This window comes from Muntiacus reevesi, chromosome 2 (genome assembly GCF_963930625.1).
Source record: "Muntiacus reevesi chromosome 2, mMunRee1.1, whole genome shotgun sequence".
NCBI classification, from domain to species: domain Eukaryota; kingdom Metazoa; phylum Chordata; class Mammalia; order Artiodactyla; family Cervidae; genus Muntiacus; species Muntiacus reevesi.
This window is the reverse complement of record NC_089250.1, coordinates 206,315,283-206,435,374: the sequence shown is the minus strand read 5'-3', so window position 1 is coordinate 206,435,374 and position 120,092 is coordinate 206,315,283. Positions and strand designations below refer to the sequence as shown.

Here is a 120,092-nt window from a genome sequence, read left to right as displayed (position 1 = left end):
TGCCTCACGCTATTGGCCGAACCCCGCTAGCTTCCGCCCCCGATTGGCAGGAAGCTCGACCAATCTCAGGGCAGACAGAGCTTTCAGCCCGCGCCTGAGTAGCCATCAGGTGCCAGACCGCTGGCCTGCCCTGCTCTGATTGGCCGTCTGGTCAGCGGGCTCGCCCTCTCCTCCCGCTAACACTCTCGGCGCAACGGGCGCGCGCGCGACCACCACCTCTAAGCCGGGCCTTCTTGTTGGCGTGGAGGGTGGCTCCGCATCTCAGCCGACACCTAGAAACTTGAGGAGAGAGAGGGCTTACGACTTAATCGTTCGTACGTTTCCAGGGCAACGGGTCCTGTGCATCCTTGGGCGTCGAAAGCCGGGGCAATCCGAATCCGGGAGGACCGGGTCACCTCAATGGAGAACCTGAGCATCCTTTCCTGAGGGAGGACGGCTGAGGTCACTGAGGTTGTAGGAGAGGAAAGACAGCACTGCGACAAGGGCTGGCCCGGTTCTAACCGCAGAGACAGAACCTGGGTTTCCAGCCTTTCCCGGCTGACTCAAGCAGCAATCCGAAAAAGAAAATTCAAAACAGGGGCAATTGAGTTCAATTAAGAATGACTGGAAAAAAAAAAAAAAAAGAATGGCTGTAACTCTCCACCCTCTACGCGTCAGGTCTTCCTCTGGACACCTGGAGACACGCCCTGTCCAAATAAGCTCACAGGCTGCCGAGGTGGAGTCCAGCCTGGGCCAAAACGTCTGTCTGCAGCCTTGGATGCCGTGTCCCTGGTATGACGAGTCAGCTCAGGGACTCTCCCAGGGGAATCAAGATTTTAGCTCTTTCAAACCATTTTTACATCCGGCTCTTCATTTGAATCTCACATTGTTGTGTCAGAAAAGGAAACTGAGGCCTAGAGGATTAGAACTGCTTCAGGGAGGTCAGCCTTGAGCAAGAGGCCCAACACTTCTTCTGTTGGACTGATCACATTCCCAGTTGAAGCAGTCTCCTAGGTCAGTGTTTTCTCTAAATATGGTTGCATCAAAATTACTGGAGGGAGAATTTCTTAAAAAACAGATTCCCAGCCCCGTTGCTCAGTCGTGTCCAATTCTTTGTGACTCCATGGATTGTAGCCTGCCAGACTTCTCTCTTGGTAGGATTCTCCAGGCAAAAATAGTGGAGTGGGTTGCCATTCCTTTCTTCACGGGATCTTCCCCTTCCTGGGGTGGAACGCGGGTCTCCCGCATTGCACGCAGATTCTTTATCATCTGAGCCACCAGGGAAGCCCTGCATCAGAATTATTGGAGGGGTAAAATACAGATTCCCAGCCTTGCCTCCAGAGACTGATTTGGTGCATGTGGGGTGAAGCCCTTTAATTTGCATTCCTAATAAACGCCCAGGTAATTCTGATGTTGCAAGTCCCTGAACCATATTTTGAGTAGCATGGCCTTGATGAAGGCCGCTTGAGGCCATCTCTTAGCTCTCACTACCTGCTCCAGCCCTTCTGAACAATATCTATAACAAAATTTCCTCTTTCCATCCTTAGGAAGTTCCAGCTGTAAGAGAAATTGCAACCAAAGGTTGCTTAAATCAGTGGTCCTTTTTTGCACCAGGGACCAGTTTTGTGGAAGACAATTTTTCCATGAATGGCATGGTTTCTGGATGATTCAAGCACATTACATTTATTGTGCACTTTATTTCTATTATTACTGCATCAGCTTCACCTCAGATCATCAGACATTAGATCCCAGAGGTTGGGGATCGCTAGCTTAAATAATAGGAGAAGCTTATTATCTTATGTAACAAGAAGTCTGAGTAGATCCTGGGTTGGTTCAGTAGGTAACGCAACATGGAGTTACCTGGACCAGCTTGCTTCATTTATCCCCTCTGCCAGATGGCCTCTCCTCCCCTAGGAATCCATGGAGAAAACCAGAGAGTTAAGGGCTATCAGGGTGACATTTATTCCTATACCTTAAAGCAAGGCTGTATAAGAAGAATAGGAAGGGAGCCCCAGAGGCTCGGGATATAGGAAAATCCATGTGCCACCATGGTTACATTACTGAATGTGTTTGAATTTTCATCTTCCTTTTCAGTTGAGGAATATATTTCCTTCCAGAATATAGTTTCCCAGTTGGTTCTGTTTACACGGTGGGGGGACATCCAAGATCAGCTGCCTGGAATGAGGACTTGATGAGCAAGTAGGCAGGGGTTGGAGCAGGTTTTCTGGGAAAGCAGGGCACTTCGCTGGCATCAGCTACCCCCAGCCTGCAGTGAAATGATTTCCAGGCCAGTCCGCATGAGGTCTAGAGGAAAGGGTCAATGAGCCTTGGAGGGGGCATGGCGTGCAGGGGTGGGTTCTGCTTTCAGAACACAGGCACTTATAGTGCTGGGATTATTTTTCCTCCAGGAGTCACTCAAATAGATAGTCCTACAGGCATGAGACCCTGCAATTTGTCAATTGGATTCTATCATCCATGCCTCATTGAAGAAAAGACCTTCTGAATGGCAACAGATTTCCAAAGTACTGATCCAACTACTGAATTTTCTCTCCCAATTCTAATTCAGCGAATAAGAACAATAAAGGAAATAAAAATGGGAACAAAAGCATCTATCTTCTTTTCCTTCCAGTTGAAGGACTGGCCTTTCCTTTCTCTCCCAGCTATGAGGAGGAGGCTGTTTGCCAGCAGCTTCCCAAGTCCCAAGGCACAAAAGCTTGGCTAAGGACGCACTTGCTCAGAACTCAGCTCAGCTCTCCCTCAGCCTCTGAGGCACTCCCATTCATTAACCACTGCTGTTCCTAGCCTTACCCACTGTTCACTTGATACATGTGGCTGATGTTCAGATTGGCTCTCTCATTTCTTTTCTGAATCCCATCCAACCCCCACAAGTGTGCCTCACTGAATGCCAGAACCTTGAAATCTAAAAGCTACTTTTCCATAGTATCTTGAATCCTGGGTTCTACAGGTGGCTTAAGTTTCACCAAGCAGATCCCTGCAGTTGAGATTTGGAGGGGGAAAGCGGACCCTGAGTTGGAGGCCTGCTTCTTGCTCTTTCAGCAGACCATCTCAGATGTGGAAGTGTTAAAACTTTTCTTTTTTTGCTGTGGTGCAGCAGAGGTCCCCTCTTGGTCTTTACCTTCCTGGATTTTCAGAACTAGGGTGAGGGCATCCATTTTGCTGTCTTATTCATTTCTGTAATCAGCCTCTGTGGTTCAGAACAATGCCTGACATAGAGTAGGAACTCAACAGATGAATACTTTAAAGAAATTTGGCCTGTAATCATGTTCAAATAATTACTTCTCTCCATGGATTTTTTTTCTCCATTTTTTATTGGTATTATTAGTATATAAAGGCATGGATTGTTATTGATATCATAGAGATAGGGAATTTCAGGATGGCATCATGCTGGGTTGGTGAGAAGGGGCTCCCCTCAAGTTGTGAAAGGTCCTAGGGGTATTATCCAGGGCAGAACATTCAGTGGGGGGGCTCTTTGGTTTGAAGTGCATGTTGGTAACCATGGTAACTGGTAACCATATTTTCAGTGTGCAAGATGACATGGGCCCCAACGTGTTCTCATTCCAAGCTCTTTGTATGTCAGTTTTTATGAATGTTTTATATTTCCATGAATTAATTATAAAAAAACAACATAAAATACAGATGCAAAAATAACTCACATCCAACAGTAGAGACTAACACAACACTGTAAATCAGCTATACACCAATAAAAGTTAATGAAAAACAAAGAAACAAACAAACTTGGGACTTGGCGGCAGTCCAGCAGTTAAAACTTCCACTGGAGAGGGTGCCAGTTCAATCCCTGGCTGGGGAACTAAGATCCCACATGCCACATGGTGCAGACAAAAAGTAAAAATTAAAATAATGATAACAATCACATCCAGAATCCTATGAAAATAGTCTTTTATTATTCTTTTTTAAATTATTTATTTATTTGGCTGTGCCAGGTCTTAGTTGCAAGCATGTGGGATCTAGTCCCCCGACCAGGGATTGAGCCCAGACCCTCTGCATTAGGAGTGCAGAGTCTTAGCCGCTGGACCACCAGCGGCTGAAAATAGTGTTTTATTAATTTGGTTTGAGGGCTTCCCAGGTGGTGCTAGTGGTAAAGAACCTGCCTGTCAATGCAGAAGACATAAGAGATGCATAAGGTTCAATCCCTGGGTCAGGAAGGTCCCCTGGAGGATGACATAGCAACCCACTCCAGTATTCCCTACTGGAGAATCCCATGGACAGAAGAGCCTGGTGGATTACAGTCCATGGGGTCGTAAAGTCGGACACGACTGAAGCGACATAGCATGCACACAATTTGGTTTGAGTTGGTAGCTGTCCTACCAACTGCTGCCGATCACTCTCTTGCCCCTTATGTCTCTAAGTGAACTCTTGTTCCAATCACCTCTGGAAGCGATACAGTCAAATCTCACTGGTGGCTGGGTGAGTTACTTGGAGCCACATCCCCAGTTCTCCCTCCCATCCTCTTGACTGGCATTTTCACTAGTCTATCAGTTCAGTTTTAAGCACTTCACAGTTTAAAAATCTTTTATCCAATATGATTCCATCAAGTGGAAAAAATTTATCAGAAAATATAATCCCCTGCACCCTGATAAAATGCACTTTGTCTGCTAGTGTCCCTACCTCTTGGGATGGCTCCACCATTCCACAACCTTTCTCCCCCGCAGGGACCCCCGCCCACTTAGAAACTGCCCTAGACTTGAGGATAGGAGTGGCATGCTTCTCTGAGGCAGTAAAAGATTATCGGAAAAAAATCAGTTTGCCATTGGGGGGCTTTCTAGCACTGATATTTGTTCTGACATTTGTTTGGAACTGTCAGCTAAGAGTCCTTTGGTGAAACATTAAAATATACTGAGGCAATATAGGATTAAAATAAGCTATAAGAGTAGGGGGTCTGAAAACTTCTGTAAAGGGCCAGAGAGTAAATATTTTCAATTTAGCAGGCCATAGAGTTTGTCTGTATTTAGCTCCATTGCTGTTGAGGAAAAGCCACTATAGACAAGATGCAAGTGATGTCATAGGATATGTAGTAAATTATGTCATAAGACATAAATGGTGTGGTCAGATTTGGCTCAATGGTTGTAGTTTACCAACCCCAACACTTCTCCAGTGGACCACATTTTGTCAGAACTCTCCACCATGACCCATCCAACTTGGGTGGCCCTATACACCATGGCTCATAGTTTCACTGAGTTAGACAAGGCTGTGGTCCATGTGATCCGATTGGTTAGTTTTCTGTGATTGTGGTTTTCAGTCTGTCTGGTCTCTGATGGAGAAGGATAAGAGGCTTATGGAAGCTTCCTGATGGGAGAGACTGACTGAGGGGGAAACTGGGTCTTGTTCTGATGGGCGGGGCCATGCTCAGTAAATCTTTAATCCAATTTTCTGTTGATGGGTAGAGCTGTGTTCCCTCCCTGCTATTTACATGGGGCCAAACTATGGCAGAGGGCTTCCTTAGTGGCTCAGATGGTAAAGCGTCTGCCTGCAATGTGGGAGACCAGGGTTCAATCCCTGGGTCGGGAAGATCCCCTGGAGAAGGAAATGGCAGCCCACTCTAGCAATCTTGCCTGGAAAATTCCTTGGACTGAGGAGCCTAGTAGGCTACAGTCCATGCAGTTACAAAGAGTCGGACACAACTGAGTGACTTCATTTCAACTTCAAACTACGGTGGAGGTGATGAAGATAATGGCAACCTCCTTCAAAAGATCCCATGCATGTACTGCTATTCTCAGCACCCCCAATGCTGCAGCAGGCCACCACCGATCCACGCCTCCACCAGAGACTCCCGGACTCTCACGGGCAAGTCTGGGTCAGTCTCTTGTGGGGTCACTGCTCCTTTCTCCTGGGTCCTGGTGTGCGCATGGTTCTGTTTGTGCCCCCCAAGAGTCTGTTTCCCCAGTCCTGTGTAAGTTCTGGTGACTCTATGGTGGGGTTAAAGGCGACCTCCTCCAAGAGGGCTTATGCCATACCCAAGTCTGCTGCACCTAGGGCCCCTGCTCCTGCGACAGTCCACTGCTGACCTGTACCTCCACAGGAGATGCTCAGACACAGTTCTGTCTCAGTCTCTGTGGGGTTTCTGGGTCCTGGTGCACACAAGGTTTGTTTGAGCCCTCTGAGCATCTCTGGCAGGAATGGGGTTTGAATCTAAACATGAATTCACCCCTCCTACCATCTTGCTGGGGCTTCTCTGCCCTTGGATGTGGGGTATCTCCTCACAGCTGCTCCAGCACCATGCAGCCGCCCCTCCCATGCCTACTGTCTTGGGAGAAAGCAATCGAGAACTTTCCCAATGCAGGGGGCCTAGGTTCAATCCCTGGTCAGGAAAGTAGGTCCCACTAAAGATCCTGCATGCCACAACCATTACGGAGTCCTGGTGACAAATGGATCTGTGACCACGTCTGTTTCATAGAGGGCCTAGTAGGTTCACAGAAGCATCTGTGGTTATTTCTCCAGCTCTGCACCCAGGACGCCTGGTGACTTACACGGCACAGCCTGCAGCTGTCCAGGACAAAACAAGGTCCCCTGGGGAAGGAACCAGCAAACCACTTCAGTATTCTTGCCTTGGGAACCTCATGAACAGTATAAAAAGGCCAAAAGATAGGACACTGAAAGATGAACTCCCCAGGTCGGTGAAGTGAAGTGAAGTGAAGTCACTCAGTTGTGTCCAACTCTTTGTGACCCCATGGACTGTAACCTGCCAGGCTTCTCTGTCCATGGGATTTTCCAGGCAGGAATACTGGAGTGAGTAATATGCTACTGGAGATCAGTGGAGAAATAACTCCAGAAAGAATGAAGAGACAGAGCCAAAGCAAAAACAACACGCAGCTGTGGATGTGACTGGTGATGGAAGCAAAGTCCAATGCAGTAAAGAGCAATATTGCATAGGAACCTGGAATGTTAAGTCCATGAATCAAGGCAAATTGGAAGTGGTCAAGCAGGAGATGGCAAGAGTGAATGTCAACATTTTAGGAATCAGCGAACTAAAATGGACTGGAATGGGTGAATTTAACTCAGATGACCATTATATCTACTGCATGAACTCCTTATTGCCAAATTCAGGCTTAAATTGAAGAAAGTAGGGAAAACCACTAGACCATTCAGGTATGACCTGAATCAAATTCCTTATGATTAATCAGTGGAAATGACAAACAGATTCAAGGGATTAGATTTGATAGAATGCCTGAAGAACTATGAATGGAGGTTCATGACACGGTACAGGAGACAGGGATCAAGATCATCCCCAAGAAAAAGAAATGCAAAAAGCAAAAGGGCTGTCTGAGGAGGCCTTACAAATAGCTGTGAAAAGAAGAGAAGTGAAAGGCAAAGGAGAAAAGGAAAGATATACCCATTTAAATGCAGTGTTCCAAAGTATAGCAAAGAGAGATAAGAAAGCCTTCCTCGGTGATCAATGCAAAGAAATAGAGGAAAACAATAGAATGGGAAAGACCAGAGATCTCTTCAAGAAAATTAGAGATGCCAAGGGAACAGTTCATGCACAGATGGGCACAATAAAGGACAGAAACGGTATGGACCTAACAGAAGCAGAAGATACTCAGAAGAGGTGGCAACAAAACACAGATGAACTATACAAAACAGATCTTCACGACCCAGATAACCACGATGGTGTGATCACTCATCTAGAGGCAGACATCCTGGAATGCAGTCAAGTGGGCCTTAGGAAGCATCACTACAAACAAAGCTAGTGGAGGTGATGGAATTCCAGTTGACCTATTTCAAATCCTAAAAGATGATGCTGTGAAAGTGCTGCACTCAATATGCCAGCAAATTTGGAAAACTCAGCAGTGGCCACAGGACTGGAAAAAGTCAGTTTTCATTCCAATCCCTAAGAAAGGCAATGCCAAAGAATGCTCAAACTACAGCACAATTGCACTCATCTCACACGCTAATAAAGTAATGTTCAAAATTCTCCAAGTGAGGCTTTAATAGTACATGAACTGTGAACTTCCAGATGTTCAAGCTGGATTTAGAAAAGGCAGAGGGTGCTCGCTTCGGCAGCACGTATACTAAAATTGGAATGATATAGAAAAGGCAGAGGAACCAGAAATCAAATTGCCAACATCCATTGGATCATCAAAAAAGCAAGAGTTCCAGAAAAACATCTGCCTCTGCTTTATTGACTATGCCAAAGCCTTTGACTGTGTGGATCACAACAAACTCTGGAAAATTCTTCAAGAGATGGGAATATCAGACTACCTCACCTGCCTCCTGAGAAATACACAGGTCAGGAAGCAACAGAACTAGACATGAAACAACAGACTGGTTTCAAATAGGGAAAGGAGTACATCAAGGCTGTATATTGTCACCCTGCTTATTTAACTTATATGCAGAGTACATCATGAGAAATGCTGGTTTGGAAGAAGCAGAAGCAGGAATCAAGATTGCCGGGAGTAATATCAATAACCTCAGATACGCAGATGACACCAGGCAGAAAGCGAAGAAGAACCAAAGAGCCTCTTGATGAAAGTGAAAGAGGAGAGTGAAAAAGTTGGCTCAAAACTCAACATTCAGAAAGCTAAGATCATGGCATCTGGACCCATCACTTCATGGCAAATAGATGGGGAAACAGTGGAAACAGTGACAGACTTAATTTTGGGGGGCTCCAAAATCACTGCAGATGGTGAGTGCAGCCATGAAATTAAAAGATGCTTGCTCCTTGGAAGAAAAGTTGTGACCAAAATATTAAAAAGCAGAGACATTGCTTTGCCAACAAAGGTCCATCTAGTCAAGGTTATGGTTTTTCCAGTGGTCATGTACAGAAGTGAGAGTTGGACTATAAAGAAAGCTGAGTACCAAAGAATTGATGCTTTTGAACTGCGGGGTTGGAGAAGACCCTTGAGAGTCCCTTGGACTGCAAGAAGATCCAACCAGTCCATCTTAAAGTTGATCAGTCCTGAGCATTCAGTGGAAGGACTGATGCTGACTTTGAAACTCCAGTACTTTGGCCACCTAATGTGAAGAGCTGACTCATTTGAAAAGACCCTGATGCTGGGAAGGATTGAAGGCAGAAGAAAAGGGAACGACAGAGGATGAGATGGTTGGAAGGCATCACTGATGTAATGGACATGAGTTTGAGTAAACTCCAGGAGTTGGTGATGGACAGGGAGGCCTGGCGTGTTGCAGTCCATGGGGTCCTAAGAGTGGGACACAAGTGAGAGACTGAACTGAAGTGAATCCCCACACAAGAGAAATAGATCTAAGTGCGTTGTGATCTTTTCAAATGTGCTCCATCTAAATGCCCTAATAGTTAATACCCAGCTTCATGTCTTTTAAAAAATTTTTCTTCTTTTTTATAAACCCTTGTGTCAAGGGCTGACTTTCAATAGACTGCAACAAGAGAGCTGCTTGTTGTGTATGGAAATACCACATTTTCATTTCTAATTCAAGTCTCAGCTACTCCTTTGTGAAGAACAACCGATAGCCAAGACTTGATTATCAATATTACTGGTTTTTCATCAAAAGAATTGGCTAAATAATGAGACATCAGAAAATAAATGAATTGAAAGTCCCTGTTAAATCTAACTAGATGGCTCGTCTTGGGTAAGTCAAAGCACTACTCTAGACCCCAGATTTTCTAAGATTAGGGCATTCGATCTCTTATTTCTTTTAAAAAGCTCTCATTGTTTTTCACTTCTTTACTGAAAGTAATTCATGCTGATTGTAGCATTTAGAAAACAGGGTTAAGCAGAGATAATAAAAATACCCACAACCCCACCACAAAGAGATATCTGTTAATATCTTGGCATATGTCCTTTCTGTTGTCTTTCAATTTAGTGACTCCATTTAGTTTTCTATCCATCCTTTAAATAATAGAAATGGGAGCATACTAAACAGCTTTGTGATTTCAAATTTTCACTTAATGTAACATGAACATTTTTCCTTGTTATGAAAATTTTTTACAGTATCATATTAGCTGAATAGTTATGTGGATGTACCATAAATCATTTAACTAAACCTGACTTTCATTAGTTTTCTTTTCCAGTTTTTTGTTTCTATAAACTTCATTGCAGTGGACATCTTTGTGGGGAAACTTTTACACACATCTATGATATATTTCCATATTTCAACTTAAAAACTTTTCTGTACATTCAGCAGTTATTCCATGTTTGACCAACAGAGGGCATTTAGAGCTTTCTATCTCAGGGAAAGGCCATAAAGCCATTTCTACAGGACATAAAAAAATAGTGGTTTTATTGCGAAAAATTATTTAATTTTGGATGTCCAGTAATAATCAGCAAACTCCAAAGGGAGAATCAAAGTCATTTATATCTAATCAGAACTCCTCCCTGCAAAAACCCCTCAAATAGTGTGCTTTATTAGGACTTAAACCCAAAATAAATACAAATTATCTCTTTTGCCCAATTCAGAAGAACAAAAGGAGAGCTTAACTTTATGCAAAGACCTAAGTTCCCCACAGAAGACTGTAGGATAGTGATAAACAAGCAGGCAAGGGACCTCAATGACAAAAATACATATCTTGCCAGAGAAAAGCCCAGACAGCCCCAGGATCTGGAGGTCCCTAGGAAGACAAATTTGGGGGCAACACTGAATGGAGTCCTGCCTAGACTATTATTTATCCATCATCTACCAGCCAGCTGCGGTAGGTAATACTATAGGTTTTGTTAGATAGAGCCTGAAATAATTGTTTTATGTACCTTCTTCTTGCTTTTCACCAAGACCATAAATTTACAAGGCAGCACTTCTTGGCACAAATTATACCCAGCAAATGACTAAGTACAACAGGTGTATTTAAATAGTTGCTACTCAATGCTAATGACAAGGTTCTGTTCTAGTAAAAAGATGATTATTGAGAGGTAGAGTGATGGGTAAGGGTGTAGGCTCTAGAGCCAGGTTGCCTGTACTTGCATCCTGATTCCATCACTTACTAGCTGGTCTGGAAAGCTAGTACTGCCTCCTGACCCAGTGTCTGTAAAAATGCAGGTAGAAATAATACCTACCTCTGATGTGATTTTGAGTTTAGACATGTGCACTCAGGCACAGGGCTTGGACCATGAGAAGTTCTTGATAAATGTTTCTAGAGTGATTATGAGCCTTAGTGATTACTAAGATTTTTTTCCCTCTCATTTTGAAATCCTATGACTCTTCATGGATGCTGCTCTCTCCAAGCTCTTCCTCAGACACTGAGGACCCCGGCCTCTCCCTGGCCCCACAGGTTCACCTGATGGCTGCAGCCATGGCTTTGCTGGCCCCAGGCAGCTCTCTGATCTTCACAGGTGACACATCTTCCCCTGGTCCCTCACCCAGTTACCTCTTTTTAAATTTTACTCCAGATGTCTTTCATTTGTTCAACAGGCGTTCCATTTGATTCCATCAAATCTAACATTTCACAAATAATAGCCATTTTCTTAGAGGTGCTCTGAGATGTTCCATGGAACAGAAACACTTTGCTTCACAGAGCTCAAAGGAAATGTGCTCAGACGGGAAATCAGGCTTTGAGGAGGAAGGAATGTCAACAGGGACGCAGCTACCATAGCGTCTGCTTCTCTGGGCCACTTGTGCAGTGGTTCTTCTTTCCTGAGGCAGCTGTTTTGTGCAATGGTCCCTTTTCCTTTTCCAATACAATCTCAATCATGAAGGTGGAGTCTCCAGAGGTGGGCAGGCATTGGGACTAAAAGTCTTTATGTTCACCTAAGGGTGAGTATTGGAGTCAAGCTGGGCTATAGTTTAAAAATGTCTTTGCCTCCCATTCTGATAGGCTCTGGAAGGGTGTGTGACCTCCTCCCTACAATGCTGGTAACATAAGACTAAGACAGGAAATAAGGAAAAAACAAAAACACAAATTATGTTATGCTGAAGCTGATTTTATTGCTTTCTGGAGGCTGGAGCAGTAACTAGAGCAGTCACAAGTAATGGGACTTAAGACAGCTGAGCCCATAACGCAGCTGGGATTTCCCAGGGAGACGGGAGAGGGACTGGGTTTCTGGGCATCTAGAAGCAGCAGAAAATAGTGCAAGGACCCAGGGCGGAAGTGCACAGTTCACCAGGGGTGCTGAGGCCACACTGTGGAGGCGGAGTAGTTCCGATGTCATGTGTGAGGCATTAGAGAATCAAAGGCTTTTGAACAGAAGAGTGACTTAAGACACAGTGCTGAACAAAGGACTGATCTGGCAGCAGGACTCATTTTCAGTTGAAGGGGACTGGGCTAGGGGAGTGGCGCGGAAAGAAGGATTGTAGGGTAAGGCTTGAAACTAGGTCCATGGCACTAGCTGAGGGGCCTCGTGCAAATGACTTGACCAGGCTGGCCTCTGTTTCTTCATCTGAAACTGATATGTTAGAGGCTTCTGGGAAGATTATTCATTTACCAAATATTTTACTAGGTTCTTACAATGTGCCAGACATTTTGCTAGGTGTCAGGGGTACAAAAATGGACACAAAAAGACACATCTCTGCCTTCTAGGATCTTAGCATCTAATGTAAGAGACAGACAATTTAAGAAGTCAAGAAACATTAAAAACTTCAAAGTGTGATAAGATATTGTGAATGAGGTTGGCAGAAAGGGCATCAGGGGAAGTCACTCTGAAATTAGAGTTTATGGAGACCAGACAATTGAGAAGGAAACAAACGAACAGGATTCTGAGACAAAAGGATGGTAGTGGGTCTCTCTGAAATAAATTACAGCAAAAACTCCACTGAGAATATCTTAAATACAGCAACTGAAGAAACTTTGGTTTGTTAGATCATCATCTGATATGTCTTATTGCTTCTCTAAAATCATGGCAATGAAAACATGTAAACTAGCAGAGTGCTTCACATTTAAAGCTTTTATTTTGAAAAATAAAATACAAAAGTCATCAAGTTGTAAATGTATATGGTAATTCCTCAACTTCTCAGAAACAATACAATGAATTATTTAAATAATTAAGATATTTAACATTATCCACATCAAACATTTCAACAGGTACAAGTGTTCTACAAAACATTAGAACATGTACAGAAAACCTAGTCCAAGATGAAACTGCCCAATTTTGCTTACAGGATCCCATTTTTAAACCCTCCCCTTGAAAACAAAGTTTGGAATCTGGTAAGAAAAGATGAGGGCCAGAGCAGTTTTAACAGAAAGCACACATCCCCGCTGGGTTCCTTCTCCGCAGGGCTGTGCACATAATTACGATCGACAGCGCTGTACATGGGAAGCAGGTCACTCAGGAGGGTCCCAACGTGTGCTGACATCCCACCCTCTCAGAGGAAGGAGACTGGCAAATAAGCAGGAGATGTAGGCATGGTACATACACTCCACTGATCTCAGCAGGGGACAGCCAGTCCTAGAAATCTCTCTGTGGCCAAAAATGCAGCAGTCTTCCCTAGGGCAAACAAACAGAATGCATTAGAGGTGTGTAGTCACTTTGTTCTTCCCTGCACGACACCACTTCCTTTCCAGCTGTGAGCCCAGCAGAGCAGGGGAGGCAAGCAGGGGGATGGACCATTAGGAGAACAGCTGCTTCAGAAGGACTAGTGGAGAGGCACACTCTCTCTCAGTTTGGGATGCTTTTAGATGCCTGCCAGGAGCTTTGATATGCAAAACAAAAGGATGAAAGCCAAACCAAGGGCTGCTCCTGCCCACTTCCAAATGACTGCAACTGTCGTCTGCAATTGAAGCAACTCTGGGGGCATTTGACAAGAATGTCAAATGTCCAGGGGTCGAATGACGGCTGTTTAATATCAAAAGGTGGATACTGAGGTTCTTTAAAGGAAGCTTTAGGAAATACAGTGACTGCTGTTCATACACTAAAGGGATCCCAAATACAAGACAAAAAACTAGGATTTGTCTTGAGGTGCCTTGGTGCCTTCCTAGCCTCCTGAGTTCTTCTCTCATCGCACGGGGGCCACTACAGGCCTCGACAAGCAAATGAGGATGCATTGCTGCTGTGGTGGCAACTCAAAGCTGGAGTCATCTGTCCTGTAAAACAGCTGGTCGATAATGCATCCCTGTAAGAATGTTTCCAGGAAGGAATTCATCTATACTTTTCTTTTGGCTGCACTGGGTCTTGGTTGTTGCATGTGGGATCTTTAGTTGTAGCATTTGAACTTTTGAACTCAGTGGCAGCATGTGGGATCTAGTTCCCTGACCAGAGATCAAACCTGGGCCCCCTGCGTTGGGAGCATGGAGTCTTAGCCACTGGACCACCAGATAAGTGTCTCATCTATACTTTTGAAAATATTTTGAATAAACAAAATTATACAAGGCCTGATAACTGCTGTTATACCTGCATGCCAACTGAGTTTAAGTCTACATTTAGGATTCGCTCCTTAGCAAAAGACAATCATAAATCCTAAAACCTCTGAATAGTATTAATTCACTATCGTTGATAATTTTGACATGGTAGAGCAGTATTCACTTTTTTCCATCAGTATGCTTTTTTCTATCTGTAATCTATTAATACACAGCACGTCATAAAACTCTCCTATTCAGACTGAATTTTCAGTTTTCTCATCAGTAGAACAGAAAAAATACCACCTACTTGCCAGACTGGTTTGCAACTTGAATGAAATCATTCATATATGTGTATGTGTATATATGTATCTATAATATATATATATATATATGAATAATTCATAGATCTTAAATATATCATTTATCATATATTATTTATATACTATATATCTGTGATGCTTGGAACTTCATGCCTGGTATGGAGTACACAGTCAATACATGGCTATTATATAAAGTAAAAAATAGAACAGCAAACACAACTATGGCAAAAATCAGATTTTAACGAAACCTTTTCAAGTTCCAAATGATTGTAATGGTCCCCAACCTTTTTGGCACCAGGGACCTCAACAAGCAAACAAGGGACCGGTTTCATGGAAGACAATTTATCAATGGACCAAGGGTGGGGGGATGGTTTCTAGATGATTCAAGCGCATTACATTTATTGTGTACTTAATTTCTATTATTATTGCATCAGCTCCATCTCAGATCATCAGGCATTAGATCCCAGAGGTTGGGGACCCCTGGTCTACAGCATAACCACATTATTCAGACCAAAATGGAATCTTAAAATCTGGGAGAGTGGTGTGAGGTCTGAACAGCCATGTCAGGAGGTCTAGGTTCAGAACCAGCTTTGCCACTGGCACCCGTGACATGTACCTGATGATCACTCAGATAGAAAGGGGGCCGAGAAGGCCTGCCCCACACTGTAGCCCTTAACTACAAGACAACGTGGCTTACAAACATACACCACCACAATGCATTAACATCAGCAAGGGCAGACTTGAAAAACCAACCAAGCAACTCCCCAAAATACTAGCGCAAAGATGTTGGCACACGTCACACACAGAGGAAGCAGCATGGTTGGTGAAAGAATCCCTGACTGGATGTCAGAAGACAGTGCTCATTACCATTGGGTTCTTCCAACCTGTGATGTGACCTTGACAGATAATCTGCTCTCTCTAGGATCAGTTTCCTTATCAGCAAACAGGTGATTGAGGGTGTTTCTTTCAGCTAAAATATTTTACCATTTAACACCCCTCCTCATACTGAAGAGAACAACTAACACTGAGTGCTTACTGTGTGTCCAGCTTCTGGCAGACATTATCACGGTTCATTCTACCAATCTCTTATTTACATTGTCCTCACTTTACAGATGAAGAAACTAAGACACAGAGAAGTTAAGTAATCTGCTCACTGCTATACACTGTCAAGATTCCAATCCAGGTGAACTGACGCCAGAGCTGTGCTCCCCACTCCACTGCACTGCCTCCTACGAGAGTGAAACCCACAAGTCCAGGCCAGCAGTGTCCCCAACCTCACCTCATGTATGTAAGAGTTCCTGGCTCTGCTACTCCACTTGCTCAGACTGTGGAAGGAAGCAAAAGATGTTTTTCAGTCGGTCAGCATGAGAAGTGACTGCACTTGCTAAAATATCAGATGTAGCTTGCAGGCTCTGATTAGACTTCCTAAGAATTCTGTCTGCTACTGCTGACAGTAAAGAAGACTGGCTTTTGTCTCTGGTTCCTAGTAGGGAGACTAAATCCTGGGAATTTTCCAGGTAACATGAATGTCTGTTATTTATGAGCCCCTTAAGATTATACCCGAGTGTCTGCTAAGAGATAAGATGACTCAGCATGAGGGCTGATCACAAGGAAGACCAACCAGCTTCTGGGTAGGGGACTTTGGGATAGAGTTCAATTCTACGACAGTGAGTCAATCATGCCTATGTAATTAGACTTCACTAAAAACTCTGGATGCTGAAGTTCAGTGGAGCATCCTGGTTGGTGAACACATGGATGCGCTGTGAGGGAGAAGTACCTAGATACCTTGGAGAAGGGCACAGAAGCTCTGAGTCTGAGACTCTCCCAGACCTTGTCTTATGTGTTTCTTCATTTGGTTTGTCTTGACTTGTTTCCTTTATATTAAAACTATAATCTTGTTTTGTTGTTGTTGTTTGTCCCCACTGCAAGGCTTGTGTAATCCTAGTTCCCAGACCAGGGATTGAACCCAGGTCCCTGGCAGTGGAATCGTTGAGTTCTAACCACTGGACTGCCAGGGAATTCCCAAAACTGTAATCTTAAGTACAGTGCTTTCTTGAGTTCTGTGATAATTCTAACTAAAGATCAAACATGAGGGTTCTGTGGGCTTCAGTTTTCTCTTTATTGGGAGTTAAATCAAAGCCTTTTATAGGTTCTTTTCTAGGTATGCATGTGATGCATTAAATGAAACTTAATTAAATGAAACTGAACAGGGGCCTTGAAGTGCTTATATTAAGCCGTTTGCTCTATTTTTTGTTATCTTTTCCTTGTTTATTACAGAAATTCTCTATACTGATGAATCTTTTGTTTCAAAATTTTCTCCTGCTTAAGGTGTACTTTTTTAGATGATGCTTTCTAATAAGTAAACAGTCTCAATTTTAGTGTAGTCCAACTTATCCATTTTAAAATGAATGATTAGTATTCTTTATAATGTTTAAGAAATCTTTCCCTCTTAAGGTCATATTCTCTATTGCCTCCTAAACACTTTATTATTTTGCCTTTCACATTGAGTTCCATAATCAACCTGGAAAGGATTTTTATGTATGCTGTGAATCAGGGGTGTCCCTTTAATTTCAGTCTCAAAGTCCCTTTCTTGATTCCTTCAGATTTATTATGCAAAACAGCTTTTGGATTGGACATTTCTTTAAGACTGCCTCTTAGATTATTCTCTGGCTCCAGCTGCCACAGCCTGTAAGTGACCACTTGTTCACGAATTCATCCAGGTTTCGGGTACATCTTGCCCAGTCAAGGCTCAGGGCCCCTGTGCCCCTTTGTTTGCAAAAGTTGGTCAAAGTCTTTGGACAAACCAGGAGTCCCCTTGAGAAGATCTCTTATCCCTCTGACTCTTGAGGACACATTCCAATTTCTCACACATAAAAGTAATTCAGTAGACACTTGTTGAATAAATGAAATGAATGGATGGACGGATTAAAATTAAATATGTTAATAAGCATATACCATGAAAGTAATTTAAAATACTCAAGTAATATGTATCAATTATTAATGGTTGTTTTAAGACAAGGATCTGAGAAGACAGAGTTTCCAACCTTGGTTGAGATACAGCTACTCTTAGAGAAAAGCCTGTTTACTCTAGTCTTGCTTCAGGCAACATGACTTCATACAGTCTGTGAGGTTCCCCTCAACAACCCAGATCTGGAACACTTCTAGCGACTGAATTCAGTGCTGGGTCCTCATTTCCTATTAACAAGCTAATTGCTGTTAGCAGCAACCTGGAAGCGACATATATTATCACCATGCTGGATAGGGATGTCTTCTCTCGGCTCAGGCAACAGTCACTGACTTCTTCCCATGACTACACAGAAATGGTAGGAGATGTGCTCTTGTGGGACACTCTGGGCTACTCTACATCTGTTGGCCATAACATCACCTATTCCTCTTCAGCTCAAGAAACAATATTGGAATCCAAGTAAGTGATAGTGTAACACGACAAGGAGACCTCTGGATCTGCTTTAATTAATTTTTTTTAAAAGTAAAAGTTATAAGCTTCAAACTCACATCACCCATTCCCAGCTTGGTGAACTTGGTAGCTGAAGGCCAATGACTGTATGTAAAATGTATTCATAAGTCTTTTAGGCTCCAAATGAGAAAAACTAAAAGGCAATGGATGTACATGGTAGTATGAACAAAGGGTGGCTGTACATTATTATTTCAAGTAAGGTATCAGAAGCCTGGAGCAGATTCACCAAGGCAGGTTCCTCATTTGTGGAATACTATGCGGTTTTGAGTGACCTCAAGCAATCAGATTTTAGTTATCAATAAAATATTTCCCTAGCTTTGGAAGACACTGAGCCCTCTGAAATTGAGACTATGCTAACTGATTGTTAAAATCAACAATTACCAGAAGCCAGTCTTTCTACCCCCAGCACATATCATTATCTCATTGAGAGGATGACTTCAATGCAAGACCCCATTTATTATTACACCAAGAGGAGGAAGCAGATAGAGTACCTGAGGTTTTTCTTTAAGAAATTCAGGTAGCTGAAATTCTCCTTTGTAGACCTACAAAAAAAATAAAAGCCAAGTATAAGTTTAAGGAACGCGGCACTGTCATCATAGCTTTGGGAAGCTTGCATTGCCTGATGCTGGGTGGGTTCACTGCTTCATTCTTGGTGAGTTTTGGAATAGGAAGGAAGTCTGTCAGTTCAAGAGCACCCAGAGTTGAGGACTGAGTGACATTTCTATTCACTCTGACCCCACCTGCTCTACTCTTGCCTAGGTGCTCCCAAATGTGGGCTGCCTGGGAGAAGGCTTAGTCTCTGAAGAAGAAAGAAAAGCATCCTAACATTCCAAGTTCCAATTATTTTATTAATAGCTGAGAAAGTAAGCCCTTGGCCATCTCTCTCCAGCATCCAACAAAGAATTCACCCAATTTAGGGACAGGCTCCTTCTGATTTCCTTCTGAAATCTGCAGCTTTACTTTTCTTAATGTCCCCAATATTCCCACAGTAATTTGAATGTCAGGTCGTTCTTAAAATGATGTATACTTTTAACCTCATGAAATCTTATAATTAAAAACTTGCACTTTTCAATATGTAAAGTTATGTTTCTAAAAGCAGCAATAATTAGGGAATAGTTTTTAAAAAGATGTGTAGGATCTTTACACAGAAAACCATAAAATATTATTGAGAGAAATCAAAGACCAGATAGACACATCACTTTCAGGGATTGTAACATTCAATATAATAAAGCTGTTCATTCTCCTCACAGGATTTCCAATAACAACTCTAGCATGCTTTTTGGGGCAAGAGGGAGGGGTAATTTCAAGCTGATTATAAAAGTTTTGTGGAAATGCATAGGGCCAAAAATTATCAAGGTAATCTTAAAAAGAACAAGGTGAAAGGACTTATTCTAAAATATATTAAGACATTATTATTCAGCTATAATTAAGTTACATTAAACATACAAAAGAAGCAGGGAAAGTAGAAAAAGTAGAAGCAGTAAAATTTTTTCTTTTCTTGGGCTCCAAAATCACTGCGGATGGTGACTGCAGCCATGAAATTAGAAGACATTTGCTTCTTGGAAGGAAAGCTATGACAAACCAGACAGCATATGAAAAAGCAAAGACATAGTCAAAACTATGGTTTTTCTAGTAGTCATGCAGGCATGTGAGAGTTGTACCATAAAAAGGCTGAGTGCTAAAGAATTGATGTTTTTGAATTGTGGTACTGGAGAAGACTCTTGAGAGTCCCTTGAACTGTAAGGAGATCAAACCAGTCAATCCTAAAGGAAATCAACTCTGAATATTCAGTGGAAGGACTATTGCTGAAACTGAAGCTCCAATACACTGGCCACCTGATGCAAAGAGTTGACTCATTGGAAAAGACCCTGATGCTGGGAGAGACTGAAGGCAAAAGAAGAGGGAGGCAGAGATGAGAAGGTTAGATAGCACCACCAACTCAACAGACATATACTTGAGCAAACTCCAGGAGATAGTGAAGGACAGGGAAGCCTGCTGTGCTACAGTCCATGGGGTTGCAAAGAGTTAGACACAACTTAGCAACTGAACAACAAAACATACAAAAGACACACACATACAAAAGACACACACCTACAAAAGACACACACATACAAAAGACACATACATACAAAAGACACAGCTATAATCAAGACGGTAAGGTTTTGGCACAAAGACAGACAAATGTATTAACGAAACAGAATGAAGAGTCCAGAAACAGACCCTCATTTACAGATAACCGGTTTATGACAAAGGTGGCCCTGCAGAGCAGTGCAATCAGAATGAATAAATAAATGTGTTTATGCACATGATGATATACCATAGTGTTTACTGTGGGGAGGATTGCGGTGGCAGGGCTTGGGAAGAAGGATGAGAGAAGCTAGTAGGGTGCTGGTGATTTTCTGTCTTGATATGGGTAGTGATTATAAACATGTGTGCATTTTGTGAATATTAACTGACCTGTGGTTTGTATACTTTTCTGTATGTATGCTACACTTCAATTAAAAAAAAACTGAACAAATTAAGCCAGTAGCTTAAGAATTTACTAGGCTTGCTCTTTCACACACACACTATTTAAGTACAAAGATGTCTCTTTCAACACTGTCAACAACAGCAAAAAACTGGGAACTATTCATGTTAATCAAGTGAAGAAGGATTCCATCAGCAACAGCTTTGATAATTGTTGAGAAACTACAGAAAGAAGCTATGGATTGTTACTGAGAAGAGTCAGTGAGTAGCCCCTCGGAGCACAGAACAATCTTCTTAATGGTGAATACTAAAGCCTACTAACTTAAAGGATTTCACTGGGGTATAAGATGACTTTCATTTCTAAAAGCAGCAGTACTCCTTCCGAGACTCAGAGAATGTACTTTCTTCCTGTCTCTTTCTCTGCAATTTCTAAAACCTAGTCTATTCTTTAGGGTCTCTGCTATAGTCCTAGGAAGCCTAAATTAAAGCACAGAGAAGAGACTTGATATTTCTTTAGCAATGCATCACACTGGAAACAGGTGGGGGTGCAAGATAATAACAGTGCAGCTGCTAGAAGGGTCTCAAAACCTGCCCCCTTTTGAGATCTCCTTCATATCTTCAAACACTCCCAGGTCACTGGAGAGCTGGTCTAACTGCTCTCCAAAGAATCTGCATGTAAGAATCCTCTTTGCTTTACCCCAGCCTCAGAGTCCAGAGATTGTTCCAGTTTCCTTCATCTCCCCCTAGTTTTACTGAGATACAACTGACATATAACATTGTATTACTGCTCCAGCTTTCTGACATAGAAGTGTCTATATAATGCTAACACTGACTTCCACGGTGCTTCTGTCTACTATCTGTGGGGCAAGCAGACACTATATCAAAACAGGGGCTCAAGCCATCAGAACAGGCTTTCTGTTTTTGCTTTTTACCAGATTCTCAAGTGTTTCCTTCTCCCTCTATTCAGGGAACTGATCTGAAGCCCCCCTCTCCAAGCCCTGGGCATAAGCTGCTCAGGCCTAGGGTCCTGCACCCTGGCTCTTTTATGAACCAGAACCAGTATGTTTGCCTCCAGTACCCCTTCCACTGTTAGCGGGTTTGGTCCCTAACCAACTTTTCTTATATTCCTCACCTCCTCTCAGGAACTGAGTCTTCTCTCTCTCAGCCTCTTCTGCTAGAATTCAAGTAGAAGGTGCAACACAAGCCCACAGCGTCATATGGCTAGTCAGTGGCAGAATGAGGCTCAGAAGGCCCCAGCTCAGCACTATCCCTTTAGACTATGCTCTCTGCATCTTATTACTATTAGAAAATTCTTATCGTTAAATTCTTCCTTCTCTTTTTGGTTTGTTGTAAAAACCAGCAAGACATAACAGAAAATATGAGTGGGAACATTAAATATTGTAAGTGTCTTCCAGGAATCAATAGTTTCAGAGAGGTAAGGCTTATATGAAGGGGAAAAAAAAAACATCCAAACTCTAAATATGTGATATCACAAATTTAATTAAAAAAACAAAAAGGGGTCAGGATAAGACAACAAACAAAAGGCTCAATCAACAAATAAGTGGGAAGCTGTCTCTTCTCATTATCCTTTAGGGAAAAAAATGCTTCAAAAGTTAGGAACTATGGTACTGACAGAAGTTAGGAACTTTCTACTGACCAAGCAATTTCTATTTTGTGCAGGAAACCAAGTACAGAATCACTTATAAAAACAGTGAAGTCAGAAATGGAATTTCCTCTGGCTAAAGGAATAGTGTTTCTGGACGTCCTATCCTCTGGTACTAATGAACTGAGGATTTTACTAGACAGAAATGAGCTAGGTACTCAGAATCTAAACGTTCCTAGAGAACCCTCCCACCTCAAGCTCTGCAAAACAAGGAAACAAAAGTAGGCTTCTGATTTAGAGGGTGCACAACAGTAACAGCAGCTAAATTTGATTTTCTCTGCATCAGGTTGGTGCTGAGCAAGCATTTCATGTTTCCCCTTATCGAATCTCACAATCCTCTGAGGGAGGTATTATTCTCTTTTTACAGATGAAGTAACTGAGGCACAGACATTAATTTGTCCAGTGTAGTAAAATGGAAAGTTACTAAGTACCATGATTGAACTTCCATTTTAAAAGGGTTACCCTAATTGCTCTGTTTAGTCTGCAGAGGATCAAGGACAGAGTGTGGAGCAACAGCAGTAATCTAGACAGGACAGGGAGGTGGTGGTGGAGGAGGTGCAAAGCAGTACCTTTGTGGATTTCCCCCCCTAATTATATCTAGATTTCCTAATAGACTAGATGTGGAATGTGAAAGAGCAGAGTGGAGTCAAGGATGATTCCAAAGTTTTTGGCTTAAGCAGTTACCAACTGGAAATATGAACTTGCCATCAACTCAGTCAGGAAAGGTTCTGGGATATAACAGATTTTCAGGGGTTCAATTTGGAAATGTTAAACTTGAGATGTCTACTGGACAATACATGAAAATGTCATGTAGTCAGAAATAAAAATCTAGGATTCATGGAAGAGGTCTGGGCTGGAAAATATAAATTTGAGAATCATCAACTTATAGATGGTATTTAAAAGGTGATACCTGATGAGATGACCTAGGTGCTCAGGGTAGAGAGGGGGAACACAGGACTTAAGACTGAGACATGCAGATATTCCAACATTAAGAGGGCGGGAAGAAGAGGAAGAACCAGCAAAGAAGACTGAGAAGAGGCCACCAATGACAGAGAAGGAAAATTTTTAAAAGTGGTATCTAGAAGTCAAGTGACTCTGACTAATGTCAGATTCAAATTTGTGGAAGTGAAGTGAAGTCGCTCAGTTGTGTCTGACTCTTTGCGACCCCATGGACTGTAGCCTGCCAGGCTCCTCTGTCAATGGGATTCTCCAGGCAAGAATACTGAAGTGGGTTGCCATTTCCTTCTCCAGGGGATCTTCCCAACCCAAGGATCGAACCCAGGTCTCCCGCACTGCAGGCAGACGCTTTATCCTCTGAGCCACTGGAGTGAGGTATAATTAACTCCATTATAAGCAAAGCCTTCAGTTGTAAATTACCTAGAATACAGAGCTAGACAAGGGAAGAGAATTTATCTAAGCTGCCTGTGAAGCTTCAAAAACCCGAGAAAGAATTAAGTTCTGAATACTGACTGAAGCAAGCAATGCATCTTCTTGTTATTTGTCCTCAGGCCACTTTCCATTTTCTTACAAGATTAATTAGAAGCTGACCAGCCATGCCCAATACCACTTCACCTGCTACAACGGCCTCACCTATAGTAATAGTTTACAATTAAGACGTAAACAAAAGTCTCCATGGAGCTAAAATGGATGTTATTAACACACCTGCAGACTGCAGATCGAGTCTTCTATTTAATAGAGTTTTTTAGGTCCCTTTTCCTTAACACACATTTTTAACCATTCTAAGTTATCTGGTTTCAACCTATAGCAATCAGATATAGCAAACAAGAAGGCAATGGGCAAGTACTGATAACTGAGAAATGACAAATGAAACAAAGGAAGACACAGAAATTATAAAAGGCAGATAGGAAGCCTTGAGTTCTTTAAGAAAGGGACCCACGGTTCTATAGCCTATATTAAGAGAGGATGGGCAGTTTCTCTTACTAAAACATACAGTAATTTCCTTAGGATGAAATAAAAATGCAAATTATGATCAGTAATTTATTTAAGAAGGTAAAGAGATACATCATCAAAATTCAGAGGAATTCTACATCAAAATATTAAGGTTTGGTCCTAAACGAGACAAGTCTACCCAGAAACCTGACTTTCTAGAATGATGGGTTCCCCAAGGACTGCTGACAGTCAGCTGTCTACAATTTACAGGAAAAGGTGGCAGACATGTCATGAGGCCTAATTCTGAACTGGCTTGATCTTATGGAGAATATGAAACTGTTGCTAAATTCTTTTCATGCTAAAAGTGTCTGTGACCACCTTCCCTGATGATCCCTGTGTCTGGTATTTATGACCTGGGTAATTCCCTTAAGTGTGAGTTGGATCTAGTGACTAGAGTCTAACAACTAGAATATGGCAAAAGTGATGGAATGTTATTTCTGAGATTAGGTCACAGATTAGAAACAGATTAGAAAAATCTGTTTCTTCTGGCTTGGGTACTCAAGATGAACAAAGACTTAACTCAAAACATTCTTTCAAAATAAGGAAATTTTAAACAACGTCCAGAAACACATACTAATGACCATACTATGTGCACTGCAGGTTTTAAAGTGCTGCTTCTGTTCACTGTTTTCTTCAAAGTGTGTGCATGTATACACACATATGCATGCACATACACACACATTCCAAGGGTTAAAAGATTAGTCTTATAACCCCTGGTTATGAATTCAAATTTCACTGTAAGTTCAAATCTAATTTATTCCTCCTTTCTGCCTTTTTCCTTCTTTCCATCCTCTTTCCAAGAGTGCTCAAGTGCACAGAATTGGATCACTTCTTAGTTCATAACAAACTTTCATCATTGGTCCATGCATGGCCTGCTATTTATTTTCTTATGCAATTCACTATTTTTATTAATATAAAAAGCATTTCCCCTCAAGAAACAATGATAGTTTCACATGCAGAGAAAACACAACTCCAGCCAGATATGATAATGCAGAAAGGAATCTAGATTTTGAAATTTACATCTTTAATCCCACTGGGCTCTTCTGGCCCACTAAAGACTCATTATCGCTAAAACACAAACATGAAACAGCTGATAACATGCATGTTTACATATTCTCATTTGTCTTAAAAATATTCTGGCAGCTTTGCAAACCTCAGACTGGGTTTCTGCAGCATTCAACAATCTTGTGTTAGAAACAATGGACAAGTGTTATTAATACATTCCCTATATCAAGAAGAAATATATTAATCAGTTCATAAGCATCATCTGCTTCTCCAAAAATGTTTTTTAAAAAAAATGTACTGACTTTTGGATGAAGTTGGACAAGATGGATTGGAATATAAATTGAATTGGGAATGTGTAGTAAATGTGGCATAGAAACCTCTAAAGAAAGCAGTATAAATATAGCAAATTTAGCATCAGGGCGTTGATTTCCAGGGGAGAAAAGTTAAACATGCAGGATGATTAATAAACTGTATCAGTTTACTATGGGATACTTACCAGGCAAGAATACATCTCTATTCAAAGGTAAACGTGTTGAGCGTAATTTTCAGTAACACTGAAGGACAGTTAATACACACAAGTACAGTCAATAATAATTTCATCAATTTCTTTTCACTGGGGAGCTTTTTCCTTCTTTTCTCAAACTAGGAACTTTTAACTTATCCTTTAAATATGACAATCCAGTAGAGCCAGTTCTGTGTCCACATAGCATCCCAAGTGCCTTAAATATATGGCAGTTATCATGTTGAACTACAGTTAGTTACACATCTACTTCTAGCATACTTCTTTTTTTTTTTTTAATTTTTCAGTGGGTTTTGTCATACATTGATATGAATCAACCATAGAGTTACACGTATTCCCCATCCCGGTCCCCCATCCCACCTCCCTCTCCACCCGATTCCTCTGGGTCTTCTCAGCCCACCAGGCCTGAGCACTTGACTCATGCATCCCACCTGAGCTGATGGTCTGTTTCACCACAGATAATATACATGCTGTTCTTTCGAAACATCCCACCCTCACCTTCTCCCACAGAGTTCAAAAGTCTGTTCTGTACTTCTGCGTCTCTTCTTCTGCCCTGCATATAGGACCATCGTTACCATCTTTCTAAATTCCGTATATATGTGTTAGTATACTGTAATGTTTATCTTTCTGGCTTACTTCACTCTGTATAATGGGCTCCAGTTTCATCCATCTCATTAGAACTGATTCAAATGAATTCTTTGTAACGGCTGAGTAATATTCCATGGTGTATATGTACCACAGCTTCCTTATCCATTCGTCTGCTGATGGGCATCTAGGTTGCTTCCATGTCCTGGCTATTATAAACAATGCTGCGATGAACATTGGGGTGCACGTGTCTCTTTCAGTTCTGGTTTCCTCAGTGTGTATGCCCAGAAGTGGTATTGCTGGCATACTTCTTAAGGAGAGGGACAGATCCTTAATTATCTGTATATCCTGGATGCAGGGATGAATGGACAGTTGGACAAAAAAAGAAATAAATGAAGAGATTCCTTCATAGTGGTCTCCATTTTTACAGATGATGGACCGAGGATAGTTTCTGAGGCCAACTTACAGTACAGATTAAGCAGAGAAGCAGAAGAAGCAAATCCATTGGGCCCTCCCTGATTGGAACCTACTGAACCTTCAGGGCTACATATGACATTATGTTATATGTTATATGTTATAGAATACTGTTAACTCATTCTATTCAATTCTACTTTTGGAAATAAATGAATTCAAGAATCAACCATTAAAAAGAATGAAATAATGCCACCTGCAGCAACATGGATGGACTGAGAGATTGTCATACTGAGTGAAATAAGTCAGAGAAAGAGAAATATCATATGATACCGTGTATAAGCAGAATAGGAAAAAAAAATGTTACAAATGAACTTGCTTACAAAACAGAAATAGACTCACAGACTTTCAGAATGAATTCATGTTTATATAAGGGAGGAGGGATAGTTAGGGAGTTTGAGATTGACATGTACACACTGCTACATTTAAAATTAACCTACTGTAATATAGCACAGGGAAATCTGCTCAATATTAGGTAACAACCTAAACCACTGGACTACCATGAAGTCCCAGGAATTTCTATTCTTAAAAAGACAGCCTTAATGGCGAGAAAAGGCAAAGTAGATAAGTGTGAGAACATATGTGAGATACATAAAAACATCACACATCAAAATACACAGAGAATTTCTAAAAATTGTTAAGGAAAAAGCAAATTATTTCATAGAAAATTGGGTAAGAGACTTGAAAAAGCATTTCATAACATAGTTCAGTGGCAAATAGCATGGAAAAGGGTTTGCTCTCTTTAGTTATTAAGGAATACTCATTTTAACCATAATGAGTTACCATAATGAGTGTAACCACTACGCTCCTATAAGAAAGACTAAAATTTTACAAGATTGACTCTAATATTAATGATGTAGAACAACTGAAATTCTCACACACCTGCTAGTGAGAGAATATAGTCACTTAGCATTATCTCCTAAATTTGCACATTCAAATGCCCTCTGACCCATACATTCATTCTGTGACGGAAATGTGCAAATGTTGCACATTCCCAAGAAAGACCTATTTTCAGGACTGCTCTTGGCTGGCTCCAGGGATCTGAGCTTAGAATGTTCTGTCTATAGGAATGTTTTTGCATGTCTGAGGCCTTGGGCTGGCCTGTCCCATTTTGAGCAGCTAGTTTATGTTAGTAATTTATTTATGGTGAACATCTGTTTTTTCTCTGGGGGGTCTACATGCCTACATGACCAATCCCCGAAAAAACCCTGGATTCAAAAGCTCTGGTGAGCTCCCTGGTTGGCAACAATTGACACGTGTTGTCACACATGTTGCTGGGTGAATGAAGCAAATCCTGTGTGACTCCACTGTGAGGGACATTTGAAAGATAGCACCTGGCTTCCTCCAGAGTTTTTCCCCCATGTGCCTTTTCTCTTTGTAGGTTTTACTTTCCATCTTTTTGCTATAATCAGCTACACTTGGAAGCATAAGAATTTTAGGACTACTGTCTTGGAAACTCCTAATGTAACCCTCAGGCACATTCTTGACAAAAGTGCATACTCATTTTCATCAAAAGACATGTACAAGGCTATTGTGTATCAACATTAAAACATCCCTACAACAATAAACAACTCAAATGTCCAAATAGTTGTGCAATTATAGTATCACATTAAAAAACAAAAATGAATTGCTGTGAAATGCAACAACATAAAACTCACAAATGTTAAAGGACAGAAACCAGACACAAAAGAATACTGTCAATAACCCCTAGCTAAAGACTACCAGGAATATAGCTGTAGCTGAACATGCTGAATTCATTACTCTTTTAAGCAAGGGAACACTCACACCATGGAAATGTGGAATGTCTCAGGAAAAGAGCATCAGAAAGAACTCTCATTAAAAAAAAAAGAAAGGACTCTCATGATTTTGGTTAGGTGATTTGGGGAAGAGTCCAAGGAAACAGGGTTTTGCTCTGGACTGGGGGCTGCCAGCAAGCAGGGATTATTCTCTAACTGGGTATCTTAATAAATCTTATCTAAAGGAAAGGAACACTAGAAGTAAGAATAAAGCTATTTTTGGTTAAGAAGCAAGAGGCAGGTATTTGGTATTTGTTGTTACTACAAAGTGGTCTTGCCTCTCCTCAGTTCACTGTGGTTGAAGAGGACGCCTGTCTTGGTGGTGCTCGGTGAGATCGCTGACACCCAGGAGAAGACCGTCGTACTTCAGTGACGAGCACAGAAAGTCAGTTTCTCATCACCCCTGGGCTAGATCTGCTGTGTCAGATCAGTTCTCTGAAGTCAGAGACTGCTTTTTACCTTTCTTCAAAATAAACAGTATGATTTCATTTATATGAAATTTAAAAGCAAGCAAAATTAAATCCATGATGGCAGAATTTAGGACAGAAGTTATCCGTGGAAAGAAGGAAAGAGGAAGAAGAAATAATTTGGAGGGGCAGGCACAGGGCTTCTGAGTACTCCTACTGTCTCCTTGGAAAGAAGCAGCATCTCTGGGTTGAAAAGTGGTGGAAAAATAGAAAGGCACTGGCAGTAGTCTGCAGTCTTCATTCAGTGATAAAGCACGGTCAATAGGCTTTCACTACAAGATGAGGTCTTTGTATGCTCACTTGTCTGTCAAATCACTATTCAGGAGAACGTCTCACTCAGTGGTAAAGAATCCACCTGAGATGCAGGAAATACAACATGAGCTGCATTTTCAGTCCCTGGGTCAGGAAGATCCCCTGGAGAAAGAAATGGCAACCTACTTCAGTATTCTTGCCTGGGAAATCCCACAAACAGAGGAGCCTGGCGGGCTACAGACCACGGGGTTGCAGAGTTGGACATGACTTAGTGGTAAAACAGCAGCAGTCACTTGTTGAAATGCAAAATGTATTAAGTGAAAAATATATGAAGAATTCACATGAAGCCCACTGATTCTTAGTCAAGATTTCAAGTTCCAAAAATGAACATTTGAAAAAAGCAATGTTGAATGTCTATCAGTGTCACTACATTGATTCAACAACAGGAAATAATACAGGCACACCTTGGAGATACTGTGAGTTTGGTTCTAGACAACCACAATGAAGCAAATATGGCAACAAAGCTAGTCGCACAGATTTTTTTGCTATCCCAGTGCCTATAAAATTTATGTTGACACTATCCAGTGAATCATAATCATTTTGCTGGTGGAGGGTCTCGCCTCAATGCTAATGACTGCTGATCATCAGGGTGGTGGTGGCTGAAGGTTAGGGTGGCTATGGCAATTTTTAAGAATAAGACAATAATGAAGTCTGCTTGCACTGACTCTTTCTTTCATGAACGATTTGTCAGCAGCATACAATATTGTTTGATAGCACTTTACCCACAGAGTAGAACATCTTTCAAAACTGGAATCAATCCTCTCAAACTCTACTGCTGCTTTATCTACTAAATTTATACAATATTCTAAATCCTTTGTTGTCATTTCAACAATCTTCATAGCATCTTCACCAGTAGTAGATTCCATTCTCAAGAAACCATTTTTCTTGCTCATCCAGAAGAAGAACCTCCTCAAGAATTCATGTTTTATCATGAGGTTACAGCAATTCAGTCACATCCTCAGGTTCTATTTCTAATTCTAGTTCTCTTGCTGTTTCCACCACATCTGCAGTTACTTCTTCCACTGAAGTCTTGAACCCCTTCAAGTCATCTATGACAGTTGGAATCAATTTCTTCTAAACTCCTGTTAATGTTGATATTTTTATCTCTTCCCATGAATCATGAATGTTTTTAACAGCATCTAGAACGGTGAATCCTTTCTAGGAGGTTTTTAATTTCCATTAGAGGAATTGCTTCTATCTAAGATATAGTATTATGAAGGTATTTCTTAAATAAGACTTGAAAGTCAAAATTATTCCTCAACCCATGGGCTTCAGAATGAATGCTGTGTTAGCAGGCATGAAAACAACATCAGTGTCATTGTCCATTCCCATCAGATCTCTTGGGTGACCAAGTACATTGTCAATGAGCAGTAATATTTGGAAAGGAATATTTTGAGCTTCCCTTGTAGCTCAGCTGGTAAAGAACCCATCTGCAATGTGGGAGACCTGGGCTGTTTGCTTTCTTAACATTTGTGTGTTCACTGGAGGAGCACTTTTAATTTCCTTCAAGAGCTTTCCCTTTGTATTCACAACTTGGCTAACTGAAGGTGCAAGAAGTCTGGCTTTTGGCCTGTCTCAGCTTTCCACATGCTCTCTTCACCAAGCCTGAACATCTCCAGTTCTGATGTAAGGTAAGAGGTATATAACTTTTTCTTTCACCTAATACTTAGAGGCCATTGTAGGGTTATAAATTGACCTAGTTTCAAAATTGCTATGTCTCAGGAAATAGTGAGGCCCAAAGAGGGAGAGAGATGAGGGAATCACCAATCAGTAGAGCAATCAGAACACGCAAAACATTTGTCAGTTAAGTTCACTGTCTTAAAATGGGCATGGCTTGAGGTGCCAAAACAATCACAATAGTAACATCAAATATCATTGATCACAGATCACAACAAATATAACAATGCATACACAACAGTGCATTACTATTTCTTCCTGGAGGTTCTGCAGGCACAATGCCCAGTATGAATGAAACTATGTAATGTCATAGAGGCTCTGAATAACACTATCAACAACCTTGATTTAATTTCTAATTGATACTTAAAGGACACTACATTCAACACATGCAGAATACACATTCTTACCACGTGCACACTGTACATTCCCTGAGAAAGAACAGATGCAGGACTATAAAACAATTATCAACAAATTTAAAAGGACCAAAATCATGCAGAATCATGCTATGTAAAACCATAGCTAAATTAAATAAGAATTCAGTATCAATTAACTATCTAAACCCAAACAATCTGGAAATTAACACACTTCTGAATAATAGAGTAAAAGAAAAAAAATCACAAGAGAAATTAGAAAAATCACAAGAGAAAAAATTGAAAAGAAATTTTAAACTGAATGACAAAGAAGATACAACATATCAAAATTTGTGGAATATAACAATAAGGCAGTTTAGAGGGAAATGTATAGCTTTAAATGTATTTATTAGAAAATATGAAATATTTACAATTGATTCCAGAACTACACCCCAATAAAAAAATAATAAATAAAAAAATAAAATTGATTCCTAAGGTTCAACCTTAGGAAGCTAGAAAAAAAGAACAAGCTTTAAGTAAAGATAAGGAAATAATAAAGATAAGAGAGATGATAGTAATACAAGCTCAAAAAAGTAGAAGACACCAGCAAAGAGAACGATAAAAACCAAAAGCTAGTTCTCTGTAATATCAAGAAAACTCAAACGCAATATTACCCCAAACAAAGCAGCTTAAAAGAACACACATTTATTATCTAAGAGTTTGTCTGGAGTCACGAGTCCACACACAGCTGAAAGCCCTCTGCTCAGCGTCTCACAAAGCTGCCAACAATATATTGGCCAGTGAGGAAGATTCTACTTTCGAGCTTACTTGGATTGTTTTAAGAATTCAATTCCTTGCAGTTATATAACTGTCAACTTGAGTTGCTATCTGTCAGTGGAGGAACCCTCAGTTCCTAGAGACTATGATGCAGGTCCCTGCCACAAGAAATTCTCCAGCACAGCAGCTGGCTTCCTCAAACTCAGGCAAAGGAGAGAATGGGAGCGAGGGAAGAGAGGGAGTAACTTCAGCAAATCTAGCCCAAGAATCTTACATAATGCAATCGTGTTCACATACATCCTGTCAACTTTGTTGTATTCTTACAGGCATACCTCATCTTATTGACCTACACTTTACGGTGCTTTGCAAACAGTGTTTTGTTTGTTTGTTTGTTTGTTTTACAAATTAAAGGCTTGCAGTAACTGTGCACTGAGCAAGTCTATCGGTACCAGTTTTTCTATAGCATCTGTTCATTTCCTGTCTGTGTGTAACATTTTGTTAATTCTTACAGTATTCCCTACTTTTTTCACTATTATTATATTTGTTATGATGATCTATGATCAGCAAGAGACAAGAAAGGTATCAGCTCAGCTGATTAATCTCAATTATCAACAGGAAACAGGATTTAAAATACACAGCGAAGGAAGGAAAGACATTTCCTAGAATCCAGGAGATTCTCTGTTACACTTGTTTACAACGAAAGTTAACGGAAAATTACTGCCAAACAATATAGGCATGACCATTATTGGCACACACCCTTTCAGAATGAGGGTTTGGGTCACTCCTCCAGGCGTAGAATCATAGAACCAACATGGTTAGTGAGGGCAAATGGAATATGAAATAGTTAGAGAAAGAAAGAAATTACAAATGCTGTCCATGACTACATGACAGGTACAGAAATGGGGACTACAATAGTGTTGTAGATTTTCTTGCTTGCTTTGTTATGAATGTCTGAATAGATTGATTTTTTTCTCCTCCCTTCCCATCCCCATACTGTCTAATAAAGGTGTGTGACTTATAGCTGACTTTATATCTCCATATTTAGGTTTCAGGATAGCAAAGACAGTGTGACTCAGCTGGGGGAGTAAGTATCAGCCAGAAATGAATAAAGTGCAATATGAAACATGGTGGCTCCTCTTTTGGGGAGATGGTTAATATGCTTTTAGTTTTGTAAGGGATCACTGCATCACATTAGAAGCATAATGTCATTATCTTTATTTGGAAATTAATATGGTTAAAATGGGTATGTATGTATGTCGGCCTGTTAAACAGATGAACTATGCTTGACTGTCCATGGTCAATAGGTATCACCACCATTCCTGTCTAGGGTAGAAAAGTAAGTCTGATGTAATTCCCTTCCCTGTGTGGTTCAGAGTAAATAGCTACCAATGAGAGAAATTTATATGAGATTTATAAAGTGGAAAATAAGCAGAAGCCATTATTCTCAAGACATGCAGCACCCCCACAGACCTCTTCTAAGGTCCCCACTTCATCTTGGTGGCATGCCTCTACAGGCCCTCCATTAGGATCCCTTACGGAGGTCCCATTTGACAGCTAGATGCAGTTTCTAGGGCTTCTCTGCAAACTCTGGCTTTCCACACACTGCAGGTTTAAATCATAAATGCCTATTTTCCTGATTTTTCTATGATAGCTTTAATCTAGTTCATTCTCTATTCTTCTTTTAAATAAAATGTCCAGTATATAATTTAAATTTTCCAGACCCTCAGTTCTCCTAGATTTTCAGTTCAGTTCAGTCACTCAGTCGTGTCCAACTCTTTGTGACCCCATGAACTGCAGCACACCAGGCCTCCCTGTCCACCACCAACTCCCGGAGTCCACTCAAACCCATGTCCATCGAGTCGGTGATGCCATCCAACCATCTAATCCTCTGTTGTCTGTCCCCTTCTCCTCCTGCCCTCACTCTTTCCCAGCATCAGGGTCTTTTCCAGTGAGTCAGCTCTTCGCATCAGGTGGTCGAAGTACTGGAGTTTCAGCTTCAACATCAGTCCTTCCAATGAACACCCAGGACTGATCTCCTTTAGGATGGACTGGTTGGATCTACTTGCAGTCCAGGGGACTCTCAAGAATCTTCTCCAACACCTCAGTTCAAAAGCATCAATTCGGAACCCTCCCCCTACCGGCGCCTCAGAAGGCAGACCATTCATCAAGAATTTTGTATCCAAGGCACAGAAGTTTGTTACCGAAGATGATGAATGCTGACATGGATGCAGTTGATGCTGAAAATCAGGTGGAACTGGAGGAAAAAACACGACTTATTAATCAAGTGTTGGAACTCCAACACACACTTGAAGATCTGTCTGCAAGAGTAGATGCAGTTAAGGAAGAAAATCTGAAGCTAAAATCAGAAAACCAAGTTCTTGGACAATATATAGAAAATCTCATGTCAGCTTCTAGTGTTTTTCAAACAACTGACACAAAAAGCAAAAGAAAATAAGGGATTGATATCTCTTATGTCTTATGGAATTGCTGCTGATCTTTTTTTTCTTTAAAACTTGGATAGATCCCAAAAGTTATAGTACTTTTGTTTGTGGCTTCACTGAGTATTTATGAAGATAATGTCAGATCTAGGCAAAATTAAGAGCATAACAGAAGACTTCCATGAGTTTGTGTATTATGTTAGTCTATGAAAATGTGCAAATGTAGAGACTTTATAATTAGAAATGCATATATTTATGAAACTTGAAAATGAATGTTTTATCAAATTTGTTTTGATCTATAGGGTTAGCATTGTCTTATATTGTAGGCATAGAGATACAAGCAAATAACTACTGTGTCGTGAAAAAGTAACCAAAATCATGTACTGAATGCACAGCTTTATGTACCCTGTCTACCATCGTGTGCCTCTTTTCCATTTGCTTTCTTGCTGTTTTTCCTTCCCCTAAGGAAAAAATTGGTTTCACATTTGTAAAAAGTAATTTCAGTAGCTAATCATCTAGGAGAGTAGTCTGAACTCTAACCGTTGAAACTTAACCAAAATAAGATACTTTCTCAGTTAGGGCTTATTTATTATGTTTAGTAGTAAGGATAGTAGTTTTCTCTTTCATTAATTGAAAATGGAGGCTATAAAAATGAAGATTTTTCTTTGAATTATGGTATGGGGAAGATTTTTTATTAAAAACTTCCCTTTGCACAAAATAACCCACTTGGTATCTGAAAAGATGAGTTCTGGTTGTGTGTGTGTTTGAAATAGAAATTTTTGAGGAAAAATAGAAATAGGATGGGAAAAGTACTTGGTAAGTACCTGTAACCAACTACAAATGTTTCTACTCCAGATTTATGTTCTCTCTGGCACAGATTGGATTTTGGAAGGAATATTTTTTAAAATGGATTAAGTTTGGCTAACCTTACGTAAACCATACCTAGAAGAGAATAGAGTTTGGTCTCAGGTTTATTTGTAGTACCCAGCAGATCAACTTTGCAAAGTCCATTAAGAGTGGATTAGTATCAGAGTCATGAATAAGATGGGAGAGTTTTACATGTAAACTAATTGATGATTTCTCAGTATTTTATCTACTTCTCCCAGACATCTCTGCAAACCCAACTACTGGTTTGCAGAATTTTAGTCATTTAACCGTTTTTTAAAATTTAGTTGAGTAGGTTCCATTTGGTAAGGAAATCAGTAGTGTTAGTTAAAATGTTAAATAGGAAAAGAAATCCACTAATATAGTTTATAGTTATTAAATTTAGGCTAATCATGGAATAATCTTATGTTTGTATTGGTGTAAGATTTGATGACTTTAGCTATTTGAATATATAATAGTCATACTGCAAACATTGTGCATCTCTTTGTGACCTAATTTTCAAACATTTAAAATTGTGTTGCAGTTACGCTTTGCTGTTTAATAAAAAGCTGTTTAAAAAAAAAAAAACAAAAAAAACAAAAGCATCAATTCTTCGGCGCTCAGCTTTTTTATAGTCCAACTCTCACATCCGTACATGACCACTGGAAAAACCATAGCCTTGACCAGACAGACCTTTGTTGGCAAAGTAATGTCTCTGCTTTTTAATGTGCTGTCTGGGTTGGTCATAACTTTCCTTCCAAGGAGTAAGTGTCTTTTAATTTCATGGCTGCAATCACCATCTGCAGTGATTTTGGAGCCCAGAAAAATAAAGCCTGACACTGTTTCCCCATCTATTTGCCATGAAGTGATGGGACCAGATGGCATGATCTTAGTTTTCTGAATGTTGAGCTTTAAGCCAACTTTTTCACTCTCCTCCTTCATTTTCATCAAGAGGCTTTCTAATTCTTCTTCACTTTCTGCCATAAGGGTGGTGTCATCTGCATATCTGAGGTTACTGATATTTCTCCCAGCAATCTTGATTCCAGTTTGTGGTTCCTCCAGCCCATCGTTTCTCATGATGTACTCTGCATATAAGTTAAATAAGCAGGGTGACAATATACAGCCTTGACGTACTCCTTTTCCTATTTGGAACCACTCTGTTGTTCCATGTCCAGTTCTAACTGTTGTTTCCTGACCCGCATACAGGTTTCTCAAGAGGCAAGTCAGGTGGTCTGGTATTCCCATCTCAGAATTTTCCACAGTTTATTGTGATCCACACAGTCAAAGGCTTTAGCATAGTCAATAAAGCAGAAATAGATGTTTTTTTTGGAACTCTCTTGCTTTTTCGATGATCTAGAGGATGTTGGCAATTTGATCTCTGGTTCCTCTGCCTTTTCAAAAAACAGCTTGAACATCTGGAAGTTCTCGGTTCACGTATTGCTGAAGCCTGGCTTTGAGAATTTTAAGCATCACTTTACTAGCATGTGAGATGAGTACAATTGTGCGGGAGTTTGAGTATTCTTTGGAATTTTGGTAAGCCATAATTAATGTATTAGACTCCTCACTCCTATAATACTTACAGTAGCTCCCTTTCCTGAACTAAATACAGACTGACACCATCATAAAGTACTGCAGTAGCCACTGGAGCTCACCTTTGTGTAATGTAGCATTTCTCACATAAGGCAGAATCCCTGTGAACTGGGCTATGACTTCAAATGTTGCCTACAAGAACTTCATATTAGGACACAGTATTTTTGGTCAAAGAAATATTCTTCTTCCTATGTCTAAAGTTTATTTTTGCTAATAACAATCATTTTATTGAACACCGGCTAACTCTCAAGTGCTCAAGATACAAAATGCCTTTAAAAAATCCTTAGTATAAAAGAAGTAGTAAATAATATAAATGATACTAGAACTGCAAGAGCAAAGGCAGGCACGAAGAATAGTAGAAGGACCTGCGGCACGTAAGAGGCATCATGTGAGCTGAGTCTTAAAGGACAAAGCTGTAAAATGAAGAAGAGGACCAAGCTATTCAAGGCAAGAAGGGCAAGTGCTAAGGTACAGGGTTATAAAAATGTGCCAAGAGAATGAAAGGCAGGTAGTGTGGTGTGACTGGAAGGATAAAAAGAGATGAGGTTGAAAAGGAAAACTGAATGCAACAGACAAAGAATCTTAATGCTGTTCTAAGGAGTTTCATTATGGTTATGAAACAGAAGCCCTCATTAAAACGATAAGAAAACATCAGATAAATTTTTGTTTAGAGCCATCAAAGATCAAATACCTCACAAATGTATTGTTTCTTTTTCTAAAATGTATGAAAGCTGCCTGCATTGGTCATTTCTTTAGGTCCACTTATGAAACCCACATGTGCATGTGGGTTGTGTCGTTTCCGTTGTGCCCAACTTTTTGCGACCCCATGGACTGTAGCCTGCCAGGCTCCTCTGTCCATGGGGATTGTCCAGGCAAGAATACCAGAGTGGGTTGTCAAGCCCTCCTCCAGGGGATCTTCCCGACCTAGGCATTGATCCCACGTTCTTGTGTCTCCTGCATTAGCAGATACGTTCTTTACAACTAGTGCTACCTGGGACCTATATACATACAAAATTAAATTTGATTTTCTTTTGTTAAAAAAAAAAAAAAAAGAGCCATCAAAGAGCAGTGGATGCAAAGAAGCAATGAAGTCTAAATGACTTCCAGAGAAGGATGAGTTCTTCAAAGGAGAGCAAAGAGCCTCTTTCTATCTTGAATCAACTGCCTAATCTGCGTATAGGTAGGTAAAAAAGCAAGCCTACCAGAGGTGAAAGATTTTGCTGATAAGATAAAAAGAAGCTGAACTTTCAGTGGCAGTGTGAACTGGTATGATGAATTCAAATCTAGAAGAGGCCCAGATGTAAAAATAAATCTCTTAGTCTAATAACTATAACCCAAGGGACTTCTGCTGAGTAAGCAGCAGAGGAAGCAGAGATAGAAAGGAGAGAGATCTCCCAAACTTGTGTGGTCCTTAGATTCCAGGGTCCTGCTGCAGCTGCAATCCAGAGGTGAAACAAATTAATTTAAGCTTCAACCCAGTCCCTGCCAGCTGCTATTTTTAAAAACCCAAAGAAATCAGCCTTTCATCCTCAGAACACAGGAAACTGCGGGTTGGGCTAAAGGTCAAATCTCCATAATTTCATTTAAATCTAGAAGTAAAGTGACTAAAACTGCTGCTCAGACCCAGCCCAGTCTGACTCATTGAAATCTGAATGATCAGCCAAATACCCCAGCTGCTTGAGAGAGGAAAGAATATGCCCTATCTGGGAAAAATAAAGGAAAAATATTATCTAGGTTACTTCTTTTATACAAAAGGTCCAGTATGAAACAAACCCTAAAACATACAAAGAAGTAAATAAGCATAATTGATAATTAAGAAAAAGAGCCAAAAGGAAGACCCATGTGTAAGAACTTTAAAATAATTATAAAAATGTTATAAGAATTCAGAGGAGAAGATGAACAGAATGAGTGAAGAGATAGAGGATTCCAGCAAAGAAACAGAAATTCTAGTTCTGAAAAATAAATTATCTGAAATAAAGTCCTTGGATGGGATTAATAGCAGGATGGACACAGAAGAAGAAAGCATCAATGAATTCAAATGTAAGTTAATTAAAAGCAAATTAAACCTGAAGCGAGAGATGGCAAAAAGAGGATCAGTGAATCTGGCACTTTTAGTCAAACTGGCAAAAACTGAAGAGAAAAATCTTACAGCAGTCAAAACACAGGGCTTCCCTGGTGGCTCAGCGGGAAAGAATCTGCCTGCCAACGCAGGAGATGTGGGTTCAGTCCCTGGGTTGGGAACATCCCCTGTAGAAGCCAATGGTGAGCCACTCCAGTATTCTTGCCTGGGAAATCCATGGACAGAGGAGCCTGGCGGGCTACAGTCTATAGCGTCAAAAGGAGTTGGACATGACTTAGCAACTAAACAACAACAAATTCTATCAACTGAACTATGTGTCAAAGAAGTACAGAACTGTTGAACTTCAGTACTCAAAACCAAAAAACAAACAAAGCTATTACATTCATAAGAATTTTAGTTGATTTCCTATAAAAACAATGACAACCAATAAAATAACATATTCTGAGTGCTGAAAGTAAAACAAACAAGCAAACAAAACTCAAAAAACTGTCAATCTAGAACTCTACACCAAGTAAAATATTCTCATATAATGAAGGAGAAATAATGACATTTTCAACATGGTTGCATAAAAACAACGAAATGGCTATACTTATATGAGACAAAGGAGATTTCCAGAGAGAAACGTCAGAGATGATGAGATACACTTCATAATAAGAGCTAATTACTTAAGAATATATAAAAAGGTAAGCTCCTAATGATAGATTCAAAACACATGAAGCAAAATTGATAGAAATAAAAGAACAAATTCACATCTTTCTCCCAAACTGATAAAATTAGACTCTCCAAAAGCAGTAAGAATTAGAAGATCTGAGCAACACTGTGAAACAACATGACCTAATCAATATTTATAGAATTCTGCAACAACTGCAGAATATACATCCTCTCAAGTGACATGTAAGAACATATGCTGGCCATAAGGCAATTTATAATATATTTCAAAGGACTGAAACCACACTAGTGTATTCTCTAATTGTAATGGAATTAACTTAGAAACCAACAATAAAAAGCGCATCAGAAAATTTCCAAAGATTTGGTTGAAAAGTACCATTCTAGGCTTTGAGATAAATCCACGCATCTATGGACACCTTATCTTTGACAAAGGAGGCAAGAATATACAATGGAGAAAAGACAATCTCTTTAACAAGTGGTTCTGGGTAAAAGAATGAAACTAGAACACTTTCTAACACCATACAAAAAAACAAACTCAAAATGGATTAAAGATCTAAACCTAAGACCAGAAATTATAAAACTCCTAGAGGAAAACATAGGCAAAATACTCTCCAACATAAATCACAGCAGGATCCTCTATGACCCACCTCCCAGGGTATTGGAAATAAAAGCAAAAATAAACAAATGGGACCTAATTAAACTTAAAAGTTCATGCACAACAAAGGAAACTGTAAGCAAGGTGAAAAGACAGCCTTCAGAACTGGAGAAAATAATAGCAAATGAAGCAACTGACAATCTCAAAAATATACAAGCAACTCCTGCAGCTCAATTCCAGAAAAATAAATGACAATCAAAAAATGGGCCAAAGAACTAAACAGACATTTCTCCAAAGAAGACATACAGATGGCTAACAAACACATGAAAAGATGCTCAACATCATTCATCATCAGAGAAATGCAAATCAAAACCACAATGAGGTACCATTTCATGCCAGTCAGAATGGCTACTATCCAAAAGTCTACAAGCAATAAATGCTGGAGAGGGTGTGGAGAAAAGGGAACCCTCTTACACTGTTGGTGGGAATGCAAACTAGTACAGCCACTATGGAGAACAGTGTGGAGATTCTTTAAAAAACTGGAAATAGAACTGCCATATGACCCAGCAATCCCACTTCTGGGCATACACACTAAGGAAACCAGAATTGAAAGAGACATGTGTACCCCAATGTTCATCACAGCACTGTTTATAATAGCCAGGACATGGAAGCAACCTAGATGCCCATCAGCAGACGGATGGATAAGAAAGCTGTGGTACATATACACAATGGAATATTACTCAGCCATTAAAAAGAATACATTTGAATCAGTTCTAATGAGATGGATGAAACTGGAGCCTATTATACAGAGTGAAGTCAGTCAGAAAGAAAAACACCAATACAGTATACTAACGCATATATACGGAATTTATAAAGATGGTAATGATAACCCTATATGTGAGACAGCAAAAGAGACACAGATATATAGAACAGTCTTTTGGACTCTGTGGGAGAGGGCGAGGGTGGGATGATTGGGAGAATGGCACTGAAACATGTATATTATCATATGTGAAACGAATCGCCAGTCCAGGTTTAATGTATGAGACAGGGTGCTCGGGGCTGGTGCACTGGGATGACCCAGGGGGATGGGACGGGGAGGGAGGTGGCAGGGGGGTTCAGGATGGGAAACACGTATATCTGTGGCAGATTCATGTCAATACCACTACAATATTGTAAAATAATTAGCCTACAATTAAAATAAATACATTTATATTTTAAAAAAAGAGAAAAAAAAGAAATAGAAAAATAAAAAAGAAGTCTGGACTTTATCCTATAGTACTACTGGAGCTATTCAAGGTTTACACGAGGGAATAGTATGTTCAGATACATTCAGATTTGAACTTTTAAAAAAGTAACTGTCATTGAATATTTTTTTAAATGTAGAAGAATGAATACACTCACATGCACAAAGGGGAATAAACCATACTTCATGTGAATAATGAGGAGAAACTGAAATAAGTAAGGTAGCTAAAATAAGAATTGAGTCAAGATAATTTCAAATATATAATCAAGGGGGCTTGGTGATTAATTAATTACAAGTCATCTGCAAAGCTAGGTAATCCTAACTTTGATCACTAGACAAACAGAAATGCTATGCATGGAAATAAGAAAAACAAAGAGAGGAAGCTTTTGCTGGGTAGAAGAACTGGAAAACATAGGTGTGCATTACAGGCTCTCCCGATAATGCAAGAACATTCCAACAGCTGTAGCTTCTCTTTTTTTCAGTGCGTCCTTTAAAAAAAAAAAAAAAAAAACTATTTATTTTAATTAGAGGATTATTACTTTACAATATTGTGATGGTATTTGCCATACATCAATATGAACTGTCCGTAAGTATACATGTGTCCCTTCCATCCTGAAGCCCCCACCTGCTTCCCTCCCTACCCTATCCCTCCAGGATGTCACCGAGCACCGGCTTTGGGTGCCCTTACTGTCTGGTTCAGGCATATAAACCAACTCCCTCTCCCAGCTAACTTAATATTAAAGTTCCTCCTTGTTTGCTCTGTGGGTTCTATACACTGATACGTGCTTTTCTATTTAACTATTTGTTCTTCCTTAGTACTATCTAGTCTGGTTTTCAACTGGATATTCCATTCACACTTGGATTTGCTTTTCAGCTCACTCTTCAGGTTTAGTAACCAGGTCTGTTACTGCTCTGTTTGGGGCTTGACCCATGTGTCCTGAGGACTCTGCTCCCTGGCTCAAAATAGACATTGCAAATATAGATAAACACAGCCTAAACCCGCCCCTATTCTAGATGCTTGCTCAGTTTAGTGAAAAATCTGTCTAGCTTCTATCAGGGAATAGGTATGGACAATAAATTCATTTTGGACATTGAGTTTAAGATCCTTGTGAACAACCAGGTGGAGAGACACAAAAAGCAGCTGGAAAAAATGAGCTTGGGGCTCAAGAAAGAGACCCTAGGAGATACAGATTTATAATAATCAGCAAATAAATTGTAATCAAAGTCACACAAGTGAAAAGAAAAGTCACACAAGTGAATGAGTTTTTCAAGGAGACTGTAAAACAGAAGTTCTTACTCTGATGAGCTTTAGATGCATCTATGAATCCATTAAAATTATAGAATAAAATTCTCTCTATATATATGTTGTCTTATTTTTCAGACAGGGACCCATAGTTTTATCAGATCTCAAAGGTCTATAAATTTAAAAAGATTAAAAACCCATGGGCAAGGAGATTGCTAGAACATAACATGGGGAGGGAGACTACTGGAAAGTAACCTAGAGGGCGCTATTTACTGAAATGTGCTACAATTTTGGGATTAGAGACCTCAGTGATGGGAAAGGACATGGAATATGTTAGCATTTCATTTCCAATTTACCATCTGAGTAAGAGCAGCCATGAAGCACATGATTTTCTATTCAAAATTGAGCAACATGTCTCCAAAATACACTGACTCAGACACCAATATTTCTAGACTATCCAAAGTTGTATGAAAAACACAATTTTTAGGCCTAGAACTTTGGATTCTGTATTTCCAGTCAAAACGTGAATTTTTCCCTACTCCCATCCCATAGATAAAGGGCACAATCTCCCCAGCCATCTTCTTTCTCTGGAGTCAATCTCATGTCACAGCTGACAAGTGAAGATCAATTTTTAAGCATTACGTTATGAAACTTCACCTATCATCAGTGCTGGATATATTAGCATCTGAGCTTTTACAGAAAAAAGCCTTGAAAATATATAGCTTTGAAAAACTCCACAAAACAAGGATGTCGGCTTGTATGCTTTATCACAAAAAGCTCAAAAATGCAACTATGGTTCACACTTTATCTTGTTTCTCCCAAAATTACTTGTTACTTTAGAGACAGACAGGGTTGGGGAGGGAGGTTTTTTCCAGTATATACTTTGAAACTCTTCAAAAGCCACAAAAGTGTATGAAACAAACTGTCTAGTCACAAGGATTCAAACCACAGCATTCTTCCCTACTTAACCACTCAAGCAAGCCAAGAACAGTCTAACCAGCCAATTCACATGTAGGAAAACTACAATATCTACTGCTTGGGAAACCTCTAAATATCATTTATACATGTACCTTGGTTTATAAAAACCATTTTAGTATGTACAAAAGCAAAAGTTATGAATTACCAATTACCAAGAGACTAAAAAGGACTATGATAATGGATGCTGGACTGTGTACTGTCTTTAGCAGAACATAATTAACAAAACTTTAACACACATAAAACTTTTTTTAAACTTACGAAATAGTTTCATAAAAGAATATATGCATGTAGGTAGTAACTGGAAATGTTCAATTATATTAATCAATGAAACCTACTAAAATCAGCAAAAATCTATAAAATAAAATCACCTATATTACCCTGGTAGTTCAAAAGATTTTTAAAAATTTATCAACATATATCATGCACCTTAAAATTTTAGATACTCTGACATAGTTTAATTCCACTCTCATTATTCTAACCTTTAAAAAAAGAACCCACTAAAATGCAGTATGCGCAAAGATGTTTATTGCAGCACTGTTTGCCAAAGAGAAAATTGTAAACAACAAAAAAAAAACAGTGAAATGAATTATATTACATAAACTAGGGAAACCTCATTCATCCATTCACTTTTCATTCATTCATTCACTTACTACTTTGTTTCAAAAGGATTTAAAGTGGTTCATATAAAAAAAAATAAAGTGGTTCATATAATGATTTATTTATACAACCATGAAAAAGCATGTTAAAAAACATGTGCACAATGAGAAAATGCTCATGAATACTTAGTGGAAATGGTGAGATACAAGATTTTGTGTGTGCATAAGTAAGATTAAAAGTTATGTAATCTTACCTTTGTTTAACATGTACAGAAGAAAGGGAAATTCATCAAAATACTAACAATGGCATTTGTCTGAGTGGTAACATTATATGTGAATTTTTTCCTATCTTTTTAATTTTATAGGTTTTATAAACTGAGCTTATCATTTTATAATAATGCTTATATATGAAAAATATTAAAAGGATAAAGATAATTTTAAAACTAAAAATATCTGCCTCCTTATATGATGGTTTATAAGAAAACAGCTCTTTCCAAATAGCCGCTAATGACTTGAAAAAAGAAAACAAAAGTAATATCTAAGAGTAAAAAATCCACAAGGAAATCTGCCTCATGAAATATGTTAGTCAACTAAAAGTATCAAAAGGAGGATGAATAAAAAGAATAAAAAGATGATGTAAGACTGTGGGGAGGGGAGAACACTGCATAAAAAGAGAATACCAGAAAAAGGCAAGAAATTTTAATCTTGACAATCAAATAGCCTATCAGTGACTTACACTAACATGGTTGTCTTATTCAAACTGTAGTTTCAAAAAAGACCAAATCTAGAGAGTGAAAGTAGAACTATGGTTGCCAGGGGCTGGAGAAAGGAGGAATGTGTAATGAGTATGTAGTTTCAAATTGGAAAGATAAAAAAAGTCTGAGATGGATGGTGGTGACAGCCATACAACAATGCAAATGTACTGAATTGTATAAATTGTTAAAATGGTAAATCTTGTTATCTGAATTTTACCACAATAAAAAAATACATTAAGATCTGATTTGAAGTAGAATATAGAGGTAAGGTATATATTCAGATTTTTTGAATTCTGAACTTTCCTCAAATAAGATTATAAAGATGTGAGCATAATTTATTAAAAGATATAGTTGTAGTAACACTTTACTAGCAACTTTCTCTCAATCAGAGGGTAGTTTATTGTACCTATTTCTAGTAATTCTTCTCATGTAGTCAATGCTCAGTTTTCAAATGCCAAGAAATCATGCCTCATCTAACCAAAGTAAAGCAGCCATTAGATTCAGAGTAAAAATAAACTACAAGTGAGATCACTAACAATTCTGGTGTTAAGGCCAGTTTATGATAATCAGCTAATAGAATAAATTTCTCCAACAGTAAGCACTATTCTTAGAAAATGGGAAAAAAGAGATTGAAGAATTGTCCCCACAGTCCCTGGAAAGAGCCACAGTTATCCTTAAAATTCAGTGGAAGATTTCTGACAATGAAGCATTTTACAAAAAGGACTTTTCTAATTTAAAATAATTTTCTGGTCATAAAAAAAGCAAGAAATAAAACAAGAAAAAACTTTCCTGGATCCAAATTCCATACCCGGTTTTCTCAATTCACTTTCAAGTTCTCACTTACCCTTCTGGTGTTTTCAAGAATTTTGGGATCAGGTTTTCCATAGTTAGGTGGATTGGCATATGGGTCATATCCAAGTTTGGCAAGCATGGGTGCAATCACTGCCATGTCTTGTAAAACATCTGAAGGTATCTTCCCAACCCATTTTGATAGAGCTCCCATATTGACTGGCTTGATGACTTGGTCTGTAGATCTCTCCACTCTGAAAACAATATAATATGAATAAATATGTATTTAGAATATCAAAAACAGTATTGGAAATTATTTTTGATGACTTTAAAAATTACAAGTCTCTGGATTATAAAGCTATTGAAAAAGAGCACATTTTTCAGGCTTAACATTATTTACTAGACATTTTTTTTAATGTTCTCAATTTGATAGCAATTATTGGCAATCTCAGATTTCTAGAAATAGGAAAAAGGGTCAGCTGAAAACATCTGCACAAAATGTATTATTGACACTTTAATTACAACATTCAGAAAAAAATAACATAAGATGCTCAGAAAAACAGCTGATCACCTTACTTGAAATACATTTAAAAAACACAGATAAATAAGATGGCTTGATTGAAAGATGACCAAAGGGACAGAAAGATGGACATATTATGTGAAAAAGTAAATACAGCAAAACGTTAATTGTAGCTAGTGGATATAATTCTTTCAGTTTTTTGTATGTTTGAAATTTTTCATAATAAAATATGAGGGGGAAAATAGTCAACCACTATCCACTAACAATGCAAAAGATTCCTCTGTCTTATTTTTCTGTTGATTTTCTAAAGAACTCTATTTTATAAGGAAGAAAAGTGCTTTTACGACTTTTACTATTACAAAATAAACGCGTTTTAACTCTTGACCTAGAAATTTACTTTACGTCTATAGTGATACTATGTTTGACCAAAAACTCATAATATTAGTGCAAAATATAATATATAAAGACATCTGTATTTAAATTGCATCTGAACTAGGAGATTTTGGCCTAATGACTATCAAACAAAAGTGGCAAAAAAAAATGCCTAAAAGAGTATTATATTAATATCATAATACATTAGAAGTCATTCAAACACAGTATTCTAATAAATGGTTAAAAAATCTTTTCCTTTACGTTTTCAATCTCTCACTGAAGACAAACATTATCTAATGAAGAATCCCTCAAAGGGGCTACACTCCTTCAAAAATACACAAGAGAAAATAAAATGATTCTTCCCTGGGATTCTGTGAGGCTACTTGATCCAGGTTTCCTCCCTGCCTTGATGGCCACCTTCTTCTTTCTCTCTCAAAAATGCCTCCAGGACTCCACTGCTCTCTTCACTCTATATATTTTCCCGGTATGGCTTCACCTCTATGATCTTTTTTTGATATTTCTAACCTGAGTGAAGAACATCCTAGTATGTCTAGGACAGGTCCAGTTTATATCAGTTGCCCCCAGCTTAATAATGAACAGCACATGACACTCACACCCATAAATATCCAAGTTTGTATGATATATTATACGGTCACCCTACCCATATACCCTGCACACACCCAAACACTAAGATGGTCCAAAACTGGACCCCTCATCTTCTGTTCAAAATCCACTCCTCTTCATGTACATCCTATCTTTTATTTTTCCATTTATTTTTATCAGTTGGAGGCTAATTACTTTACAATATGGTAGTGGTTTTTGTCATACATTGACATGAATCAGCCATGGATTTACATGTGTTCCCCATCCCGATCCCCCCTCCCCCCTCCCTCTCCATCCCATCCCTCTGGGTCTTCCCAGTGCACAGCAATGAAACAAGTGTACTATCAAGGGTGAAACAGATCACCAGCCCAGGTTGGATGCATGAGACATGTACATCTTATCTTGATAAATGGCACCACCACCTGTCTACAAAGCAAACCCAGAGATCTCGGACGGGACAGGGAGAAAGCAAGATCACTCCCAAATTACTCAAGTGCTGGAGGCTCTATCTTTGAATAGGAAAATCTCTCCCACTAGTCTTACCGCCACTAACCTTAGTTCATGTCACCATCATTTCTCACCCAGATTACTACAAAAGCCTTCTAATTTTCCTGCATTTAAGTAGCTGGTTTCCTTGTCCAGCTATCTTATCCTTCCACCAGACTATAATGCAGGGCAAGGTTTTATTAAAAAGGGCTTCCCAGGTGGCTCAGTGGTAAAGAATCCGCCTGCCAAAGAAGAGAAGCAGGAGACGTCGGTTGGATCCCTGGGTAGGGAAGGTCCCCTGGAGGAGGAATTAGCAACCCACTCCAACCCACTCTGGATAATCCCATGGACAGAGAAACCTGGTCGGCTACAGTCCATTGGGTCACAGAGCTGGATGCAACTGAGCGACAATGAACACATATGCACACAATGGTGTAAATACTCCCACTATGGCTAATTTGAAGCTACCAACATAATATCATCAACCACAGAGTTGAGAAGAGATGCACAAAAAAGGTTTCTCTATGCTGGAAAAGATTGAAGGTGGGAGGAGAAGGGGACAACAGAGGACGAGATGGTTGGATGGCATCACCGACTCAATGGACATGAGTTTGAGCAAGCTCCAGGACAGAGAAGTCTGGTGTGCTGCAGCCCATGGGGTCGCAAAGAGGCAGACATGACTCAGCGACTGAACAACAAACAGCTGAGGCAATCCAGCTCCAACAGACCACTGGGTATATAGGGCCACAGTCTCTTATCCAAAATTCTGAAATCCAAAAAGTTCCCCAAACTAAACATTTTCCTGTAACTCATATGGCAGTAAAACATAACCTGAACTGGTAAGAATCTATTTATAGTATTTATTCTTCTTGGTGTAAACAATCAGTCTTTGATGCAGAAATATGTACTTGATTACAGAGTGCTGACCCAGAATGCACAGAGGATGTTAAGTGTCATGTACATCATATGACTTTCTAGAGCCCAAAAACTTCTGAATTCTAAAACACATCTGTGTTAATCAATGAAGTCGTACATAAGGTCTTGTATGTCGTGACTGGGAAGTTGGATTTATCTTGAAAATAATGGGGAATGATAGAAGGGTTTTTATTACCTAACTGACAAGACCAGATTTTATTACAGAACTGACAAGACCAGATCATCCTTATCTGCATTCAATACTGATAACTATGGGAAGAGTAGATTGAAGGAAGGGGTAACTGCAGTCAGAAAAACCAGTGAAGACGTTCAAGTATATATTGAAAGAAATGAGAAATGATTAAAGCTTCAACTACTGTAAATGACATAGAGATGGAAAGAAAAAAATCTGCACAGATTTTTTAAACTGATAAGACAGTGGTCAATTAGATATGGGGAGGAGAGAAAGGAGTCTAGATGAATTCATATTTGACTTGAAGGAATGAAGGTACAATAGTATCATTCCTTACAATAGACAACATAGAGGAAAAGTTAGGTATTACTGCTTAGTTTCATTTCAGATGTAGGGAACAAAGGAGAAGAGATAAATTTTTTAGTAGTCAGGAAGTTTCCAAAAGTCTAAAGGAAACCTAGAGCTGACTCAGACTGAAATGTAGTATGCATTCAGTAAAAAGCAGCTATTATTATTTTTGTATCCAGATTGTAGCACTGAATCAGAAGAAAAGTGAAAGTCATTATTTATTATGATTACATAAATGATTTACAGATAAAGTTCAACCATCTCGTGTCTGACAGAGAGAATTCTAAAATGAAAAGGCTTTTTGTTATGTAACCACTGAGTCACAAGCTCCATTAGTAATGAAAGCAGTTGCTATGACTTCTTAAGGAGAAGAACTTGGGAAGTTGCATAGTGATCAGGTGTTTCTCTTTAAGGGAGCAGCCAGGAGAGATAAGAAAGCCTTCCTCAGTGATCAATGCAAAGAAATAGAGGAAAACAACAGAATGGGAAAGACTAGAGATCTCTTCAACAAAATTCGAGATACCAAGGAACATTTCACGCAAAGATGGGTTCGATAAAGGACAGAAATGGTATGGACCTAACAGAAGCAGAAGATATTAAGAAGAGGTGGCAAAAATACACAGAAGAACTGTACAAAAAAGATCTTCACGACCCAGATAATCACAACAGTGTTATCACTCACCTAGAGCCAGATTTCCTGGAATGTGAAGTCAAGTGGGTCTTAGAAAGCATCACTACGAACAAAGCCAGTGGATGTGATGGAATTCCAGTTGAGCTATTTCAAATCCTGAAAGACGATGCTATGAAAGTGCTGCACTCAATACGCCAGCAAACTTGGAAAACTCAGCAGTGGCCACAGGACTGGCAAAGGTCAGTTTTCATTCCAATCCCTAAGAAAGGCAATCCCCCAAAATGCTCAAACTACTGCACAATTGCACTCATCTCACATGCTAGTAAAGTAATGCTCAAAATTCTCCAAGCCAGGCTTCAACAATAACATGAACCGAGAACTTCCAGATGTTCAAGCTGGTTTTAGAAAAGGCAGAGGAACCAGAGATCAAATTGCCAATATCTGCTGGATCATCGAAAAAGCAAGAGAGGTCCAGAAAAACATCTATTTCTGCTTTATTGACTACGCGAAAGCCTTCGACTTTGTGGATCACAATAAACTCTGGAAAATTCTTCAAGAGATGGGAATACCAGACCACCTCACCTGCCTCTTGAGAAACCTATATGCAGGTCAGGAAGCAACAGTTAGAACTGGACATGGAACAACAGACTGGGTCCAAATAGGAAAAGGAGTACGTCAAGACTGTATATTGTCACCCTGCTTATTTAACTTATATGCAGAGTACATCATGAGAAACGCTGGGCTGGAAGAAGCAGAAGCTGGAATCAAGATTGCCAGGAGAAATATCAGTAACCTCAGATATGCAGATGACACCACGCTTACGACAGAAAGTGAAGAGGAACTAAAAAGCCTCTTGATGAAAGTGAAAGAGGAGAGTGAAAAAGTTGGCTTAAAGCTTAACATTCAGAAAACTAAGATCATGGCATCTGGTCCCATCACCTCATGGGAAACAGATGGGGAGACAGTAGAGACAGTGTCAGACTTTATTTTTTGGGGGCTCCGAAATCACTGCAGATGGTGATTGCAGCCATGAAATTAAAAGATGCTTACTCCTTGGAAGGAAAGTTATGACCAACCTGGATAGAATATTAAAAAGCAGAGACATTACTTTGCCAACAAAGGTTCATCTGGCCAAGGCTATGGTTTTTCCAGTGGTCATGTATGGATGTGAGAGTTGGACTGTGAAGAAAGCTGAGCACTGAAGAATTGAAGCTTTGAACTATGATGTTGGAGAAGACTCTTGAGAGTCCCTTGGACTGCAAGGAGTTCCAACCAGTCCATCCTAAAGGAGATCAGTCCTGGGTGTTCATTGGAAGGACTGATGCTGAAGCTGAAACTCCAGTACTCTGGCCACCTCATGTGAAGAGTTGATTCATTGGAAAAGACCCTGATGCTGGGAGGGCTTGAGGGCAGGAGGAGAAGGGGACGACAGAGGATGAGATGGCTGGATGGCATCACCGACTCAATGGGCATGAGCTTGAGTCAACTCTGGGAGTTGGTGATGGACAGGGAGGCCTGGCGTGCTGCGAAATTCATGGGGTCACAAAGAGTCGGACATGACTGAGCGATTGAACTGAACTGAAAGGCATTTTATGTTGATTGAGCATAAAATTCAAATTAAATATTTTTTGAGCCCACTATGTGTCAAGTGTTAGATATTAAGGATGCAAACATGACATGACTAGGTCATGGCCCTCTTCTCAAGAAGCTCAGAGTCTGTTAAGAGAGATAAACATATGCAGCATGATAAATGTGATGTCAGAGGTTAGAAATCATATTATGGGAATGTAGATAACAGAACTAGGCCATTCTTCTCCTGGAGTGGGACATGAGTCAGCATAAATTACCAATAGCTAGAGCAAATGTTAGTAATCTATGGGTCACAGCCCAAATCCAGTCCTACTGCCTATTTTTATCTGTCCTTCAAGTTATGAAGGGCTTTATACTTTAAACGGTTTTTTAAAAAATCAAAAGTATATTTTATAACATGTGAAAATCATATGAAATTCAAATTTCTAAAGTTTTACTAGAACACAGCCACACTCACTTGTTTACATACTGTCCATGGCTGCTTCTGTGCCACAACAGCAGAGTTGAGTAGCTGAGGTAAAGAGCTTGTAGTGGGACTTCCTTGTGGTGGTCCCCTGGTTAAGAATCTGCCTGCCAACGCAGGGGACACAGGTTTGATCTCTGGTCCAAGATGATTCTGAGGCCGCGAGACAACTACTGCTACTAATAGTCGTGCCATGCACCACAGCTGCTCAGTCAGCACTGCAGAGCCCGTGACTCACAATCCCTGACCATACAATTCCCCAGACTTAAAATATTTATTATCCAGCCCTTTGCAGAAAAAATTAATCAACCCCAATCTAAGACTGTATCTTAAGGGCACGGAGGGTCTGAGGCAGGTGGCGGTCTCAGGGGACAGTCTTCCTCAAGAAGGACCACATCAGCTTTCACACACGAGAGCCTAGTGCATTAGAGAGCGACACATGAGAGCTAAGGATGTATTTGGAGCAGCTTTTGGGTGCGGAGGGAGAGAGGGCAGGAAAGAAACACACCATTTACTCTGTACTTACCAGATTCAAGAAACACATTTGTTGTGTGATGAATAAGATAGGGTAAAATAAAACAGGAAACAAACTGAAAAAACAAGAGAAAGTGTGATCCCAATCCTCCAGGAGGTCACTGCAGGTTGGGGAGCCACACAAACTTCCCACTCTTAAACTCAGAGAATTGCTTTGTAATTCCAAATCAAGCCTTTTGGCTCATTTTTTTTCTTTCTTCCCATGGTTTCTAGGTATTTAGTCTGCCTTTTCTTCTAAGAGGCAGCAAGACGTAACGGGGAGAATGTGGACCTGGAAGTCGGGCCTGTGTGCTCTAGCTTTGTGATCTATGCAATTCTGATCCTCAGAGACTGGAGATAATGACCACTAGTAGGTAGAGACACAGTTTGTAAAACATTGTTCAGAAGCACAGACTGGCAAACTATGACCCAAATCTGACCTGCTTTTTGTTTTACAAATAAAAGTATTATTGGGACAAAGCCACACCCACCCGCTTCTATACTATCTACGGCTGCTTTTGTGCTGACATCAAAGCTGAACAGTCATGAGAGAAATCATATGGCCCAAAAAGGCAAAAACGTCTGGTCCTTTACAGAAGTTTGCCATTCTCTGTTCAACAGGATACAGTTAGGTCTTCCTTGGTGGTCCAGTGATGAAGAATCTGCCTGCCAACGTCGGGGACTGGGGTTCAATCCCAGGTTTGGGAAGACTCCAACTAAGCCCATGTGCTACCACTGCTGAAGCCCATTGTCTAGTCCCCGTGTTCTGTAACAACAGAAGCCACGGCAAGGAGAAGCCCACACACCACAACTAGAGGGTAGCCCCTGCTTGTTGCAACTAGAGAAAGCCTGTGCACAGCAATGAGAGACCCAGAGCAGCCAAGCATAAATAAATAAAAACATAAATAAATATTTGTAAAAAGAAAACAGTTATTTGAGAGCTATGAACTTCTTCCAGAGAATTGAATTTTCTTCTCCAGACAACAATCTGCAGGCTGGACGGAGTTCACCCAATCGCCTTTATTCCTTCAGTCCTTCCAGAAGTTAACACTTAGGCCTGAAGAATACCTGAGTATAAACTAGTTATCACTCCCATACCCTCTAGTCTCACAGGGACCATAAAACAGAGCCTGACAGATATATATTTCAACATCCACATCCCAGGCACAGCACTGCAAGGCAAGATATCTGTGAATGTTCCGGCAAGGAGCTTGAAGCAGGAGTCTTAAGTGTCCAGGCTCCCCTACTGTGCAGCATTCACAGTGGAAGGCACTCTTCCTCGGGGAATGGGGACAGTGCCAAAGTCTTGAATGACTGAGGTGAACATTATTCTCCAAGGCACTCATTTTAAAAGTATGGAGCTTCCACACATCTTAGTTAAACACTACAGCTAGGCAGGCTGCCAAACCACAGGTCTGAATTATGATATGCAGCAACTACTACAGGAAACTAAATCCTCTGGACTAAAGCATCAGGGCTGAAATGGACATGCAAAACAGAATGGGTAAAAGAGTAACATAATCCACACAGCTAGACTTATTAGAGTAAAAAGATGAAACACCATTAAAAGTCATGTTTTCAAAGTCTATTTCACTCTTAGAAAGTGCTCAGGTTATGTCTTGTGAAAGTGAATTTTTAAATGTGTACACAACAGAAATTCAATTTTGTAAAAATGTGTTAAAATTAATATATGCGTGTTTTACATATATGCATAGAAGCACAGTAAAATGCTCCAAATGAGATATGATTGTGATTTTTATTAATACATTCTCATCTGCCTTCTCAGCATCTTCCCCTTTTCTATGATAAACCATCTTTCTTTTTTAAGCCCATGTAATAGTGGGATGCGTAGGATCACGAAGATTCACTCCGAAGTCTAATTATTATCTCAAGTTCAACATAGTCCAAACTGAACTCCTACTCTTACCTCCCAAATCTACTATGCCCACAGCCCTCCCCATCTCAGTTAAAGCAGCTCTATTCTTCTGCCTGTGCAGGATAACACAAAGTAAAAGTGGAGTTGTCTTTTGACTATTCTCTTTCTCTCATACTCCACATCTACTTCATCAGAAAAGCTTGTCAACTATCCTTCAAAAGGTATCCAAATATGATCACTTCTCATTAATGTCACTGCTACTCCCCTGATTCAAGCCAACACTGTCTCTTGCCTGGATTTCTACCATATTATTCTACTAGTCTCCCTGCTTCTTTCTTTATGTCTCTGTGATCTATTTTCATCACACAAGCATACGGAGCCTTTAAAAATACAAGGCAGATCTTGTCACTCCTCTACTCAAAATCCTGCAAACTCCACCCGCCCCCACCCCACCAATGTCAAGATTCCAAATCCACATCCTGAACATGAGAGGGAATCTGAGGAACCGCAGAATATTGTTTCATCTTGCCAAATGTTCTCTAAAAACAAAGAAACCAGATAGCAAAATCAAAACCTCATAACCAACATTTAAAACAAAACTAGGTGACAAAGTAGCCCCACAAACCCCCAAATTCAAGTGTGGAAACGGCCAGCACAGCCACAGTACTGCACGGAAGGACTGTTTCTGTGGGAGGAAAGAGAGGGAAGCAACATGGCATATGAGAGATAGTTGTACTCTGAAAACCAGAACAGACCAGTCTGAAAACACTAAAGCGGAAGGGGTTTCACCCAAACCAAAAGATGAGAGTAAGAGGCCCTCGTAAGTTGAGAAAGGGATCAGTAGGCTGGGAAAAATGAACTCTTAAAACCAACCAGCCAAAGCTCCTATCCAAGATGGGGCACCACACTGAAGGGAAACTTCTGGAGAAGAATTAGAATAGGGACAGAGGCAAAGGAGTGAGCAAGTTCAGATACCTTTGACAGGGGGGTACAGAGCCAGGAATCTCAGTAAAGCAAGTCATATTATTTAATACTTTACCAAAAAATGAGAAGAGGGTGATCTGTGCAATTGATAAAGATATCCTGAATGATTACTCCTTCTAAAAGTTTAAGAAAATTATTTTTATGTACAAATGAACAAGAAAATACAGGACCAAATCTCAAGGGTTTTTTTATTATAAGGAAAAAAGGAAATAACATCCCTAAGTATAAGGAAAAGCCGTCAGAAAGACATGGCCACCAAATATTAAAACTGTAACTTACTGTTTTATTTTTTAAAAAAGATTTACTTGGTTGTGCCAGGTCTTAGATGCAGCATGCGGGATCTAGTTCCCTGACCAGGGAGTGAATCCTGGACGCCCCTGCAATAGGAGTGTGGCGTCTTAGCCACTGGACCACCAGGGAAGTCTGTAACTTACTAAGTTCTTTCTTAGCATAAACACAAATTTTTTTGCATTTTTAAAATTTTTTTATTTTGTATTGGAGTATGGCTGATTAACAATGTTGTAACAGTTTCAGGTGGGCAGCAAAGGGACTCAGTCATTTATATGTGTGTGTGTGTGTGTGTATATATATATATATATACACCTCATAACTTACTATTTTTAAATAGCTAAAAGACATTAAGAAAATGATATAAAATAGGAAAGAACAACATAAATCATAAGTATAAAAACTCAGAAATGAAGTGACAGAACTTGGGAAAATCAGAAATGAAAAAAGATAATTTCATAAATGAAGACTAATCTTGAAAGAAAAATAAATATAATAGATACTCTTAAAAAATATTAAAAGTGAAATAGAATAATGTTTTCAAAAGACTTAAATGCTTTCCAATTTTAAATTAATTTAAAAAACAAAATAGAAGAAATACTAAAGAATAAAACATTAATGAAGAAATAAAATTCAAGACAAAGTGATCAAATTATGAAGGCCAAATAAAGAACAAAAGGGAACTCAGAAAATGAATAATAGGAAGTAGAAAATGAAAGTTAAGAAACACTAAAAATCAAAATTCAAAGAAAACACTCTTTAAAAAAAGTTTAACTACATGACTGACAATGTAAATGGTCTATCTGAGAATATCTGCTTTTTAATGATGAGTATCAATACATGTTCCAGTAAAATTAAAGATACAAATAAAGACTCAAAGTTAGATTATCAGACTTTCTGACATCAACACTTGTTACCAGAAGAAAATGGAGCAATCTATTTAACATTCACATAGAAGAAAATTGAGCCAAGAATTTTATATCCAGCAAAACTGACTTTCAGGTATAAAGGGTGCAAAGAAGCTGTTATCAAAATCAAGGACTCAGGGAATGTTGTTTCCACGGACACCTTCTGAAGAATCTATTAGAGCGTAAGTTGGCAAACTAAACTTACTCTGTAAAAGACTAGACAGCAAATGTTTTAGGCTTTCAAGCCACATTCTCTGTTGTACATTTTCCTTTTAAAAAAATTTACAACCTTTTAAAACTTCATAAATATCATTACTGGGGTTTCCCAAGTGGCACAGTAGCAAAGAATTCACCTGCCAGGTTTCAATCCCTGAGTCGGGAAGATCTCCCAGAGTAGGAAATGGCAATGGGTTTCAGTATTCTTGCCTGGAAAATTCCATGGACAGAAGGAGTTTGAGAGGCTACAGTCCATGGGGCCACAAAGAGTTAGACATGACTGAGTGACTGAACATGAACACAAAAAACCATTATTAGCTCACAGGTCATTCAAAAACAGGTAGCAAGCCAGTTTGCCAATCTCTGTACTATAAAATCAGTTTCAGACTAAAATAACTATAGGTATGACAAAGGACTCAAATTTCTTGACCAGGTAGAAGTCCTGAAACATGATTTTCTGCCAAAGGAAACTAGGACATATTGAAGAAATGATTCCAGATTTGAGGTGAGCCTATAACATCTCATCATGCCAGAGAGCTAGGAAGTTATTAGACATTATTATGGTCATGGCAAAAGTACACAGACACCAATTTGAAGAAGTTTCTAGTGGCCAGAGATGGGACAATTTGAACTTCAATAAAAATAACAACTGCAATAGACTGAAATCATTAAATTGGTCTCTTAAGAAGATACACCAAGGAACCAAACTCATTTCCTTAAAAACTAGCAAATAAAGAATAAGAATTAGGGACTTCCTGGTGGTCCAGTGTTTAAGACTCCATGCTCCAAGTGCAGGGGGCACTGGTTTGATACCTGATGGGGGAACTAAGATCCTGCATGTCACACAGTGTGGCCAAAACGATAAAAATAAAAAATAAGATGCTAAGAACGTACATTAAACAATCTGTTTTGGAAAAAAAAGAATAAGAATCAAGTATTTACCATGCCATTTTCCTATGTGAACTGTAACCCTGGAAAACCAAATAAAAGATACAAGAAGGTATCTTGTTATAAAATTTTTCCAATTAATAAACAGAAATCTGAATTGGAATACAAAAATTTTGTAAGATCCAAAAAATTGATGAATCCAGGCACTGAAGACCAATGGTTGCTAAAATTACAAAAAGAAAGAAAACAACACATAATGATGGCCTTGCCAAATCAGATTTCTACAGATCTTGAGTCTTTGGATTCAGCTGCCAATTTGCACAAAGTACAGAATCAGAAGAATATGTTGGGGCTTTCCTGGGAGCTCAGCACTAAAGAATCTGACTGCCGATGCTGAAGACACAGATTCTGTTCCTGGCCCAAGAAGATCCCACATGCCGTGGAGCAACTCAGCCTGTGCACCACAACTATTGAGCCCTCGCATAGAGCCTGTGCTCTGCAACGAGAAGCCAGCACAGCGAGCAGCCCGTGCATTGCAATGAGAGAAAAGCCTGAGCATCAGCGAAGACCCAGCACAGCCAAAAATAAATAAATAAAACGATAAACCACAGTACCATAAGAAAAAGAATATACTGAATAATCAGCAGTTTGACTGAAAAAATTTTGTAATCATCAAAATTCAGATTAGTAACTTTACAGGCTAAATGACTCAAGCTCTTCAAAAAATAAAATGTAAGGTAAAGAATGTTTTTGGCATGCCACACCATTTGCAGGTTCTTAGTTACCTGACCAGGGACTGAACCTGGGTCACTGCAGTGAAAGCACAGAGTCCTAACCACTGAACAACCAGAGAACTCCCTGGAAACCTTTAGATTAAAAGAAACTTAAAAGATACGTTAAATTATTTTTAATGAGTGAGGCTATAATATATAGCGATGCATATTTGGGTGATAAAACTATAAAGGAACAAAAGAAGGTGATTTCTATAGAAGTGCCAGAGTAGTGGATAGTCTGGTGGGGGAAGAGAAGATTTGAGTTAGGATACATAGAAAGGCTTCTGGACTGACTAACATAGTCCAATTTCATGATATTGGTGATAGTTATAAGGGTGTCTGCCTTATTAAAATTATTAAACTAACTTTAAAGCATATTTATCATTTATTTGGCTGCATGAGGTCTTAGTTGTGGCATGTGGGAACTAGTTCTCTGACCAGTGATATAATCCCAGCTCCCTGCATTGGGAGCATGGAGTCCTAGCTACAGAACCACCAGGAAACTCTCCCTTAAACTAACTTTTAAATAGTTCTTATGATGGTCTGCAAGGTCCTACATAAAATAAGGTAGCTGACTTTTACTCCCATGTCTATCCTGTTTCAGCCCCACTGACCTTTTTGCAATTGCTTGCCTAGGCCACGCATCTCCTCACTGGCATCTTTACAGAGGCTGTTTCCTCTGCCTGGAACACTCCCCAGATATCCACTTAGCTAAGTCCCTCACCTTCTTCAAGACTTTCCTCAGATCTCACCTTCTCAATGAAGCATACCCTGACCACTCTATTTAACTACTAATACAACCTGCCCCTCAAAATCTCCTAGGTCATGGTCCCCTTCATTCTTCTGATCTTTCTTTTTTCTGTGTTTATAACCTCCTAATATACTATTTTTTTTTAATTTAGTATAGATTTGTTGGTGCCTCCTCTCATGAAGGCAGGAATTTTTCTGTTTCGTTCACTTGCTCTTGCTTTCCCACAGGGCTCTGCTCCAACTGTCACCTTACTGATGAAGACTTCCTTCTGTCCCTAACCCCAGGTCTTGGCAACTACCTATTTTCTGCTTTCTCTCTTCAGCATTTATTGCGCTCTGTTTAGACGCTCAGTCGTGTTCCACTCTTTGTGACTCCGTGGACTGCAGCCTGCCAGACTCCTCTGTGCATGGGGATTCTCCAGGCAAGAATACTGGAGGGGGATGCCATGCCCTTCTCCAGGGGATCTTCCCAACTCAGGGATCAAATCCAGGTTTTCTGCCTGGTAGGCAGATTCTTTCCCGTCTGAGCCACCAGGGAAGCCCTTAGCACTTATTACTACCTGACAAAATAGACATTTAACTTGCCTATTTTTTTTTATGGGTAACTCCCAAATGCTAATGTAAGTTCCATGAAAAAAGTGTTTGTTATTTTGTTTTGTTAACTGCTATAACCCCAGCATGTAGAACTTTGGTAGCACTAGTGGTAAAGAACCCGACTGTCAACACAGGAGACATAAGAGATGCGGGTTTGATCCCTGGCTTGGGAAGATCCTCTGGAGAAGCGATAGCAACCCACTCCAGTATTCTTGCCTGGAGAATCCCATGGACAGAGAAGCCTAGTGGGCTTCAGTCCATAAGGTAGCACAGAGTCAGACATGACTGAAACAACTTAGCATGCAAATATAATGCCAGAATGTAAAACATTACCTGACACACAATAGGTGCTCAGTTAAAAACATTTAGGTGAAATTCAAGTAGACTTTTCTATTCTTTAAGTTTTTTTAATGAATGACAACTGAAGTTTGCCAAGAGCTTTTTCAGCATTGAATGATGTGATCATATGGTTTTCTCTTTATTGATGTAGTGATTTAATAGATTTTCTGATAGGAATCATTCTTTCATTTTTGAAATGAAAACTATTTGATGATAACTGCTTATCAGTCTTGATACACTGCTGAATTTTGTTTACTAATATTTATGATTTTGGCATCAATGTGTATATAAGAAAATTGGTGTCAGGTTTCCCTCTCTGTAACTTCTGTTGGGTTCTGTCATTAAATCATGGTTTCATAAAATGAACTGGGGAGTTTTGCAATTTTTTCTCTATAACCTCAATTAATTTAAACAGGCTTGGATTCATCTGTTTTCTAAAAGTTAGAAATCAGTTCTTGATCATCCACAACTTTTTTAATGGTATCTCTTAGTCACATTTTCAATCTCTTTGAAGCTAATCAACCTATTTAAGTTCTCCATCTATCCTGAAAAATCAGCTATTGTCTCTAGGCTTTCAATTTATTACAAAAGTCCTTCCATTCTCAGTCCTAAGCATTCTCACACAATTCTTTTATATCTGTGATTATATCTCCTTTCTCATGATTTATGTGATATATATTTGCTCTCTTAGACCTTTATCAATACTGCAAAGTTTAATCGATCATCTCAAATACTGACTTTGGTTTTTATTTATTCTTTCTACTATTTTTCTCTCTTTAATTTTTTTTATTTTATTTTTCTCTCTTTTATTAATTTCAGCTCTTAGCTACATTGACTTTAGGATCCAATACCACTATTCCTTTATGAAAGATATTGCCACTGTCCTAAGTTCCCATATGATTTGGGTCTATTTCTTATTTATCATTTATCAGGACAGATCAATCTTGATTCATACACAAGAATATTTTACTATTAAAGTACTGAGGAAAGTCTCATTAGAAGGGGCAATGAGGCTTTGATAGTAGCATTAAACCAGAGGTCCCATAATATATGTTTAGTTGAGGCTAAGCAAGAAACATAGGTATCTAATGTAAGCTCACTGCAATGTGATAATGTGTGTATGCATTCCTGGGCTATCCCCCACCCAGAGAATATATGTTCCATAAGGACAGGAATTTTTGTCTCTTTTGCTGCTATACATAAACTGCCTACAACAGTCCTAGGCACATAATAAGAGGGTGATAAGTATTTATTGAATAAACCCATTTCTGATTCTTCAGATAAAAGCAGCATTTTTAGGTTTAGATTAATAGCACAAGATCAAGAAATTAAAAAAATCTCTCCCCTCCCCTGATTACCCTTCCTCTCCACTGTTCCTGGTCATATCTCAGGGCTCATTCTTCAGTTCCTTGACATTCTGGGATGAAAGCAGCTCTGCTGTGGTTTTGTCTCTGGTTGTTTTCTCTGTGTAGCAACATCCTGATGTTTGACCAGACTTGCATTCTTCGAAACAAACACATTTCATTTCTTTTTTATGATTCACAAGTAGTTGTAAAAACACTGGCACTTCATTTCTTGAAAGTTCCCTCACTTGTTCATTCTGCTTTGTTCCTCCAGCATGAAATAATAGACCCAAGTTGGTTAAAGGTTGCTAATAACTGCCCTTAGTCTATTCTGGACTTCAGGAATAAAATAGTTAATTATTGCATGCATGCATGCTCAGTTGCTAAATTGTTGATGATTATGATCCTATGGACTGTAGCCTGCCAGGCTCCTCTGTCCAAGGGATTTCCCAGGCAAGAATATTGGAGTGGGTTGCCATTTCCTTCTCCAGGAGATATTCCTGAACCAGAGACAGAACTCGTGTCTTCTGCATTGGTAGGTGGATTCTTTACCACTGAGCCACTTGGGAAGCCCCTATTTAATTATTATCTAAAAGCAAATAAGGTAATCAGCAGATTCATCATTAAAATTAGGTGTATGTTTTTATCTCCTAAAGGTAAATTGTTTTAACATGTTATATTTTAATTTCAGGCTTTTAGCAGTTAGAAGAAAGGAAACTGTAGTTGGAATTTTCTTACACAGTGGTTGAATTGTATAGTATTATTTATTCCTATTTAAATAACACTGAAGAGCAAGAAGGATATATATATTTCTTCAAGGTCTTAAATTATCTTTCACAAGTACAAGCAGAATTTCAAGAACAATAACTTTTATAAGGTGTTTAACTTAAATTTTTATGAGTATGCCCGAGTAACCACCATCCAGAACAAGATAAAGAACACTTCCAGACTCCAAACTGGCTTCTTTGTGTTACATCACAGTAGTAGCCCTATGATAACTATTGTTTTAACTACTACATAGATTGGTTTTATCTACTTTTGAACTTCATATAAATGGAAACACATTATAAATTCATTTGTGTCTGGGTTTTTATGAAAAGCACAGTATTTGTGAGATTCAACCATGTTACATCAGCAATCTGTTCTTTGCTGAATAGTATCTTATCACATGAATATACCACATTATCCATTCCCCTGCTGATGGACATTTGGATTTATTTCCAACTTCGGGCTCTTTGTATAAACAGTGCTGCTATACATATTTTATAAAGTCTTTTGGTGTGATTTTCTCAAGTGCATAACTTCTGTTGTATACGTATCCTAGAGAAATACGATGGGTCATAAGAGAGGCATATATTTTGCTAAACAGCTGTAACGAATAGTTTTCCCAAGTGACTTTACTATTTTACATTAACAATAAGAGTTCCAGTTGCTTCACATCCTTGCCAACACTGTATTGCCTACTCATTTAATACTACTACTCTGGTGGAAATGTAGGGGTATCTCACTATGGTTTTAATTTGTAACTCCTGTTGACTAATATTAACCCTACTAACTCATTCACTTTATTTATTCAAGTAGATTTAGAACAGATCTCACCTCATTAATCTGTTCAGAAACTATGTACTGAATGAAAGAAGGGAGTGGTGTGGCTTTATCTTTGCCGTCTTGCAAGTGATCTTCTGAAGACCTCCTTTTTCTAGGGACCAGCTTGGTCAGTACTAAGTCAACCTGGGTAGTGACTTTACCCACATTCTTTATTACTTTCTAAATACAGATTTGACTCTAGTGTCCTTCATTTCAGCCTGAAGGACTCCCACAAGCACTTGTTGTAGACAGTTCTACAGATGACAAATTCCATCACTTTTTGTTCTGGGGATCGTCTCATTTCTCCCTCATTTTTGAAGGATAGTTTTGACAGGCATATTGAGTTGGCCCAAAAGTTCAGTCAGGTTTTTCTGTAATATCAATTTTGGGTAAACCCAATGAAAGTTTTAATTGATTTTTTCCTCTCAGCACTGTGTATATGCCATCCCACTGCCTTTCAGGAATCCGTGATTTCTAATGAAAGTGCAGCTGTTCTTCCCACTGCCTTTCAGAAATCCATGATTCCTAATGAAAGTGCAGCTGTTCCTCTTACTGGGGATCTCTGCATACCATGAGCCTTTCCTCATGCTGCTTTAAAGATTCTCTTTGTCTTTCAAAGTTTGACTATGATGTGTGTAGGTGTGAATCTCTTTGGTTTTATCCTACTTAGAGTACACTGAATTTCTTAGATGTTTAGACACATAAGTTTCATGAAAATTGGGATTTTCATTCATTATTTCTTCAAATGTTCTTTCTGACAAGGATAATAAATTCTACTACAAAAAAAAGAGGGAGAAAGGAAGAAAAAAGAGGAAGGAAGGAAAGAAAGGGGGTAAGAAGAAAAAAGAGAGAGGAAGGAAGGAAGGGAGAGACAGAGGAAGACAGACTATACTTGAGCAGAAAACCAAAGACAAGGGAAAACTCTTGAAAGAAGCCAGAGGATTAATTATCCTACCTAGAGAAGAGCAAAGATGAGAATCATATGTGACCTCCTTCAGAAACCATGCAGGTAAGTAAAGAGTGGCATAAAACATTTTAAGAGTTGAGAGAAAAAAGTCACCAGCCTATAATTGTGTATCTTGTGAAATTATCCCTCAAAAGTGAAGAGGTAAAAGACTTCCACAAACAAATACTGAGGGAATTTGTTGCCAGTAGACCTGCCCTGCAAGAAATGTCAAAAGAAGTTCTTTAGAGAGAAAGGTATTGATACGGTTAGAAACATGATCCATATAAAGGGAAGAGCATTACAGAGGTAAGAAAAGGTAAAGAAAATTCTTTATTTTTTCTTGTTCTTAACTGATCTACCAGATAAGAATTTGCTCAAAATAATAATAGCAACTATGTATTTGATTATATATGCTTATGTATTAGTTCCTGGAGAAGGAAATGGCAACCTGCTCTAGTCTTGCCTGGAGAATCCCTGGGACAGAGGAGCCTTTGTGGGCTACAGTCCATGGGATCACAAAGAGTCAGATATGACTTTGCCACTAAACAGCAGGTATAAGTGATATTAATGACAGCAATTATACAAGGAACAGAGAGAGGAATCAGGAATACTTTGCTATTATAAGGTACCTGCACTACCCATGAAGTGGCATAGTGTTATCTGAAAATGGATTTGCATTAGTTGTAAATGTATGTTGCAGACTCTAGGGTAACCACTTTAAAAAAAAAAAGTATAATTGATATGCTAAGAAAGAAGACAAAATCAAATTATATTAAATGGTCAATTAAAACCACAAGTGGCAAAAAAAGAGTGGAAAACAAAAATAGGAATAATAAAGAACAAAGGAAGTAAATAGAAAACAGTATCACTATAGTAGACATTAATTCAACTATGATAAAAATCACTTTGACCATCAGTTGGTCTAAACTCACCAATTAAAAGAAAGTGACTGTGAGAGTAAACCAAAATCAAGCCCCACTGTTTGTTGTCCACAAGAAACCCAATTTAAATACAAACACACGTATAGATTAAAGTAAACAGACAGAGAAAGATACATCATGTTAAGTAATAATCAAAAGAAAGCTAGAGTAGCCATATTCATGACAGAAGGCTCAACTCTGTGAGATATAACAGTTCTTAATGTGTCGGTGCCTACAAAAAAAAACACGAGGCAAGAAAGGATAAAAATGTAAGGATGAATTCACTATTACTGTTAGAGACTTTAACACGTCTCTATCTGAAATGGACAGACCCTATAGGAAGAAAATCAGCAAGGACAGAGTAGAGCAAAACATTTCAAGTGCTGAGAGAAAAAAATCATCAATCAACTGGATATAATTGACATTTATAAAATACTTCACTCAATAACAGAATACACACACCTTAAGCACAAATGAAACATACAAGATCACATTTGGGCTATAAAAAATAAAGAGAAGTTATACAAGGTATTCTCACAGACTACAATGGACTTAAATTAGAAATCAGTAATAAAAAGACAGCTGGAAAATCTCAAAATACTTGGGAGACTAAACCATACACTTCTCAATAATACATGGATCAAAAAAGAAATCTCAGGAAAAATTTTTTAATATTTTGAACTAAAGGAAAATGAAAATACAACTTATCAAAATATGTGGAACACAGTGAAAACAGTGCTTAGAAGGAAAATTTTACATCACGGAGAATATATATGTAAGAAAAGAAGCAGGAGTCCTCACACAGCCTGGTCAAGTGGACAGCCAGGACTCTAAGATGGCATCAATTATACTGCTGAAAGAGAAGAAGCTTCTGAAAGTCAAACTAGGGGAGCTGCCAAGCTGGATACTGATGTAGAATTTCACCTATAAAGGCACTGCTGGAGTGTTTCAAAGAGGCTATGTGCTTAGTTGGTCAGTCTTATCCAACTCTTTGTGACCCCATGGACTGTAGCCCGCCAGGCTCCTCTGTCCATGGGGATTCTCCAGGCAAGAATACTAGAGTGGGTTGCCAGGCCCTCCTCCAGGGGATTTTCCCAACCCAGGGATCAAACTCAGGTCTTCTGCACTGCAGGCGGATTTTTTACCATCTGAGCCACCAGGAAAACTACCGGTATTAAAACAAGTACATCAGTGTGAATAAAGGGAGAATCGCTGGGCTTTCTATGGTGCTAGCTTTTCAACTAATGCAGTTCCTACAAGGAACTCAAACACGAGCAGTTATGCAACTACCACTGAAGAGGAACACTCTGCATTCCCGACCATAACCTTAGCCCAGCACCCTTTCATATAGTAATGGAGAACTAACACCCAATAAAAGGTGACTGGTTAGGGACTTCCCTGGCGGACCAGTGGTTAAAACTTCACCCTTGCACTGCAGGGAAGGCAGGTTCTATCCCTGGTTAGGAAATGAAGAGCCTGCATCCCAAGTGGTGCAGCCAAAACGAAAAAAAAAATTATATATATATATATATATATAAACTGGTTAAAACATACGCAGCAGAGAGAACAAGATGGTGGAGGAGTAGGTGGGCATGGAATACATCTCTCTCCACCAATACATCAGGAATACACCTTCAGAAACAGAAGTGCATGCAGACCACCAGCTGAGAGCAGACAGGAGTACCTGACCAATGGAAAATAATATATAGAACCATGAAAAACTCAGTAGGACAAAGGAACTAGGGGAAAAAACAGGAATGTTAGTAGGACTGGACCTGCCCTCAGCGGGTGGGGGAACTGAAGCAGGGGTCTGATCCCCACAGAGGGGCAATTGTCTGAGTCAGAGGAGAAACACATAAGGCTGAGAGTTAAACAGCTGATCTGTGGCAGCCTAAATGGAATGAGAATCAGACAGTCCTTGCTGCAGCCATATACACCCTGGGCAGAAACACTGATCTCCTGGAAGGGGCAGCAGCTGGGAGCTGGAGGTTAGGGATTGTGGAGCAATCCCAGGGTGAGGGCTGCTGTTGACTGCAGAGAGATGGACTGAGGGGATGTGAGGGAAGAGATTGTGGTGGGAGATTCTGGTGGAGGAAAGCCAGGCAGCTGTGGAAGCAAGGCAATACTGGATGAGTTGCAAAGGGGGTGGAGCCATCACTACAGCCTCTCTCCCCACACGCCAGCATTGGTAGCTGAACAATAGAGACGCTGGCCCATCAAATGTCTGACGCACTGAACTACAGAGTAGGACCCCAGTTGGAGGGGTCCCTCTATGTCCCTGATGCCCCGAACAACAAAGAAGGATCCCAGGCAAGGGAGCCCCCTAAGTGCCTGAACGCGTGGAACTACGGAGAAAGACTGGCCAAAGAGGCCTTCTGATCGCCAGCTACATAGTGGCTCAAAAAAAGACTCTGATACAGCCATAACTCCTGCAGCAGAGACAGTCCATGTCCCTGCACACTTGGCGCCACCAGGGTCCCCGCAAGCCAAACAGCTGCACCACCTTCACACTCAACTCTCACTGGGGCAGAGCTGACACAGGCAAAAAAGTCTTGCATTTATGCACGCAGGGTAGCTTCGGTCCTGTCCAACTCTTTGCAACCCTGTAGACTATGGCCTGCCAATTGTCTGTCAGAGAGCGGGTTCTCCAGGCAAGAATACTGGAGCGAATTGGCCAAGACTGGTTGCCATACCCTTCTAGAGCACTGTATTTCCTACTACCCTAGCTGCCAAACCCCGCTGAGTACCTGGTGTTGCCAGAAACCCTGTGACCCAAGCAATTGCACCACCTCCACACCTGGCCCCCAAAGGGGCAAACCCAAGCCCTCCTGGGCAGCCTCAGGAGCAAACCCCAGTGGATGACCCAATGAAGAAGTGGAAATAAAACCACAATTGAAACCCAGGGGCAGTGTGGCTAAGGAAGAAGACCCAAAATCTTCCTACCAGCTGTACAAGCTGCAGATTAAATCAACACAATCAACTAAGCAGACTCTGTGTCTATGGAATATATAAAAGGCCATTGAGAGTGCCCACGAAAGAAAACACACTAGCTCTGAGAGCTGTGGACACTGGAGTCAAGAACACACAGGAGCAGGACCAGGTTAGAATCTGAGCTGCCCCCACAGCAGGCCCAGAGATCAACAGTATTGGAGGGCATCCTAGGGAGGTACGGTGGACTGTGATTCCCAGCTCGGGAAAGGACTCTGACAGCACTGACTCAAGAAAAACATTTATTATTCTTATTTTTTGACTTGTTCTGTATATTCTTTTGGACTTCCCTCCCCCCTCTGTTGTAGTTGTCGATTTTATTGGCACTAAGAAACCCTATTAAGCTTTTGAGCTTTTTTCCCCCTCAGTCACATTTTTAATTGATGTCATAAACCTCTGTCTCTATGTTGGGCTTCTGCAGTTCTGTGGAGTTTTCCTTTTTTCAAGTTTTAATTTTTTTAATCTATTGTTAGTTTTTTCTACATTTATTCCTTTGTTTGCTTTTCCTACTGTTCTTTTCCCCTTGCAGTTAATCTTTAATGTATATAAATCTTCTTTATCTACCTCTATTTAACTCTGCATATCTATTTTCTTTCTCTCCTTTCCTCTCAACATATTTGTTAGTTTTATTTTCATTGCTTTATTCCCCAACTGCCACCTTGCTTTAGTTTTGTTTTCCAGTTTGTGCTTTAATTAGTTTTGTTCTGGTATATATAATTTTTGGTTTCCTTTGTTCACTGGGTCACTCTATTGTACTTTATTTTTTGTTGGACTATTTTGATTGTGCCTATGGGTGTATATGTATATGTGTACATTCACACATATTTTCTATTGTTGTTATAAACCTCTGCCTCTACATTGGGCTTTTACAGTTCTGTGGAGTCTTCCCTTTTCTCTCCCCTTTTTCCTTCCTTCTTTCATTTTTTTCTTTTTTATAACTTTAATTTTTTTAAACCTATTATATTTTTTCAACAGTTATTCCTTTCTTTGGCTTTCTTACTGTTCTTTTCCCCTTGCAGTTAATCTTTAATGTATACAAATCTTCTTTATCTACATCTATTTAACTTTGTATATCTTTCTTTCCTTTCCTCTCAACATACTTGTTAGTTTTGTTTTCATTGCTTTATTCCCCACTTGGTACCTTGCTTTAGTTTTGTCTTCCAGTTTATGCCTAAGTCAGTTCTGTTCTTAACTGGTAAATAAAATTTTTGATTTCCTTTGTTCACCAGATCAATCTACTGTATTTTTGTTGGACTGTTTTCATTTTGCTCATGGGTATATATGTATATGTGTATACACCATTACTTTAATTATTATTTGCCTGATTTTGTAACTGCCATTAGTCTGGGGTTCATCTTTGGTTTCTCGTTTTTGGATATTTGTTTTAATCTCACTTAATGCCATAACAAACCACTTGTGGAATCTTCATTCCTGACCAGAGATCAAGCCCTGAGCCTTTGGAGTGGGAGCACTGACTCCAAGACCCTAGACTACCAGAGAACTAACCCTAGGGAGGATCAACTAGTGAGAACACACACAAAGGAAACCACTTGAATACAAGACCTGGTATCACCCAACCACCAGTAAGTAGCACTCTGGGCAGGACACCTCATCTAAACAACAAACAAAACAAAAATACAAACCCAATCATCAGCAGACAGGATTACCACCTCACTCAGCCTTGCCCATCAAAGGAAAAACGAACAAACAAATAAAAACTCAGCACAAATCTCACCTATAGAAAGCTCACACAAACCACTGGACCAATCCTAGGAGGGCAGAAACTACAAGGAAGAAAGAATTCAAGGAAAGAATTCAACTTTCCATGAAGCCTGAGAAAAGGAGACCTCAAACACAATAACTTTAAAAAAAAAATGAAAAGGCAGAGAAATACTGCACAAATGAAGGAACAAACTAGAAACACAGAAGTTCAAATAAATGAAGAGCAAACAGGAAAATTATCTGAAAAAGAATTCAGGATAGTAAAGATGATTAAAAACCTTGAAAACAAAATGGAGAAAATATAAGAATCAATTAACAAACACCTAGAAGAATTAAAGAATAAACACACAGAGACAAACAACACAATTACTGAAATTAAAAATACTCTATAAGGAATCAATAGCAGAATATGCAGAAGAACAAATCAGTGGGTTGGAAGATAAAACGGTGAAAATAACTTCTGAAGAGCAGAATAAAGTAAAAAGAATGAGAAGAGCTGAGGACAGTCTCAGAGACCTCGGGGACCAAATCAAACACACCAACATTCGAATTATAGGGGTCCCAGAAGAAGAAGAGAAAAAGAAAGGGTATTAGAAATTTTTTGAAGAGATTATAGTTGAAAATTTCCCTAACATGGGAAAACAAATAGTCAATCAAGTCCAAGAGGCACAAAGAGTCCCATACAGGATAAACCCGAGGAGAGGCACACCAAGACACATACTAATCAAACTAACAAAGACTAAACAAAAGAAAGAATATTAAAAGCAGCAAGGGAGAAGCAACAAGTAACATCCAAGGAAAACCCCATATGCTTAACAGTTGATCTTTTAGCAGAAACTCTGCAGGCCAGAAGGGAATGGCAGGATATATTTAAAGTACTAAAAGGGGAAAATCTACAATCAAGATTACTGTACCCAGCAAGGATCTCATTCAAAATTGACGGAGAAATAAAAAGTTTTTCAGACAAGCAAAAGTTAAGAGAATTTAGTACCATCAAACCAGTATACAAATGTTAAACAGACTTATATAGTCAAGAAATACAACAGAAGAAAAAAGATCTACAAAATCAACCCCAAACAATTAGAAAATGGAAACAGGAACAAATATATCAATAATTACTTTAAATGTAAATAGATTAAATGCTCCAACAAAAAGACACAGACTGGCTGAATGGATACAAAAACAAGACCCATATATATGCTGTTTACAAGAAACCCACTTCAGACCTCAAGACAAATATAGACTGAAGTGAGAGGATGGAAAAATATATTCCATGCAAATGCGAAGCAAAAGAAAGCTGGAGTAGCAATCCTTGTATCAGACAAAATAGACCTTAAAATAAAGAAGATTACAAGAGATAAGGAAGGACACTACATAATGATCAAGGGATCAATCCACGAGGAGGACATAACAATTGTAAATATCTATGCACCCAACATAGGAGCACCTCAATACATAAGACAAAGACTAACAGATGTAAAAGGAGAAACTGATAATAACACAATAATAGTAGGAGGCTTTAACACCCCACTCATACCAATGGACAGATCATCAAGACAGAAAATTAATAAGGAAACACAAGTCTTAAATGATATATTAGATGAGACGGATCTCATTAATATCTTCAGGACATTCCATCCAAATGCAGAAGAATACACCTTCTCAAGTGCACATGGAACATTCTCCAGGATAGACCACATCATAGGTCACAAATCAAACCTCAGTAAATTTAAGAAAACTGAAATCATATCAAGCATCTTCTCTGACCACAATGCTATGAGACTAGATATCAATGACAAGGAAAAAACTGTATGAAACACAAACACATGGAGATTAAACAACACGTTTCTAAAACCAACAGGTTACTGAAGAAATAAAAAAATTTCTAGAAACAAATGACAATGAAAACGTGACAACTCAAAACCTATGGGATGCACCAAAAGCCATCCTAGAAGGAAGTTTATAGCAAGGCAATCTTACCTCAAGAAACAAGAAAAACACAGACTAGACAGCTTAACATTATACCTAAAACAACTGGAAAAAGAAGAACAACAACAACAAAAAATTAGTAGAAGGAAAGAAATCATAAAGATCCAAGCAGAAATAAGTGAAAAAGAAATGAAAGGAACAATAGTAAAGATTAATAAAACTAAAAGCTGGTTCTTTGAGAAGATAAACAAAATTGACAAACTCTTAGCCAGACTCATCAAGAAAAAAGAGAGAAGAATCAAATCAACAAAATTAGAAATGAAAAAGGAGAGGTTAAACAGACAATGAAGAAACACAAAGGATTATAAGAGACTATTATGAACAACCAGGAGACAGGAATCAAGACCATTTTCCCAAGAAAAAGAAATGCAAAAAAGCAAAATAGCTGTCTGAGGAGGCCATACAAATAGCTGTGAAAAGAAGGGAAGCGAAAAGCAAAGGAGAAAAGGAAAGATATACCCATTTGAATGCAGAGTTCCAAAGAATAGCAAGGAGAGATAAGGAAGCCTTCCTCAGCGATCAATGCAAAGAAATAGAGGAAAACAAGAGAATGGGAAAGACTAGAGATCTCTTCAAGAAAATTCGAGATACCAAGGGAACATTTCATGCAAAGATGGGCACAATAAAGGACAGAAATGGTATGGACCTAATAGAAGCAGAAGATATTAAGAAGAGGCGACAAGAATGCACAGTAGAACTGTACAAAAAAGATCTTCACAACCCAGATAATCACAATGGTGTGATCACTCACATTCACCCAGAGTCAGACATCCTGGAATGTGAAGTCAAGTGGGCCTTAGAAAGCATCACTACCAACAAAGCTAATGGAGGTCATGGAATTCCAGTTGAGCTATTTCAAATCCTAAAAGATGATGCTGTGAAAGTGCTGCACTCAATATGTCAGCAAATTTGGAAAACTCAGCAGTGGCCATGGGACTGGAAAAGGTCAGTTTTCATTTCAATCCCAAAAAAAGGCAATGCCAAAGAATGCTCAAACTACCGCAGAACTGCACTCATCTCACATGCTAGTAAAGTAATGCTCAAAATTCTCCAAGCCAGGCTTCAGCAATACATAAACCGTGAACTTCCAGATGTTCAAGCTGGATTTAGAAAAGGCAGAGGAACCAGAGATCAAATTGCCAACATCCTCTGGATCATCGAAAAAGCAAGAGAGTTCCAGAAAAACATCTACTTCTGCTTTATTGACTATGCCAAAGCCTTTGACTGGATGGATCACAATAAACTGTGGAAAATTCTGAAAGAGATGGGAATACCAGACCACCTGACTTGCCTCTTGAGAAACCTGTATGCAGGTCAGGAAGCAACAGTTAGAACTGGACATGGAACAACAGACTGGTTCCAAACAGGAAAAGGAGTACGTCAAGACTGTATATTGTCACCCTTCTTATTTAACTTATATGCCGAGAACATAATGAGAAACGCCGGGTTGGAGGAAGCAGAAGCTGGAATCAAGATTGCTGGGAGAAATACCAATAACCTCAGATATGCAGATGATGTCACCCTTATGGCAGAAAGTGAAGAAGAACTAAAGAGCCTCTTGATGAAAGTGAAAGAGGAGAGTGAAAAAGTTGGCTTAAAGCTCAACATTCAGAAAACTAAGATCATGGCATCCGGTCCCATCACTTTATGGGAAATAGATGGGGACACAGTGGAAATGTGGCTCACTTTATTTTTCTGGGCTCCAAAATCACTGCAGATGGTGATTTCAGCTATGAAATTTAAAAACGCATGCTCCTTGGAAGGACTGTTATGACCAACCTAGACAGCATATTAAAAAGCAGAGACATTACTTTGTCAACAAAGCTCCGTCTAGTCAAGGTTACGGTTCTCCAGTGGTCATGTATGGATGTGAGAGTTGGACTATAAGGAAAGCTGAGTGACAAAAAATTGATGCTTTTGAACTGTGGTGTTGGAGAAGACTCTTGAGAGTCTCTTGGGCTGCAAGTAGATCCAACCAGTCCATCCTAAAGGAGATCAGTCCTGGGGGTTCATTGGAAGGACTGATGCTGAAGCTGAAACTCCAATACTTTGGCCACCTGATGCAAAGAGCTGATTCGTTTGAAAAGACCCTGATGCTGGGAAAGATTGAAGGCAGGAGGGGAAGGGGATGACAGAGGATGAGATGGTTGGATGGCATCACTGACTCGGTGGACATGGGTTTGGATGGACTCCGGGAGTTGGTGATGGACAGGGAGGCCTGGCATGCTGCGGTTCATGGGATCACAAAGAGTTGGACATAACTGAGTGACTGAACTGAAGTGACATGTCAATAAAATGGATAACCTGGGAGAAATGGACAGATTCTTACAAAAGTTCAATTTTTCAAGACTGAACCAGGAAGAAACAGAAATTATGAACAACCCAATTAGAAGCATTGTAATTGAAGCTGTGATAAAAAAAAAAAAAAATCTCCCAAATAACAAAAGCCCAGGACCAGATGGCTTCACAGGAGAATTCTATCAAACATTTAGAGAAAAGCTAATGCCTAACCTTCTAAAACTCTTTCAAAAATTGCAGAGGAAGGAACACTTCCAAACTCATTCTATGAGGCAACCATCACCCTGATACCAAAACCAGACAAAGACAACATAAAAAAAGAAAACTACAGGCCAATATCACTGATGAACATAGATGCAAATTTCCTCAACAAAATTTTAGCAAACAGAATTCAGCAACACATTAAAAAGCTCATACACCATGATCAAGTTGGGTTTAATCCAGGGATGCAAGGATTCTTCAATATACGGAAATCAATCAATGTGATACACCACATTAACAAATTGAAAGATAAAATCATATAATCATCTCAATAGGTGCAGAAAAAGCCTTTGACAAAATTCAGCACCCATTTATGAATAAAACTCTTCATAAAATGGGCACAGAAGGAACCTACCTCAACACAGTAAAGGCCATATATGATAACCCTACAGCAAACACTATTCTCAACAGTGAAAAACTGAAAGCATTCCCCCTAAAATCAGAAAAAGAAATTAAGGAATCAATCCCATTCATCACTGCAACAAAAAGAATTAAATATCTAAGAATAAACTTACCTAAGGAGACAAAAGAATTGTACACAGAAAATTATGACACTAATGAAAGAAATCAAAGATGACATAAATAGATAGATATTTCATGTTCCTGGGTAGGAAGAATCAATATTGTGAAAATGACTATACTACCAAATGCAATCTACAGATTTAATTCAATCCCTATCAAATTACCAATGGCATTTTTCACAGAACAAAAAATTTCACAATTCATAAGGAAACACAAAAGACCCCAAATAGCCAAAGCAGTCTTGAGAAAGAAGAATGGAGCTGAAGGAATCAACCTTCCTGACTTCAGATTATACTACAAAGCTACAGTCATCAAGACAGTATGGCACTGGCACAAAAACAGAAATACAGACCAATGGAACAAGATAGAAAGCCCGGAAATAAACCCATGCACCTATGGGTGCCTTATTTTTGACAAAGGAGGCAAGAATATACAACGGGGCAAAGACATCCTCTTCAATAAATGGTGCTGGGAAAACTGGACATGTAAAAGAATGAAATTAGAACACTTCTTAACACCACACACAAAGATAAACTCAAAATGGATTAAAGACCTAAATGTAAGACCAGAAACTATAAAACTCTTAGAGAAAAACATAGGAAGAACACTTGATGACATAAGTCAAAGCAAGATCCTCTACGAACCACCTACTAGAGAAACGGACATAAAAACAAAAGTAAACAAGTGGGACCTAATTAAACTTAAAAGCTTTTGCACATCAAAGGAAACTATAATCAAGGTGAAAAGACAACCCTTAGAATGGGAGAAAATAATAGAAAATGAAACAACTGACAAAGGATTAATTTCCAAAATACACAAGCAGCTCATACAACTCAGTATCAGAAAAATAAACCCAGTCAAAAAGTGGGAAAAAGACCTAAACAGACATTTCTTCAAAGAAGACATACAGATGGATAACAAACACATGAAAAGATGCTCAACATCGCTCATTATTAGAGAAATGCAAATCAAAACTACAATGAGATATCACCTCATGCTGGTCAGGATAGCCATCATCAAAAAGTCTACAAACAATAAATGCTGGAGAGGGTGTGGAGAAAAGGGAACACTCTTGCACTATTTCTGGGAATGTAATTTCAGCCACTATCCACTATGGAAGACGGTATGGAGATTCCTTACAAACAAGGAATAAAACCATCATATGACCCAGCAATCCCACTTCTAGGCATATACCCTGAGTAAATCAAAACTGAAAGAGACACATGTATGCCTCTGTTCATTGCAGCACTATTTACAATAGCTACAATATGGAAGCAACCTAGATGTCCATCAACAGATGAATGGATAAAGAAGTTGTACATATACACAATGGAATATTACTCAGCCATAAAAATGAATATATTTGAGTCAGTTCTAATGAGGTGGATGAACCTAGAACCTATTATACAGAGTGAAGTGATTAAAGAGAAAGATAAATACCATATTCTAACGCATATATACAGAATCTAGGAAAATGGTACTGAAGAATTCATTTACATGGCAACACTGGAGAAACAGACAAAGAGAATAGATTTATGGACATGGGGAGAAGGTAGGAGAGGGTGAGACGTATGGAAAGAGTAACAAGGAAACTTACACTACGGTATGTAAAATAGATAGCCAATAGGAATTTGCTGTATGGTTCAGGAAAATGAAAACAGGGGCTCTGTGTCACCCTGGAGGGGTGGGATGGGGAGGGAGAAGGGAGGAAGGTTCAAAAGGGAGGGAATATATGTATACCTGTGGTTGATTCATGTTGAGGTTTGACAGAAAACAGCAAAATTCTATAAAGCAATTATCCTTCAATAAAAAATAAATAATTTTTTTTTAAAAAAAAGGCAGCAGAAGAAAATAAAAAACAATAATAATTACAGCAGAATTCAACAAAGTTGAAAACAGAAAATCAGCAGGAAAAAATCATCAAAATCAGAGGCTAGTTATTTGGAAAGAGCAACAAAATGTTCCACTCAGTACTAAAAAGAAATGAGCTATCAAACCACGAAAAGCACAGGGAATTTTTAGGACAGTGAAACTACTCTGTATGATTCTGTAACAGTGGGTATGTGACAGTACACATTTGTCAAAACTTGTAAAATGAACAACATGTAAAATATGGACTCTGTATTATCAATGCTGGTTCATTAACTCTTAACAAATGGACCAGTCTGGTTTGGGATTTGGATCCCAAAAGGCTGTGCCTGTGTTGGGGCTGAGAATACATAGGAAATCGCTGTATTTTGTGCTCAATGTTACTATGAACCTGAAATTGCTCTTTAAAAGAGTCTATTTTTTAAAATTAAAAAAAATCATCTTGAATTGGAAGAATTAATATTGTTAAAATGGCTGTACTACCCAAAGCAGTCTACAGGGTTAATGCAATCCCTATCAAATTACCGGCAACATTCTTCACAGAACTAGGACAAACAATCCTAAAATTTAAATGGAACCATAAAAGACCCATAAATGCCAAAGCAATCTGAAGAAAAAGGACAAAGCAGGAGACATAACCGTCCCAGACTTCAGACAATACTACTAAGCTACAGTAATCAAAACAGCATGGTATTAACACAAACACAGACATATGGATCAATGGAACAGACTAGATAGCCCAGAAATAAACCACACACCTATGGATAATTAATCTCTGACAAAGGAGGTAAGAATACACAATGGGAAAAAGTCTCTTCAGCAAGTAGTGTTAGGAAAGTTGGACAGCTGCATGTAAACTGATGAAGTTGGAAAACACAAAACAAATTCAAATTCAAAATGGCTTAAAGACTTAAATGTAAGGCAGGTCATCATAAAACTCCTAGAAGAGAACATAGATAAAACAATCTCAGACATAAATCATTTCCATGTTTTTTTAAGTGAGTCTCCCAAGGTAACAAATAAAAAGAAAAATAAATGGGACCTAATCAAACTTACAAGCTTTTGCACAGCAAAGGAAGCCATAAACAAAATGAAAATACAGCTTAGAGAATGGAAGAAAATAACTGCAAATGATGCAACCAACAAGGGTTTACATTTCCAAAATATACAAACAGCTCATACAACTCAACAACAACAACAAAAGAACAAATAACCCAATTGAAAAATAGACCTAAATAGACATTTCTCCAAAGAAGACATACAGATGGCCAACAGGCACAGGAAAAGATGCTCAATATCACTAATTATTAGAGAAATGCAAATCAAAACTACAATGAGATAACACTTCATACTGGTCAGAATGGCCATCAATAAAGTTTACAAATAACAAATGCTAGAGAGGGTGTGCAGAAAAGGGAAACCTCCTACACTATTGGTGGGAATGTAAGCTGGTGCAGTCAGTATGGGAAACAGTTATAAAGGTTCCTCAACTAAAACCAGTTGCCCCATGATCCAGCAGTTCTACTCCTGGGGGGCTTCCCTGGTGGCTCAGCGGTAAAGAATCCATCTGCAAATATGTAAACACAAGTTCAATCCAGGAAGATCCCACATGCCATGGAGCACAACTATTGAGCCTGTGTTCTAGTGCCCAGGAGGTGCAATTGCTGAGCCCACATACCACAACTACTGAAGCCCACACACCCGAGAGCCTATGGAATCTAAAATATGACACAAATGAACCTATATATGAAGAAGAAAGATAGAGAACATACTTGCAGTTGCCAAGGGGGAGAGGATATGGGGGAAGGATGGAGTAGGAGTCTGAGGTTAGCAGATGCAAATTGCTGACTGGATAAATAACAAGGTCCTATTGATCCACTGATAAAAAAATCCATCCACTAATGCAGGAGACACAGGTTTGATCCCTGGGTCGGGAAGATCTCCTGGAGAAGGAAATGGGAACCCATTCCAGTATTCTTGCCTGGGAAATCCCATGGACAGAGGACCCTGGCAGTCCATGGGGTCACAAAGAGTCAGACAGAACTTAGCAACTGAGCACACATGCACACACTGGATAGCACCGGAAACTTTATTCAATACCTTGTGATAAACCATAACAGAAAAGAATATAAAAAAGGAAGTATATATGCATAATTGAGTCACTTTGTTATACAGTAGAAATTAATACAACATTATAAATCAACTATACTTCAATTAAAAATTTTTTAATTTTTAAAACGCATCAGTGAGCTCTGGCAGAGAAGGCAAAAGCCACTCCAGTACTCTTTTGACTGGAAAATCACATGGATGGAGGAGACTGGTAGGCTTCAGTCCATGGGGTTGCTAAGAGTCGGACACGACTGAGAGACTTCACTTTCACTTTTCACTTTCATGCACTGGAGAAGGCAATGGCAACCCACTCCAGTGTTCTTGCCTGGAGAATCCCAGGGATAGGGAGCCTGGTGGGCTACCGTCTATGGGGTCGCACAGAGTCGTACACAACTGAAGCGATTTAGCAGCAGCAGCAGCAGCAGTGAACTCTGGAACAATTTCAAACAATCTCACATATTTATAGTCGGGGCCATCAGAAGAGAAAAAATATATATCTGAAGAAATAATGTCCAAGTTTTCCCACACTGTATAGAAACTAGAAAATCCAGATTCAAAAAGTTCAACAGACTCCAAGTAGAAATTACCAATTTCAGGAATGACAGTTTTCACAGATCATAACAGATTCAACAGATATAAAAATGACAATTTAAAAAAAATGACAATAAAGGAATGCTATAAAAAATTTATGCCTATAAGATTCAAGAATTGAGAAAAAATGGACAAACTCCTTCTGAAAGACACAAAACATATTCAAGAAAAAATTATTTAAATAACATTTATCTTTTAAGGGCTTCCCTCATAGCTCAGTTGGTAAAGAATTCGCCTGCAATGTGGGAGACCTGGGTTCGATCCCTGGGTTGGGAAGATCCCCTGGAGAAGGGAAAGGCTACCCACTCCAGTATTCTGGCCTAGAAAATTCCATGGTCACAGAGTCAGACATGACTAAGCAACTTTCACTTTCACTTTCTATTTTTTAAAGAAATTGATGCCTATTCACAAAATATATTAGTAAAACCACAGAACACAAAAAAAGATGAGATCTTAAAATGGTCATGGAAATGTCATATACAAAAAGAACTGGGAAAAAAAAACTGACCATTAGACTGACAGCAGATTTCTCAAGAGCAACAACTGCAACTAGTGGACAGTGGAATAATACCTTCAAAGTACTAAGAGAAAATTACTGCCAACTCAGACTGAATCGAACAAAAATAATCTTCTGAAAATTAAAGACTTTTTCAAATAAAACTTAGAAACATTAAAATCCTTAGAATAAGAGAAAAATCATTGGTACACCTGATGCACAAATATAAGTAGCAAAAACTGAACAAAACCCCATCTTTTAGGCATAAAATAATGGGAAAAGGGAGCACTGGGGTCTGAAGAATACAGGAAACATCTGTATTATTCTTAAGAGTTTTCTCTCATCTCTTTCCCCTCATGGTGACACCCAGCATGCAGAAACACACAGCGATGGTGCAAACAGCTAAAACTGAGAGAAAGCCATACTTCAGGCCAGAATAACAAGAAATGCAGCCCCTGGGAACCAGCTAGTATGTGCGTGGGGGTGGGGGTGGTGGGAAATCAAAGGAAAGAGAGAGTCAGGGAACGTGTCCCATAATTTTGCACATGAATTAGCACAACTTCCAACTCACACCTGGGAGAGACTGAAGGAAGCACAGCAAACGTTTTGAGAATTAAACTATGAAATAAACTGCCACCGATGCTCCAAACTCACAAATGATTGATGCTAAGTCACTTTAGTCCTGTCCAACTCTGTGCAACCCCATAGACGGCAGCCCACCAGGCTCCCCCGTCCCTAGGATTCTCCAGGCCAGAACACTGGAGTGGGTTGCCATTTCCTTCTCCAATGTATGAACGTGAAAAGTGAAAGTGAAGTCTCTCAGTCGTGTCCGACTCTTAGCGACCGCCTGGACGCAGCCTACCAGGCTCCCCTGTCCACAGGATTTTCCAGGCAAGAGTACTGAAGTGGGTTGCCATTGCCCTCTCCTCACAAATGACTGGTCAGTGACAAAACCCAAAGCAGTATAGCAAAGTCTGAAAAGTAATATGATACTGGAAACACTATTCATAGAAGGAGACACAAACTTGTGGTTTAGAAACTAACCAGATTGATTACTCAACAAAACAAAACAAAACAAATCTTTGTTCTCCAGAGGATTTTAGCAGGACTCAGAGGCTCAAAACCCAACTCCAAAAATTACTCAGATACACAGAACCAAGAAAATGTGATCCAATAATAACAGAAAAGACAATCAAAAGATGCACAGAACAGGAGGGAACACTCTCTAAGTAATTTTTAAGGCTAGCAGTATGATATAAGGAAACTGAAACCTCAACCTCAGATTGAAACTTGAACCCACAGGCTGAGACTTGAACCCAGCCAAACCCCAGATTGGGGTTTTTTAACTAGACTCACTCACCTGGTGTCAGGCCTTACTGAGGTTCAAGTTCTATATGTCTCAGTGCAAAAGAAATTCAGTGAGAGGCAAAGTGATAGACAAGGAGTAGATTTATTAATATAAGATGCTTGTGAGGGATACAAGTGGGTAGACTAGGGGGCTCTGGCCCGAGAATTAAGTGAGTTACATGTTCACAGTCAAAGAAAGTGGGGATGGGGAGAGGACTACCTTCTTCCTCATTCTATGAGTAGACATTAGGCTTATATCACTAGCTCCTCCTTCACATCAGGCAGGAGACTGACCCTATAAGGTCAAACCAGGACTGTCGTGGTGCTTATTCAAATCACCAGAAGGGTGGTAACATATACTAAAATACGTTAAATCATCTCAGGTTTCATTATAATGAGGGTCTTCTACTTTGGAATGTCATCTTTCCCTTATATTCCTGTCCTTGGTTCTAAGGATCATTATCTTGCTAGACTTGACTAGCAGGATGCAGGCCTCATTTTTTTTAACTTAATGGTCTGAGGCATATCTCATGCTTTCATTGATAAAAGGTTTATAGTTAAACTGTTAGCTGCTCAGTCATGTCTGACTCTTTGCAACCCCATGGACTGTAGCCCATCAGGCTCCTCTATGGAATTCTCCAGGCAAGAACACTGGAGTGGGTAGCCACTCCCTTCTCCAGGGAATCTTCCCAACCCAGGGATCGAACCCTGGTCTCCTGCATTGCAGGCAGATTCTTTCCTGTTGAAGCTACAGGAAAATCCCTTATTTTGGACAGGGATATCCCAAATTTCCCTAAAGTTCCCTCTCTATCTATAATTCCCTAGTGGGATTTCTAAAACTACCTATGTACCTACTCTATCCCTATTAAAACCAGACAAAGAGCGTAAGAATAATAAAAACTATAGGTCAGTATCACTCATGAAATAGATGTTAAGAATTCTAAACTAAAACTTAGCATATCAAATCCAACACTAATTAGATAATTAGTGTTCCTCTAAGTTGAAGCTTTATCAGAAATTCAAGGTTAAATCAACATTACAAAATGTATTAATGTAACTTACATAGTAGCTTCAAGAAGGGAAAAAAATCATATAACTACTTCAATCAAATAACCTCTATGGTAGGCTACTTCTAAATGGCTCCCAATTATTCACACAGAGTCATTTAAACAAATTAAAGGTGTGCCTCACAGGTCTTCTCAATTTAACAATAAGGCCCTCTAGGAAGCTTAAGCACATCATCCCTTAGGCATCTCAGCAGGAGTCCAAAGCAAAGAAGGATTTATCTCAGAGATTTGTGGGGGAAACTATTATCCAATGGAATGAACCCCAGTAAGATTTACAGAGGACCCACACAGTTTTTGAGAAGTTTATCAGCAGCAACATTGCCAACTTGGACTGAAAGAGACAGAAACAGTACAAAATGAAAACACACATTGGATTTCAAGAATTCTTCTGGCAGGAAGTAGTCTGATAAAACTACACAGCTACAAAATATGTGCTATCTTTCATGAAAAAGAAATGATCAGTCAAGAGCCCAAAGGGCAGAGCTGAGAGACCTGGAAAATAATTCCCAGAATTATTTATATTCAATTGAGACCTAATCAAAGAATGTCTAACATTTTCCCAGATGGATTTCAGAATTGATATAAACCAGTGATACCTTAGCAACCCACTCCAGTATTCTTGCCTGGAGAATCCCTGGACAGAGGAGCCTGGCGGGCCACAGTCCATGGGGTCGCAGAGTCAGACATGACTGAGCAACTAAACCACCACCAGCAGTGATACCTTACTCCAATACTTTGGCCACCTGATGCGAAGAACAGACTCATCTGAAAAGACCCTGATGCTGGGAAAGATTGAAGGCAGGAAGAGAAGTGGACGACAGAGGATGAGATGGTTGGATGGCATCACTGATTCAATGGACATGAGTTTGAGTAAACTCCAGGAGTTGGTGATGGACAGGGAGGCCTGGCGTACTGCAGTCCACGGGTTCACAATGAGTCAGACACGACTGAGCGACTGAACAGTGACACCTTTTCCTCTTCCCCCATTTACCTTCATTTTAAATAAGAAGGTCTACTATGTTATGCCTGTTCCACTATTTTATACTGGCATTGGGGGAGGGGTGGGGACATAACTTGTATCTTTAGACGTATCTTCAGATTGAAAGCTACTGTATTCAAGGATCTGTATTTAGTAAGGAACTACAGCCAGAAGCCTCATCCAAAACTCGACCTGATTTAGATGGGAAGATGAAGGACTCTGAGTTTGTAACAGGATGAGAATTTTGGGACTTGGTGAGGGGGAAAGTATATTTTGCATATGAGTCATTGGCAACCAGAGGGCAGATTGGTTAACTTCTTCTAAAATGATTCCCAACTCCAGATATTCCTTTGTGTAATCCCCTCCTCTTGATTGTGGCTGGGCCTAGAGACTTGCTTCTAATGAATATGGCAAAGATGCTGGATGTTATTTGCAAGATTAGGTTAAGAAGATGTGAATTCTGTCTTGCTCACTCTCCTTGACTCTTTTCATTTGCTTGCTCTGATGAAGTCAGCTGCTGTGTTAGTAACCATAGAAAGGAAGCTTCATGGCAAGGAAGCAAGGTCCTCCATCCAACACCCATGAGGAACTGAATCCTGCCCAAAACCACATGAGCTGGGAAACAGTCCCTTACCAGTTAACCTTGACTGCAGCCTGTAAGAGATTCTCAGTATGAGACTCAGCTAAGACAAGCCCATATTATCAACCCACCAAAACTGTGACAAAATACACATTTGCTATTTTAAGCAAACACTAAAGTCGCTATATTTTTAGGAACTTCCAGGTTGGTGAATATATCCATATGCGGAGGGCAGAGTATCCTTATATCATGGGGCCAGAAGCTCCTGTTTTGGGACCCTTCCAGACCTCACCCTATGTACTTCTTCATCTGCATCCTTTCTAAGAATGGCTCTAGATTTTCCTTCTTAAAAGCAACCTTTTAAGTGGGAATAAAAGAGAACTACCAATAACCAATGAAAATATAAGGTGCTCAAATTCATTAACAGAGAATTACAAACTGAAATTTCAATGAAGTACCATTTACTTTACTCAATTAGAAAAATTAAAAAGGCAGGCTGTATTCTATAGTACATTAAATAAGAAGGTTTGCTGTTTTTTGTTTTTTTTTAAAGCCATGTTGATGAGGATATAGATTCCTGGGGATTTTTATATTGACAGTAGCAGTGTAAGGTACTGTGACCTCTTTGGGAAACAATTTGGCATTACCTAGTGAAGCTGAATACAAATATCCCCCATGGTCCAGTGATCCTATGCTTAGTTGTGCATTTTTAGAGAAACTCTTGAAGAGGAAGAACCTTAAAAAAATGTACGTAGCTCTAAACCAAAACAACTCAAATGGTCATCAATAGTATAAATAATTGGATCTATTATTATTAATTGATTATATCAGAATAGTACTATGGCCATAAAAACAAATTAAAAATAGTTATATACCTCAGAAAGATAAATCTCAAGATAATGTTAAAAGAAAACAAAAATGGACAGAAGAAAACAGACTATGATCCCATTTATCTGAAGTTCACAAAAAGGAAAACTAAACAAACAAAAGGGGAAAAACATGACAATAATAACAGATGATCACCATCAAGTAGTTTCAAATATTGCTACTGTAAAGCCAATCTGCCCTGTCAGTATACCGAGAAGAGTTATTCAATCAGGTGCCCATTTTGCTTCATTCATGAGTTAAGACTATCTCTACACTAAAAAACTTATAGAGAATGTGTGGTAATAAAAGCTTATGAAGCACTTGGTACAGTACTAGGTACCATGCTAGGTGTTTCACGTGCATTTTTTTGTTTTTTTGACAGAGCATAAGCATTTAATAATAATTTTTAAATATATACTATAACATTTATGCCAGGGCCTGTACTAAAGGCTTTACAGTAATTTTAATTTAATCCTTACAACAATTCTATGAAGTACATACTATAACCACCATCCACAATGGGTATGGTTATTATCATCTTGATTATAATAATAATAATAATAAAGATAACAGGTAACACTTTTTGCCACACTGTGCAGTTTGTGAGATCTTAGTGCCCTGACCAGGGATTGAACCCAAGCTCTTAGCAGCAAAAGTGGGGAGTCCTAACCACTGGACCGCCAGGGAATTCCCAATAGGTAACATTTTTGATCACCTACTAATGCCAGGCACTGGGCTAAGACCTTATAGTCACCTAATTTAGTCTTCAGGACAACTTTAATGAATATTGTTTCCATCTCCATTTCCAGGATAAGAAAACTAAGGGGGAAGATGAGGTAACTAAGAATAAGCAAAATCAAGTAACCCACTCAAGGTCATACAACTAATAAAGGGTAGAGCTAGGATTTGGGCCTTTGTCTGACTGTTTAGTCACTTTCACAGTCCTTATTTTATTTAATATTCATAAGCCCTGTAATGTAAATATAACACAGAGGTTAAGAGCACAGTTTCTAAAGATGGAGAGACATGAATCCATATCCTCTTTCTACTATGTTTCAACTGTGGAACTGAGGACAAGCTCCTCAACCTCTCTGAGATGAATAGGCCTTTCATCTATAAAATGGAGGTTTTTAAAGTATCTGCGGGTAATGGTAAAAGGATAAATATGAAAACTGAGATAAGGCATATGTAAATAGTGTTGTATTTACATACTGAAATATCACATAGTAATGGAAAAAGAATGAACTATTGCTATGTAAAATAGTATAGGTGAATCCAAATATTACATGAAAAAATCCAGGAACAAGATAGTAAATAGACATGATAGCATTTATATCAAGCTCAAAAACAAGCAAGACTGTTTTTGAACTTCATATGCAACCTCATCACCTCTGGTGAAAGAGACTGAAACAGTGGTTACTTTGGGGTTGAGGAGGATATTGACTAGGAAGGAGCATACAGGAATCTCCTAAATGGCAGTAATTTTTAAAATATCTTTATATGTATGGTGAGAACACAAGTGTATAGAGATGTAAGCATTCATCAAATTGAACACTGAATATTTGTAATTTACTATATATCTTAATTTAAAAAAAACTCATAGTGGCAAGAATCTTGGAATAGGCATTGGAAGTTCTAGTTCAGCCATGTGTGATTCTTGACAAAGAATAAAACTTCATAGGGTCTGCATTCCATATATTATAGCTAAATAAGGTCTCTTCCCCTTCTAAAATTCACTGACTCAAAATTCCTATGAATTTCTTTGGCCACACCATGAGATTTTAGTTCCCCAACTAGGGATCGAACTCATGCGCCCCTATAGTAGAAAGTCAAAAGTCTTAACCACTGGACTGCCAGAGAAGTCCCTGCAAAATTATTTTCTCCTGATTTCCACAGAAATTTAACTTCAGCCAATCTCTTTACCCCCTACTAGGAGAGATGGGGGGTGTTAAAAGGCTTATTTTATATTAATAGATGGAACAAACATCAGAATTTCTGGGCCAACATATAAGCATACAGAATAAAATGCTTACCTAGAAATACAGATGATTAGAAACAAGTTATGGTCTATTATATGGAAAGAACAATAAACTGTGATGACAGGAGCTAAAACTGTAATTTTTTTTTATCAACGTAAATACCCTGGAGCCACTAGAGTGATGATACCTAATAATTTATAGTCAGTAACTGAAAGCTAGCTGCAGAAAAGTAGCTGTTCCTTTCAAATTATCCATATGAGGAAGCAATGTTTACTGTACAAGTTCTACACTTGAAAAAAATCAAGAAGACATTCCTTGAAGGGGCAGGTAGGACCCACGAGGGAAATTCACTGCTTTTTCTTTATTTTACAGGGGATATATATTACTTTTATAAGTGGAAAGATAAAAAACAAGAGTTAAAGTCAACTTTTCTTCATGAGGAGATGCTACCTGAATTTAACAGTACTTTTTATATCATTATGTCCTTATTTGATGTGTATGTCATCAAGTTAGGTTATCAGATCAAGTCGAGCCAATCTAGTCATCACTTTATGAGAAAGGAAGAAAAACGCAATGATTTTAGAAGTATTTTAATTCAAGGAACTTCTAGTATGGATTAGGGATTAAACTTCTAAATTTCAGTGATTCTCTAACCTTTTGTAAAACTCAAGGGAAGATGTAGCCATCAGATGACAAAAGAAAACACTAAATGCAATAAAATGCCATGGACAAAAGTACCAGCTCATTTAGACCAAAGCACAGATTCCTATTCTGGTCCTGCCAGCTAAATTTGAGTAAATCATTTTGATCTTTCTGACTCAGACCTCTTCCCTATAAAATGAAGGGACAGAGTTAGATAATTTTAATCTTTATTTTTCCTCTCACTAAAATGCTCTATATAATTGGAATTTACTATCTATGGGCGTCTCTGGTGGCTCAGATGGTAAAGAATCTGCCTGCAATGCAGGAGACCCAGGTTCGATCCCAGGGTCAGGAAGATCCCCTGGAGAAGGAAATGGCAACGCACTCTAGTATTCTTGCCTAGAGAATTCCAGGGACAGAAGAGCCTCATGGACTACAGTCCATGGGGTCACAGAAAGTCAGACATGACTGAGCAACTAACACTTTCACTTTCAATATGGTAGATGCTTTCCTTCATATTGATCATACTCCACACAAAAATCAACTATCCTTATTAACAAAAATATCTGAAAATTAAATATCAGAAACCACTACATTTGAATGATGGACTTGAAAGTCTGCCGTGCTTTTACTGCTATAAACTGGGTTTGCCTCCATTTTTGCCTCCATCAAGTACATAAAAAGGATAATTCATAAATTTAAAAATGAATTAAGTAAATGAAAAAGTAATGAACCAGGTAGAGAATTTTTTAAGAACTAATTGATGAAGCTCTCTCTATTCCAAGAAAAAGGGCTATAGTTTACACACACACACAAACACACACACACACACACACACCTTTATTAGCTGAATATAGGGTCAAATAAAAAACAAAAAATCTACTCACTTTGACAGAGATACTCCCCCAGCTTTTCCAATCATCTCTTCATGGTGTAATACTGAGTGGTTCCAAGGAATTTGGAGGAACTTTAAGACTGTTCTCATCCACCGTTCTGGATGTAAGACAAGTTGCTCATAGTGAACTAACATGCATTTTTTATAGCCAACCTCCATACACTGGTTATACATGGTCTCGATGGCACGATTCCACTTGGTCAAACAGTCCCTATAGCTGTTCAGGTCAAATCCAGCTATGGTAACTTTTCGAGAAATCATTGAATGCACTGATGCCCGGCCATCTCGGACCATCAGGAGAAATTTGGCATTGGGGAATAACCTAGCAAGGTAAGTTAAGGATTTCAGGGCAAAAGGATCTTTATTACATAAATAAGGGGCTGGCTCCCCATGCTTCACAATGATTTCTAGTAAGAAGGCCTGCATGGCAGAATCCAGCACTTCATCGGTGACACCAGCCTCATCCAAGCGTATTTTCTCCTTACTCGACCGTGACCATATCTGCTTCAGAGCCAGGATTCGAGGAATGACCCTGGTTTCCTCTCCACAGCGAATATCAGGGTGTGCATCTAGCATGGCCCTCATGAGCGTGGTTCCACTCCGTGGCACACCTCCAATAAATATTAAAGGCATATCTTTGTGATAGGCAAAGGTTTTATTGGCTTTGATGTCCAGGACAGTTCGCACAGTGGTCTTTATGTTCTCCAGTTTGAGGGGCTGGCTACGTTCTTCTATTCGGTGATGGCATTCCATGGCGTGTTGGCCCAAGTAAAATACAGTCACTGAACTAATCACCAGACATGCCAACAGTAAATTCTGCTTCAGTTTTCCAACCATCTTGATGTGATTATCTTGCTATTAAACAGATATTTTGCTCCAAATGATTTTCAGAAAACATTCAGGCCATGGACAGTCTACTTCAGAAAGATGACCAACATCTAATAGGAGAAGGAAAAAGTTATTTTACCATCACACTGAGATTGTTGACAAATTAATCATCAGTTATCACCATTACATTTGAGCTAGAAAGAAGCTGAAGCAGTCTTAAATACACTGATATTCTTAGAATACAAGTATATATAAATGAAAGCAAAAATAAATCAACATTTCTAATTAGAAATAGCTTTTCTTTATGTAACAATACTGAAGCTACAAACATTGCACAGAATGGAAAAAGAAATAAAATTATTTCTAGTTAGTCAAGTAAATATTCAATATTCCCAAGTATGTTTTGAGTCGAACCCAAGGTTCATCTCTGACAGTCAGAGCTGCTTCATCCCCAAGAATTCATTATCTCCACATTCTACTTTAAAGAGAAATTACAGAAGAAATATACAACTTCCAAATTTTCAACACAGATTAGTTTATTCATTCTATAAAGTATTTATTTAGATAATAGTCCAGATACTTGGGCTTGGCTGAGGATAAACTTTGAAAAGGACAGCAGTGCAATAACCCCTGCTCTCAGGAAACATAGTCTCATGGGCAGACAGATCTACAATGACAGTAAAATGTGATCAGTGCCTTTATAGAAATAAGCAAAGGAGACCATGGGAGTATAATGAAAAAGCACACAAAGCACGCCCCGTGAAGCTGCAAAAGCCTTCTATGAGACAAAGGGAAAGACTTCACTAAGCAGCAGAAATCTGTGTGCAAAAGCACAATGGCAAGACAGAACACAGTCATTAGGTGCCAAGAAGAAGTTCAGAAGAGCTAGTATAGGGTGCAAAGAAAACTGCCTGTGTCTGTGATCTAGCCTTCAGAAGAATAGATAAGATCTGGGCACAAAGAATATTCTAAACTGAAGATACACCATGACCAAAGAAACAGACACATAAAAGCAGAGGCATACATGTTAGACACATAAACTATGTGCATGTAAATTTAACCTGAATTTCAGAGAGCAAGCGTGGTACTTAATTTTATGTCAACTTTGCTAGGCTATGGTGCCCAGTGTTTGGTCAAACACCAGTCTAATGTTTCTGTGAAGGTTTTTTCTTTTTTTAAATGACTAATAAATCTAACAGACTGAACTGTGAGTAAAGTAGGTTATCCTGCAAAACATAGGTGGACTTCATCCAACAACTGAAATCATTAAGAGAAAAGACACATTTCCTGAAGAGAAGGGAGATTTTCCTCAAGACAACACAGAAACTCTGGGTTTCCAGCCTGCTGTCCTGAAGAATTTACACTCAAGGCTAACATCACCTCTTACCTGCCAGACTGCTGTATGGATTTTAGAAATGCCAGTGCCATAATCACATTCCTTAAAATCTCTTAGTTATACACACAAACTCACACACACATACCCCTAAAAGGTGATGTTGTTAAGAGTGTTGCACTCATTATGCCAGCAAATTTGGCATAACTCAGCAGTAGCCACAGAACTGGAAAAGGTCAGTTTTCATTCCAATCCCAAAGAAAGGCAATGCCAAAGAATGTTCAAATTACTGTACAACTGTACTCGTTTCACATGTTGGCAAAATTATACTCAAAATCCTTCAAGCTAGGATTCAGCAGTATGTGAATCAAGAACTTCCAGATGTACAAGCCAGACTTAGAAAAGGCAGAGGAACCAGAGATCAAATTGCCAACATCCACTGGATCATAGAAAAAGCAAGCAAATTCTAAAAATACATCTACTTCTGCTTCATTGACTATGCTAAAGCCTTTGACTGTGTGTATCACAACAAACTGTGGAAAATTCTTAAAGAGATGGGAATACCAGACCACTTTACCTGCCTCCTGAGAAGCCTATAAGCAGGACAAGAAACAATAATTAGAACTCGATATGGAACAATGGACTGGTTTAAAATTGGGAAAGGAGTACATCAAGGCTGTATATTGTCATCCTGCTTATTTAACTTAAACGCAGAGCATATCATGAGAAATGCTGGGCTGGATGACTCACAAGCTGGAATCTGCCGAGAGAAATATCAACAGCCTCAGATAAGCAGATGGTACCCCTTTACTGGCAGAAAGAGAAGAGGAATTAAAGAGCCTTTTGATGAAAGTGAAAGAGGAAAGTGAAAAAGTTAGCGTAAAACTCAATATTCAAAAACTGAAGATCATGGCATCTGGTCCTATCACTTCACAGCAAATAGATGGGGAAAAAGTGGAAACAGTGACAGATTTTATTTTCTTGGGCTCCAAAATCACTGTGGATGGTGACTACAGCCACAAAATTAAAAGACGCTTGCTCCTTGGAAGAAAAGCTATGACAAATCTAGATACCATATTAAAAAGCAGAGACATCACTTTGCCGACAAAGATCCCTATAGTCAAAGTTATGGTTTTTCCAATAGTCACGAACATATGTGAGAGTTGGACCATAAAGAAAGCTGAGCGCCAAAGAATTGATGCCTTTGGACTGTGGTGTTGGAAAAGACTCTTGAGAGTCCCTTGGACTGCCAGGAGAGCAAACCAATCAATCATAAAGGAAATCAGTCCTGAATATTCATTGAAAGGAGTGATGCTGAAGCTCCAACACTCTGGCCACCTGATGCAAAGAGCCGACTCATGGAAAAGACCCCAATGCTGGGAAAGATTGAGCATAAGAGGAGAAGGGGGCAATAGAGGATGAGATAGTTGGATGGCATCACCAACTCAACGGACATGAGTTTGAGTAAACTCAGGGAGATAGAGAAGGACAGGGAAGTCTGGCATGCTGCAGTTCAAGGGGCCGCAAAGAGTCAGACACAACTTGGCTAATGAACAACAACAACAATCCTGACTGACAGTGAGTACACCTGGGAAAATTACTAACTATACTGGAAAAAGAATACATTCTGAGAAGCAGGACTTCTGGCTATGAACTAATGAGAAGGTAGGTCAATTCTTGCTCCTTGTTGCCCCCTCCCCCACCCCTGGGCCACAAAAACAAATTATAAAACCGGATGAAACTGACCAAAGAAATATAACCACCGAAGAAGCATTTATGTTTTAAAAACTGCTCTACACTGAGTAAGAACAGTGAGAACCTCTGGTACTTGTGCCCGACTACTCCCACCCCACATTCATCCACTCAGCAGGTGCAGAGGTTCGGCAGAGTAGGGCAAGGCAGAACAAACTACAAGGCCTAGAGCCTTTGCTGCTGGAATCAATGGAGATCGCTCAGGCTGAATGGGAGTGTAATGCACATGCCCCACTGTGCTGCCAGTGTGACGCTTCCAGCCAGGAGGTGTGCAAGGAGCGAGAAAAGCTTGAGTAGGTTGAGGCTGTAGCTCATAAGCCTGTTTGCCACAACTATTGAGCCCACTCACTGCAGCCACTGAAGCTGGCTCACCTAAAGCCCGTGCTCCACAACAAGAGAAGTCACCACAATAAGAAGCCCACACAACATAACAAAGAGTAACCCCTGCTTGCCATAACCTGAGAAAGCCCAAGCAGAGCAATGAAGATCCAGCACAGCCAAAAATAAATAAAAGTCTTTTTAAAATGAAAAGACTGCAAAGAAAAAAATTAAGATAATTGGTAGCAAAATAGCATTGAAATATCTATGCAGAAAACTGTATCCATAACTTAGAAGGCACACTTCAGATGTAACACCAGTATTTAACTTAAAAGGGAGTAAGTGGAAAGGAAAGCAAATAATGGAGAGAAAAGATAGTAATATAAAGAATGGAAAATTAAGATTCAACCTGAGGAAAATAACATTTTGGCTGAAGAAACTAAAACTGCATCACAAGCACAAAGGAGAAAAAAATCTTTCTGAAATGACCAAAAAAAAAGACATTAGTCTATACATGTGAGGGCCTACCTTTCCAGCAAAACAAATGACAATAAACTCAATCTGGAAATATCCTGGCAATTTCAGATACAATGATTTCAAATTTCAAATACAGTTCAACTTCAAATGTGAATGAAACAGTTCTGCAGGCTTCCAAACAGAAAAAGAAAATAGAGCCAAAGGACCAAATAACAAGGTAGCATTAGATGTCTCTACAACATTAAATGCTTATTCTCTGGTTTGCTTGTAAGATACCTTTCCTTATTTTTCAATAAGTGAACATGTATTACCTAAGTGGGAAAAGAAAAATAAGTATTTTTAAAATATTTGGAATAGCCTTTCTTAAAAATTGATAGGTAAAAATCTGAAGAATAAGTAGGAATTAGGTCAAGAATGCTAAGAAGAGCATTCTAAGCAAAAGTAAACGGATACAGAAGTCCTGCAATGGAAAGGCATTTTTCAAGCTTTCAAAGAGCAGGCTAAGGCTTAAGCAAGACAGAAAATGAATGAGAAATGAAACTGGAAAGATGGGCACAGGTCAGATCTTATGAAGTCAGGGACTTCCCTGGTGGTCCAGTGGTTAAGAATCCACCTTTTCAATGCAGGAGACACAAGTTTGATCCCAGTCAGGGAACTAAGATTCCACATGCCGTGGGGCAACTAAGCCCACGTGCTGCAGCTAGAGAGCCTACATACCACAACTAGAGAGTCCACCCACTCCTGAGTCTATGTACCACAATCAAAGATCCTGCATATCATAATTAAGACCTCAATAAATAGATAAATATTTTGAAAAATAAAAAAATTTTGTGGATCAGGTTAGGGATATAAAATTTTATCATAGATACCATCAGATATGACTCATATAAAGATTCTAAGCAGGGAGTTACTTAATTCTATTTAGGTTTATATGACCTCACTTTTGCCAAAACTATTTTAAAAAACAAAGTTGTAAGATGCACAATTCCAACTTCAAAACTTACTACAGGGACTTCCCTGGCAGTCCAGAGTTAAGACTGCTTCCACTGCAGAGGATGCAGGTTCGACCCCTGGCCAGGGAAACTTGGAGCCCACATGCTGTGCAGTGCACAGAAAAAATTAAAACCAAAACATAAAACTTACTACAAAGTGACAGTAATGAAGTTAATGCAATACTAGCATTAAAAAACAGGCATACGGATGACTGGAAGTCCAGAAACAAACCACTAGATTCATGGTCAACTAACTTTTGACAAGGATGCCAAGATAACTAAGTGAGGAAAGAGTACTCTTCAACAACTGACACTGGGACAACTGGATATCCACACGTAAAGGAAGGAAGCTGAACACCTATTCACAAAAATTAACTCAAAATGAGCAGGAGATCTAAATGGAAGAGCTAAAACGATAAAATTCTTACACAAAAACAGAAGTGCAAATTTTTGTGACCTTTTGTTAGGCCATAGTTTCTTAGATACAACACCAAAAGTACAAAAGAGACAAAGAAAGAATAGATAAACTAGACTTCATAAAAATTTAAAACATTTGTACTTCAAAGGACAACATTTTAGAAGTGAGAGACAAACCAAAAACTGGGAGAAGGTATATGCAAATCACATCTCCAATAAGGGACTTGCATCCAGAAAATAAAAAGAGCTTACAATTCCTCACTAAGGAAAAATAACCCAGTAAAAAATGGACAAAAACTCTAAACAGATGCTTCTCCAAAGAAGGTATACAAATAGTTAATTAGCACATGAAAAAAGTTCAACAATGTTAGTCTTAGGAAAATGCAAATCAATACCAAAATGGGATACCACTTCAAACCCACTAAAATGGAAACAATAAAAAAAACACAGACAGTAACAAATGAAGATGTGGAGAAACTGAAACCCTCATATAATGCCAGTGGGTGGGACTGTAAATTGGTGAGGGCATAGTCACTTTAGAAAACAGTAAGGCAGTTCCTCAGAAAATTAAACATAGAGTTACCATCAGTTCAGTCGCCCAGTCGTGTCTGACTCTTTGTGACCCCATGAATCGCAGCATGCCAGGCCTCCCTGTCCATCACCAACTCCCGGAGTTTACTCAAACTCATGTTCATCGAGTCGGAGATGCCATCCAGCCATCTCATCCTCTGTCGTCCCCTTCTCCTCCTGCCCCCAATCCCTCCCAGCATCAGGGTCTTTTCCAATGAGTCAACTCTTAGCATGAGGTGGCCAAAGTGCTGGAGTTTCAGCTTCAGCATCAGTCCTTCCAATGAGCACCCAGGACTGATCTCCTTTAGGATGGACTGGTTGGATCTCCTTGCAGTCCAAGAGTTACCATACCATCCAGCAATTCCACCCAAGAGAACTGAATACATGTGTCCACAAAAAGAACTTGTACATAAATGTTCATGGCATCATTATTCATCACCAAAAAGTAGCAACAACCCAAATGTCCATCAGCTGATAAATGAATAAATAATATATATTACATCCATGCAATAGAGTATTATTCAGTCACAAAAAGGAGTACTGATACATGTTACAATTTGGATGAACCTTAAAAACATTATGCTAACCAACTAAAGAAGCTCATAAAAGATCACATTGTATGATCTCATTTATACAAAATATGCAGAAAAGGCAAACTCATAGAGACAAAAATTAGCAGTTTCCTGGGGCTGAGGGGAAAAGGAAGATGGAAGTGACAAACATGTGGTTTCTTTTTGGGGTGATGAAAGTGTTCTAAACCCAGGTTGTGGGAAAATTTATGGAATGTGGATTACATCTCAATAATACTTCTTAGAAAAAAAAGACTACAACTTATTAGGATGGCTCAAATAGAAAATTCTGACAGACAATATCAAGGGCTGCCAAAGATAAGGAGCAACTCGTCCTCACACATTGCACAATGGTACATCCACTATGAAAAAGAATCAGGTGGAGTCAAATGACGTATCTGGGGAAAGAATCTAAAAAAGAGTGGATATATGCATAACTGAGTCACTCTTCTGTACAGCAGAAACGAACACAACATTGTAGATCAACAATAATCCAGTAAAAATGAAAGAAAAAAGAGTCTGGCAGAGTCTAGTAAATGTAAACATATACTTATCATACAACCTAACAAGTGCACTCCTGAGTTCTATAGAAATGAAACCTACATTTCGGCTTGAGGCCCCAGAAAGCTCAGTAGTTGTGGTGTCTGGGCTTAGTTGTTCCGTGGTATGTGAGATCTTCCCAGACCAGGGATCGAACCTGTCCCCTGCATTGGCAGGTGGATCCTTCACCACTGGACCACCAGGGAAGTCCTTCTACTCTGAATTTTTAAAAGAGGAATTGCTAGGTCAAAGGGTGTAAGATGTGCTTGATCTTAAAACTTTTAATACATATTTTATTTACCTCTTTCTCATTACCCTACATTCAAATCTGACAAAAATTGTGCCAGCTCTCCCTTCAAAATATAGTCAGAATCCCATCACTTAACACTTCAACTAGGACCATCCGGATTCTCTACCGGGATTTCTGAAAGCTGCCCTTATTTCTACTCCTGCCCCCCAAAGTCTGTTCTCAACTCAACAGCCAAAGAGATCTTTCCAAAACTTAAGTCAGAACATGTCAAATCTATGCTCAACATCTGGTATTATCTTTCAAAATGGTCTTGAAAAGGTTTATTTGAAGACATCCAACACTAAATCTCATGTTAAATTCCTCTGTCTCATTCTACTGATTTTGTCAATAGTAATCGAAAGCACTGATGGAAGTCAGGCTTACTAACACTATTCCAAAAGAGTAGTCTGCTGTTCAAAGTGAAATAATAGAGGCTTCTTCACATTAGAGGCTTAATAAAGACTCAAATGAAGGCAACTTCCTCTTCACTAAGGGACACTTTGGGGTAAAGAAAACCCTGCCATGTAGCCCAGCATGTGTCCTCACAACTTGATGGTTGAGTCAATTAACATAATTTGAGGTGATTTTTTTCAAGTCTTCATTTCTGTTGTATTTTAAATTGAACACTGTCTTCCCCAACACACCTAGGGGAAAAAAGTATGTTCTATCTCCCCTTCCAAATGTTCAAAAGCAAGTAAGACAGTAGTCAAAGGCCTTGTAAGAGACACGGAAAAGGAAAAGAAGAGGATTCTTGGCTTCCCCAGAAATATTCTCATTACTTCTCACTGAGTTTATGAAGCCTAAGTTCCTTTCTTTAGATGTTTCTTGACTTGAAGAATCATACAGCATGAGTGCTAAAAGGGGCCTTTACATCATTCGGTCCAAGGCCCAAGTAGCACTTTCTTCTCTCCACCTCTTTAAATCTTACGTGTTCTTCAAAGGTCACTCTTCACTTATTGGGTGTATTTTACTGACTCCAAAAGATTTTAAAGTCCTGAAGCTCAGAGACCTTGACTGTGTCCCGTCCCCTACCACAGCATGCTTCACAGAGCGTGAGGTCACAGTGTACACTGAGCCTTCAAAAAGCACCAACAAACTACTCAGACCCAGAAGAAAACGTCTACAGAAGAGAGACTCTGCAGAGCTTGTGCCTCTACTCACACCTCGATACTGATTCTTCTCAACCTCTGGAAAAAAGTAGCTCTATAATTTAAGAAGAAAGTACAGTACAAGTTTGTCTGATAACTACCATTACATATTTGATCACTGTCCGCCTGCATATGCATACACATGCGCGCATACACTGGCCTCTCTCCATTTCCTAAAGTCCACATCACTGTATTTTCAGACAAGGAGGCTCAACATTTTCTCAACTGGGACATTTACAAAGCTGAGGTTGAGCTAGAAGGGAACATGAGAAAGTTCAGTCTCATTTTTATCTCCAGGAGGAAGAAAAAGCACAGCAACAGACATATCTGAAAAATTACTATTAACAAGACTTCTCTTTCCCAGAAAGCCAAATGAAAGACTTCCAGAAATAAAGTTCTAGAGAAAAAGAAAAGGCTGACATTATACTTCCATACTTGGATCACTGTAAATTTTATAAAGATTTCTAAGCAAACAGTTTCAGTCAACAAACACAGATACGTAAGAGATTGGTAGTCAGCAGACCATGCCCAACACTCGGCACATACACACAGGCCCAGGAACATGTACTCATGAGCACATTTTTTACACTCTACCTTTAAAATCTGGAAAGTAGCCATGTGCTACATACAAAGATATGCTGGGTAGATTTTCCAGAAAAAGATAAATTATAGGAATGCAACAATCCCCTAAACACTTTCTTTCCTTTGTTAATCATTAGCTTCTTGCTTTCCATGCTCATTCATGCCAACCAATGTGGCAAACAGCAACAGCCAATGCTACCTTACCTTCTGTCCAAAGTCCAGTCCAGAGATGGTTTCTCTATTTGCTTCCAGCTTTTTAGTAAAAGGAAAAATTCATGTGTTTGAACTTGATGATTAGTAAGTATCCAGGGGTTAATTTGAATGAGTTTTGTCATTCAGCAGAAACTTCAAATAAACCCACTGCTATAAAACCAATCTTTATGTCAGCTCATGATGAGAGTACCAACACAGGAACATCTTTTTCCAGCCACCCCCTGGGGACTGGCACGAAAACAAACAGTAAGAAGACTACAGTATACACAACTGATCATCTCTGGGAGTCTACTGGGACTTTGGGAGTGTACTGGGATTTTGGTTTCAATAAACCCCATGGCCAGGAGTGAAAAAGCTGGACCTAATGCCTAGGACACATATAGAGACAAGAGCACACGTTAAACTCAAGCATGGCATTTCTAAAGTTCAAATTCAATGAAATGATGTCTGGGAATTACTTCAAAAATATCTGAAGGCAGATGTGTGGGAAGGAGAGAAATTAGATGACTACAAGTTAATCACTGTTGAGGCTGAGCGATGGGTACTTTAGGGCTCAACATAATGTATTTCTGTATATGTTTGAAAATTTTTATAATAAAAGAGTTAAATGAAATAAAATAAAATAAAATAAAATAAATAAAATAAAAAAAAAAACAAGTTACCAAGTTCTAACCTTCTCAGACTTATAAATCAGAGGGCCATGGCAGGCTAACCATTCCTATTCTAGATTCTTCACTTATGTTTACTGTCTTTTTAAGTCACCCATGAGAGAGAACACAAAGAAAAAACAAATCTGCTCAAACTACACACTCTCATTCAGTTGTTCAATTGGGCAATCTTCCCACCAACCTCTCAAGCTTAGAACAGGAAACTATTCAAGTAACTACAATAGGAAAAATAGAAAAGAAGATGCCACTGAAATAATATAAAGGCAGCCTAGTATATCAGTCAGAAGACTTGGGCTCTAATCTGAAATTCATTTTTTCTAAGCCATATGGAACTAGATAAATCATTGAGCATCAAGTTCCTCATTCATAAAACAGGGATAATGATAAACTCTTTTCCACATGTAATTAGAGTAGAAAGTATAAGAAGTAATACCACAGAGAAAATGAAAAGATAAAGGAACATCTGCAAGTTCTCTTTTCTTTCCCAGTGCTGCTGTGACCATCAGGTGAACATGTGAAAGGACCTCTAAAAAACACAGGCCTGTGGCACTCTTCATACACTGGTTTCTGCTCATCCTCTAATTTCATGTCTTGGCACTCCCCCCACGAAGCGTGCCCCTTTCAGGACCACCCGCATCCACACCAGGCCCTCCACACACACCTGGCCTCTGCTCACGCTGCCGCCTCCTGTGTCAAGCCCTATTCTCTTTCGTACATGCCTCCTCAGTGCTCTTTACTCATCCCCCTTCCCCTCAAAATCAATTCCTCCCTCTTCTGTAACCTCAAGCCTTGGTAAAAACACATTGGTTTGCACACTCATGCACTGTATTGTGGACAGTTTACCCCCACTAAACTATAAGCTCCTTTAGAGCACAAATTAAAACACCCATTCATCACTCATGCAGCAGGTGCATTATTATCAAATAAAATATAAAGGAATTTATAGATGAATAAGCACTAGTGAAATCTTTCTTAAATCTCCTTAAAATGCCTACAGAGTCATCTGAAAGAAAGCAAATATTCAACAAATAATGTCAAAAATGAAACCAGGAACTACAAATAAACAAAACCAAAGTAATCTGGAGGCCATGAAACAATTTTGCAATCCCAGTCATTATTCCAACTGAGTTTTTTCAATTGAATCTACAAAATTCATAGCAGATGGGAAAAACAACTTTCCCAAGATTTTGGAAAGAAACATACAGCTATTAAGGTGGTAGCAAAAGTATTTTAACTGTTATGATACTAATATTAATCAATGGAACAAATAGAAAGCCTCAAAAAACAGCCCCAACTACGTATATAAGTTTTTAAACCAGTCACAAAACATTATTTAACTTATGGCATTGGTTTTTCTGGGGCTTCCCTTGTAGCTCAGTTGGTAAAGAATCTGCCTTCAATGAAGGAGACCCAGGTTTGATTCCTGGGTGGGGAAGATCCTCTGGAGAAGGAAATGGCAACCCACTCCAGTATTCCTGCCTGGAGAACCCAATGGACAGAGGAGCCTGGCAGGCTACAGTCCATGGGGTTGCAAGAGTTGGACACGACTTAGCGACTAAACCACCACCACCATTGGTTTTTCCAGTAGTCATATACAGATGTGAGAGTTGGACCACAAAGAAGGCCAAGCACCAAAGAGCTGATTCTTTCAAACTGGAAAAGTGCTAGAGAAGACTCTTGAGAGTCCCGTTGACTGCAAGGAGAGCAAACCAGTCAATCCTAAAGGAAATCAACCCTGAATATTCACTAGAAGGACTGCTGCTGAAGCTCCAATACTTTGGTCACCTGATGCGAAGAGCCAATTTGTTGGAAAAGACCCTGATGCTTAGAAAGATTGAAGGAGAAGCCAGCAGCAGAGGATGAGATGTATCACCAACTCAGTGAACATGAATTGAGCAAACTCCAGGAGACAGTGGAGGACAGAGGAGCCTGGCATGCTCCAGTCCATAGGGTCACAAAGAGTCAGAACACAACCTAGTGACTGAACAACAAAGAACAACTGGGTTCCCTCAACCACACTCCTACACTCAGCCAGCTTCATCTATAGCCGCCCCCTATTTCTTTTCTGATGCCTCACAAATCTATATGCAGCCAAAACTTCTATGTTAAATCCCAAGAACTGACCATTCAAAAACCAAGGGATAATCTCTACTGGATATTCCACTGGGTCTGTCAAATTCAAAGAACACCAAACGGAACGTATCTTCTCTAGTAAATCAATCCCCCTCTTCAGTTTTCTCTATGAACCACTTCCTCCCAGATGCACAAGCTAAAAATCTGGGAGCCTTTTTGTAGCTTCTTCCTTAATCTCCTCATACACAGCAGGTAAAGTCCTGTCAATTCTTCCTCCTTTATAGCTCTTGAATCTTCTCTTCTTCCTTTTCTTCCCTTGCTGGTATGGCTTTAATTCTCACCCTCATCTTATTCTCAAAGATAACTCCGAAGTCTACTGATTAGTATTCTCTGACTTCCTTTAATCAGTTCATTCACCATCCTGTTTCAGGAGAGATCTCTCTAAAATGTAAATAAACTTATAACACTCCCCTGCTTAAAACTCTTCAATGACTTTCTACTTCTTTCAGAAAAAATCCTCACCATAACATAAGGCCCTTCATGATCTAGTCCTTACCTGTCCCTCAGCCTCTGCTTTTACTACTCCACATCATCAACACCCCTAACACACACACATACTCTCTCTCTCCCACCCAATGCTGCCCTCATCTTGAAAAACCTGAAGCACCACGACTCCCACTCATTCTTCAATATTCAGTTTCAATACTACCTCTTCCAGGAAGCTTTCCTGACAGCTCTCTGCTTCATATGACACAGGTGTCCTTCCCAGTGTCCTTGTACTTAACCATATCTTATTTCTTCTTATGTAATTTGTCTTTTTTCAGTAGATTGTGAACTCCTTGAAAGTAGGGACTTTTGAATGAGTTAATGGATTCTTGATTGCCAATAAGTTAATATAACTAGATTCTATGAGTGTAATTAGTTGTAAAGATACAGACTACATCTTTATCCTACCTGCATATTGAGCATCAATAAATAAGTATTGCGTGAACCCACTAAACTCTTTTTCTCACTAAAATCCCAGACAGCTAACACTTCACTATAATTACACTATAATTAGCATATTGATCGGTCTTTCTTTCTGATTCCAGTTTGAAAATATGGTTTGACTATATTCAGAAAGACTAAAGTACAAAGTTCACTTCTTGTTTTTCCCCCTCTGGCCCTTGCTCTTCTAATCCACTTTCTTTACTGATCAGTCTACTTCATCTGCCTCTATCATTTCACACTCTCATTGATGAATAAATCAGAATCTTACTTTTTTGGTACTCTCTTAGTCTCACTGCAACAAACCAGAAGATAAAGTAACACTTCTGTCCCAGAATCATTTTACATACAAGGAAACTGAAGCTCAGAAAGAATAAGGAACTCATTTAACGTATCAATACGTGGCAAACCAAGCTGGAACCCAGGTCTGGCTCTAAGACTATGATGACAAACTCCATGGTGCTTCCTGAGGCTTGGCATGAACAAAAAGCAACACAGGCAATATGAATATGCAAATGAAGTGAACTTAAAACTCTGGCAGTGTTATAAGGCTTTCATTAGCCTATGGTTTAAAAAATGCACCTAGCTTTTGAATTATCCTATTTCAGTCATCTCAGATCTAATTAGAATGATAGAGGAAAACTCTAAATCCATATATGCGTTTTGCTTTATTTGCATAAATGAACACCATGCATTTTTGCACACTTTCTGCAAGTCCCTGGTGACTTCATCAAGATGGGATCAAGAATGGAGAGCTAGATCTGGTCCTAAGAGATAATAGACATACATAAAAGGCAAAAACTAGCAGGTCAAGTAGCTCTACAATTCTTGTGTTTTTCTGCAGTTTAGTTTTACTTCAGCACAATCACTCTCAAATGTAAATAAGTCCCCACTTCTGTCAAGAGAAATTATGTGTCTGACACAAAGTTACTCAGAGCTGGAATTCTGCGACCTTCTTCATAAAAATTTGGGTATCAAATCTTTGATTAGAAATCACTATTAAAATAATTTATATGAGAAAAACTGAATTTTGCCTTTATACTCTTACATTCCTGTACCCTACTAAAGATTATATAGTATAGGGTGTGGTTGGTATATTTTTCCAGAGTAGACCTCTTCCTTCAGTTCAATAATAAATGAATAAAATGCAATTCCCAGCAACAATACCCAAAATGTGGAGCACTCTTGCTATAAAACCTTACTCTTACACTTCAATTAAACAAATATTTACTGAGCATATAAATGAGTATGATTCATCATTTGCCTTAAAAGAACTAGCATTTAGCAGCGGGGTGGAAAAAACAAGAAACTAGGATACATACTTTCTCTCTCTCTCTCTCTCTGTATATACATATATATATGATGGAATTATAAGATCATACAAGAGATGTGAGAAAATACAAGTTTTCCAAGAAAGGATCACATCCATGGGCTCATAAATCAATCTTAGAAGATAAACAGAACTCCTACTGTAGGAGTGATGGAAGAAAGAGTGTTTTAAGCAGAGAAAATAAGATAATAAGAAGCCTCAGACTAGAAAAGGATAGCATGTATTCAGAAAATAATAAGTAGTCAGCTTAACCAGAGTGCAGGAAAATAAAAGCAAACAAGAAAAACAAAAATGTATTGTCTCGAAGTTATTAGTAACCTAAAAAATGTGCTAAAACTAATGTATGAAACACTTCTATGACATAAATATAAGAAAAGGTTAAAGGTAACACATTCAGCATGGCAGAGGAAGGACCTCTAAAAGCGTGACCTTCAATAAAATTGAAGAGAATGCTGGCACAAATGGTCAAAACCAACTTTTTCAGAGATCTGAAAACTAACCAAAAGCTTGCAACAATTTAAGAAACATTTATTCATGAAAAGCAGCTGACTTTCAGTAAGCAGAGCAAGCTTTATGGCATTTCAATCTGCCCTATTTCCCTCTTCCCAGCTCCATGGAAGCCTGGGAAACCAACAACCAGTAAACATGGTAGCTATGAATAACAGCAGCCCAGAAGCCACTTAAGGAGCAGAACAGGTTAGCAGCTCCCTTCAAAACCACATCTCTAAAGGACTGCACTACTTAGGGCCTCGCTGGTGGCTCAGTGGTGAAGAAGCCGCCTGCCAATGCAGGAGACACAGGTTCGATCTCTGGTCTAGGAAGATCCCGTATGCTGTGGAGCAGCTAAGCCCGTGCGCCACAACAGCTGAACCTGCCCTCTAGAGGCCGGGCCACAACTACTGAAGCCCAGGTGCTCTAAAGCCTGTGTCTTGCCCCAAGAGAAACCACTGCACTGAGACGCCAGAGCACCACAACTAGAGAGTGGCGCCCACTTGCCACAGCTGAAAGGCCTGCACAGCAATGAAGATCCAGCACAGCCAAAAATAAATAAATAAAATTATTTAAAAGAAGAATTGTACTACTTAACCTGTCCAGCAGCTCACTGGTAAAACTCCATTCTCAGGGCTTATCCTTATTGGACCTGAATCAGAGCACCCTCAATGTGAACAATCCTATCCCAGGGCATTTGTTAAAATAAACACAGACAATTTTTTAATGCCACAGCTGTCTGCAGTGGCAACAACTGGGGCAAATACACTGATTCAAAAACTTAAAAGGAAAAACTGAGGAAACAGATGTACATAGAAGGTTCAGAAAAGCTTCAACATATTTTTAGGAATCTGGAAGGCATGTACATACCCAGGAAAGGCCTAGAAGGCCCTATTCTCTCACCTCTGTCTGGTCTTGATGTTCTACACAAGCAGAAAGAAAAGGTTAAGGCACAGTGTAAACTGCTGGTGCATGAAGGGAGACACACACACAGAGACACACACACAGAGACCCTCCACAAGGCTGGGGGGCTTAGGGGCTGAACACATTTAAGGAAATCTGCCCAACCATTTGCTAACCACTAAGAAAACCAACCAGAGACTTCAGGGGTTACATAGGACAAAGAGTACAGAGTTAACAGAATTAGTCCAAAAAAGTAACAAAGCAAACAGCAAAAACAACAAACCCCTGGGAAACAGGGTGATTTCCAGAGTAGCTGCATTACAATATTTAAAATGTCCATTTTTCAGCAAAAACCATGAAGGACACACCAAAACAAGAGGTATGACCCAAACACAGGGGGAAAATGGCAGTCAACAAAAACTATCCCCGAGGAAGCCCAGATATTAGACTTAGTAGATGAGTTTAAATCAGCTATTGTAAATACATTCAAAGAACTAAAGGAGAGCATGTCTAAAGAATTAAAAGAAATTATGAAAATGATTTCTCACCAAATAGAGAGTATCAATAGAGATAAAAATTATTCTTTAAAAAAAAAGAAGCAAGAAGAAATTGTGGAGCTGAAAAGTACAATGATTAAAATGAAAAATTCACTAGAGGGGCTCCACAGTAGATTTAAGCTACCTGAAGAATCTGCAAACTTAGAGAGAGATCAATTTTCCAATCTGAATAACAGAAAGAAGAATGAACAAAAATGAATTCAGCCTCAGATCTGTGGGATATCATCAAGCATACCAAAATATGCCAAAGGCTCAAAAAAGACAAAAAGAAAAAAAAAATCAGACTTATAGAAATAGCTGAAAACACCCTAAATTCAGTCAAAAATATTAATCTTTAAACATCAAGTAGGATAAATCAAAAAGATGTATAGCTAAACACATTATAATCAAACTGTCAGAAGTCAAAAACAGGACATTGAAGATACCAAGAAAAAAGTGACTCACTGCATTCGAAATCCTCAGTAAGATAATGAACTGACCTCTCAGTCAAAACCACAGAGGCCAGAGACAGTGGAATGATATATTCACAGTGCTAGAAAACAAACAATATCAATCAAAAATTCTATATCCAGTAAAACTACCCTTCAAAAATGAAAGAGAAACTAAGACATTCCCAGTAAACAACATTGAAAGAATTCAATGCTAGAAGGGCTGCTTCCTTTCCTTAAAAATATGTTTTTAAGGAAAAAAAACAACATTTCTTCCTCTACAAGAAATAAAGGGAGTCCTTAATGCTGAAATGAAAAGACACTAGACAGTAACCCAAATCCACATGAAGAAATAAGCACTAATAAAGGTAACTACACAGATAAATACAAAAGACAGTAAACATATTTTTGCTTACAGCTTATTTTTTATATGAAAGAAGACAACTGCATAAAGCAATAACTATAAAACTGTTGACAGGATTGTAATACAAAGTATGCAGCTTGACAATAAAAATACAAAGAAAGAGGAAATGAGCAGAACTCTATTAAAACAAAAGTTTTTATGTACTATTGAAATTAAATTTATATTAATCCAAAGTAGACTGCTCTAAGATATTAACTGTAATCTCCAGAAAAATAACGAATATTATAATGAAAGAAATAAGCTAATGAAAACATATACTGGAAAATATTTAATACAAAAAAACTTAATCCTGTCAACAGTTTTATAGTTATTGCTTCATGTAGCTGTCTTCTTTCATATAGAAAATAAGTGAAAAAAAAAAAAAGAAAGAAAGAAAATAAGTTACAAGCAAAAATATGTTCACTTTCTTTTGTATTTATCTATGTAGTTACCTTTATTAGTGCTTATTTCTTCATGTGGATTTGGGTTACTGTCTAGTGTCTTTTCATTTCAGCATTAAGGACTCCCTTTATTTCTTGTATAGAAAAAGGAGGACTACAGAAACTAAAAAGACGTTAAGACATATAGAAAATAGCAAAATGGAAGACATATTCGATTGACCAGGGCTTCCCTGGTGGCTCAAGACAGTAAAGAATCTGCCTGCAATGCAGGTGACCTGGGTTCAATTCCTGGGTTGCGAAGATCCCCTGGAAGAGGGCATGGCAACACACTCCAGTATCCTTGACTGGAAAATCCCCATGGACAGAGAAGACTGGCGGGCTATCGTCCATGGGGTCACAGAGAGTAGGACATGACTCGGAAACCAAGTACAGCACATTCAGTTGGCCAAAAAGTTCATTGGATTTTTCCATAAGATGTTACCAGAAAACCTGAATGAACTTTCTGGTCAACCCAAAAAATCCTAATATACCAGTAATCACATTAAATGTAAATGGATTAAACACTCAAGAGGTGAGGATTAGCAGAATGGATCAAAACAAAAATAAAAAAAAATTTAAAAAAATCAAAATATATGCTTTCTACAAGAGGTACTTGTACATATCAGGTACATATATAAACACATATGCACCTAACAACAGAAACCCCAAATACAAGAAGCAACAACTACAAACTGACAGAATTAAAAGGAGAAATAGACAACTCAATAATAATAGTTAGAGACTTCAATACTCTACTTTCAATATGGATAACATAACCAGACAAAGGATTCGCAAGGAACCAGAAGACCTGAACAACACTCAAGTCAACTAGATATAGCAAACATCTATAAAACAGTCCAAACAACAATGGCAGAATATATTTTGTTTTCAAGTGCACATGTAACATTCTCTAAAACAGGCCATAAAAGAAGTCTTGGTAAATTTAAAGGATTGGAATCATACAAAGTATATTCTCCAAAGATAATGGGATGAAACTGGAAAACAATAGCAGAAAAAAACCTTAGGAAATTCACACAAAGATGTGAAAATAAACACTACTCCCCTAAATAACCAATGAGCCAAAGAAGAAATCATAAGGGAAGTTAGAAAATACTTTGAGATAAAAACACAAAACGTATGGTATGTAACAAAAGCAGCAAGAGCCACACTATGAGAAAATTTATAGCTGTAAACACTTGTAGTTAAAAAAAAAAAACTCAACTCAGGGGAACAAGGTCGTGAGGAAAGGAGCGCATGGTATGCAGCTGCCATTTCTTGTGCCTTCGATCTCCGCGCCTTTTGCACTATGTTGGGACAGCGTCCAGAGGCTCACAATCTTTGTGGTCTGTAGGAGCCACTAAGAGGAAAGTCCAGGGAGAATATACCATTTTCACTGGAAAACAAGTGGAAGTTACTAGCATGACTTTGTGCTCTGGGTCTGGATTTGCTGCACTTTTCTTTATAATAAGACATTAACTGCTTAAAAAATTATCCATGAGACGGATATGAAGAGGATCATTTTAAGAGCTGCAATCTCTGAAAAAAAGGATCAAACACCTGAACTCAGCAGCCTCATTATGTTTGTAAATAAACTTATGGCATAAAAAAAGCTCTCAAGTTAGCATGTTATACATCTTAAACTTATACAATGTTACGTAAATTATATCTCAATTTTTAACTTTTAAATTTTAAAAATTAAAAGATTTCAAATCAAGAACCTAACTGTCCACTTCAAGAAATTAGTAAAAGAAGAACAAACTAAACCCAAAGCCAGAAGGAAATAATTAGTGAAATAAATACAGTAGAGAATAAAAGGATAGAGAAAATCAACAAAATAAAAGATTGATTCTTTGAAAAGATCAGAAGAATTGACAATCACTTAGCTAGACTGAACAAGAACAAAAGAAAGAAGAACCAAAACTAAAATCAGTAAATTACTACCAACCTTACATAAGTGATTATAAAGGGCTATAGGGAATACTATAAAAAACTATAATCTAACAAATTACAAAACCTGCATGAAATGGACAAATTCCTAGAAAACACAGACTACTAAAATCAACTCATAAAGAAGTAATCTGAATAAAGCTATAACAAGTAAAGAAATTTAATTAGCAAACAAAACTTCCCGCAAAGAAAAGTCCAGGACCAGATGGCTTCACTGGTGAATGCTATGAAACATTAAGAATGAACACCAACCCATAAATTCTTCCAAAATACAGAAAAGATGGGAACACTTTCCAACTCATTCTGTGAAGCCAGTTTTCCCTGATTCCAAAACCAGATGAAGACAATACAAGAAAACTATAAACAAATATCTACTATATAAATGCAAAAATCGTCAACAAAAGAGCAGCAAACCAATCTAGCAACACATGTAAAGGATCACACATCATGACCAAGTGTGGTATATCCCATGTGTGTAAAGCTGACTCAACATATGAAAATCGATTAATGTCACACCCCATTATTAACAGAATAAAAGACCAAAAACCACCTGATAAAACTCAATAGGTGCTGAAGAAGCATTTGACAAAATCCAACGCTGTTTCAGATTTCCCTCATAGCTCAGTTGGTAAAGAATCTGCCTGCAGTGCAGGAGACCTGGGTTCAATTCCTGGGTCGGGAAAAGCCCCTGGAGAAGGAAATGGCAACCCACTCCAGCATTCTTGCCTGAAGAATCCCATGGACAGAGGAGCCTGGCAGGGAATCGGACATGACTTAGTGACTTAGTGACTACACCACCACCACAACACTCTTTCACAATAAACACAATGAATAAGCTAGAAATAGAAGAGGACATCATCAACTTGAAAAACGACAACTAAGAAAACCCATAGATAACTTCACATTTAACAATTTCCACTAAGATCAGGACCAAGACAAGATGTACACTCTCACCATTTCTAATAGCATATTATACAGGAAATTTTAGCTAATTAGGCAAGAAAAAGAAAGCAATCCAGATTGGAAGGAAGAAGTAAGACTACCTCTCTTCAGAGAGTATATATCATATATATAAAATTCTAATAAAACAGTAAAAAACTATTAGAACTGCTACATGAGTTCGGTATGATTTTAAGATACTTGACTAATATAAAGAATTCAATTATATTTCTATATATTATCACTGACAATCCAAAAACAAAATTAACAAAAGAATTCCACTCACAATAGCACCAAAAGAATGAAACATTAAGAAATACACACAGGGAACTCTGCTCAATGTTATGTGGCATCCTGGATGGGATGGGGTTTGGGGGAGAATGGATCCATGTACATGAATGGTTGAGTCCCTTTGTTGTCCACCTGAAACTATCACAACACTGTTAATTGACTATACTCCAATACAAAACAAAAATTTAAAAAAAAGAAAAACTAGAAAGTAGATAAAAATACATGTATGTAATGACTAATCTAAGATGCTCCTTAGTTTATTTTTTTTTCAAATTAAGAGTTTTTATTGTCTCTTTAAAATATCACAACTGAGTCCATAGAACCATCTGCTATCTTGTTTCTGCAGCAGGATCACTGAGATCTTATTCATCAGCCTGCTGAACTGTTCCTTTTTCAGAAACATAGATATCATCCAAAAATGTTCTGATATCCTTGTTTTTAACTGTGGTGGCTTGCTGAATCAAAGCAGCTGAATTTGACACAAGTTCAATGTCATTTCCTTCAAGAATCAACTCATCTTTCTAGCCTTGAGATACTGAACAGGCAACCCCTAGCCTCATTCGAACCCTGCGTACGTATTTTTCACCCAAAAAATTTCACATTTCCACAAGAGAACCATTCTCCTGAATAACAACGTTGATGGGGAAGTGGGCACACACCGACCTCATCTTATAACGGAAGCCCAGTATAACACCCTTGATCATGTTCTGTACATGACTACAGATTGTGCGAACAGTGGCCAGTTCCTTTCTGTTTCCCCACCATTTGTCAACACGGAGCCCCTTCTTTTTCTTCCAAGGAGACCGAGTTCTACATTGATGTGATTGAAGTCCCTCCACAGGGTGCCTCTGGGGCCCTTCACAATAACTGTCCGTCCCTTCAAGGTAATGTCGACATTTTCTGGGAAGTCGACAGTCTGATTGCTGAGAATGGTCTTAATTCTCGCAGTAGATGCAGCAAAGAGCTAAGATGCTCCTTAGTTTAAAATAAATGAAACTAACAAAAGAAAAATACATTTAACCAAAAAAATGCAAAATTTGTACACTGAAAAATAGAAAATGCTTTCAAAGTAAATTAAAGATGATCTAAATGAGTGAAAAGTCATTACACACTCATGAGTTAGAAGACTAATAAGAATTAAGATGCCAATATTCCCCAAACTGTTCAATGCAATCTCTATCAAAATTCCAATCAGACAATGGTGCCAAGACAAATCAAAGAGTAAAAGAGTATTTTTACAACATATGGTGCTAAGACAACTGAATATCAATAAGCAAAAAATAAGGCTGGACCCCTATATTATACCTTATACAAAATTCACAAAGATGGATTAAAGATCTAAATATAAGAGCTGAAACTATCAAACTCCTGGAAGAAAACATAGGAGATTTTCATGACTTTGAACAGGTACTGGTTTCTTAAATATGAAACACAAAACACAAGCAACAAAAGAAAAAAAAAGACAAATTGGACTTAATCAAAATTTAAAATCTTTATGCCATCAAGAAAGTGAAGACATCTACAGAATGGGAGATTTATATCTGTTAATCATATCTGATAAGGGTCTAGTAACCAGAATATATAGAGAAACCTTACAACTCAGAAACGGAAAGACAAATAACTCAATCTGAAAATGGACAAAGAACAGATTTCTCCAAAGATATATAAATAGCTAAAAAGCACATGAAAAGTTGCTCAACATCTTTAACCATCAAGGAAATGCAATCAAAACCACAATAAGATATTACTTCACATGTATTAGGATAGCTAGAATATGAAGGTCAGATAACAACAAGTTTTGGCAAGGAGGTAGAAAAATAGGAAACAGCATACATTGCTAACAGAAATGTAAACCAGAGTAGCCATTTTGGAAAACAGTCTAGCAGTTGCTCAAGATATTAGACCTAGAGTTCTAGAGTTACATGACCCAGCAATTCCACCCACAGGTAGATATCCAAGAGAAATGAAACATGCACACCCAAAAATTTGTACACAGATGTTCACAGCAGCATTAGTCATAACAGTCAAAATATACAAATACCCAAACACCAATCAACTGATTAATATATAAATGTGGCCTACACATAAAACAATATTATTCAGCAAGAAAAAGAAATAAAATACTGATACATTCTACAACATGGAAAAACCATGAAAACTTGCAAAGTGAAAGAAACCAATAACGAAGGACTACATGTCATATGATTACATTCATATGAAATGTCCAGGACAAGCAAATCTGTAGAGAGAGAAAACACATTAGCAGTTGCCAAGGGACAGGGATTAGATTTGATAGACAGAATGCCTGAAGAATATAGATGGAAGTTTGTGACACTGTACAACAGGAGGCAATCAAGACCATCCCCAAGGGAAAAAAAAAATGCAAAAAGGCAAAACAGTTGTCTGAGGAGGCCTTACAAATAGCTGAGAAAAGAAGAGAAGCTAAAGGCAAAGGAGAAAAGAAAGATATACCCATCTGAATGCAGAGTTCCACAGAATAGCAAGGAGAGATAAGAAAGCCTTCCTCAGTGATCAATGCAAAGAAATAGAGGAAAATAGAGTGGAAAAGACTAGAGATCTCTTCAAGAAAATTAGAGATGCCAAGGGAACATTTCATGCAAAGATGGGCACAATAAACACAGAAACAGTGTGGACCTAACAGAAGCAGAAGATATTAAGAAGAGGTGGCAAGAATACACAGAACAATTATACAGAAAAGATCTTGACCCAGATAACCACAATGGTGTGATCACTCACCTAGAGCCAGACATCCTGGAATGTGAAGTCAAGTGGGTCATAGGGAGCATCACTACCAATGAAGCTAACGGAAGTGATGGAATTACAGTTGAGCTATTTCAGATCCTAAAAGATGATGCTGTGAAAGTGCTGCACTCAATATGCCAGCAAATTTGGAAAACTCAGCAGTGGCCACAGGACTGGAAAAGTTCAGTTTTCATTCCAATCCCAAAGAAAGGCAATGCCAAACAATGTTCAAACTACTGCACAATTACACTCATCTCGCACGCTAGCAAAGTAATGCTCAAAATTCTCCAAGCGAGGCTTCAACAGTGTGTGAACTGAGAACTTTCAGATGTACAAGCTGGATTTAGAAAAGGCAGAGGAACCAGAGATCAAATTGCCAACATCTGCTGGATCACAAAAAAAGCAAGAGAGTTTCAGAAAAACATCTACTTCTGCTTTATTGACTATGCCAAGGCCTTTGACTGTGTGGATCACAACAAATTGTGGAAAATTCTGAAAGAGATGGGAATACCAGACTACCTGACCTGCCTCCTGAGAAATCTGTATGCAGGTCAAGTAGCAACAGCTAGAACCAGACATGGAACAACAGACTGGTTCCAAATTGGGGAAGGAGTAAGTCAAGGCTGTATATTGTCACCCTGCTTATTAAATCATGTGAAATGCCCATCCAGATGAAGCACAAGCTGGAATTAAGATAGCCAGGAGAAATATCAATAACCTCAGATATGCAGATGACACCATCCTTATGGCAGAAAGCGAAGAAGAACTAAAGAGCCTCTTGATGAAAATGAAACAGGAGAGTGAAAAAGCTGGCTTAAAATTCAACATTCAAAAAACTAAGATCATGGTATCCAGTCCTATCACTTCATGGGAAATAGATGGGGAAACAAGGGAAACAGTGACAGACTTTATTTTCTTGGGCTTGAAAATCACTGCAGATGGTGACTGCAGCCATGAAATTAAAACATGCTTGCTCCTTAGAAGAAAAGCTATGACCAATCTAGACAGCATATTAAAAAGCAGAGACATTACTTTGCTGACAAAGGTCCATCTAGTCAAAGCTATGGTTTCTCCAGTAGTCACATATGGATGTGAGAGTTGGACCATAAAGAAATCTGAGCACCAAAGAATTGATGCTTTTGAATTGTGGTGTTGGAGAAGACTCTTGAATGTCCCTTGGACTGCAAGGAGATCCAACCAGTTCGTCGTAAAGGAGATCAGTCCTGAATATTCATTGGAAGGACTGATGCTGAAACTCCAATACTTTGGCCACCTGATACGAAGAACCGACTCATTGGAAAAGACCCTGATGCTGGGAAAGACTGAAAGCAAGAAGAGAAGGGAACAACAGAAGATGAGATGGTTGGATGGCATCACCGACTTGATGGACATGAGTCTGAGCAAGTTCCAGGCATTGGTGATAGACAGGGAAACCTAGAGTGCTGCAGTCCATTGGGGTCGCAAAGAGTCAGACACAACTGAGCAACTGAACTAAACTGAGAGGATGACATTTGGGAGTTGGAAGGGACAGGTAAGGAGTGCAGAGTTTCCTGAAAATGTTCTAAAATTGACTGTAATAAGGGTTGAACAGGACTTCGCTGGTGCCTCAGTGCTAAAGAATCTGCCTGCCAATGCAGGAGATGCAGGTTTGATCCCTGGGTCAAGAAGATCCCCTGGAGAAGGAAACAGCAACCCACTCCGGTATTCTTGCCTGGGAAATCCCATGGACAGAAGAACCTGGCGGGCTATAGTCCATGGGACTGCAAAAGAATCTTGCACAACTATAGCAACTAAACAATAACTAAAATATACTGAACATACTAAAAAAAAAACTGTACCTTAAATGGACAAATGTATGAAATGTGAATGATAGCTCAATAAAGCTGCTACCAAAAATAAAAGAAAGTAGGCTGGGCCCTGTGTATGAAACTTTTTAGGGCAACTGCTACTAAAACAAAAGACTTTTCTTTTTATTGAAGGGTAACTGACTTATATTACTATATTAATTTTAGGTGTACAACATAGTGATTTAATATTTAAAATTACAAAATGGTCACTACCATAAGTCTAGTTACCACCTGTCACCATACAAAGTTATTACAATATTTAACTATATTCCCTATGCTGTACAGAGAAGGCAATGGCAACCCACTCCAGTGTTCTCGCCTGGAAAATCCCACGGACAGAGAAGCCTGGTAGGCTGCCGTCTATGGGGTCGCAGAGTCAGACACGACTGATGCAACTTAGCAGCAGCAGCAGCCTATGCTGTACATTACATCCCCAAGTAACTCTTAATCTCCCTCACCTATAAAAGATTTAAATAGGATCCAGAGTCTCCTAACAAAATATAACAAAGGTCCAGGATACAATCAAAAGTCACTTATCAAAAGTCAGTATAAAAGTGTGTTGTTAAATTTAACCCAGGAAACAACGGAGTCTCAGTTTTCCTAGAACCTCTTAATAGCATATAGAATGGCTCTCAGGATTTTGTTGTTCAGTCGCCCAGCCACATCCAACTCTTTGTGACCCCATGACTGCAGCATGCCAGGTTTCCCTGTCCTTCACTATCTCCCGGAGCTTGCTCAAAGTCAAGTCCATCAAGTCGGTGATGCCATCCAACCATCTCATCCTCTGTCACCCCCTTCTCCTCCTGCCTTCTATCTTTCCCAGCATCAGCGTCTTTTCCAATGAGTCGGTTCTTTGTATCAGGTGACCAAAGTATTGGAGTTTCAGCATCAGTTCTTCCAATGAATATTTACAGTTAATTTCCTTTAGGATAGACTGGTTGGATCTCTTTGCAGCCCAAGGGACTCTCAAGAGTCTTCTCCAACACCACAGTTCAAAAGCATCAATTCTTCAGCACTCAGCCTTCTTTATGGTCCAACTCTCACATCTGTCCTGACTACTGGGAAAACCACAGCTTTGACTAGACAAACCTTTGTTGGCAAAGTCATGTCTCTGCTTTTTAATACGCTGACTAGATTTGTCATAGCTTTTCTTCCAAGGAGCAAGCATCTTTTAAGTTCATGTTTGCAGTCCACAGTGACTTTGGAGCCAAAGAAAATAAAATCTGTCACTGTTTTTATTGTTGAGTCAACAGGTAAAGGTAAGTAATGAGCTTTCCTGAATTCTGTGAGCCTTTACAACAAATTACACAGCTGAGGAAGGAGTTGTGTGCAATTTATAGCCAATTGGTTTCAAGTACAGGTCACAACCTAGTACTTGGGATTTGTCTGAAGTTGAGAGGTGTCTTGTGGGACTGAGTCCTTAATCTATGGGGTCTGCACTAAATCCAGGTATTAATAGTAATAATTAAGTTAAAGTGTATGATACTCAGTTGCTGTCTGGAGAATTGGAGAACTATTTAATGTGAGCGAAAAACCGACATACTTGGTATCAGAAGGACAGTGAATAGTGTAAAAAACAATAATTTACCTTTGGGCATAATCACAGACCTCAAGGAAATCCAAGTTATGAGAAAAATGGGCCCATGAGAAATGATTTAAATAAAATCTGGGGAGTAGGATGAGAGGTGGAAAGCTCAAGAGGAAAGGGATCTATATATACATATATATACACACAAATATAAAATTATGCCTGGCTCGAATTGTTGTATGGCAGAAACTCAACATTGTAAAGAAATTATCCTCCAATTAAAAAAAATATTTTAATGTGATAAGTACTTAACAGGTAAATGTACAAAGTCAGGAAAGTAACCATGCCAACAAAAGTGACATTTATGTTGATTTTTAAAGGATGAGTTAATGCTATGTTTACCTCCTCATCATTCTCAGTCCCTCTTAGAGCTCTCAAGCCAGTTCTCAGCCTTTGATGCCTATTACTGCTGCATGAGAAAGATTTTTTAAATGAAAAGTTCTGGCCCCACAGCAGACCAAAACTCAGAATCTCTATGGAGGCCCTGATTCCCTCATCCTCAATCTTTAAAAGCTCCCAGGTGGTTTTAAAGTAGAGCCTGGGTTGAAATCTGTTCAGGAAAAAAATAACCCAGGCCACAAGCAATCTTCTGGTAATGAGGAGAGAAAAGAAAAGGACTTCAGGTAGCAACAATAGGATCTATGGCAGACACAATGATAGGAGAGAAGAAGAGGATTCTAAAGTTTCTAGGGTACAGAACTTAAAATAGGAGGTTTGTGGATGTCCTTGAGGCAGCTATGAGTAAGAAGAGAAAGGAAAAAATACCCAAGTTTGAAGTACAAGTATCCAAGTATAGTTATCCGACAGACGAACATATGAAATACCTGAAGTTCAAGAAAAATGAGAACTGAATACATACAGTTGTAGACCAAAAATATACAGGTGCTACTTGAAGCCATGAACAGAAGTGTAATAACACAAACTAGAGGACAGGGAAAAGAACAGAAAACAAAGTCCTAAGGAATACCACATTAATCTGAGGTAAAGTACATCAAGGCAAGGCTTCATTTTGGTTTGTTTTGGATGGTGAAAACCTGAGCACGTGTGCAAGCTGAGAAAAAAAGAAAATATAGAATATGAAAGATGTTAGCCTCAGAAAGTAATACCTTCTTCCTCTGATAAAAGAAAAGGTGATCAGAAATCAGATAGGTACAAGCACACAGAAAAATGACAGACCCTTAAGGGTTCAGGGCTAATGCCCACCAATTCTGTGAAGTAGGAGGCAAAATAAGCAATGTAAAGAAGTCAAGAGTAAGATAAGTCAAGAAGAGGAGAATGGTAAAGATCTAGAAGTAGCAATGAGGTCTAGGTACACAACAGGTACATAGGGAGCGAATCAAAGGATCTCCAGGCAGCGCGAGCAAAGTTGGAATATAAAGTTTAGAACAGCACCAGCAGCTCAGTCACAGGCTTTCCTCAAGCCTCCAGGAGCAGAAAAAGCCAACTGTTGGATTCATCCAGGCTTGGAAACCATCAGAACAAATGAGCAAGAATGACTTGAGGCCAGTAAATGGCTTTTATAATTTTCAAAAGTTAAACTTACTTTATTCTTTTCAAAAATCGACTCAAGTTATTTCCTCTGATAGCCAGAAAGGGGGACGGGGATGGCTAATTCCTCTTTCACTCTGAGAGAACTTGTCAGAACTTCTACTCCTAAGCATTTCTGATCCCTTCCAAGGTTGATTCCAAGAAATCTAAACCTGATTCCTCTAGGCTCTTAAAGGATGAAAATTCACTGCAGGACTGGACTATCCAGCTGGGAGATAAACACTCGAAACCCTTCTTAGACACAGTACAATTTCAACTAGGAGGTGGGGGCTCTTCCTTTCCTAAAAATAAAAATTCAGCAAACACTGGAGATGAGGTGGTGGGACTAATTTGCAAACCTTATTAAGAACTCTTTACAAAGCCAATTATTATAAAACAATACATGACACAAAGATAGCAAAATTCACTTCTTCGAAATGACTGCTGTAAGTAAATAACTGACAATGCAATCTCTTCATCACACTTGGAGGTGCCTAATTCATCCTGCCACCTCCCATACTACTCTTGAGGTACTGGATACTGGACGTCTTGCTACCACTATCTGGAGGGCACAAAGGCCTCAAAGGAGGAAGAGGGTTAACACGCGTGAGCACCTACCACGTACCAGACCTACTGTGTGCCAAACTCAGGCAACACACTTTATATGTTATGGATGTAGCTCTTTTAAAGACGACTTACGCTAAAACTATAGATCGGGCACTCAGAAGAGGAGCAGTGTCTGAGGTTTAAGCGTAGAGGAAAAGACGTGTTAGCGACGGTTGGGTGATGAAAATGGAGAGAGAAGGGGCGAGTTGGGAAAGGAAAGCATCTGGGGGCAAAAGGGCAAAACCCAGGGACACATGGCGTGGCGTGGGGTGGGGGGCAGGAGGGCGCGAGTGAAACGCCTAGAGGACCCGGTATAGGGGGCAAGGACGGGGTGAGCCTGGGGAAGAGAAGTCCGGGTAGAGGTGAAGGCAAAAGTCCGATCCGGGGGGGCCCTGGCGTCTTATCCCCGGAAGGCGCCCCGAAGGACTGCGGAGTCTGGGAAACAGTGCCGGCCCTGCCTGAGGGACAGGAAGGCGGGAAGCGGGCGGGAGGGAGCGGGAGGCCGACCACGGCGAGGGCGAGTCGGGCCACGGGGAAGCCCGAGACCGGGAAACGCGGGCGCTGGGGCCAGGGGTGCGGGCTCCGGAGCCGGGCCCGGCCGGGCAGGGACGCGGGGCTCCGCGCTGAAGGGGCGGGGCTGGACTGGCGCCGGGGGAGATACGCGGGCCGGCGGTGACTGGGGCCGAGGGATGCCAGGACAGACGTGGCCAGGTGAGCGGCGGCAGGGAGACAGCGGGGCCGGGGCGGCGCGCCGCAACGAGCGCGGCGTCCCCCTTACCTGGAATGAGTGAGGAGCCGCCGCGCCGCCTCCTCAGCATCCTGGGCTCAGCCGCTACTCCCACCGCCCTAGGTGGGGGCCATTCCGCCCACCCCGGGAGCCCGCCCTCTCCGCCAGGCGCCAGCAGCTGCCAGCCCGGCCCGGCACCGAGGAGCTGCGCTGACACGATCCGCGCCCGCGGCCGCCTCAGCAGCGACTCCCGCCGTCGCCGCCTCAGCGCCCGCAGCCGGCCTCCCGGGCGGGCGCGGGATCACACGCGTACGGCGATTGGTTGTCCGGCGCCCGGCCGGGCGATGTGTCGGTCTCTCTGATTCGTGGGTTCCACAGGCTGCCCTCCGAGGGGGCGGGGCTCGGCCTCCCGCCGGGCCCGCCAGGCACCGGGGAGAGGGGTGGGTCTGACGTCGGGGTCGCGCGAGCGGCCCTGCGTCCCGCGTGTGCGCGCGCTCCCCGCAGGGTTCTGGTGCCTCCACCGGCGTGAGCGGGTGGTTGCCGAGCAACGGTGCGCGCGACCTAGCTGGGGGTAGGGGGGAGCCGCGGGCAGGTGGCGGTCCATGCTGCCCCAACCCCACGGTGTGGCCTTCATCCTGGAAACCTGGGACCCAATAAGAGAAGGAGCTTTTCCAAGAAATCCTCCCTCTGCCTGTCCCTGCTTCAAATAGCACCTCAGTGCTTGCTACTAGCAGAGGAGATTTCACCTCATCGGGGTGACTCGAACATGCAAATATCACATTCGCACAAAATTATATTCCACACCGAAGTGTAAATGAGTGAGAGTGGATTCTGTACCCACCAGAGAGGCAGAAACCCCGATACTTGAAAGAAAGTGAAAACTAGGAGAGGAGAATAAGGCAAAGAGAAGGGGGACATTGGGGAGAGGGCTGAAATTTCACAACTGAAAAATAACCGTTCCTGTTCACAGGTCCACATATCCACACCACGTCCTGTCGCAGTTATTTCAACTCTGTGAACACAGACTGGAAAAAGCATGGGCTCAGAAATCTAACAGCTGCATTAAAAATTCCTGTCTACAATCTTGGAATGAGTTTTGTTTTCTATAGAACGAGGTCTGTAGACCTCATGAGAGTTGCTGTAAAGATCAAGTGTACTTATGTGCTCAGTTATGTCTAACTGTGACCCGCATGGATTGTAGCTCACTAGGCTCCTCTGTCCATAGGATTTCCCAGGCAAGAATATTGGAGTGGGTTGCCATTTTCGCCTCCAGGGGACCTTCCCAACCCAGGGATAGAACCGCATCTCTTCCATTGCAGGCAGATTCTTTACGGCTGAGCCACTGGGGAAGCCCAAGTTCAAGTGAGGTCCACACAAAAATGCCTACAGGAATGTTCATAGTACCGTTACTCATTATAGCCAATAAAGTGGAAAAA

General features: G+C 39.4%; 2 protein-coding genes and 1 pseudogene across 3 annotated transcripts; 1 reads left to right on the top strand and 2 right to left on the bottom strand.

Annotated features, from left to right (window-relative positions):
• Positions 1–12,788: 12,788 nt before the first annotated feature.
• TPST1 (tyrosylprotein sulfotransferase 1) lies at positions 12,789–118,921 on the bottom strand. 2 transcript variants are annotated; one of them, XM_065924767.1, is made up of 6 exons: positions 118,708–118,920; positions 88,108–89,053; positions 45,924–46,122; positions 18,481–18,531; positions 15,794–15,839; positions 12,789–13,343 (listed from the first exon to the last, which is right to left on the bottom strand). In XM_065924767.1, the coding sequence occupies exons 2-5, from the start codon at positions 88,950–88,952 to the stop codon at positions 15,822–15,824; spliced, it is 1,113 nt and encodes a 370-aa protein (XP_065780839.1). In that variant the 5' UTR covers positions 88,953–89,053; positions 118,708–118,920; the 3' UTR covers positions 12,789–13,343; positions 15,794–15,821. The 2 variants fall into 2 exon arrangements, with proteins under 2 accessions (XP_065780839.1, XP_065780838.1); XM_065924766.1 differs by lacking the exon at positions 15,794–15,839 and having other exon boundaries at positions 118,708–118,921.
• On the top strand, positions 34,133–35,907 carry LOC136158557 (short coiled-coil protein). The gene has a single exon (XM_065920372.1). The coding sequence runs from the start codon at positions 34,235–34,237 to the stop codon at positions 34,481–34,483; it is 249 nt and encodes an 82-aa protein (XP_065776444.1). The 5' UTR covers positions 34,133–34,234; the 3' UTR covers positions 34,484–35,907.
• LOC136157398 (large ribosomal subunit protein uL6 pseudogene) lies at positions 109,883–112,369 on the bottom strand (annotated as a pseudogene).
• Positions 118,922–120,092: the final 1,171 nt, after the last annotated feature.

Excerpts from the sequence above, each read along its gene's own strand:
- LOC136158557 (XM_065920372.1), top strand. The coding sequence starts at position 34,235 with ATGATGAATGCTGACATGGATGCAGTTGATGCTGAAAATCAGGTGGAA.
- TPST1 (XM_065924766.1), bottom strand. The coding sequence starts at position 88,952 with ATGGTTGGAAAACTGAAGCAGAATTTACTGTTGGCATGTCTGGTGATT. Across the intron at positions 46,123-88,107 it reads GGGGGAGTATCTCTGTCAAA|AGTGGAGAGATCTACAGACC; the intron begins GTGAGTAGATTT and ends TATTGTTTTCAG. Across the intron at positions 18,532-45,923 it reads TTCTTGAAAACACCAGAAGG|GTCTACAAAGGAGAATTTCA; the intron begins GTAAGTGAGAAC and ends TTTTTTTTGTAG.